General features: G+C 41.9%; 1 long non-coding RNA gene across 1 annotated transcript; it reads right to left on the bottom strand.

Moving 5' to 3' along the window:
* Positions 1 to 36,710: 36,710 nt before the first annotated feature.
* LOC119032694 lies at positions 36,711 to 116,780 on the bottom strand. Its single transcript, XR_005079007.1, has 4 exons — positions 116,396 to 116,780; positions 65,966 to 66,085; positions 37,364 to 37,567; positions 36,711 to 37,250 (listed from the first exon to the last, which is right to left on the bottom strand). It is a non-coding gene; the product is annotated as an uncharacterized LOC119032694 (long non-coding RNA).
* Between the last annotated feature and the right edge of the window lie 27,399 nt (positions 116,781 to 144,179).

Here is a 144,179-nt window from a genome sequence, read left to right as displayed (position 1 = left end):
CAGACCTAAAGCACTTGAACAAACTCAATTACTCATTTATGCTCCACGCAACCAACATACAGATCCAGCGGCGGCTCCAGTTGCATTGATTGCCCTGTGGTGTGATGGTAAAAAGTGCCTTCAAGTTTGCGTTTCATGTTTTTAAAGTCAGACTCTTTTTTTTTTTTATCACGGAAAAAGTCCAGGGTGAAGCTCTCAGCAACTTTAATGCCATGGGTTCTAGGTTTGCTTTACTTGCTGACATCAACGCATGTGTCCAGATTCTGATTTTGTTGGAGGTTTATTGAATATGGAGGGATTGTTGAAGCCAAAATCAGCACTGATGTTGTTGTATTTCAACAATCCTACACTTTGCCCCTTTAAGGAGAAACTGAACGCGAGGCTGAATGGCGGCGTTTCCCTTTCGTCACTCATTGGTTGACAGTTTTACATCAGCTTCCATCAACCAATCTGTTAAGTGTGTGGTAACCACACCCAACAGTGACGACACAGGGTCCTGTACACCTGCACATGAATGCAACGTGGTGAAAAGTGGTGGTGCCCTCTTCGTAGCTGCTCGGTTGAAAAATAAGATGTAGCAGTACTTTATTAACATTAGTCACATGTCTTGATTTATTCACAATGGTTGCCGCACTGACTATTTATAGCAGCTGTTTAACTTAACGTTGCCGTCCAAGGTCATGTAGACGTTGGCCTCCCAAGGCCCCTCGCGCACCGTTCCCAGTTCAGTCCTTGTTCAACATGATGTGAACGGCACCTTGTGTGCGAGGGAGCTATTCATTTTACTCAGAATTAAATCAATAAAATCGAGCTCCTTGTGGAAAACTGAATTGCATTGTATGTGGAGTGCCTTATTGCACCAATTCTCCCCCAAAAGTAAACAAAACATTGAAATGAAGAAAAATCTTAATTCAATACAGGCCTTGTTCAACTATTCATTTCGCAAACGTTTTGTGAATTATTTCAACGCTCCATTGATCTCATTGTAAATGGGCTTCAGTACATTCATAAAGCCCGTCTTTGTGCTAAAAAGTTTTTTTTTTTCCTTTTTTTTCCAGAGGTGTTGTTCTAGTGAGACTTGCTGAGCCTCCCTCTTCTTTACGAATATTCAAAGGCCATTTTGGGTGGCTATGAAAAGGAAATGTACTGATCACTCCAAGTATTATATGAGACAATATCACATCCACGCACGCAGTTCATGAATACGTCACTATTCATGAATGTCACACACACTAAATACCTGTTTTGGAAACCTACCACCCCTTCAATCTCCTCCTACCTCCTTTTTTCTTCTTCTGCCTCGCCTTCTTTCTGGCTTCTCTTCTCCATAATTATTCATTCATTCAGCTTTCTCTTTGCATGCACATTGGCTAAGAGGTGCTGTAATCATTTCCCTGATGGAAGGCATTTTCCCCTGTAATCCAACAGAGCGTATGCCAGGCCTCACTCTTGGTCTTTTCATATGGAGGCAGAAGAGGCTGTTCCTCTGGAGGCTTAGCATTCTTAATCTGAATGGGCTTCTTTTGCTTTTCCTGCCATCACTGTCAACACTGCATGCCCTCTCGACAAAATGCCACACAGAGCTGATGGTGACTGAGCCGCACTGTTACCCACAGGTTAATGCTCTGTGAGGTGTTCTGCTTAAAGCGTGTTGCTGATATTGTAACGTCGCTTTAATCATCGACTTTTCCTCTGTTCATATAATTTGTATGCGGGTGTGCGGGCCTTAAAGAGACAGGAGCTAAAACAGAGCGTTTCAGACAGAGGGGAAATACAGTACGGTGTGAGACAACTGATGTGTTTTTTGAGCATTAAAACCATATTCTAGCGGAACTGAAATTGAGCATAATATGTCTCCTTCAACTTTGCAATTTACTCTCTTTTCTGCTTCTTCTTCTTTGTTCAAGTTATGACTGTTCCTAAAATAAATACCATTCTCACTGGATCCCTCCAGCCTGAAATTGCTAGAATAAACACACAGTGAATAAACAATGCTGTACTCGCCTATTATAATCCACACATTGGAGACTGTCATTACTGATGGCTCGTGTACCTGTCCAATCATTAGTGTTGTTTTCCCGCCGTGTACTTATTTGCAAAAAGGCTGAGGTAGTGGAGAAAACACAGCTAACAGGTGTCTGTTTCTGCTTTTTGAATGGAAACAAAGTAGCTGGTACAACATTAATGATGTCTCCAACTGTCAGAAACGGCTCATATTTTTTGTTTACCTTGCCGCAAAGTGTGGATGGCTACTATCAGTCCGGTTTGTTGATGCTACAGTTTCCTTTTCTTCAGCTCCCCGGGCTCCACCTGCCTGTTCATGCTGCTGCCACACATCACTTCAGGAATCTGATGAACTGTACCAACCTCAGATTAACCTCCAACCCCACCTTTTTCCCCCCTGCAATCCTGGAGAAGAGTCATGCACTCGCACGCTTGGCACATGGGAACTGGTGTGCACACATGCACCAACACACTCTCTAACTCGCGTGCACGCACGTGTGCGCACACACACACACACACACACACACACTGATGTTGCACATTGACAGGGTTATAGAGAGGTTTTAAATCCACCTGCCCTCTACTGTCAGACAGGCCCTGCTAAGTCTGGAGTTTAATAGACTGAAGCAGTCTGAGCTCTTTGGAGCAGTAAGAAGGATATTTTAGGAGGGCGAGGGGAAAAAACTCTTAATTGCTTGAAATTAAAATATAAGTTGAAAGTCTTTCATCCTTGAAACCGTTCACTAATATGGAGAATAAGAGAAAGAGGCTTCGCAAAACTATTTATTTGACTTCAGGGTAGTTTTGAATTAAAGAAAAAAGCATTAATATTATCTCTGACCTGTAATGAAAATCTTACAGTGCTTTAGAATTCATAAAAAAAAACATGTAATGAAAAAAACAACATTAGAATAATTAATATTGCTGTCTTATGAATTAAGTACAATATGGTTATTTATAAGAGGATGCTGCCTCAACCAGTTTCCTAACATTATGTAAATTCAAGTATCTATAGTCAGAGTATGTGTTTTTTTTTCCTTTGTAATTCAGGCAAAATCCTCTGTTGACAAAGAAGACTCTGAACACTGTAGTGACTACTTGACTGTGCATAGCTGATAGCACACATACAAATACAGAAGTTTAAAGGTGTAACATGTAAAAACTGGTCACCTGTCAAATTTATCCTTAAAGTGAAACTCTTGCCAAAATGCACCTTAGACTATTTTTGTGAATGTATATGAGTCAAAACTTTGTGTAAAAGCATACTTACAAAAGTGCCTCTTTTGTCATTGTTATGGTTTTACACAAAGGTTTGACTTGGGTACATTCACAAAAAAAGTAGAAAAAGTAGCCAATAACATAATCCAAATATCATAATATTAAAGTAATGTAACTCAATTACTCTCAGTTACATTTGGATTACCTTAATACCAAACATATGCAACTTAAGACCAGAGAAAATAAATATCCATGAGATGACTTTGATTTAATTTAAATAACAAGCTTGTATTCCATAAAAAGCTGTAAAACTGTTAGTAATCCACCTTTTTTACTAAATGCATATGTAATCTGATAACACCTTTCATGTTTAAATTTACTAGAATCCAGTAACCTTTACTTATACACTAATAATAAGTAATCCCGTTGCATGTATTCCGTCTCTACACACGCTGCTGTTAGCTAGCTAGCTTGATGAGCCGTGCATCTAGTGGTCTGCACCGGGAGCATGAAGCACCAGGGGCGTTTACCCTGCTAGCACAGGAGCTTTGGAGGGGGATGGAACAGGGCTAGCTGGTTAGCATGCTACATTCAATAGATATTTCTACAACACAATACAGAGAAATAATGTCAAAACTGTTATTTTTTTCAAATAATTGTGTTAATTGTTGAAGTTTGCTACTAACATAATCACATGTTGCACCTTTAAGTATGATTAAAGTAAGTGCTGTTGTGTAGAAGTGGGTATTTTTACCTAATTCCCTGTGAGAATAAAGATCAGTGAAGAGTCGGTGTGGGCAGAGATGCTATCTGTGGTTGGCGTGTTAGAACAGATCATTAACTCCTCTCCCTGTAGGATAAACAAAATATCACACTGTACATGCATGGCAGTCAGATGAATATACTCATTATTTGCATCTTTGTATATATTTAGACAATACCAGATTGTTTGCTGCTATTTTTCACACAATACTCATTTAATCCTAGTGCAGCTTCAGTTTATGATATCTGTGTGAAATCATTATTGAAGGAACTTGCCGTGTTCCTCTAACTGTGTTGACTACAAACAGGCACAGTGTCTGCCGAGGCTTAAACCGGAAAGTTTTGCCATTAGGCTCGAGCTTTTGAGCAATCATTTATTTTCCGATCTTAGTAGGAGTTATTTAGCTGAGAGAGGCAGAAAAAACAATAGTTAAAAGTTGTTTCATGCCAGCTTGGAGGCACTTTAGCAGCAACGCTGTGAATCATAATTGGATTATCTACTCAAGACCTTCGCTTCACTTGTTCTTATTCACCCCATGTGCACATCAGTTTTTACACCCAAGTGCAGTCACAGCCAAATACTTAAAGAAATGAACATGGAGTTTGGTATTCTTTGTAGGACCCATACTTGTAGAGTCATTGCACAGTGGGTACATTTATAATGTTCAGTTGCCAGTTTATTAGTTGCACCCATCTAAATCCAATGCAGGGTAATGTAATAACTCTGCATTCATGAAGGCTGTAATGCGTTCAGTTTTACAGAGGTGTTGACTCAACTCTATGATCATTTGGGGAATTTTGATGGTGTACTTTTTCAGGGGTGTCATGATTCTCCAAATCCACAGTTTGATTTTACTTACGGTTTTATGGCCACGATTTGATTACATTTTCAATTGCAACATTACTTTTAGCCCTGACGGCTCTGCCATCATTTGACGAATGCATCTGCATTTGTAAAAATCAGCAGATCATTGGTTTTGTTCCCTGGCGACTGTCATTTACATTTTCAAACTCTTCTTTCAAAAGACAGGTGTATTTTAGAACAACAGCTCATCTCCATCGTGGTGGCTTCTTGCAGGTTAGGGGTCGGCAGATTCAAATTATGTTCACCAAAAATAAAAATTCCACACTTCAACATAAACTACAAACATTTCAAATGGCTGCTAGTTAGCTTAGCTTAACACAGAGATTGTAAGTCCAGTCCAGGTTTATATTATCCATCATCCATTCAGTTGCTGATCAATCATGAAGTGGTGAGATGATTACAGCTTGTCAGATTCACTTCATTTATATGAACTGAGGTAAATGGATGCCTTGTAAAAAGGATCTTTTGCTTCTGTCTGTTTTAGTCTGGTAAAACAATGGAAATGTTTATTTATGACATAATTTTACAGTAGCTCAAATAGAAAAGTCTCCAGAAGCAAAATTAAAAATCACTATGCATCTAAAGTTAGTTAAATGTAGCTAACATTAGCCGCAGACATCCAGAGTTTAAAACTTAAAACACCCTAAACCAAATTAACCAAGTGAAATGTCATCTGTGTAGCAATGTGCCATGTTCCTATTAAAAAGTTCCATTATCTCGCTTCACATTATTGAGCCAAAATCAAATGCAGGTACAACTCAGTCCCACTTTTTTCGAGCTGTAACTCTTTCAAACCTAACACCTAAACTTTAAGGTGGATCCAGTTTTTTTGTGACTGTGTATGAAATATTCTCTTTATCCACTTTATTTTTAAAGGTTCACCTTTGCTGGTTTCATCTGAACCTTGACACTTCATTCAGACAGAAAACAGCAATACACTCAAAGATGAGTGGATAACCTTCACACAACAAGGGTTATTCTGAATTGACTGAACTTCAAAGTTGTTTTCCTGTGAGTTTTGGGCTTTCACACAAGTTGGGTATTTTCAGTCACTGTGTAACCCCATGTGGGTTTACATTTGTTGATATTGCCATTTCTTATATCCGGCGAATTCCCAAGGTAAATGCCGAAAACACTCCTCAAGGACGCCGAGCAGAAGTTACATCTAGAAAACACGCAATAAGCCGAGACATGAAATGAGATTAGAGCGCGTTTGTAATTGTCCCTCCACAATGAAATCAGGAGAGAGACTATGGATCGACCCCGGTCTGTTCATCCAAATGTCACGCGCAATATGTGGGATGCCAGTGATTGGATTTAATAAAACTTTGCTCGGGTGGACTGGGTGATGACTGTCGTTGCGTCATTGTGGCATTTTACAAATTGCAGTGATTAGCAGAGGCGGAGCCGAGCAGCATCACGTGTTGTTATCACATGCACAATGTCTTGGATGTGTCGGATGTGTTATCACAAAAAGGTAAAGGAGTTACATGTCTTATTAGTCCATCTTTGCGACATTTGATCTCCTGACACTGCTGCTATTTCAGTAGCATTTATCAGTTAGTAAGATGGTTATTAAATTGCATAAATAAATAGGCAAAATACTCTTATCCATCATATATAAACAAACAGTATAGGAGAATGTACAGGGACATATGAATCAAAGAGATTAAGTGCAGTGCTAATGATGTGTTAGGCCTCTGCCACCTCCCAGGATACTCAGAGGATGCTTGTGAACACACTTTTACAAACTGATCGCGTCTCGTTTATCATTTGCTAATGTGTGAGGAATTTCTGAAAAAAAAAATATCAGAAGAATTATACAGCGCGATGACGATTGTCTCCGCTGAATAATGTGTCCCCTGAGCGAAACAGCTCATGCGTCGTGTAACCGCCCACACCCAGTTAAATATTCAGACCCAATAATTCAAATACAAATAAGATCATGGAGCGGGCATATTTAGAGACCATCGACCATATCATGAGGTCATCGATGTTACATTTCAGCTTTCTGTTTTTCAACAGTGCTGCATGGAAGTGAAAGTAATATGGCAGGGAATTAAGCCTAATAATCATTAAATGTGCTCTGTGTTGGAATCACACTCTCACACGCGTAAAATACTGTATGCCTATGATACAGTAAGAACAGCGGATTTCATACTGAAGTATTGCTGCAGCCTCCATCATCACTGCTCTTCCTGGTGGACAGATAAACCATTGCCAGTGGTTTCCACACACGGTGCTTAAGGTCGTTACGGTTCGGCTCCGCTTTCACTATGTCATCACAGGGGATTTCATTATAGGTCCAAGCACGGACCAGTCATGGACCGGTTAGGGCCCCGTCATGGAGGAATGGGTAAGTTTTAAGAGGCTTCACCTGTAATAATCACGACTTATATGACTCATGTGACTCACTCAAACTGCAATTGAGTGCAAAAATATACTGAAATAGGCAGAAAATTAGACTCATTTCATCACTAGCACTCCTTTTTCTTAAGTAGATGCAGCAGGACTCAAATATGTTTTTGTTTTTTTTTTTAAATCTTTGTGATCTAAAAAATGACCAAAATTGACCTTGTACCTCATATGTGTTGGGTTTTGGAGGTTTTGGTCAGCCATGTCACCTTCTTCTTCTACAATGCCAACTGGCTGGAGATTTAGCACCGCCAATTCCTAATATTCATACAACAGGAGTGGAATGAAATACACATTCATGTGTATTCCCTTTTTACCAGTTTTCTGTAAAAAGCAAGAGGCGTCGCTTTGTGTTGAGAAGCGGCGGCACATGAGGACTCAGGTGAAGAGACATTTTCCCAGCGTCCCTGGTGTAAATGATAATGATGGGAAAAAAAAGAGGAAACATTTTTGGAATTATTCCGTCTAGGTGTTTTAAAAAATAGAAGCCTTTATTATTTGTCTAGTCACTTAACAACCCCGATTCTGACAAAACAGGGCACCGAGCAGGAGCTGAAACATTCAGTCGGCGTAGATGACAGGTCTAGGAATAGCTGAAGACAAAGCATTTGAAAGGATAACCTAAGTTTAGCTCCCTGCTGCGCTCGGAGCTTCCGCCTGCAGAAACTGAAGCTCCAGTGAGGCTCAGTTCTGAGTGAGAGATGATGCAGCTAATTGTTTTCCAACAGCCTCGCAAGCGGCGTTGACTGGCTCACAGTGAGGCGCCGTGACCGCTCGCCAGTGTCCAGGCATGTGTTAAAAGCCTTCCCACAGCGCAACACGCCCTGGACTCATTTCACACCCTTTTCGTTGTGACGGCGCCCAGCCGTGGTTTTTTTTTTTAGGCGAGTGTGTGGGTGCGCGTATGAGTTTGAGATGTAGTTGTTTGCGAGTGATCGGGTGTGTACGCGCTCACACGGTGTGTCTGCGTCGGCGCGCCGGGTCTGGCCTACCCGTGCGTGGACAGCACAAACGCGTCCCCGCGTGCTCGCTCGCTCTGCCGTGTAGTTACGCCTCTCAGTGTGATTTGTGTCGCCGGGGAGATTCCTGGTTAGTGAGGAATAATTTCCACGCGCCTGCTCCTCCTTCCACAAAGCGTTCTGCTAATCCAATTTAGAGCTGGGGAGCAAAATATTTCTGTCACGTTGTGTCAAATGGCACGCTTACATGGACGCATCCTGTTAGCCGCCCATCCATTTCATTACAGAGGGCGCCGGGTCACATGAGCGATAGGTTGTGTTTCCTGCAAGTGCGATGTGCGTCTTATCTGTAGTATAAAGTAGTGTGTCACAGATTGGCTGTATGGCAGAGTGGAAAACAGGATGTGATCCGGTCACATTGTTTTTGTTTTTTTTTCCCTCCCTTTGACATAAATTTGGCTTTACAGCTTCGTTTTAACAATTATTGTACCCGCTCTAGACAGTGGCGTTCATCCAGTCTGCTGACATCTCTGCCGGTGTATTTATACCTGTCAACATGTTCGTCATCGCGCTAAAATAATGTGTATATTTGAGGCATCTTCGCGTTCCTATTTGGTTTATATTCATACGTTTGTAGTATGTTGTCCTGACCAATAGAGACGTAATGTGTCTTTTAGACTGGGTTTAGATTAGCTCTAATCAGAGTTAGCAAAAATCAACATCTTTTAACCACCACATAGCACATACACCGCACGTCTAACAGGAAACCGGAGAGTTGACCGTGGTTCACCCGAGTATTGAGCTTTGTCATCTGCTATAGGAGCACAGAGCAAAAATGGGCGGGACTTAGGAATGGTCCATCGTCCCTTTGCTTTCTTTGAGGAACTTTGCTTAATCCATCTAAAAAGAAAAGCAGCTGTTTTAAGAGTGAAACCTCCACAAGTGTTTGTTCAAAGTTAATAGTGGAACAAATGTATACTGGAGTTCGAAGTTTTGGTGCTCAGGATCAAATTTAGCAGGTAAAGAGTAAATAACCACAGTGAGGTTTGTAGAATCGTTTAAACTGAATCTTTCTTCGGCGCAGGTTAAACCATAATTTATTAGAGTTTAAAAATGAATCGTTGTTGGTGCGGCCCGGCACAAATGTTCGATCTACTTTTTAAAGCTGGGTGAATTGTGCTCTTAGTTCTTGATTGCTGAACCAAGAGAGGAGGAAAAAAAAACAGTTCTCTTAGGCTAGTCATTCTTTGGGTAAGCTTCGGGGTCAGAGAAATGAGCCCATGATCTGTATGACAGAAGTGAATCAAAACCCTGTGAGACTTCTGCAACCGAGACCGAGGGACATAAAAATCTGGAGTGGATTTTGATGTTCTGCAGCGTCTGCAGAGACTTTCAGCCGTCAGCTTGTGCACAGTCTCTTACAAGAGGCTCTTCAGATTCACAGTTCACATCCCCGGCACCAGCTGAAGGTGTCCTGTCTGCTTCATGTGCTCTGCCCTCGTGGTTCTGGTCTGCACTCTTGGTGTAGTAATCATACATTTTTACCAAAATTACACGGTGTCAGCTGTCATTACTGCCGAAGTTCTTCTCTGTTGAGTGCCTTTGGCAAGTATTACACCTCAAGGTCACCTTCTTAGCTCCTGTTGCTCCATCTTATATAAAATACCAGGCTCCTTTTTTTTTGGCTCCTGTTACACTTGAATGTGGGCAAGTTATGCGATGTGAAATCATGTGCTTTGTCGCTGAAGGGATCCCACCTGGGTCGCCGCTCAGCTTAATCCACTTCATTTTGCACAGAATGGCCCGTGACTTTGGTGGAAATACCATTATTTGCTAAGGCTATGGCATAATTTGCTTTGGCTCAGCGCGACCTCCACCTCTAAACCCCTCTCACATTTGTTGGAGAAGTCTTGTCTCTTTGTGGATCTTGTGCCTTTCGTGCACAGGACCCTTGTGTCTCCTGTAGCCTGTGTTGGATGATTTGATTTTGATTTTTCTAGTTCTAGCTATTCCCAATTGACAATTTACAAGCAGCAATGCTGTGGAGCAAGTTTTCCAAGAACAGGTTTTGTATCTCGGGCGTGCAGGTCACGTTTTAAAACACACTTGTACTATTTTCAAAAACTTCGTGAGCGAGCGGCACTTCAGTAACTCGATCTTTTTTTTAGCCGAAGTTGTACCTGATTGAGTCATCTGTTAATACTGAATGATAAAAATCTGCAATTAAATGTAGTAAATGTAGTTTTTATTCAACTACCTATTGAGCTAATTAAACCAAATAAATCAACGCCGGCCGTGGCTAACCAATTACGATAGGTACGTGAGATCTTTAAAAAGTGAGTGGGTGGATTTTTCATTGAATTGCAGGCACAAGTTGATTAATTTAATATGATTACGTTGAAAGTAATTATCATTGGAAATGAAATGAACTGGCAGTCAAGTGCCGCCATGTACGTTTAATAGCAGGTATGCCCTCAGTTTGTTTCACTGTCATCAATGTTTTTCCTTCTTTTTATTATTATTGTAATTAGTATGATCATTACTATCATATTTATATTTTATTTCAATAGACTTGACTCTACTGTCGCAAATTATTTTCCCAATTAGATTTGCTTTAAGAATTGTTTCACCAAAATCACAAATATGTTTTATTTAAAAAAAAAAAAAAATTATTTGGTCTTTTTTTATTTGGGCTATACAATCATAATGACTGATGACATCAAAACTGAGCAACGTAAGGGAAACACTAGCATGATTACAGACCACGGTTAAATGCTTAAGTGGTAAAATATAGCATAAAGGAGATAGGTTTGCATTAGTGCGACCCATCACAGCTTTTAAAATCCCTACATTTTGAGTATAATAACACTTATCAGGGAAAGCTGCCCTGCGATTTTTTTGAGTTGGAGACACTAACTGTTAATAATTTATGCTCATTAGAAATGGCACAATAGTGGGACATATAAAGAGCCAATCTTTATTCATTCAAATAGAGGTCACCCACACTAGGTGTCTTTCGTCTGTAGATTATAAATTGCTTCTCTCTCCGTCTTGTCTCTCGCCGTCTCTCCTCCTCCTCCACCCACCGTCTCTCAGCGTTTGAGAAAGTCGACTGAATTTAAATGGGATAAATCATAAATCTGATTAGCTGAATATTCTCTGTGATCTGCAGGGCAATATGGAAGAAAGGTGATGAATTGAAAATGATGAGGGGACTTCTTTCATTTTTATTTTTTAAATATTTTTTTTTCTCTCTCTCTCTCTCTCAGTCTGTCTTCCCATCCACCCCCCATCAGGAGTTTTAGTTGAATAATTTACTAGCAGGGCAATAATGTGAGGTACTTCATTAGATGGAAAAGCTCTCTGGTGTCAGCGGAGATGTCTTCTAATTGAGAAGCCTTTGATGAATCCCAATCGGGGCCGTGACAATTTTCAACAGTCTCGAGACGTATTACAGTAACCTGCCATTTTGAACGGTTGCCAGAGAGGTTTCATACTGCTCCGCAAACAGTCATTAACTCGCCATTAACAATAGCTCAAGGTGGACAGAAGCGCACTTCCACAACCTAAATTGAGACAGTGTTTTTTTAACTGAGACTCCAACATGGGTGGGTGACAGGGGGTTGTTTTTCTTTGAAGGAAACTTTTTTGAACACACTTCAGACCTTCAGGGAGACAAACAACACAACAAAAATATACACTACCCTGTCTGGTGTTCAAAAAGGTCAGGACTGTAAAATAAGTCCTAAATGGGGCCAAGGATTGTTGGCGTCTGACGCCTCTGAAACCACCTGTGCCCCAAAAGGATCAGGACTTTTTCCAACCTTCATGCTCTGAAGAAGAATACACTGCAGCCCAACTGACCTGCCACTTCTTCTCCAAAGAAAATAAAAGAATCACATTTAATTGGAGCAGTTCTTTTCTTTACATTTGGCCAAAGATGCATTTCATTACAGGTGGTAAAGTCAGCAGGCAGCATCGACTTCTGAGCCCGACGACTTCACATTATTCAGTCTTGTGCCGTCAGCTGCGAAGGTTATTAGCTCAAAAAAATTTCAGAGCTTTATCAGAATTTGAAGTTAATGAAAAGGAATGACATAAAGTTATTATACGAAATGGGCTCTTCGCTGGCTCGAGATATTCTTGCAAGAATCCATGAAGGTTTTATAGAAACACAAAAGGTTTTACCGCCTGACAAATGTTCCACTGCAAAATGGTTTCATGTACTCTAATCTTGTCCGCCATATTCATCCTTACAAAAAAAAAAAGTTGAGTAGACCAACAAAATTGCAGTCTGCTTTTGGAATCTACCAATAACAATATACTAAGGCTGGCAGTGCTTTTCAAACCAGGGGCCCGTTTGTGCAGATGCCGGGGTATATATGGAAAGTTTGTGTAGTACGTCAAATCATTTTAAAAAGCTGAAAATGTGATTTGTTGAAAACATTTATCCACATTTGATTGAGTCTGCTGTAACACCTGAAAAACTACATGTTGCAGTCAAGAGTGTGTGATAACTACTTCTTTGCCAAACAGAGGAGTCAATCATTGTGATAGCTTAAGCATTAAGAATGAACATTTCAAATAGTGAGCCTAAAATATTGGATAAAACGTAAGAAGGTGAAAGGTAGAATAGACAACTTTCAAATAGTCAGCAAAAGTAATGGATGAATATTTGAAAAAGTTACCTAAATGTAATGTATAAATAGTTGGAATAGCTAAAAGTAATGTATTAATAGTTGGAATTAATGAATCAATGTACGAATAGTTGGATGAGCTAAAAGTAATGTATTATTAGTTGAAATAGCTAAAGATATGTATAAATTATTGGAATAGTTAGGTGACAGTGGTTGAAATGGTTACCTGAGGCTAATGTATAAATGGTTGAAATACTTTAGAGTGATGGATAAATGGTTTATATGGTAAAAAGTAATGTATAAATTGTTGAGATAGCCAAAAGTAGCTAATGGATACATGAATTAAATTGTTAGATAAAAGTGATAGATTAAATGGTTGAAAAAAGCAGAAAAAAAACATTGAGAGATCAACTGTATGGACAAATATTTGAGAGATTTTGTATATCCTGCTTGGATCAATTCAAATGAACACATTTGGAACATGATAGATGGTGCTGATGAAGGGCTACTTAAGATGATTCGACAAGGTTGTGGGCATACAGGCTTGCAATCTTTGTTCTCCAGTGTACTGAAAGTTGTTTTAAAGATGTGTTGCATGTGTAGTAGTACCATGAGACAATACACATGCTTTTATCACACCCTTTTCTTTTTTAAAGGTTGGTATTGTGCATGGGAACATATGCAGAATCCATAAAAGTGACTTAAACGTAACATGTGCTTTACAATCTGTAACTGTCAACTATCAATTTATTGATAACAAAACGCGTCAGTACATCCAGTCAGTTTTTTTTATCTAACCTCTGTGACCTTCTTAGCCAGGCACATTAGATGTAGCCCAGACTCAGCGAGCATACAGAGCGAGGAGTGTTTTATCATGCCAGGGACACTGCAGAGGAGGAGGCCATTGATCTGTGAAACACAGTGTCAAACCTCTGCTCTGTGAAACACTGAGTTGGCAGCGCAGCTGCACATAAATGGCCAATGTTTTTCTCCTGGAGGCTTAAATACTGCATTTCAAAATGTAACTTTTCACTACCTTTATATATGCTTTACTGTGCGCAAAAGGATCGGGTGAGATGGACTGTAAACTTGAGGGTGTGGTGCTTGAGCATTGTTATCAGCCAGCCACACTTCTCATCCCACACCCTATTAAAAACCTGTACCAGTCACTGGTGCATGATGGTAATGTAATAAAGGCTCATCTGAGAGTTGGGACGCGTAATAAAAAAAGCCCACATATAGGGTCTGTCATTTATCCTGGTGTGAGATGAGATCTGCGAACATGGCATTTGTCAGATTGTTCAAGGTCAGTGTGTTGACAGCGACGTACCGTGTCCCTCGTCCTGATTCCTGATTTTATCGGGTGGGATTTTGATGTGGGGAACATCCAGCTACTCCAGCGGTGTTCTTCCATGATGTCTTCATGGCCCTGATCAGCCTGCGGATGTCAAGTGCACTTGAATCGTGCACTGCTGAATGTAAAACGGCTAGAAATGACATTCATTTTTAGAAGTGGGGCTTGTTCCATCAGGTAGGGGACATATATCCAAAGTGGAAGAGTAAGGCGGTGTGAGAGCTGTCATGATGTATTCTCACTGATTACCTTATGACTGTTGAGAAAGAGCATGAAATGACGGCTACTATGGAAACTTTCCCTCCGCTGTGATTTTTTCAACAGCTGTTCGGTGTTTATTCTGAAATACCTTCAAACTCAAGGACGATTTACTGAAAAAGACCTTCCCGGATTGCATTTCAACCTCTCGACAGTACTCGAAGCAATACACCCACACCAATACATCCCTTGCATTCTTTCAACCTCTAAAAGCCTTTTTTTTTTTTTTTTTCCCCCGAACACCTAGGAAGTTGAATGAATGAGAGGCACTGACAATGCTAGCAGCATTCGCACGAGGGGGAAGAAAAGGTTGAGAAGCAAAGAGCGTGACTGACCATAAGAGAAGGAACTCGGCACGAGATACGGATTATTTTTCCCGGACTGTTTAAATATTTCAACAAAGCACAGTTGCACTGTAGCACTGCTTTGCCTGCGGATGTGTTAAGAAGAGTGAATATGGTTCAGCGACTAGGCTTTATCGGCGATAGACTGTTCAACTGCTGAAAGGACACCTTAAACCGCAAACAAGCTCAATTATTATTTGTCTTGTGCATCTTTAAGCCATGAAGGCTAGCTGTTTTGTCTTGTCTAGTGTCTGTTACACCATCAGGTTTATGTGCTGAATGGTTCCTCAGCTTATCTGTAAAGAACTTTGAAGAGCCTCAGCTCCGCCTCACCTCTTCGTCCATCTGGAGAGAGTTTGTATTATTATGTCATTAATATTGTAAATGTTAAAATTCTGAGCTTGAATTTCTTCTCCAAAACTACATTATGCCCCTTTAAACACACAGTATAGTGAGACGCGGTTCAGTCATTCAGTCCTTGGTGTGCCTCCCAGTGGAGGTGTAAGGGGCATGAACACCCATGAAGGAACCCCGGGGGTTGACCAAAGCTGTGATGGAGGGCAAATACCTCACAGCTGGCCCGGGGAACACCCAGAGATCACACAGTCGGCGGCAGTCGCCCCGCAGAAGCATTTCCGTTCCGCCCTGCGTAAACAGACTCCCTGAAGGTGGCCGATAATTTGCCATCCATCGATACAGCCATCAAACACACCTGAAAGCAAACGGCACACAGGCTGCACACATTCCAATTTTCCTGCCCCCACCTCCCCCTCCCCCGTCTCCCCCCACATTGAGCCTCCATATCTCCCGCAGATATAGTATAGCACTGACCAGCACATTTGAGCCACAAAACCCCGGTATTTCTCCATCGCTCACTCCTCGCTATCCCTCCATCGCCGGCTGAGCGGGGCGTCGGGATGCTATCACGCCCCAGGCAATCAGAGATACAGTCATAAGTCACAAATAGGTGTCAACTCTTATTACAGCGGGGAGGGGGTTTCAAGGCAAGTGAAAACTCACTTATCAGAAAGGACATAGCTGTGACATACCCACCTACCCCCACACCTCACCCCCACTTTCTCCATTTGCCAGGCTCGTGCTGGTTATCACCTTTTTTTTTTTTTTCCCTTCACAGGCCGGTGATATTTGACCAATAACACAAATGTAATACCTCTCCCCTTCGCTCTCCGCCACAATCTCAGTTGATTTAATGGACCTGTAAACTGCGAGTATAGTTTATTCGATGTTTTTAAAGGACAGGAAGTGAGGCCCACAGGTGTGGGAAGGACATACAGGACTTCAGCTCTACTTTTATACAGTAGCCTTGACTATTATCAAGTTATTTGTTGGAAATTGGTATGATTTATTGCATGGTGTTAGCTTCGGCCTAGTTTAGCAAAGTTGGTGTAGGAAAAGTTTTCATATCTCTTATCATCTTCCTCCATTTATTGCATTTGCTGTCGCCTCGAGGTGTTCTGTGTTGAGAGCGTTTCTGAAACAAAGTTTTGGGGTCATGTTTGCACAAGTTATTGTAAAAACTGTAGCTAATGTAGTGTTTGGTAACACGTTTCTGATGCTTTGTCTGAGGAGACCGTCCTTAAATGTGTTTCGAGTTTAATTTTTTAAGTTTGATATCTGCGGATTCGTTGAAGTAGCACCAAGACGTGGTCACACTTTCCCCTTAGCGTGCCTATTAAAGGGCATGTTTTGTTTCATCCCTCTCGTTAATTGATATATTTCAAACGATGCATGATAAAAAGGAATCGACAGAGTCGCTCAAGTGGCAAATCTCAATTCTTGCAAATCAATGAACTCTCCACCAAAGTCAAATGGTCTGACATGACTTGAGAGAATGAAATCCATATCCAGTTCTTTGTGCCAGAAATATAGCGCTCATTTTATACAAAAGCACACTGGAGCTGAACAAAATAAAGGGCTGGCATCGTACATCACAGGGGGTTTATGGTGCATTGACTTTGCTGATCCACGCCACAGCCTTTGTAGCCCGGGGGTCATGGGAACGTGTGAGGAAAACATTGCAGTCGTGGCGAACTTCAGTTGTGTTTCACTTATAGTCGCCCTATATACTGTATCTATATGAAAGGCTGTTGTTCAACTCTTATTGTGCCTTCATGCATCTTAAACATCTCTCAGTGCAGAAGCAATTTCATCAGGCGACAGTGAGGGGGAAGTGTGCTTTAGATATGTATGTGTTCATATACAGTGTTAATATGTTGTACTGTATAAAGTATTAGTTGTGCAAGAACTTACGTGTTTCTATTTCATGTGTGTGATTCTGAAGGGCAGTGAACAGAGAGGCTGATGCAAATGAGATTAAATTACATTGTATTGTACGCCGCGTCATTGGCTCTGTTCACGTGGCGGCCGTTTTCCTCGTGTAAATGTCGTCAGGTCGCATAAACGTGGGGAATGTGACAGATTGTCGTCATTTCATCCTTTACTGTTTGGGTGGCAAGAATCTGGAGGGAAATTGGGCCATTTTTTGAGGTTGTTAGCTAACGTTAGCATTAAGCCACTTTCTAGCTAACACAGCCACTTGATAACATCCAGTATGTCACGTCAAGGCTCAAATAAATGTGTCCAAGATTTGGGTTGACATTTTAAAACTTGTTCTAGAATGTATTTATTTACTATTCATGCCTTTCCTCTCATGTCGTGTAACACCGTCAAACAGTGACGTTAGCTAAGAGGTGGTCGAATGCCAGCATTATCACGTGGAAGTTAATGGGTCATCAAATATGCTATTTTACCTTGACGAATAGCCCAATATCCCTCCAGATTTTCATTATCCATTGACTTTTCAGTTGCTGATCCATCTGGAAGCAGTGAAATGATAACGATATGTTTTACGGCTTGCAATGTGAAACAGAGCAACACCACAGTTAAGCCTACCCACCCTGAGCCTGATGTCAGAGGAAAATGGCTGCTGTGTGACAATGGCTGATATTCAGTGAATCCCACTGGCATAGGTTGGCAATTTAAATCCACTGGAATGGTGGAGATCACCACGACTAATGAAAAACAACTGTATATATATAGTGAGGTAGTTACTGAATATACAGGAGATGCACTAAAAGATTATTGCGGTAAATGTTGACAACAAACAGATGCTTTAAACTCTTCAATAACGTGTCTTGTTAATGTGAAGCGTTCAGAACCATTTTCAGTTCAGAAATCTGGGCCATTTTTTTTTAAACCAGCTAGTGCAGAGCTTATGTAATTATGTCAAAACTGATCAATTAACAGATTAACTTCTGAGTGCACTCAGTGATACTCTGACTGAATATGATGTCAGTTCGCGACAGTGACACTGTCACATTCATTGTTCTGTTCTTGTGGTTCAATCAAGAAATCAATTTACCCATGAATGTCACAAATGAGACAAAACATACGAATGGCCGCTTTACATATTAAATGGAATTATGCCATTTAGCCCAGTTTTGCTGCTCTGTCCTGCACATGTGGCCATGAGCCCCAGCTGTTGGTAAATGAACCTCACTTACCCACATTCAATGCATTTCTGTGTGTTCCCTTTTCTTTATTTCATTCATACTTCTATCATACTTTTTCAAACCCAATTTTTCCCCTCAACTCTCCACTTAACCGCCCCCTCGCTCTTGCCTAATCTTTGCCATTATCCCCAACCATCTCCCTACTCCTTATCTCCTCAACACTTCTGTGATTTTATCGCCGTCCTCTCCTCCACCGCCATCTGCCCATTCCTCTCCTCTGTGGCAGAAGCGCAGGCTCCTGGACGCCGGCTTCGTCTGGAGAGGTGGGGGGAAAAAAAATCACCTAGCAGGAGTGCGTCAGCCATCAATCTTCCTCGCCGCCATTCCTTCGTTCACCCTCACCTGCTCTCCTTCACTATCGCTTCCTCTGTGTCTCTTCTCTATCTCTGTCTGTCTGTCTCTCCCATCCCCGCCCTCCCTCTTTAATACTGTCTTCAGTCAAGGCTGGAAACGTGTGATGGCCCTCCTTTCTCCTCTATGCCATTCAGCCTAGACCAATATAACCCATCTCTCAGCCCTCTCCTTATTACTCCTCTGTCTAGATAGGATCTCCAGGAGGCTTCAAGCCATTGTATTTCCTTCAGTGACCGTCTTTATAGAATAGATCCGGACGGGAGATGGCTTAGCTAAAGCCACGGTGGAAATCCTCAGCTGATGGTTTCATAACGGGGGCTATCCTGGCTTAGCTGCCACGTTGGGTGTAATGTGCCTAAAACCCACTTTCACACACGACTCTCCACCGTCGCCAAACACTTTACGTGATGTTACTTCAGCAGTAAGCCAATTAGACTGCTTTTGAAAAAAAGAAAAAAAAAAAGTCAGGCAAAGATCTATAAAGATAAAGTTGTGGATTAGGTATAAACCTTGTTAAACACTGAAGGGTCTCAAAAAAGTGGGACCGGGTTACGGCCTCACGTTCAGTGGCTAATGTCCGTGTGCGGAGCCTGGGGATCACAGAGGGGTTTTAACCTACCCTGTCAGCCTAAATTAATGAGGTAATTAAGGGCTCAGGTGGAATTAGCCGTAGACACCTTAAGTGCCCTCGGGCAGTCAGATAGGCAGGCAGGATGTAAAGCTGCAGTATGGCTGGAGGACAGATGCTGCCATCGAAAGCTGCGGCGAGGAGGAAAGGTCAAACCCGACAACTGTCGTTCGGTAGGACTTCGTGTCCACTCTATTGAGTCGTCGCGATGACAGTTTGCGAAAACTGCTTGGCACGCCGCCGCTGTTCCCGACGACAGGGGAAGGTTTCGGTCGGAAGAAATCACAGTGGTTTGTTTTTTCACGTCAGGTCTATGGTGGTAAGGGATCAGGTGAGCATAAGGAGAATTTAGGAGGATCCTTTAAGGGAGTTTAATGTGATTATATTGAATAGACTGCAGTCATAAAATCACCCAATTTAAAGCAGCCATAAAAGACTCCTCCTGGAATAATATTCAGATGATGAATCCTTAATATCGGCACTGTAGCTCAAGGGATCTCCCCCATTTTGCTGGGGGTGGGGGCTGCCGTGGTTTTTTGTGATTTCATCTTCTTCAGATTGAGACTGCCATCCGGAAGATCTCGGTCCTCGTCACCTGTGTTCGCAAGGAGGCGTAACAGCGAACGCCGTTTGATACGACAGCCAGCGCTCCTTTTGGCAGCTACTTTGTCAGAACTGAAGAGCAAATGCAAATCAGCGGTGAAGCCAAACAAACATTCTTTTAATAGAAAAAAGAAATCAATACTTGGACTTTTCCCAATACACGAGGGCAGGGCACTGTACAGTTGCTGAGGAGCTGTAGGTGTGTGGCGGCTCTTCATCTTCCAGCTCACTGTGGCTGCTCCATCTTTGTTTCATTAAGTCCTGCGATATTCAAAACTGATCCACTGTCAGGAAAATGCTGAAAATGAGCTCTTTCTTGTTTCGTAGGCACATTTCTGATGAGCGGTTTCCAACCCCGGTGTGACATACATTTCCTCTGACTGCCTCCCAGCTGTGACATGATATCTTAAGAATGAGCAGTAACCAGTGAGGCTTATCTCAGTGACGCTGTAGTACAGATCTCAACATTGGACTCTGTTTATGTCTCATTTTTTCAGCTCATCCTCATCAGAAAAACAACTGCATAGATTGAGCCTACTACGACCCATATTTACATGTATAATATATATTCGTACGAGGAAGTCAGGCGACGTAGTGAAAAGAGCAACAAATTCTGATTATGAACAAGGATGAATGGGTCAAAGGAATTGTCAAAATCTGCGATTTTCACCAGGGTTGGGCCCATTCACTGTCTCCCCATAAAGGTGTCATGAGGGAGGAATTGTTGGAGTTTGTAACACATGGGAGAGAAAATGAAAAGAAGTCTGCTGCTACTCAATGCGCTTAAGTTACGTCTCCATGTCCCGTTACTATTTAGTCATTAAAACCTGCCCAGTTAGGCGAACCAAGGATGCTTGGCCAACTTTGTGTCATGCTTCTGACATGTTGAGACAAAGACCCAGCATTAGGATTTATGTGAGGCGCGTTGTGTGGCCCATAGAGTGTGTGTCCTAGAGACTTCTGCTGACCAAGCCATCTAACCTCACTGGGGATAAAATCATTTAATTGCTTCTCTAGACCTTATAAATTTTATTGGATCAAACGGATCAAATCATGATTTGTGTGGTTGTGATGCTCAAAATATGTATCCACCATTATACAGATGTTTCTTTCACAATGTTAGCTTATGGGAATTAGTCTGGACTCACAGCCTGGTGTGCTTCCTGGGAGCTTGTGTGAGAGATGATGTACAGTGGATTCCTAATGGGCAACTCCTCCTCCAACAAGGCCATCATCCATTGTAATATTTTACTGTGAACACAATCACATGCCAATTTGTTAGACATCGCCCAAACCTAATTTTACCCAGGAGAAACTGTCCCACGTGAAACTGAAAGTCAGCTTTGAGTTAATCTGACATAGTTACGTGGTTACGTAGATCATATACATAACATAACGTAAGTTATCTGTATCATGTACGTAAATAAGTTGCTATAGTGTACTCACTGAAACCCAAATTGTGAATTTCTTTTTTAAATGTAGGAAAAATGCAGACCAAATTGCACTTGATCTCCTGAAAATTGGAAATATTAAATTGCATATATTGTTTTAAATAAATATTAAATTAAATTAGAAAGTAAATTAAAGCACTATAACCAGTTGGATCCCCACAAAAAAACACAATGTGTACCTTCCCTAGGTTATGTGCGATGACTCATTTCTTACAACGTACTTATCATGAATGACATTATGTTCACTTTCATTCATCCAGCTGCTGCATGGTGAAATGGGTTTGCGCTCACTTGTGTCCAGTTTGTTGTGCTGATACATTGTACATTGAGTTTTGCACCTGCAAACTTCAAATCAGGCTGAGACTTGCTGATTGGAGGTCTTCATTTGGCCTCAAGTTGGACCGATAGACGACTAAAGAGCTGTTTAAGCGGACAAAACTTCATCAAAGGGAAATGAAAGTGGAGCTGGAGCATGTCTGTCGAGGGGGGGGGGACATGAAAATTGTTCTTATGCCCGTGACTGATGCATATAATTGAACAAGTGTGAACATAGCAGGGACGGTGAGTGAAGTGACTCCACATTAGTGATAGAGCCAGACACACAGGTGGGGTTTTAACCCGACGTTTTTCTAATTCAAAACGCTGCGGGGAACCCCGAGTCGTTTTCTCAGGCAAACACGTTACAGCCTTATTACAGTCACAGTGATCATTTTCTGTCCATCGGGCAAACGTAATTAGGTTCCCCGCTCACACTGTCTCTTCCACTGTCAGTGATATCTCATCAGAGGGAGCCCACTGTATAGAGACAGTCAAATGAGTAATTGTTACACAGAACATAGCCTGTGGGTGTTCCTATCAATGACATCCCAGTCCATGCATTCATGCATGCGATCATGAATGCGTCCTCAGAGAAATATCCGGCGTATTCAGAAATAGACATACAGGAGAAATTGCATTATTATACTGAAATGTTCATTTGAGGTACAAGTTTGCCCCGCCTGATCTGAAATAAGTCAGTTAAGGTAATACGCTGATCGGAGAGCCGAGTCTGCGCAGGGGAAGAAGCACTAAACATAGACGGGCGCCATTCAATTGAAAATTTGCATGGGTGGGAAGCCAGAGGGGGATCATAGTGTTGTGGCAGTACTCGTGGCTGTTTTCTTTCTACACTCTCTGAGTCCACACCCTTAGAATTGCTTTGTCATTATTGTGTAGTAATAAAGGCTTGACAAATGCCAAAATAATAAAAAATAATTATCATAGAAAGTTACACACATTTTATGGCATTTGTTTTTCTACAAAATCCATTGGATTACAACAATAACTACTACAAGATAAAACTGCACATTATCATGAAATAGATGCAAATATTGTTTTTTCTCATTTTCAATGCACATAAAATGAATTTAGCATGGTCAAATCAGATTAAAATAACACAAACACAACAGCACTAACACAAACTGTGTGTTATACATGTAGCACCCTACTAATTTGTTTAAATGGGTTTATTACATTTTCTTCAGTTGGTAAAGTGTTCTGATGTGGGCCTATACATTTATTGCTGCTTTTAATGTTTGTATGGTTAACTTGGAGAATGATACCAAAATGTCCTGTATTTTGAAGGCCTTTGAACACGGTTTGTTTTGGCAGGTGTCAGTCATTTTCTCCTTGGGGATTAACCTGTCAGATTGTGAGAGGGGCGGGACTAGAGAAAAAGTATGTGGAATGAGGATGGACAGCGCTGCGGAAAGACGCAAAGTCTTGAATAACTTTATGAAAATCCAACATGGAGGATTTTAATTTCTAACACAAGAGGGGCAATCACTCCAAATGTTCACCTCCAATTTTCGTTGAGAATGAGAAGGACTTTAAGCCTCTTTTGTCCATAAATCTTAAAACAACAAAACATTTTAAAATAGCTCATATTTTTTTCTTAGATATATTCTTGTATTTAAAACAAATAATGGGACAGATGACAATTATATCTGAGTATGTATCATCAAACTTTTTTTTTAAAAGACGAACAAAACAAAAGGGGATGGCCGTCTGTATCTGCTATATCTTATGTTATTATTGAGAAAGGGGCAAGTGAATACATTTTTCTTCTTCCTGATCACTATTTTGCGCATTAAGTTTGCCATAAAATGAAGCAATTATCTGAAGAACCCCGTACTTTTCACAAGTTATTAGAGCATCGGTTATCCCGACAAAAGGTGCTGCATTGTGCTCGATAGCAGCGGGCTCTTTAGCAGGGGTTGTGGTTGCTGTTGTTGTCATGGTTGTCCTTACAGCGTGTCCTCTGTTGTCAGTCAATAGTTTGGTTCCTGCAGCTTTGACTCCTCTCCTCGAGCACATGACAGCGAGACCCGCCGTGCACTCTGTTGGACTGACTCCCTTCCCTCTCTCCTCTCTCCTCCGCTCCATCTTTTCTCCTATCCCGGGGTTATCCACATATGACACCTGCCAAGACGGCACCGTAAGAAGCAATCTGACATTTCATTCTCACCTGCAGATACGGCCTCTTCTCCTCTCTCACCTTCACCTTGAGTGTTTCCACTCAGTCCCAACCTCCCGAGTGTCCACAGTCCAACCCCCCCCCCCCCCCCAAAAAACACAATCCAAATGCCAGAGAGAGCCATGAAACCGGACCAGCGTGAGACCAAGGCTCATCTTTATTAGTTTAGTGAGAACCGCTAGCTTAAACCCCATTTTTGTCGTCCCGCCTTTCCCGGGAAACGTCTGGGATCAGGTTATAGGGCACAGGTGAATTTGTTGCAAGTGACATTTTCTGCAGCCGTGCTCTTCTTCCTTCTCCTTCCCCTCGTTTTTTTTTTTTTTTTTTTTTTTTTTAAGGCTCACTGAACTGAGGGAAAATGACATTTAATTACAGGAGAGCAGTCACGCAGTTCGGCTAATTACGATCCCGGGAGTTCAGTCATCATATCTAATTAACTTTCACTTTCATGAAAGCTTAATGCAGCACCATAGCTAGGCGCTGCATGTGCCACACTTCAGGAATATTGACAACTCTTTGGAAATTAATTTTCAGAATAGCCCCCCCCCCAAAAAAAAAAAAAATCTCTCTCCCTTGTTTAAAAAACAAAAACAAAAAAACAGCGGCAAGTCAACGTTTTTTAAGCCTCAATTTTGGCTTCGATGTTTGCTTAATTTATGGGACGACAGAAGATATTCATAATTGATCTCACCCTGCATTATGCTTAAATAGAAATGAATATAATCAATCACCTGGATGGCGGTGGCAATTCATAGCCTTATTGATTGTTAAAAGCACACTGCATAGTCTGATTCACATTCATTATGACACTCTCAGAGGACAATCAATTCATTATTATGCTTGCCCTTGACCACATTGTTAGTGTGCTTACTGGGGCATAATCTTCCAAGTGCATGTGTGCATTTGTTGGTGTCATTTTTCATGGATGTAGAGAATCGGGCTTGAAGACCTGCTTGTGACCTTTTTTTTATACAGTTCTTAGTTATCAGCATTTCAGAGCACCAATTTGTATATTATTATCTTCCTTTAAAGGTGCAGTGTGCAGTTTTGGGGAAGAATATTTAATCAGGAGAGAACGAGCTTCATAGACTGTTGTCTCGTTTTGCTGTTGTTTTTTTAAACCTAAATAAACAAACTCCGTACCAAACCTTAAAGACACAATTTCATGTTGTTTCACTGCTACTGTTTATATTTGGCGGACCCTGCCACCTTTCTAGCTTCAAACAGTGTTTTCTTTGGAGAGCAGCTTGTCTATTCAGTTAAGAAATGTATTATTACCTCATTAATGTTGTAAATATTAAAATTCCGAGTACATAGCAACAACATAGTTAATGTTAAAGCTAAACTGCTTAAATAAAATTTTTGAATAGCTCAAAGCCACCACATTGCTGCACAGTGTGACCTCTACTCCAGGAGCCCCTTTTTGTATCCATTTGTTGTTGACCAAGTCGTGCGCACTGCTTTCTGCTTTATATGCTAATGCTGTTGATGGGATGCGTGTCTCTCTCTGAGACCTGGGATCGCACTAGAGCAGAAACCAGAGTGCTAATTGGTGGCTTGAAATCCCGTCAGTGCAGCCCGAGCACTGTAAAGGTCATCTGCACTCGTAAAATGGAGTGCTCACTTGTTTTTTTTTTTTTTGTTTTTTTATTAACCGGCCTGACAGACTTGGCCCAGAAAATCAAATAAAAAATTGTAGTTAGGTATGGTTATGCCCCGTGGCCCTGTTTAAGTCACAAAGATTAGTTTATGGTTACTCTACTAGTGATACACTTGTTCTCTGACTCTGGGTTAGAAAATAAATAAGCATTTTTATCTCCAACCTTTTATCTTAACCTCTTCTCTTTAATATGAGCTGTTTACCTGTGTTCCTGGTCTTTATGCTAACTGAAGCTAACTGGCTCCTGGCTGTAGCATCATATTTACAGATATGAAAAAAAGATGTATTATTCCTTTAAACAAATGGGCTGCATGTGCCTTTTAAAGAATGACCTGCGTTATTCTCATAGAAACACTCACTACCTCTGAGCTGCTGCCTTATAATGATGACACAACATGCCAAGCACATAGTTGTGATTTAGCATTACGCTTACTGGTGGCTCTCTAATTCCAGCACCACCACCAACTCACACAGCGGAGACGTGAAAAATGTTAGTGGCCTGCCATAATGCTGCAAACATCAGCGAACCCCACAAGGAGGATTAATGCCTCGTCTGGCTTTTATCATGCTGTCCTGCCGTCCTTCGCCGGCTGGCCATTCATCCTTGTAAGATGTCCATATCTGCTCCCGGTGTGGGCCGCACACGTGCGCTCACGTGTGTCTCTACTCGTGTGTGTCCCCTTGTGCACATGCATGCACTGTGTGTATGAAAGTGCTCGTCTGCTGCCTGCGTGAGATCTTAAAAGTTCATCCCAGAGGGGGTTAAATCACTCGTCCACTCGCGGGTTTTCCAGGGCCGTGTCTGGCTTGTCTTATCAATCTATCGACGTGGCACCTGCGCTGCCAGTTGCGCTAGGAGGCCGGCGCAGTAGACGGCCCGGGGCCCCACCGCGGAGGAATACTAATGGGGATGCAGATAGCTTTTGGTTTGGCCACCTCAGCAGACATTGATCCCCCTGCGGACTTCGGCGGTGGTGACAGATGGACTGTCACCTCTGAATGAGAGGAGATTGGGACACGTCCCCTCACATCTCCCTCAGTGGGGTTCAGCCGCTGCCTCTTTGCGTGTCGCTCTATCCGTCCTTCGCGTTCTCTCCCCTCATGTCCCTACTTTGCTTCACTGTCGGTCCTCCTTTTATCCCGCAGACTTAGAGAAGCGAAAGTCCGTCCCATAACAGCAATGTCGCTTGTTAAATCTCTGCAGATGTCATTTACAGACGCCGAACCTCTAAACCTGTTTGAGATGTTCCTGAAAGATCAAGAACATTTTCAACTAAGAATAACTCGGCCGGCTTCGTTTAATTAAGGGAAAGGGTGGAGGCGGGGTTTGTTTGTGTTCGCGACACACCGAGTCCTCTCTCAGTCACTGGAGAGGCAGACGGAGTGATAGAGAGGTTCAGAGTTCATGATGAAGGTGTTTATAATGCAGTGATCAGTATCTGCCTGTTGCTGAGTGTGAGCGAATGGGTGTCACTGACTTCAATGTGCATCTTAACATCGAATTGAATAATGACTTATTCTTGCTTAAATGTATACTGAGCATTTATTGATGACGGTTCATTTCAAACTGATTAACTACTTTGAATTATCAATCAATCAGATTGTTTTTCATACAAATACATCATGGCATTGTGATTCTAATATATTTGTGTTTTGCTCTAGTGGTCAGACAAAATGTGCAAAATGTCACTTTGAGTCCTGGGAAACTATGATGGGTATTCGACTGTTTTTGGAGACCAAATGATGATCTGATGATGGAGAAAATTTCTTCTTTTTAGACTTTAACATTTAAAATTATAATAACTTGAAGCCTTGTTAAAAAAAAAATAATGACAAACATAAGCAACTATTTTATGCCATGTCCACTTTTGAATACATCAAAAATACATCGCAGGACTTGAAGTGTCCTTTAATGTCTGCAACCGGATGCTCCAGATGTTCTATCAGTCTGTTGTTGCGAGCACCATCTTCTTTGCTGTGGTGTCCTGGGGTGCGGGCATCAAAGCGAAGGATGCAAACAGACTGAATAAACTCATCAAAAAGGCAGGGTCTGTAGTTGGCTCTGAGCTTATCACCCTGGAGGAGGTGGTGGAGGACAGGATGCTGTCAAAACTGCTGGCAATCATGGACCCTGCCTCTCACCCCCCCCACAGAACACTGGACAAGCTGAAGAGCAGCTTCAACAACAGACTAATTCAAGCTCGCTGCCTTAAAGAATGCCACAGGAAATCATTCCTACCTGGTGCCATCAGACTGTACAACTGTGCACATTACAAAACACAAAACACACAGAACTGTTGCTCTTCATGTTATTTCTGTGGACCGAATTTCCCCTTTGGGATTAATAAAGTTATCGATCTGTTGGTCTGTCTGTGTATTTTTGCTAGTATGAAAGATATTTCCAGTATTTATGAATTGAGTCCATCCCCACAATAAAATTATAATAGGACATCGCTCAGGCATTTCCAAATCACCTGTTTGACAGTTTTGGCTCTAACCCCAGAGCCTCTTCTCTCGTCTTCAAATCCCACTTATTAGTTACCTCCGCCTGGACGGTATTGAGAGGAGCTATGCAAATGACTGAGAAGGAAAGGCCAGATCTAATCTTAAGGTTTATTCTAATTAAAAGTGATTTACCTTCCTCCGCCATTCCCTGAGAGGGAAGCTTAATGTCCTGTTCTCAGAGGAGATGGCATCCTCTAACTCAATTAGGTGGGAGAAGATGCACTTGGGTAAAGTTTGCTTGGCGTGGAAGTGCTTAACACGCAGCGTAGCAGCACGCAGTGAAACATTTAGACTTCTAGAAGGACAGGACGGAGAAAGTCAGGGTTAAGGGTCGCCCCAGTCTGTTGCACCTTGTGTTTGTATGGGGGAAATGTGCCGGCTTTAATGTGTTCTGGCTCACAGGCAAACATAACCTCAGACTTTTGTTGAAAACTGGATCCCTGCAATCCATCACGAGCCGTGTGTTTTTGTTTGAATCTAAACTTTTCACTGATTTACTTTTCACCAATTTTCTTCTCTCCTTTTTCTGAAAGAGAGGTGGCAAAAATGTCTTCTAAGAAAAAAGTTTGATGAGATTTTTTTCCAGGTGCCGTCTGGCAGATTGAATTGTACACCAAGACGAGGAATAGAAACTAAAATCTTTACAAGTTATTCACGCTCACTGAATACAGAAATTACTTCAGACTTATTTCAAATGTTTTCGTTCAGCATTTCGCTGGAAAGTGAACCAGCGACCTCTGAATACCAAGACTAGCAGTCATCTATTCAAGACTTCATCCACTAAATTAACGGGAGTGATGATATTCACAATTTGTTGTGGAGACTATCCATGAGAAATAGAGAGTTCGTTTGGTTTTAGGACTTTTTTGTGTGACGACCAACAGTGTGAATAGTGAGTGCACTTACTAAAGAATGTTGACTGTATGTAAAAGCTTTACAGTCAAACAGCAAATACACTCTAACATAAGCTACTGGTTTCATTAAAGTTTTTTTCTGTGTTTTTCAGGAAATCTGCGAAGATGAATGTAATCCCTTTCATTGAGTTGCCCGTTGGTGAAATGTTTAAGTGAATTCAAGCCCCCCACGATATATATCACATCTGGTAATATGTAATAAATACACCTCTAGTAGACTTTCAAAATAAAGTGCACTGACTGAAATGGCTGCCGTTTGGTTAGATTTAGGCCAAAAAAACAAAACAAAACAAAAAACAACATTGTTAAGGTTAGACATGGGTTAAAATAAATAACATAGCGTATCATTTAGACGTCAGCTTTGCGTTAATGCGCTCCTGGTAACTTGACAGCTGGTCACCCTCGCCCTGACTCCTGGTGCTGTCTCGCACAGAGACAAAATCCCGACATGCATTGACATTTGAACTGCATTGGAAGATGTACATGGCCTCAAGGTAATAATTGTCAGTCACACCCCATATCTCACTCTTTCATTCCAAATTAGAATAGGCCCCTCCAAAACAATGGAAAAGGGACATTTTAGGAGCACCTTGACATTTATCCTACTCTTATCTACACATATATATATTACATATAAATGTTGGTGAGTTAATGAGAAGATAATGCCACCCACTATGTTTAGGTATGAATGCTATTTTGTCTGTTTGCCTGAACAGTTCATTAAAATGATACGCGAGTTGTTTTCCTGTATCAGATAAATAAATGGTGTTCTGCTGACTCCCAACACTGACATTTCAGCGACATTCCCCCGTGCCCTCGTCACATTTAATATTCGCTCATAAACATGCGCCACTTACATAAACTGCAGTTTTTTATTGTGTTGAAGCAACCTGCCAAATAATTATGTGGTCTAACACCTCAGCTTCCCTCCACTAAACACCTCCGCCGCAGCTGTCCATCTTCACTCCGGGCCAGCGCCAAAATATTCGTTCTGTCGTTAAAATAAATACTGAATTTGTTACTGACGGATGTGACGCTCTCGTGATATGTGGTCTCCCTGATCCCTGTCAATAGCTGCTGGTAGTGGTATAAAAATATCCCAATTTCTTGCCTGAGACCAAATGGTCCGTTTTCATCTTTCCAAATGCGAAAACAAAATTTGTCCGCAAAGCAACGGTCTGAAATATCAACTACTGAAAACTTGTCTGTTTTTCAAAGTGTCTCCTTGACAGTCATAAATATCAGAACATTTACTGCACCACGCTGAATAAAAATGATGTAAACCTTAAGGAGATACACTTTGATATGCAAAAACCAAACGCAGCGAAGCTTGTTTGTTTCTGTGTGTGTTGTGTGTGAGTGCGTGTGTGTGTGTGTGTAAGCAGATGTTTTGGTAGCTCATGTTACGCTCAGATACACCTGAAGAGCATTCATGTCAGTCATGGCCATCAGATGGAGAGATGACATGTTGGATGAGTGAGCATGCTCAGCGTGATTGAGATAAGGACTGGCATTCAGTGTGTGTGTGTGTGTGTGTGTGTGTGTGTGTGTGTGTGTGTGTGTGTGTGTGTGTGTGTTATCATTGCAGTGGTTAAGAAACATATATCTTTATGGTACATGTAATTCAGTGCAGCATTTATAGAACATGTATGCAGCTTGCAGAAAGCAGTTCCCTGAATAGTTTCAACTTTACGTTTGTGTTTCCAGGACCGTAATCGGGTATTAGCTGTAAGGAGTGTAAGGTCACTTTGAATGTCTTACTAATCGTGTTTATAACTTCCAAACCTTCGGTACTCACACACAGATGTGTATCATGCAGCGCACTCCATCATCTGTAGCTATACCGTATCTGAAACGGCACCATTTGTTTTGTTTAATGCCAGGCTAAAGGAAAGGTGCACGGCGCTTCATACTGTACAATGTGCAGCATTATAATAATGCATATAGACTATATTATCTGGTGAACATGTACTTAATAGTTAACAACTTAACATGTTGTGGTGCATTTTGCATTGCTTAATAAAACAGTATTTCTGCGTCCCTATTTGCAAAATAGTCTGGAGCACCCACGGAGCCTTACAAGAGGAGCGGCAATGACAGACGGATATACTGTCTTTGAATTGACTTTGTTTGAGGAGCTGGCCCGCCAGGATGAAAAAATAAAAAGGATAATGTAGCGGATAGTTGCGTACTTCTGTGCTTTGATAGATGTGGAAGTGCATTTTGAAGAGAGAGGCTGCCGGCGCCGACGCCACGCCAACGAGACACAGTTGGTTACAGTGTTGGCAGTGTTCAATAAAGCGCCTTGTTGTCTCAGTCTTCAAGTGACCCTCCGAAGAGCAGATGTGCTGGAGGGCACAGCTAACGGGGATCCCAACAGATAAACAAATGAAGGTCCGGGACTGTCCGGACTCCTCAGCCTTATTTTGTCCTCAAGCGGTTCTCATGAAGCTTTGATTTGGGTTCGGCTCATTATTCTGCTGCAGTATAAATCCTTCCCTACAAAGATGCAAACGAAATCACTGAGGGATGTAGCGGTACTTCATCCTTGGTTAGGGTGGAGTCAATTATGTGCAGGTGTTGACCTGCAGAGCACCCACCACCACGCTGAAACACTGTGGTATCATTCTACGTCCTGTGTATCCCCTCACACCCACCCTTCTGTTTACTGTCAAATCAAACCGGCTGCGGCAGAACTGTGAAATCTTCTCCTCATCAGTAAATAGGAATTTTTATCTTAGTAAATATTATCACAACCACATCAGACCTATTTTGGTTGTGTATTTGATGCAGTCTGTTCAGTAAACCCTTTGAAAACATTTAGATACTACATCCAAAAATCACTTTTGACCACTCTAACAGGCTTCATGCCAGGAGTTGTTTTTACATCCCGAACATAATGGTCACCCAAAAAGGTTGGATTTTAAAAACTGCAGTGGCTACCTGCTGGGCAACTTCTTTGAGACCTTACTTCAAACGAGTACTAAAGACTGCAAAATTAAAGTTTAATATAAAAAATTATTTCTCAGCAAGATACTTACTTGAATAACAGCTGATATCATGCAGAACATGGGCTGGTAATGGGCTGTAAGGATTATTCAATTTAGTTTCAAATAATTTAAGACATTAACAACAAAACTGTGTGACCTTTAGCTCAAAAATTATGTGATCAAAACTTAGAAATGTAGGGAAAATGTTAAGCTCCGCATTGTATTTCCATCATGCTCATCGAGAATGCTAATAGACAGGGTGAATTGTGCATTTCCTTTGCAGGCCCCTCATTGACACGGGCACCATTTACCGCTGTCACCCCCCCCAGTCCTCCTCCTCCTCACCACCACCACCACTTAGTGAATAAAGGTCAGGCAATCAGGCATCTGGAAGGACAGCTAATTTGTCATCCCTCGACAAACGTGTCAGCGTCCGATCTTGTCCGCAGGGCTTGATACGGCAACAAGCCGTAAAGGTTAAGAGATTCAAAGAACGCTCCCCCTTCCCTTCCCCGGCTCGCCCTGTCTCCATCTCAACAAGCAACATGCGACAGAGCAGAAAATTCAATTTTGGATTTGATACTGTGAGAGCTACGTGGTTTCATGGCTGTAACTCTTCAGAGTCTTTAGGCATGTCATCCGCCTTGCTCTACAGGAGCCCCCCAGATCGAGATTCTGCTGTCTTGTACGTGTCATTCTCAACTAGACCAGCATCTCCTCCCCCCGACAACGAAATGCCAAACGGGTGTGCTCACATGAAAGTAATGGGCATTTCAGTGTTAGTTAGAGCTCGAGCATGATTTAAAACTGACAGTGATTTGGCTGTAGATGGAGATCATTTTTCAAATCAAAAAATGTACTCAATTTGCAATTTTTAATAGAGAATCAAACCCGTAACTTTAAATTTGAATGCAGCACAGCAGCAGTAATCTCAAGCGATCTGTCGATCTAAGCACGGCCTTTGTGATTATAGAGGCATTACAAGCCGTCCCTGTCATCCCTGAATGCATCCTAATGGCCTGTTCAGTGGGGCCGTCTACAGCCGCAGGTGTGCGTCCCCTTCTGATTCCCAAGAGTACAAGAGAGCGAGCGAGAGAGGGGCAGAGGCATCACTGAGTGACTTTGATCAGGTAAGTTCACCAGGCCGGTCTGTGTGAGTGTGTGAGAGAGGAGTGTTCATTGTGGGATAATGGAGAGTCACGCTGACAGCTGCGTGTCAGATACGCTTAATGTACATCAATGTCTACAATCCCTTTAGCCTAGCAAAGACACACACACACACACACACACACACACACACACACACACACACCTGGACACACACCGTAGAGTTGCTAACTAATCTCAGGAGGCTGTCGACGCGAAGGACAGGCAGGTGGAGGCATCGTTACTTGGCATTTAAACTTTTACATGTGGTGTGGTGAGAAAATTCTCATAAGGAAACAAGACTACGAGTCTACAGCCATGCTAGTGGCTCTGTGAGAGTGTCCTTATGCACTGTGGAGCTAAAATGCTAATGCCAAGCAGGTGTAGGCCTAATGTTTACCGTGGTCACCATCTAAATGTGTTAGTGTTAGCATGTTGACATTGCTTTATTAGCTCTCACAGCTAAAGCTAATGGAAGTGTTTATCATGCAGGTTGATTAACAACAAAGTATCATGCACATTAGACATTTGATCTGGGGATCATGAATACCTGTACCACATTTCATGGCAGTCAACCCAGCACTCACTGAGATGTTTCAGTCTCGGCTGTCCACATGGTTTGTTCCACGGATCGGTCTGGAAAGGCACTGCTAGGCAGGCACTTAAAAAAGAACGTGGCAGCTGATTGAACGAACCATCTGTCTGTCACCTTCTTACGCAGGCTAACTTCAACCAATCAGATCCACACAGAGCACCACGCCAAGTGGAGCCTCGGTTAACATATTTCCCATTGAGAAAAGCCTTCATTCCCATTATTTGCCAATGTTTTAATGAAAAGTTTTGCCGGACAGAGTTGTCAAAGTTTTTGCTTTGTTGATTTATCAATTACTGAGATGCAGCCGAATCGCATCATGATTATTTTATCAGGTATTTGTGCTTAACTAAACAGTTGTAAATGAAGGAAGGTCTTGGAAATTATTCTTTTGAATATTATGACCTTGATCATAATAATTCGAGGACCATAAAGTTCGAGTACGATAAACATTGACTGCAAACATTGTTTTAACACTCTCGCCTCCAAAGCTTGTAAACTTTCTTTCTCCACTGAAGTCGGTTTGGCTGTTTCTCTTTCCCCTCCCCATCTTACCTCATCTCTTTATTGACTTTCCTCACCTTCACAGCTCCCTCACCTCTCAGCCTCTGCCTTCTTCTTCATGTCTATTTACTCAGTCTCCCCTGATTCATAGCCTGTCACTTATAAACTGCCATCAGGCCACCGAATGAAACCACATCGCCATTTTCTTCTTTTTATTTCACGTCAAGTGTGTATTTAGCAAGGGGATACGTGCAGAAGTTCATATCTACCCCACAGCAACACAGACAAACAAACAGATAAAGTTTGTCTATCTGCCGAAATCTATAGATAGCTGGCGCACAGCAGGGGGTGTCTCAGTTGCAAGTCACTGCTCTGAGCTAATGTGACTGCAGGCTCTGTGCAAAGTGAGGGAGGGGAGGAGAGCCGAGGGAGAAAAGGCTGGCGAGTTGAGGAGGCGAGGTAAGGTGGGCGTCATGCTGAGAAGGCATCACACTCATGTGTGAAGCCTAATCAGGCACAATCTGCTTCACCGTGATGCAATGTGCAGCGTGACTGAGTATTTTGTATTTATTTGGAATTAAAGGTGTTGCACACCCATTGCTGCATTTCATTATCCAGCACATTAAAGGTATCCAGGGGAGTTGATGAAGTGGCGCCAGGAGGTGCAGAAGTGGCTCCTGGAGATGTTTGTATCACTTGCACTTTGGATGCGAGCACAAAGAAGCGCAAACAGCAGCAACATCTGTGGCGAAGGGAGGGCGAGTTATACCGTCGTATTGTTTATGTTGACCTGGCTTTAAGCTTCATAAACACGCGGAGGGCCTCGGTGCCCTGAGCCCAAACTAGAATGAAGATATTGTTATCATTTCAAACCAGACGACCTAAGGCATCGATCGGCACCAACCGCGTCATGCTAGAGGGAAGCTGCCTGTATAAACCTCCAAAGTTAGTATACATTTTGGCGAGGGAAAAACTGATATGGCCCTTTTCAGATGGGTCCCCCTTGATCTTTCCCCTCAGGATATCCACATGAAAACGGCTTTTATGGATACCTAAGAATCTAACCTTGATAGACAAACCTGCATTATGCTATTCCCATGCAGTTTTTTTTTGGCAAACTTCTGAACTGTAGCCAAAATGCCTTTTACTGCTGAAATCTCCAGAATTCTTCTGTTTCTGATACCAAATCGGAAAGTGGATTGTGAACAAGTCCATTGGGTTCTCGAGTGGTCCAAAATGCTCACACTATGTACCAAATGTTTCAAAAACAAATGGTCTCAACCCGAAACTTGCTGCTACAACTTATGGCACACGATTTAGCATTGTGATGGCCATAAGATACTTCCATCATAATGTGCTAAGCCTTCAAATTGTCTTGAATATGACGAATAAAAGACTAAAACGTAAATATATTCAGTTGATATATGATACGGAACAAATAAAAGGAAAAAAGAAACTCAACTTGGAAAAGCTAGAACCTGAGAATGGTAGCTGGTAGATTTTGTGTTGAGTCACTAACAGACAATCTGTTTTAAATGTTTTTTTATCTGAGAAACAGGTCAAATTGACTTCCCTCTTAGCTTTGTTCAAATGTTTTCCCCTGCAAATATATATAACACTAAAATAAATACAACAAAGGCAACACATGAAAAGGGAGACAAGACAACACGTCTGCAGTAAAACCACAAAGGAAACTGATAAAAGACTGACTTATAGTCTTATAATTAACAAGATTAAGTAGCATTTGAAAAAATAAAGATGTAGCAATAATTCAAAAACAGTCTCTTGCTCCAATCTCTTGTGAGAGCTGATAACTTCAACTTTTAACTGCGATTCACTACAAAGTGAGAGACTTGTGTTCCAAAAGGCAAAACTGAAGAAACCGAATTTCTCGAACATTAATTGAAGTCTGCTGGCTTGAAATGATCGTTTTTTATCAGGTTTTACAGTATAGTTGCAATAAAACAGCAGCCACCGTCATCAGTGCAGCGTCGTTATGGTCGCAGTCAACACATTTACCCAGCGTAATGCGAGCTGTTACTGAGGACGTGAACCGCAAGCCGTGCTGGCATTATGGCCTCTGCATCTGGGTATCCAAGTAAAGGGGAGGCTTTCATCGCCATCATTTCATTAACCTGCAGTCAGTAGTAGAGTCAACGCAGTCCAGCAACATGTATGCAAATGTCTGCACTTTATGATACATAAACAACACCGAAAATTGTAGAATGTAATCGTAGTTGTTACTACGATTGCCTGTTCACCCAGATTACAGATTTGCATTGTAGATTAACATGAAAAGGTGATGATCTAAGCACATAGACATAAGATCAAAGTATAGATTTACTGTACATATACTTTGTTTCGTGACATGATTGAGCCTAATTTGAACACAGATATAATTTCTAGATTTCTGTCCAATATGGATGCTCGGCCTTTACCCGTGCAGCCCTGCAGTGTGTATTGACGCATCGATGATACTCATGAAAGTGTGTCATCTGTGCTGGACGCTCATTTCAGCAGAGCACTTGACCCTTATGAGACGACACGGAAGCACGATTACGCTCCAGGTTGCAGACTGTCCATTTTGAAACTCGCTGGTCGCTCCAGCGCTAATGATGTGATTGACGGGATTCGGTATTCCGGCGCCAGCGCATGATTGGCCGCTGATGGGCGATGTCGTCCAAAGCGTTCAGCTGCAGGGACGAGGGGGGGAAATGAGGAGACCGTCTTGGGTCATCCAAAATGAATAGTCCGGGCTGGCTCCTTGAGTTTTTGGCAGTGCGGACTCATGATTAGTGATCGACTCTTGTCCCAAAACAGTGATCTCCCCTCAAAATAGCCTTGTTCAGGCGCTGCGCAAGTAAGTAGAGTTGTTGGAAGGGAGCTTTAGTGGCTGTGAAATGGTGACTAATTTGGGGTAAAGAAACGTGGCCTTTGATCTTTGCATTGAATAAAGCTGACTGTGCCTGCCTCGGCGCCCCTTAGGCCTCATTGTCAGCCTGCCAGAACGTCATCTTTCTCCCATCACTGAATATAAAGCTGTGGAATACATCATGCAAATAATCAGGCTGGAAACAAACACAAGCAGTGCTGTCCCCCAAAGGAAGAGGCAGCCGTCTCTAATGAGCAGGGTAAAATTGGAATATTCATACCTCTTTCCTTCCGCAGAAACGATTGAGTGATTCCCTCCTCTCCCCCCGTCGCTCTGCCCCACTCCTTTCCTTTCCTCTCCTCTCCTCTTCTCGTTTTCTGTCTTCCGTCTTTCATTCGCCGTTCACGTTTGTCCTTCCCTCTTGACTCCACTTCTGCTCCCACTTCTTTCCCTTCCTCTTTGTCTTCCCTTGCTCTCTGTCTTCCTGGAACGCAGCGATAAACAGTAACGTGAATAGGCAGCCAGTGATGTTGACAAAGCCGTTCACAGATTACGCCCCTGGATCAGAGTCACAAATCTGCCAGAGCGGAGACGTTTGTTTGTGGGAGAATCGGTAATGAATGCAAAGGGAAAAAGATTATTAGGAAGGAGTCGGAGAGTGTTTGGAAAAAAAAAAAAAAAAGTAGGAAATATCTCCAAATTTAGACTTCAGATTTACAGGCCTCCCCCCACATGCTGGATTTAGTTGTCAGAAGTGTTGTCGGACTGATGTCTCAGGGCTCTGAGTCTCATCCCACTCAGACAATGGGAGGTCTGGTGAATGATACTCTAAAAGAACCCACTTGCAAGCACTTCCAGTTCATATTTGCGTGCCTTTAATGTCGGATTTCATAATGAGCGTTAACATCACAGGAGTGCCACAGGCTCGACAGGGAATCAAAGGGAACAGTGACGAGTACCATGCAGCTAATTTCAGAGGCTAGATGAGAAAAAAAAAAGTTTCCGCGTCTGTGTACTGACCCCACGGTGTGTGTGTGGACAGGCCTGCAACTGAAATGAAGAAAAATGCGAGGTAGCGGAGGAAGATGAACAGCGTGATGTACCTCAAGGCCAGGAATGGATGATGTAGGAGGAGAGGGATTTTATTTCTCTCTTGACCACCTTTTGAGCATGACCTAGAATCGGAGAAAAATTGTATCTGCTATATAGGGGAAAGGAGAAAGTTTTTACTCCTCTCAATGCAGAAATAGCAAAGTTTCTTCACATTGCCAGGTAGAACTTAACATAAAACAGCATGGCAGAGAGTGGCTCTCTAACACGAAAAATATACTTATCAGTGTTGTATTGTACCCATGCTCATACCAAAATGACTGAATGGGTTGTTTGCACACAATCACTGGTTGACTGGTTGAGCAGAGCATTGACGTATCAGACCAGTTTGGTGTTTAGGCACCAAAACAACTTGGTTTAAAATAAGTACATTTTTATATAACTTAAGTTATGTTGTGTTAGGTATGTATGTAGGTGTGTGATGTCATGTGAATAATGTAATAATTTTTTTTTCAATCACCATTGTCCTTGAAGTCACAATGGATATGAACATGTTGCCTGTGTAAGCCTGTACCTATTGATTAATAGATGAACCAGATAAGAAATATTGCGCTGTGGATTTTTTTTTCTTTTTTTTTTTTTTTGCCAGGGTAGGCTAAATGTTCAACAAGTGAAAATATAAAAGTACCACAGTAAAAATGTGTGTTTTCTGTCTGTCCTTGCCTGCAAACTCTGCTAAGAATCTGCCGAGGCTGTAGGTCAAACCTTTAAAAGGAACCTTGAAAGGAAACCGGTGAGAACGCAATGAGAGACAGCAGCATCATTAGCTAGCCGGAGATTCAGACATGTTGCGATACTAGCGGCTAATGTGGTCTGGAGGTGTTTGTCTCAAGGAGATATTAGGAACAGTCTTGGACGTGTCTGAAAACAAAACAAAAAAAACCTTAAAAACGAGGACCCGCTGCTCAAAACACTGCTCCATAGCACTATTAGTGGTCAGAAAACTTTACAGGGTACCTTTAAATTTTGTGAAATATAAGCAACTGTAGCAGAGGGTTTGGGTAAAGTAGGAGTTATGCTAATTTCATGCTATACTGATATTACACATGAAATATTTTGAAAGCTCAGTGATCTAATAAGCTTAGTCTCCTGTTACAGCAGCTAAGTTGTTCTGGAAAAAGAGATTCAGTTAAACCCCCAAAATATGAGTGTCAAACCCTGGAGGACGCTGTTGGCGTTTTTCTTTTTTTTGGGGGGGGAGTTATAATGAGATGCAAGGTGGGCACCTGAAGGCAGGTGGTGTATTAAAAACCACATGGTAACGGAGGAAGGGCGTTTGGGACAGGCAAGCTGGCTGTGATAACGAGGGAACAGCAAGAGACAAGAGGGGTGTCAGTGGCAGGTCGAGCAGCCCAGAGGCTGGGGATTAAAGAGGGGCATTTTAATCAAGTTGTGAGCGAAGAAGAGAAAATATCCAGCCTTTGGTATATCATTATTTTCTGTTGTGCATTCTCGAGTTTAATGATTTTGCAATGTACATGTGTCCTCTTTGCTGTTGAAGGAGAGGTGATGTGCAATTTACATGAAACCGCTGAATTTAATTACTTACAAACAACTCAGGTAAAACGTGTTGTTTGGTTTACGAATTATTCTACAGAAAACAGTATTTGTTTAAATGCCTTGTTACATTTTACACTCTACATTACTATTTGCATATGTAGTTGTCAATCCTTATTACCCACTCACCACATATTCAGTATGTATTTGAATGTTAAAATGTCCACTGTGGGATGAAATTAAATACAAATTGCATCCTCTAACTGATTTCATTTAATAAAAGGGGAAATGATTTCAAAACACAAGTATGTTTTCATCAGAGATTTACCGGTCGTATCATACTCGTAGTGTTTCGGTCCAATGGTTAATTTGGAAGTCAAGCAGGGGTCACCCAGACTAGTTCTGGAGGGAAATGATCCTTTTAACCTTTTGTCTTTGAGTTGTCGAGTGTGTGGCTCAGCACTTCTCTTTGGATTGGCATGGGAACTTATGCATTTAATAACATCCATGGGGGAAAACAGTGTTGTTGATTCTGCTGCGGATGAATATGGAGATGATGAAATTATCTCTCCAGGGTTCAAGATTGTAGATTTGAATTGCAAAAGGTAATTTTAATAACTATTCCATTGGAAAACCTAATGAGAGATCCGAGTCGAGCTGGGGTGATTCAAAACCCTTCTGTGGTGTCGAAAAGTGTCTACAAACTCTGTTGGATTAAACTGTTCGCACTATAGTTAGGTGTGCACTGGCACTCTGTTTAATCAGCATTCTGGCAGCAATCTCTCCACAAAATCAAGTTTCAACAGCTACCCCGCAGTTTAATATGGTTTAATATTTGCTAATAAAATGTTGAGAAAATAAACAATGTTTTATGAGTGTCAATCAAGTCCAACTGTAATCAAATTGTTAAATCGTTTCCTTTGCCTCCTCAGCAGTGTTACACTGTTCCACAGTGATGCTGACATCTATCATCTATTTCTGGCGGAACAGAATGTGCTACTGTACATAAAAATTTGAATATATTTGATTGGTGGATGTTGTTGCCAGGCTGCAAAGTTGGATGTAGATGAAACGCACAACACGCAGACATTCCTCTTAACTTTGATCAAATATTTGCTCGCCTTCCTCCCACAGCACATTTTCTTTTGTATCATTGCCTGGAGGTTACTTCCGATCAGATTTGTTTTGCATAAATGTGAAACAACATCGCCACGTCCTTGATTTCTCAGTACGAGTGCCGTCTCCGTCACCACTAATAATGGCGTGTCTCTTCTAAACAATCACTAATGTGTTAAATATGTAAAACAGTTCATTTCCCATTTACTGTCTCTGCGGAGCATGTCTTCATCCCACATCATATGGGATCATAATGTGCTAAATGCTGTCGTTTAAAGAAATCATTTGGCAGATCAGCCGGCAGATTCATTTGGGTGAAATGTATTCATATGTGTATATTAAGGGCTATAATGATTAGAACTTGACTAACCAAGAGGAAGTCTGGCTGCTGTCTGAACTCATTGACGTCTAGAAAGATCGAAGAGGTATGAAAAATACTTGTGTATATTTTCCAGAATTAAGGTCTCCGTCTTGTGAGAAAGAGAAAAAATGAATCACCATCATCAGTGAACAAACGAACATGAACAATAAACAGTGTTGATGCTGTTTGCTGCTGATGAAATTTAAACGCAACATTTCAGCAGGCTGTTGCCGTTTTGAAATAAGACACCTGTACTTGTATGCATATCAAGAAATTATTGAAAATAATCACAATTTTTAAAAATCTGCCAGCATTATCCACCGCAACTGTCCTTCATATCTTGTAGTTTTTAAATTTACAGGTAGTTTTCCCTGTGTTTTTTTATATGTGAGAAGCAGAAAAATGTCTGGATGATATAACGGGCTCATGCCAATTCCCTCCAAGCTAGGCCCTTCTCAGATGTTGCACCATGTTTCTATCTGGCCATTTAGATGAGTTGATATAAGTTAGTTCGATATAATTTTCTGTGATTATAATTACTGATCATGCAAAATGTTGTTTGCAATTACCCAATAATAGCAAGAGTTTCAGCTGGCTGAAGACAGCGATTTCAAGGAGTCAAGAAGCTAACGCTATCTTAATTAGATGCTAGCGACAGCTGATTAAATCTGCCAGAAACAGCAGTCATTCCAGGAGGAAAAATCGACTGTTTCCATCCAGAAATATCTTCCACCTACCAAAAACCAAGCCAATCAAAACTAACTACTGACAAGAATTGTAGGTGTTCAATCTACCACCATCATCACGGCATGATACCAGAGCTATGTTCATGTTCTCTTTTGACCCCAACATGGAAACTATCTTTCATATCTTTATTATAATGGTACAGGCGGTTGTTACTGTGTTTCTTTAATTTGAAAAGCATAAACAGGCTTTTCTTTAAGTAGGCGGATGATATAATGAGCTTATGCCAGTTCCCTCCACGCAGGACTGCCCTTCGTGTTGATAGTTAACAATCCCACACACAATGTATATTGCTACATGCAGGCGGGCAGGCAGGTGTTTGATATATGCTCTTCACCAGGAGAATGGTCAGGAGGTCGGGACAAAACGGTAAATGGCAACAACTAGCAAACAGCCAAGTTGAGGGACAAAGTAGAACGAGGCCAAAAGTAATTCATTCTCCAAATGTCTTATTGTCACACATTACTAAAGAAACAAATCAAGGTTGCGTGATTACAACCATAACATTATCCCAACACAGTGGTTCACAAATATTATTATAATTATTATTATTGTTGTTATTATTATTATGTTTTTTACCTTAAGTGATGTTAGATTTAGGTATTGACATGCTCATGTCTCAGTGGCACTCTTCTCAAAGTATTATTAAAATTGGAAATGACAGTTGGTGCTGGGAGCAAGATAATCACATTTCTGCTAATGATAATCATGAGAACACTTTGAGTTCCACAATCCATTGTTAATTACTATTTTAAATTTCATTATGATTGTTTTTTTTTTCTTTTATATTTTCAGTTTTCAATCTTGATTTTATTAAAGCATGTCAGTTGTTAGAAATTATTATTCGATTAAAATGTTGTAAAACATTAGTGTCCTGCCAGCCCACACAATGGGGAGCAAAGTAATTTAAGTCTGGTAAGCTGTTGTGGGGTTAACTTCATGAGTGACGCCTCACACAAGTCTCGCAGCATTGTGTCCTGGTTAAATGAATGAATGGGTAGTATGGACTAATATCCATAGGAGCTTTAGAGTTTATGATGTTTAAAGTGAAATGCAGATAGTGGACGTATTTGCAAGGGTGTAGGACACATTTAAAGATATTAAAGATCTAAAATCCAAAAATTCTGATGAAATGTCTAAATTAATGTATATCTCCACCAGTGTTTATCAAGGGGACTTTTGATGCTCTTCACTGAACATTTTCCCCTGTATTTCTTTTGTTTGCCGTCTTACTTTCCTCTTCCCTGTCATGTTTCCTTCCTCCCACCTAGCGTACTCTCTTTAATCAAGGCTATTTTGGTGACAGTGTTTGATCGATTTTCAGCAATTTTAACTTCTGAATGTGCACTTTGTACGTGAGGTGTATGTGGAGTCAAACAAAAACAGCACTTTTTAGTATAAGTGAAAAAACAAGCAAAAAACGAACAGATGAATAAAGTTAAAATGGCTCTTGGGATGGACAAAGTATTCCCCCGTCTGAAACCAATCCATTCATTTGTGTTTGATATGAGTGAAATTGGCTTCTTGTGTTCAAAACAACGACAGCCTTGAGGGATTTTTTACAGCAGTGACTGCACGCTTGGGAGAGCGAGCCATGATGCTTCAGCAGGTACCTCATTAGATACTACTAATTACTTTTCACAGTAACTTTACCTAACGCTGGTAAACATGCAGTACCAGTGGTAATATGTCATTCATTTATCAGCAGAAATCCGCTTTCAGCTGATGTAGTGCACCTGGTAAGTGGTCCATACTGGTGATTAGTGCTAGATTAATTTCTTGCAGTGGAGTAAAGCAGATCCATTTACACTGATTTAGAAACGGGCTAGCAGTAGATACTCACTGCGGTACTATTGGCAGCTAGCTAGACGGTCATTACTAATCTAAAGGCGCCTGGGGGAGGAATGGGTGAGTGTGAGTGTTTCTGCATGTGAGTGCACCTGAATGTGCGCACGTGTGTGTGTGTGTGTGGAGGGTTGAAAGGTTGACGCCCTGTGCTTGGGTCACGCTCATAAGATGTGGGGGTCAACAGCAAAGATCATCTGGGGTCACAGTCTGTAATGGGAGCCATTTTTCATGAGGCGCATTTCTCATCCCGGCCTCAGAGGCAGGGGCGAGAGTGGAGTAGTGAACTGCAGAAAATGGCATTTCAATGTGCGTAACCTCTCGCCTTGCGACGTCCCCTCTTGACGGGCAGTGGCAGGTCCTTCTCATCTCTCTCAGGCTGCCTCGTATATCACTCACTGCTCTTGCCCACCTCTCCATCTCCGTCCCCCGGAGACGGAGGCCTGAGAGAGCCAGGGGGAGAGCGCGGCTGATGCGAGTGGACTGCTCTTCAATCTAGCAGCTACTCAACAATCAGGAACACATCTATCACCAGCCCTAAAAGTAATTTTGAACTGACTGACACACATACACGTGTCTCCTCAGCCCGTGATAGAGATGAATTGTGGACAACAGCCGCCGGGCTGCCTTGAACGTTTAAAAGCGGCCTGTCCAGTCCCTTTATGGCGAGCGGGTCCAGCACATACACCAAACCCGATGTGCTGAAAAGGAGGATGGAGAGGACTGCAGTGTTATTATCCACTGTAAACCAAGACAATCCAGCCACTTGGTGGCACTAGCAGCCAAAATCAATGAGAGAACACAGAAGGGAATGTGTCTGGATATAACACATAGAGCTGTATGAATATTCTGTTTCCATAACATGGCATCTACCATGAATATTCTCAGCAGCAGGCGCAGGAATATCAAAATAAATCATGAGCTGCAAACATCTTATTAAAGCTGAGTATTTCAATTTTGGGGCTGCTGTGAGAGCAGTAAGGTCTGCCAGAAGCACTGTGGGTAACTTCGTGTGAGGTAGGGGGTGATACACACACACACACACACACACACACACACGCACGCGCAGTAAATGCATGCATCTGATAAAAGCAGCTCTTTGTGTGCCAGTGCTCCTTTTCACTATCCGGCTCTTGTTGCTGGCGAGGCTGCAATTAGAAGTGAAACACTTTGGAGGACAGAGGGGAAGCTAGTTTGTGATTCAGGTCATGCTTGAGCCTAAATGTCATTGGCCAGAGTGCAGCAGGTTAATTGAAGGCGTCTTGTCATCATCGCCTGCTTCGCTGAGATAGCGTCGGGAGAGGGGCGGCTGCGGGTGAACCCCGTCCCGAAACCTGATTGGCTGGGCCTCTTTACACTCCTGTAGCTTCCCACACACATACACAAATTCTGCATCTGTTCCCACCTTCCCGCTGTGCTCTTCAGTAATAATCAGGGCATATGCATTCATTATTATCATGAAGGTGGAGTGAGGCGAGCTGAATACGGTCAAAGAAAGAGGAGCTGTTGCATTTTATTTCAGCCGTGAAAATAAAACCTCTGTCCCTCCAGAGAAGAAGTGAAAACACGAGAGAGTTTCTGAAGAAATTAAGTGAGGTGTGACTCCTGGGTGTTTAAAAAGCTGAAGCTAAACTGCATTTCTGTCTGTAAAAGTTAAAGAATGACAATAATGAGTATAAGACGTCACTGGGATGTTTGGTCCTCGCATTGCAAGATGATCTCAGAATGTGGGAGAAGGATTTTGTGACATCACAACTCCTTTGGAAGCCAATCATGGTCCAGTGTGCATTTTGTCAGACTAGTGAGAGAAGATTATTGATATGAATAAAATAAAAGTAGGGTATTTTTGAATGAAGACCTGTCTTAAACATGTCATGTCTTACTTACAATACTGAATTCCACTGTAAAGGTGTTGTAAAATTTGAAATTATATAAAGTTTGGTGTCTGTCAGGATGCAATATTTTGGAAATGGGTAAGAAAGCAAATGTTCCATAATAAAACCCTGCTGTTTTCCTTCTGTTGTGGGTCACGATAAATGATATAATGATGATAATTATTAGAATTGTGCAATAGCGTGAAACTGCGATATGTTCTGGGATGGTTACTGAACCATGAAAATCTCATACAGCTGCAATCAGGGTGACACAGGACACAGCTGCAGTATCATATTACTTTAAAAGCAGTAATGGAATAATATGACCTGTTTCTAATAGGATTTGTGGTAATGTTTTTTTTTCCAATTACTCAGTCTGGTAACAGTCCTTTCAAATAATAGTAACTAGTAATATTTAAGGCATTACATTTTAGAAGTAACACTGGTTTTAACCCTCGTCTGCACAACGACTTCATGGAATTTATTAACAAAAATGTCTGTTTTTTTACTGTATTTAAGTGTAAGTGTTTTACTGTATTTTTTACTGTATTTAATCTTATTTCATTGTTATTTGTTTTGTTTGAATATCTTTTCAAACAAAACAATTTACAGATGTCACCTCAGGGTGCTCCCTCAGGGTTTGCTGTTACTCTTTTCCGACATATTATAGCCTGAACACTTAGAGGATCAATTGAAAGAATATGAATAGATGAATCAATACTGAAAATAATCGCCTGTTGCAGCCCTGATCCAGACTGATCCGTCATTCTTAAATAAACTCATGCAGTATGTCTGTATTTAGAGGATCTTATTAGAGCGATGAAGAATCCTACTTGATCTGCAGGTAAATGTTAAGTGATACGTCTGGAACTCGGTGGTGTACACGGGATAATATAATGAAAATATTCATAAATGTAAGAAAATAGTTTAGGACCATAATTGCAACCATTTAAATTCCAAACAAATGATCAGGAGGGTTAATGTGTTCCCGCTGCAGCCGGCGTGCTCAGGCCTGTAATCCATTTAGCCGATCACTCCTGACAGTTCTTGAAGAGTGAGAGCATGATGAAATCTGTCCCTGCAGCTGTCAGTAGAACTGATACTGTAATTATTTCCATTTCATTTCCAATGTTGCGTCGTCACCGTGAGGCCTGGCAACAGTTTGAAACGAAATGTAACGATGTAAAACAGACATTAGGCTGATTAATTGAAACAGTTGCGTTTTTTTACTCTATATTTATGATTTTTTTTTTTTTATGTCCTCCATATTGTTCCTGCTTGTAGCTCATTCTGCTCTGATAATTAGTCGGAAGCTGTTCCTCTTTATAAATATTAATTCTCCCATTTTTCTTTGCCAAAGCCTGAGGCGCCCGGCACAGGTGTTTTGTGAATAACACAGAGGACGGCCGGCTAACTGCAGCAGGAACAGGAAGTTGCTGTAATGACTGCTTTCTCCAGTGCACCCTGGGTAATAATCAGCCCTCATAATAGCAGGTAAATACCCGAGTAGTCCTCGCACGAAGACGCTGGCAGCGGCAGTGGTCCGCAACAATTTTTCACTTACGTTTATTAAGTGAGCAGGCGTCGGGGTTGTTCTCTGTGGCCTGTTAGTGTTTACAGACAAAACAGAAGAAATGAAAAGGGCAAGTCGTGGCAGCGAAGCAGCAGCCAGATTCAAACTCAGGTCGAAGTACAAGGGTGGTTACATGAGTGTAAGTCGACCATCAGGGGTCTGCATGCATTATTTATAAGGCTGTTTATAGTATTGTTTACAACCTTCCTTTCCTTGATTGCTTGTTGAGGAGACAGAAAAAAGAATCAATGATGCCATATTTATTGCATCATAATTTAATAACAGACTACGAAAGGCTTCATTGCGAAGGGGAATCGTGGTTGCTCGGGCTCTCTCTGGCCGGTTATGAAATGTACAAAGCCAGAGCCCGAGGCGTAGTTCCTCTGTTGTGGTTCGCCATCTCAGTGAAGAAACTCTGAGATAAGACAAATGGTTCAAATGACCTTTGAAAAGATCACCATCTCTCAGCTCGCCCGAGAGAGGGAAAAGCAAGAGGGAGAGAGAGGATGGAGAGGAGGGCTATTTCTATATAGTGAGGGATAAAAGTGGATTCCCAAACTGCGAGTGTGTGCCCTATTCGTCTTCCCCCTCCGAATGCTTTCTGCTCCATTTACACAAGCTAAGTTTATTTGTCTCTGTCGAGGACTCAAGTGAAGCAGCAGAAGCAGAAGGGGGGAGGCGGCGGTGTGTGTGTGTGTGTGTGTGGGGGGGGGGGGGAGGAATTTACAGTCTGCGTTCTTTATTCATTAACTGACAACTCACATGATTTTCTTTCATTGCTCGGTTTTAATGAAGAACTTAAGTTCCCCCTCACCGCAGAGGCTCTCCACCCTGCACAGCCAGCCCGGGCCTTTCATGGTGCTCATTACAGTTCAGTCCGAGGAGAGTCGGTATAGCTAGCTACCTCTCGGTTATACGCCCACTACCACAAGCCATTTTCATCTGTGTTTGAAATCTCTGGATTGCTCTACTCAGCGTGAGCAAAGGCTTTTCTTAACAAAAGTTACATGAAGGGTTTGACGGGTGTTAAAAAGACTTTCACAAAAAAATGTGAAATGTGCTGCTGGCGTAAACGCAGTCTTACTTTAAGCTGTTTTATGACCAAGTATGCACATAGAGATAGAATATGGAATATTTTTTATTAACTGTGATTGTACTTTGCAGCACTTCCTCAGCCATTTTTGGAATGCATGCTGCCATGCCATTCTGTTCTTGTTAGGTACGCATTAGAATTCAACAGACTTTTAGGTAATAATTTGAGGTAATAATACAGGCTCATAACTATGATTTTTTCTTCCAAAACTGAATAAACAAGCTGTTCACAGAGGAGAATAAGGTCCCCACATATAAACAAATAAAAACAGTCAGTTTGTTTATCCAGTTCATTTGTGCATAAAAAATTATAAATCAAGATTTTTCTCTCCTGATTTACATTTCTTCCCGAATAACTACATAATGCACCTTTAAACTCCAGTGTGCTGTTTAAGGCTTTGTGTTCCCCCAAACAGAAACTCTCTGTCCTGTTGTGCATTTAGCCTTTAGCTCTACTAACTTCATTAGCTGTAAGCTGTTCCGTAGCTGTTAGCTCCCTTAGCAAAACGCACCACAGGCCTTTGCTGCCCATCGGCTGCTAACATCTGACCTCCTGACTTGCCTAGGTCTGGAGATGCGTGTGATTAAGAAACGTGTGGATTTGCACGCGTATGACGTCCATGTGGATAACTTCTAGCATTACGTCCGTCTGCTTAGTATAAGGTCAATATATTCAACTGTATTAGCCACCCACATGAAGGCCGGCTGGACCAGCAACCCACAGGTGGCCCTAACGTCTCTGACCCTGTAAGGACACTCCCACACAGAGTTTAAAAGCCTGCAACTCCCCCCCCCCCCCATTTGTAAGAACTGAAGAAGCCTCTTGGATGAGAGGTGAAATGTGTCCAGTTGCCTACGATACAGCACTTACAATTACCATGACCTGAAAGACTGAGAACCTTCATCAACACTGCAAACATTTACCATGAGAGTCATTCTAGGGTACCTGACATGATTTGAAGTGGGGAAAGTGCATTACTGATGCAGAGGCTTCCATAATACTTCTTTTGTAGTTCTTTTGAGAGCATAATAACCAATTTCTTACATGTATTAATCATTTGAGTTTATGAATATATCTTTCTCAATGTGTCCTAATAATGGTAAGCACCCATCCTTAAACCGTGCTTGCATAAATGTGGAAGTGGCAGGGCCATGTTGTTTGCTCAAACTACTGGTTGCTTAAACTGGAGTACTGCCGGCGAAATCGCTCCAGCGCTTCTCTCACCGCTGGGGAAGTGCATTAGCCAAACGCTTATTTGTGTTAAATGCGGCGCCTCAACAGGGTGTTTCCTGACTCGCAAAATTAAAACGTGAAACGACTTGTGCCTTCACATGATGTAACCCATTAAATCTGTGTGTGTGTGTGAGTGTATGTGAGGGGAATACGAGCAGGAGATGAAGTCCGGACAGAAGCATCGCTTGCATCCCAATTAGGAATGCAGGACTTTTTAAAGGGTCTTTAACCTTAACAGAGCTTAATCATGTAATTAACGAGGAGGGGGGGGGGGACTGTCTGTCTGATGGAACCCTCCCGCTAGAAATATTCCCTCCAAAACATCGTCTAGACTCCGTGTTTTCACAGACAAAGACATCATTTGTGACCTTTAAAACAAGGAGAGGGTTTTGCTACCTGAGGCATTAAGTCTTTTATTTAGCCAGGCCCTGTTTTAAATTAACTCGTGATTGTTATTCGCTCCGTGTATCAGCGCGTGCATACATGGCTGTGTGGGGATTTGCGAAATCACACAAACAGCCGCAGTGCGCGTGCCTGTGAGCGTGTTTGCCTATCATCCACTGTCGCGGTTGCCTATCCAGGGTCGCTGCCGATGGCTGATTACCCACCGCTGGCATTTAAGCGGCGGTTGCAGGACCGCAGGGCTCTCCCCACACTTGGACGTGACACACATCAAGCTGGCTGAGTGGTTGTTTACAGCGGCCGCGCTTTTTAATTGCTCATCAAATTATTGGCTTAATGGTAAGACATCGGCGAGTGAAAGGCACATATGGATTCGGACAGTGGCTCATCAAACGCCCGCCCGCCACACTGTGGTTCTTGCCTCGGCGGCGACTATTAGCTAAACAAGCTGAGGCCTATTTAGCAGTAATCAGCAGAAGCACTGCGGAAGATAAAAATCAGCCATGGGCATTATTTTCCCTTCAGCCTTCCAGAGTGACAGGCCTATTATATAGTGCAGGGAATTTATGAGATGATCATCTTTGATGGCCTGGATGTCCGTCGTTCGCTGTAATGTTTTCTATGGTAATGATGCTTCCCCTCTGCCTTTGACCACAAAACCGCCATCCGCCTTGTGACTCCATCTCTCTGCTGAAAAGTGATTGTTGACGGCTCCATTAAGGGGTGAAAAAATATTTTCTTTCCCCTCCACCCCCCTCGCACCCACTCAGAAGCTTTACATTCGCTCGTCAGCCGGGCTTATTTATTGTCGCCTTCCCCCAGCGCCGGGATGCATCAGGTTTGAACTTGTCGCTTTGATGGGGACGGGGGTGATTTGAATCGACCTTGATGCAACTCCTTTGCACGGGGAACGCAACGTCGCCGGGGGTTTGTACAGGGAATCAAAAGCTGTGGCCTGGAACCGTGCATGCTGTTTGTTGGTCATTACGGCTGCCCCTATAGCCAAGGCGGCAATCTCACATCCATCAGAGGTGTATCTCATCTGTTTAATGAAAAAACTGTCAGGCTGCGCATTAGACTCTCACTGATACCACAGATCAGTTGTGTGTGATATACAGTACCTTCACGCAGATTTGCTTAAGGGCACATTCTCACAACGCTCACCAGTTTCTATCTAGAGAGCGTGGAAAGCCTGTATGATTTAAAGCTCAATATTCACAGCTAAGAGACCTTCTAAAGACCGGGCCGGATAAACCTATGAGAGAGGACAGAGGGACCTTTTTGATCCACTGTTTCCTCTATTTAGGTGCACGCTCTGCTATGTGCTGGCTGATTGTGATCATTTGATCGAACGCAAGTGTATTCTTTGTTTTTTGACTCCTCTTCAAGAAACGAAATCTGGATTAGACGCAAATTCAGGGCAAAATGTTTCAGTTAAAAGACCACTGTGTCATTTAGGGTAAGAAATTTAATTCGGAAGAGTGAGAGTGTTTTTTTCACGCCTAATCAAGCTCTCTTTGTTTTCATGACCATATAAACAAACTGACCTTAAAGGACAACACAACTTCACACTGCGTTGTTTATCTATGTGGCGGACCCTGCCACCTTTTTAGCTTCAAGTGTTCAGTGTTCTGGGGACCTTATCTTGTTAACTCAGTTAAGGAAAGAAAGAAGTATGTCTGAGTTTGTATTATTACCTCATATTTAATTAATATTAATATTTTCCTCAGTGCCCCTTTAATCATTTTGGATTAACATAATTCTCCTCCTCCTCCAAAAATTGAAACAGTGTTGTTTTTATTTCCTGAAAAGTTTTTTTGAGTTATATAAGCACTGTTATTTCTTATTCAAAATTCAAACAACTGTTGAATACAGGGGGATTAAAAAAACAAAACAAAACAAAACAAAACAAAACAAAAAAACTAATTCAAAGGCGCACCAAGCTGTGCCTTGTACTCCAGTAGGGGGGCATTTCAAAATCACACCGTCTGTTTTTCTAACTAACTGTAAAAAAAGCAACTACCTGTAGAGTTAGCTTGTCACTCAGGTGAGGCACAGCGGATGAACTCAGCACGGTTAGAATGGATTCTGCCTGGTGGGATTAACTTGCATGCTGAGACATGAACTGTCAGGACGGGCATTAGAGTGGACGGGGTTCTACGCATAAACTGTTGGAGCTTGAGTGGCCAGTAGCCAATCAGCACAACTCCAGATGTTGAAAATGACACAGCACTTCATCACACGGCTTCTTTGCACTCGCTGAAGCCAAGCAGCGTCCCTCCTTACCTTCTTTTTTTCATTATTTCACCACAAAGCTCCTATATTTCAAGGACAAAAGTTACATAATGTGGCTTTAAACTAAGATTTTTCGGAAAAGCAAAAGCCCGTGTAGATACATGATAATAATGAGTTTTACTCGGGCCATTAGTTTTACCATTTCCTGACATTTTATAGACCAAACTTCTAAGCAAATAATCTAGAAAATAATACACAGGTTAGTTGTCATTAACCACCAGCGGCAGCTCCAGTGTCTGAAAGTGTTGAGAAGTTGTGATATTAGCTGTCATGTCTTGAGTTTGTGGTTCAGTTATTTCCTGTTTCATTCTGACGTCCCGCCCTCATGTGACATGTTATTGCTTATGATTTCCCCCGCTTTTGTGTGAAGCCACGCCCCTTTTTCCCTGCGCTCACCTGTGTCCTGTTAGTCGACCGGCCCTCGTGTATACAGTCAGTGTCCCTTTCCTGTGGTTTGTTTCTGGCTTTTGATCCTGGCGTTTTTGCTGTTCCTTTACTCTGCTGAGAAAGTCTCGGTTATTTTGTTATCAAAAGCTCACTTTTTGTTCAGTTCTTGCCCAGCCTTGTCCTGCATTTGGGTCCCATTCTGCACACCCATTATGTAGCAGCAAGTCAGAACGTCAGAGCGTTGAAGCTCTATTTTGACACGAAGTCAAATTGTTTATATTTTAACATCACATCAGGGTTCGCAGAAAACAAAACAAAGCACTCACGAGCATTTATCTATTTCAAACGTGTCTCGAAACAACAGAGAGAATATGAAATCTGACCTCTGAGGTTTGGATCTTTTGACACCTGTTTTTTCACTGTGGGAATCATAGCGGTAATTGCTTTTGAGGGGTCCCTGATCTATTTACACTGCACTCTGCTTTCCAAAGCCAGAAACATGATTTGTATTTGACATATGTCCTCTTTTCATCTCCTTTTATGTCTGAGCAGTCTGAGCACTGATGTTTATTTGGGGTAGACGTTGCTTCAGAGTTTGAGACCCTCTGGGAGCGCGGATTGATTTAAAAGACAGCATTATTTTCTTATTTTCTATCTGAGGCTTTTATCCCTCGAAATACACACTTTAACAGGTTTATTTTTTTTTTAAATTTGCAAACGCACTTTTTTTTTTTCAGACCTACATTTCAAAGATTGATACGTTAAAGTCAACGAAATTAACTTTTGAAATTTTGATGTAGAGGAATAATAAAATAACAAAGGGTGACAACAAAAAAAAAATGTCTTCCCGTGGCGTTGCGGCACCGTCGTTTCTGACAGCGTGCACAAAACCTTTGTAATCAACCGCCGAACCTACACAGACACACAAGAACCAGACACTATAAACACTTGAATTGCAATCCAATATCCTCTCAGTTTTTCCCCCACATTCAGATCTCGAACACGGAGGTGTGCATTCCAATTATCCTTCGTTGCAACATGAATGCCAGAGAGTGAAAACAATATCCCAGGCACAAAAAAAAAAAAAAAAAAAAAAAAACGAAGAAGAATTTGTCTCTGAGCTGCAGGGGATTCATTTAGACTATATGAGGGGGAAGAATTGGAGCGCAGAGGACAGAAAGGGACCAATCAAACGTGGCTGCTGCCTTGTGGTGGGTGTGTAGCGGCCGTGTCGCTGGCGCCCACACAAGAGTTGGACTCTGAAATTTACCAAACATCTCTTTTTCTCATTTGTTCACGTCCAGAGCTCTTTGAGTCGATTTATCAAAGCAGCCGCCGACATGATTTCCACCCTCTGTTTTCCCCTATTCTTACATATTTATTTCTGCCTCAGTCTCTTTGGATGATGTGAAAATCAATGCCGAGTCGATGCTCGTTGTGTCCTCGTGCAAAACATTCTGTCCCAAGTTGTCTTCGAAAGAAAACTTCAGAAATCGAGCAGTTGTAGTGGCAGGTGTGTACTCTACAGCCTCTGTGCGGATGCGAATGCTAATTCTGCGTCCTTTTTGTTCTATTGTTTTGTGACTGTGCTTGCATAAAGGACACACAGATACATGTTGAGAGAGAACCTTTATCTCCCTCTTTAATACTGGCTGATTTATCCTGCCGGAGCACAAGGACAATAGCCTCCTCAGGCTGTGAATCATTCTTGCCAGCTGACTCTAATCACCAGCTAATTAATAGTTGATGTGCCAGCTTACAAAAACACGACTGCTATTAACCTGTACATGCTATTGATTTAGCCTTGCTTTAGGTGCTTTGGTGGATTCTTTATGGGAAATTGGGCATTTGGGTTCTGATATTCTAAGAGATAAAAGTTTAGTGTTCATCGATGTACTGTTGCCCTGCATTCTTTATACAGCTGTACATTTGAGTAAACGTCTGGTCGCCCCACTATTTAAAGCTGCAAAATTTAATGGGAAAATTAATTGATTAAGCCCTGCAGAGATTTTTCATGACCGGGAAGAAGCCGTTTTGACAGCGCTGACCTTTGAGGGGTTGAGCAGTTCAGGACGGAGGAAGCATCCTCTCTTATTAGCTTCATTTGCACCGTCCACTTTTGTTCCTTGGAAAAGAAAAGGCTTTGCAGACAGCTGTCAGTGTTACATTAGCAGCCGAGCTAATGAATTTTCTAGCAGCACAACACCTGTCAGTTAGCAAGTTTGTTAGCTTGGAGAGTTTTTTTTTCTATTTCTAACAAAGACAACAAAACACGATGATGTTGGCGTAGAAATGGCCGCTGCTTTTGAACAGTGATTTGTTCATAGATGTCAAAATGACTTAACACAATATCAAAATTTGTGATGTGATTTGGCCATTTTTTGCACTGCTCTGGTTCTGTCTAATTAGTAGTCTGGCTGTATGGTTGGCTGTCTCGTAGCGGCTAAATGGTTTTCGGTGGCGGTACCTCATCGTACATATTTACCAGCAGTTTTGTGTGTGACTGTTGTTCATTTTCTGAGAGATAAATCTTCTGTTTAGCTTAAACAATCATAACATCAGACAAATCACTGCTGTAGCTACTTGACAACCTAATCTAGCTTTTTCCCCCCTGCTGCCTTTGTCTGTTCATTTACATTAATAAATGAGATTTCATAGGAAGACACATTTGCGGTTAAAGTGCAAAAAAAAAATATTTAAAAGTACAAATAAAACCATCTCCCAGACGGCGCGTGTTTTACAGCTCAGAGAAAGGGCCGCTGAATTAAGCGTGATGCAAACACGGCAAATTGAATCAATTTGCGCGCTCTAAATAGATGTGATGCGTGGAGCCTGAACGCTCAAATGAATAAAGAATTTCAGAGTTTAATGATGTTGTTTTTGTTTGTGCATTTCTTTCCCTCTGCTCGATGAAGGTTCCAGAAGATCAGGCGTAAGGAGGAAGAGAGATATCACATAATAAGGCGGCGTGGAGACGAAGGATCGCGGTGTCACAGGCTCCATGCTGCAACCACCGGGCACGAAGCGACGGGCCGAGGGATGAATTCAAGAGGTGAGTGGAGCATATTAAACTGATAAGTGGCCATGCGGAAAATAGTGAGGGCCAGACGGGCACACAAACATGACAAAATCCAGATGTGTGTGCACATGTTAAGGTTAATTTACATACATGTGTGGGTTCACAACCCTCTGAAGGGAGGACGAGACAGGCGCACAGTTCAGCCTATGGTTGTTTCTCATCTTGTGTTTTGTGTTTCTTTGTGGTTTCTCTGTCTCTCTGTGGTCATTTTGCAATTATCCAATTGTTTTAATTCTTATTGTCTGAGTAACTGTGGTTGTTTTATGTCTTTATGTGATCGTTTTTATCCCTTTATGGTCTTTTTGTGTCTATCTGCGTACATTTTGCTTCGCCTTTCGGCCATTTTCTCTCTTTTTGGTAGTTTTTGATCTCTTGATGGCCATTTTGTGTCTCTATGTTAAAATTTAGCCTCTCTTTGAGAGCATTTAAAGAAAATCTATTTGTGTCTTTGTGGTCATTTAGCCTCTCTTTGTTACTCTTTATAGTCAGTTTTGATCTTTTTGTAGCCATTTTGTGTGTCTTTTAGGTCGTTTTGCGTCTTTGAAGTAACTTTGTATTTCTTTTGTGACGTAACACAACACGTCATACAGACACACTGGTCCCGGGTCCCTGGGCCAGTTCCCCTGTAGGCGATACTAAAAACCCAGCTGCCTGTCACCGTCTGCTGTAGGCAGCGGCATCACCGGGGCCCAGTCAGATCTCAGGAGAGGCCTGTGCCACACCTCTGGCCTCACCCTCGCATGCATGACACAAAATCAAGCGCGCACACACACATACGAAGATAAGAACATTGCTTATGCACAATTTCTGCCATGCATAAATGTATAAGTGAAGCCAAACACTACAGACGTTTCTCAGGGACGAGCCTGTCATCGCTGTTGACATATTGATCAAGAGTGGCCTTCCTTTTGTACAGACGGTCCGCAACACTTAACGATCAAACGTGGAACACAAAGCTTCCAGCGGACACATTGACAGCCTATGATTAAATCAGTAACAGCGGCAGCATTGTTGACGACAATGATGATAGCACTGAGGGCACTTGTCAAAGAAAAGGACCAGTAGCTCACCGCCACTGCACACATGCACAAATGGACGCTCGCGGAGGGAAATTAATTTCAGCCAAAAAACAAAGCATTTATCATCAAACTGAGTGGTCACCGAACGCGGAATTCTACAGAGCTCATGAATAATTGTTTCCACGCGTTATGTTTTGCCTGTCAGTCAGGAGCGCGCTGCGTTAGCTGTAATACATCTGAATTAAGCGCCTGGTGGCACTCTGTCACGTACACCCCGTCGTAAGCCGTTAAATACATAAATCGGGTTTAAATGAACACACACACCACTTGTCTTGCCTGGTTTGCGGGGTAATTCATCTTCCAACTCCATGATTCTGTTATGCAGTCAAATTGACAAGTAATCCATTGCTGGTGTCCTTGTTGTCAGCATTAAGGTCATTTCTGATTGTTGCATTGAGTGAACAGACTTGCAGCTATGCGACGCTTTGCAAGGGGGGGTGACAAAGAATACAGCAGGCGAATGTATCGATGTGAGTGATTTGAGCTGTAGCTGTGGCAACATGGTGGAGAAATGTTGAGAGGCTGCGTATTTTTAGAAGCTTTTTATGGAAACAATTATTTAAAAGACTCTGTCGTCACTTTCAATCCCAGCATCCTCCAAAAATGACAGTCCTCGATTTTTTTTTTTTTTTTTGGCACAGTCACACGGCATTTCTTGGCATCTTTGTTGCACAGACCCAGAGGTGCAGGCCCGTGCAGCACCTGTCAGGGGACCGTGCGAGTAGTGCATTACATGTTTTTGGACAAGCGTGCTCAGGCTTTAAATGGATTACAGCTCATTATCCCCAATTATTTTTCAGAGTAAGCCGGGAAGCGGAGAGGAAACCTGACTCGGTGGTTTGTTAAAACTGCTGCTAGGAAAGCTTCACGGAGGTGCGAGATAAATAGCTATAAAAAGATTCATTCTGTTTCCTTTTTTTTTCTCTTTTTTTTCTTCATTAGTACACTTGAGATTGAAGCTGTTCATATTCCGAGGTCAAGTTATAACACTCGGGTCGCTTTATGAATAAACTCGTATTCGTTTGGCGAAAAACCAGGAAGTGATCTCACTGCTCACTCTAAGTTTTATATTGTTCGGTTGTCTTTTCGTCTCCCTCCGTGTTTTTATGTTTGTCTGCTCTCAGTTTTTGTTTTTTTGTTTTTTTTAAGCAGCACCTTTTTCATACCTGTTTTGATAAAGTTTAGTGCAAATGAGGTGAATTTCAATTGAATACCAACAAAGAATTTGCAGTCAGCTCTAATCCGAGGAAACAGCCACAGAGCAGGGAGCCGTGCACAGATCTTGTTAGGTTAGACACAAACAAGTTGCGAGCTCACAGGTAGAGAGAATCTGTACTCTCAAACGCGCCGCAGCTGTAACATCTTGTGTTGTCTCTGAGTGTTCTGGGTGAAACTATAAATATTGCTTGCCTGTCAACAAGATCAGATCCACTCTGAAGGGATCGCTGACTGGTTTAGAAACCTAGCAGCTCCCTACCAGTAGAATGCTTTATGTTTCGTCCACGCCGCCAGAAAGACCACGGGTGCCGGCAGAAGCCTTCTGTTTTGAGGAAGTGTCTGAGCAGACTGCCTGTGGACAGGCCATGAAACTCACAGCACACCCACACTGGCATCAACCCCGAACGAGCACAATAACACATCATGTGTTGTCCACATCCTCCCTGGAAGCTGATAAGCTGCCCTGTGGTAAGCAGAGAACTATACGCATTATACCTGTCATCAATGAAAGACTCCACGCCTTTAGATAAAGTTCAAGCTGCTGTTTCTTCTTGTGTCCGTCCTCCTATCCTAGATGTTGCCTCTTAGTCCTTTGCCTTTGTCTTTTAGTGCTCAAGTTGTAGTATTTCTTTTTTTAAGGAAATACTCTCACTAGTTAGACAAAACCAATACCACTTGTATTGTGCATGTCCATATTCACAGCATGAAGCGCTCTACACTAAATTGGAGGCTGCAAACAGGTAACGTGTCGCTCATTCAGTTGTTCTTCTATTGTTCTCTCTAACATACATTACACCATGGACTGTAATTTGTAAAGATTTTATCCCAGGGACCCCGGTCTGATAAGAATTTTGCGTTTTCATTTTTTTTTTTTGTTGTTTAAAATTTGCCTTAAACCCAGGACCAGAATAGACACATATTTCTTTCATGATGTTACTTATGGGTGGAATTATTGTCAAAATAAATGTCTTTTCACTGGAGACCCCTTAAAGATCTTTGTGGGTCCCTGGACCCAGATTTCAACACTGCTAGCTTCATAGACTAACATAAGACTGGAGACGTGCCGAGCCCCCTCAGAGGTAAATAAGTTGGCCTACAACCAATTAACCACTGTTGAAGCTCCCAACTTTTTCACTTTCAGACAGAGCCAGACTCGCTGGATTGAATCCAGATAATCAAATTAAGCCAAAGTAAATTAACCAGTATACAGCTGAATATCAATCGTTTTTTCATATTCATGGCAAATAAGTTTATCTATACCCTGAAATATCAAATGGCAACACACATGATTGGGGCACCACAGCTGCAGCCACTTGAGAGATAACAGTCAAATCCAGAAGGCCGATGTCAGAGTCGCTTTCCTACGGGAGAATAAACATGGTAGAACCTGTCTTTACAATTTAAGCTTTATGCTGCTTTGCAAAAAAAAAAAAAAAAAAAAAATCCACCATCTCCTGCTGTTAGTCATGTCAGGCTTGAAGACTGTGGCTGATCACAGTATAGCTCTCGTCACCTTCCCCGATTGCAATGTATCCCAGTGATTCACCCAGTCTTCATGATAAAAAGCCCTGCAGCCTGTGTGTGTTTGTTGTTCTCCACAGTCGGTAAAGCAAAGTTATGCAGTCAATTCTCAAACACAAGGTTTGTCACTGCAAATTACGGTTCATTTTTTTTACACACGGGAACTTTCCTCCATCTCTTATTAAAGTATATATTTAGATGTACATCTTTTAAAAGAGAAATGACAGCATGGGAAGCATCCTGAAATATTGCGATTACTTAACAAGGGAGATGACATAAATTGTGTGTTCCCGCACCTTCCTCCTTAGTGCAGTTTTCTGTGGGAATTGCTTTTATTCAAAAATCTGTTGAGAAATCATTAAGCAAATGTTTATTTTTCATTCTTTAAAAAAAAAAAAAAAAGAAAGAAGGAAAAACATCTGCTCCGCCATTATCATCCATCTGCCTTTTGCCATTCCTCCGCGCTCTCTTCTACGGATTCCTCCTCTTAACCCGCAGCATGTAATAACTGTCATCTGCCACGCCAATGAGCCATGTAGTAAAAACCGCCGGTCTTCATATTTATCTCGGCTAATCTCGAAGCCGTCACGGCAGCCATTACAAAGGGAAATCATGCTTTATTCGGCGCGGCTGTGGAGAACGAGTGGGAGGGCGCTCCTGAGGATGCCATTTGGAAAACCCCTTCACCTTCACGACGCAGTGTCGCTGCGGCGTGGATGATAGGTGGTGGTTTTGATGAATATAAGTTAGATACTTAATATTACTGACAATCCCTGTCCCCCCTTACTCTCTTTGTTTTCATGACTGAATGAACAGGTGGACCTTATAGGACAACGCAATTTCATACTTACTTTGTTTACGTGTGGCGGACCCTGCCACCTTTCTAGCTTCAAACAGTGTTCTGGGGACCTTATTTTCCTCTGAGAACAGCTTGTTCATTCAGGAAAAAAGTTTTTACACGTCACGTCAGATCACACTTGAAAAGGCCTCGAGCCATTTTCATTATTTCCAGTTTGCCGTGGCACTTTCGAGCTTTACTTGTCTCTTTGTGGTCTGGCTGCGATGCTCCGCAGCCGACAAGCGACGGCTGCAGCGCGAGCCGGGGAGAAGCCCATGAGAGGAGAGGAGACGTCTTATAAAATATGATGCACCGCTTAACCACAGAGTCTCTCTCATGTCCTGCTGCGCTGCTTCAAAAGCACTGCTGAGCTGTTTCCAGCGCATCCAATGTATCCCAAAAACTCCACGTGAAATGCGCAGCGGGCTCGCGTGCATATGCTTTTTTCGCCTTATTGTAATGTCACGGCAGGGATGGTTGTGCGTGTGCGTCCGTCCACCTCTACATCAACATTTTCACAGATTAATCTCATGGGGCCTGTGTGGGTGTTTCTTCAAAAACTTGACTTACAAAGTTTTTTAAAGTTGCAAAAGTCAAGAGTGTGCCTTTATTCCCCGTTATCTCATTAAATCGAGGACACAGTCCAACAGAACAAAGCTATTGATGAGAACAATTGATTAGACTCTGGGAAGTGACAACAGACTGAAGTTCGCCATCGCTCAGATGATCCCGGCGCCGCCTTCACACGCTCAACGCATCACGCCCTCCCTACACTAATATTTACCTCCCTAATAAAAGTCATTGTTGTGTGGCTCACTCTAAATCAGGGGCCTGCTTCTGACGGGGATGACAGAGGGAAATATAAAGCATCTCTCACAGTGATGGAGAGCTCCAGAGGGATTTTATTAGCCTGGTGGGAAAGACAGACCTCATAAGGTTTCTGGCGTATGAATCCAACTGTGTGTGAAGCTGTAAAACAATCTGTTTCTGGCATTCTTTGCCATTAAGCCAATTTAATACTATCAGACGAATAATCAGTAATAGATTAACATTTCAGATGAACAATGATTTCATATTGTGAAATGTGATTTTGAATAAGCATGTTGATTGCTTTATAACTACAACCATTACAGTCCCAGTCAGCGTATTTAGAGCTTTTGTGTTGTGAGTTTAAAAACAAAAAAACTTTCAAGCGTTAGATCTGATTGCCTAACATGGCTTAGCTTAGCTTATTTGCTGGGGCACCGCAGCAGTTCGAAGGTAGCTAGAAGCTACCACCCACTGTGTGACTGTTAGCCTCCACCTATACTTCCCTCATTTCACAAATCCCACATAGTTACATGAGGAGATGTGGAAATGGAATGAAAATGACAACAACCACATCTATCTGCTATCTGAAATGTAAACCAAGTTTTTGCCAAGTGATATCCAAACTCAGCCCTCTGACCCACACCCCACCACTGGAACTGACAAGCTAACAGAGAGCACTAGAAATAGAAGGGTTATATAAATAAATGCAGGAGGGGCGCATTGGAGACCCATCCAAGATGGCGGCCATGCTGATACGTTAGCTCCAGTAGGCAGCGTCAGTCTATGAGGCCTCTATGTATATTATGTCTATGGTTACTACAACTTACAAGCTAAGGGTTAACTGCGGTAAGTATGGACTTGATTATATGATAAGTAGGCCAAGATGATAAAATCATTGTTTTGATGTCATATGAATCTTGCTTTAACTGTGTTGCTTATTAATTTTAATGTAAAACTTTGATCAATGTTGTTGTTTATTCCGTTTTTGGGAAACTTATAAATGCTGCTGTCTTAGCCAGGATTTGAATTTCAATTTGAATGTTCCTGGTTAATAAAATGTTAAATAAATAAATATGATAATTGACTTATAAATAATTTCTATTTTTTCAGGTTTTCCCAATAATTCCCTATGTTTACTCTAAATTTCACAGAAAAATTTGACCTTCCCCATCCGGACCACCCGTAGCCAACGTTTTCAAATTTTACAAATGAGTCTGCCTTTATTAACAAGTCAACCGGCTTGAATTGACTTTGTAACCAGTTGTAGTAACAATTTATCATTGATCACTTCCTTAGGTGTCTATTCTTTGTAGATGCTGAATTGTATGTTGCAGACAAATTTCACTTTAAAAAAAGAAAAGATCTTGCCTGTTCAGCTGATCTCTCACTAAGCTAGCATTAAATTGGAATTAACTGATTTGAGTTGTAACAGTTGATCACTGTCTCCGTTGTACCCATAATTATTACCAAATTACTGGCTCTTTGCAAGAAACTTCACATTGGAAAATTGATATGAATTTGCAAATGCACAAAGCGTCATCAGATAAATGTTTGTGTATACCTGAGTGCAGGATTGAAAGAATAATTTACCAGAAAAGAAATACAAAATGCTTTTTTTTATGACATATATTTGGCATAATAAGAGAGAGCAGAACATTTAACCTGGGGGGGGGGCTGAGAAAGGAAATGTTTATTTTACTTTCACCGCGGTTAAAAATTCACTTCACTTCACTTAAGGAAACACTTCTGAGTGTTTCAGGCACTCGGCATATTGTCTCAAGGCTTCGGAGACATATGTCTCGAGAAATGCATTCTGCGACTTCGAGTGCACGAACATATCTATAAATAAAAGGGTTGATTTGCATCACAGTGGAACAGAAGAAGCACTGAAGGAGACATGAGCGCAGCGGGCCGTGCTGTACAGTACAGCTGGATGCAGGAGCAGTGTGAGACAGAGGTCAGAGTGTTAAAACAGAAGACTTTGTGGAGTGTGAAAATGTGGGGTAATCTTTCACGGCACTCGCTAATGTGGCCTTCCGACGTGAGAGAGAGAGAGAGAGGGAGAGAGAACGAGGGGGCGGGGGTTGGGAGGGGAGAGACAGAACGAGATGTACAGTAGCCAGCAGTGAAGAGTAGCTGCTGCCAAATGCACCGAGGGCTAGACGAAGACGAGCCCTTGCCATCTGGGCCGCTCGAGGCGAGGCTGAAAACAACTCCCGCTCCATCACTGGCTCTCCAGCTCACATTCACGCGTCGTTTTTATTTCCCTCTTCCTCTTTTCTTGCTCTTTTGGCCTCTCATCCCATTAAACCGTCCCGTCTTGACCTCCTGCCTTTTTCTCAAGCTGTCTTTCCTCTCCTCACTTACACTTGGCTCTCGCATCCTCCCCCCCTCCTCCCCCCCCTCCTCCCCCTCCTCTCAAGGATTTATCACTCTTAATTATCTTAACTATCCCGCTTCATACTCGGCTTGTATCTAGCATATTTAATCTGGGATTCAGCAGGGCTATTAGTTACACTCAACATGCGGAGGCTAATTGATTTAAGGAAGCAAGATTTGCTTGTTGGTTGGTGCTGATGGGTTTAACTAAAAAGCTAATATCGGCGGATGGAGAGGAGAAACGGATGGATGGGGGTGAAATCAAATGATCATTCCGGCATCTTTATGAACTTCTTTTGCATGCTTTGATGTCCAAATCAGTTTGTCTCGACCTCGCTGCGGCGGCTACGCTGCATAGAAATAACGACTCAGAGCTGTTTTGAAGGAGCAGCGTGTGGTTTTGGGGACGACATTTTCATCAGAAGAGAAAGATTTCTTATGTCTAAACAAACTAAATACACGTGACTGAATAAATCTGCGAAACAAACTGACCTGAGGACAACACAGCTTCATACTGTTTTACTTTGTTTAAATGTGGCGGACCCTGCCACCCTTGTTGCTCCAAACAGTGTTCTGGAGACTTTCTCCTGAAATCAGCTTGTTTATTCACTTAGGTATAAAATGCGTATTCCTGAGGTTGATTAATTACCTAATTAACATTGAAAATATTCAAATCTGAGTGTGAATTTCTTCTCCAAAACTAAGCAGTGCCCCTTTTAATGGCTTGCAGTCTCTCCGATACAAGTGGGAGTGATTTTTTTTTTCTTCCCCTGATTTACATGGGATAACGGTAGTAAGGATAAATATTTTTGGTTGGTGGGGAAACGGAGCAGCGAAACAGATGTCTGTTTAAATGTCATGTTTGTCGCCGAGGCTGTGCTGACATTTTAGTCCCAGACTTTCACCTCTCGGATTTGTTCGCTGTGAGTCATTACCAGAATCAGGTTGAGTCAGAGCTGTTGTTGTGAATAAATATGATCTAATTGATAGCTGACCTCTCGCTTTGATGAGCAAATGTGACCAGAACTGACGCACGCCAGTAAGACTTAACTATCCCAAACGTTGTGTCTGTGTGTCTGATTTTTTTATTTATCTATTTATTTATCTATTTAGCATCTGTGTGACTGCTACTGCATATGCAGCATGGGCGGCTGGTGGCCACGGATATTGATAATGGCATTGGGGACACTCAGCTTCTTGTCTTATTAATCACACCAGGCTGAGCAGTGACCTTTCTCCGAGCCCACTGCTTTGGGCCGAGCCAGATCCCCTGCCTCTGCCGCCCCCCGGGAGCAGCAGGCTGACATCACTCACCCCGCGTCCGCTAATGTCAGCCCCGAGCCTGGCCGCAGCGGCTCACCGGCCCTGCCTGGCGCCCTGGACACAGCCCTGGATGACAGAGACATTGATCACTCCGGAAGCTCAGGTTGTCCGGGGCTGGCTGGGGGGCTGGGGTGTTTGTGTGTGTGTGTGTGTCCGTGTGTGTGTGAGTGTGTGTGTGTGCGTGTGTGTGTTTCGAATACAACACCAATTGAGACTGGTGAGCCTAATTAGACTTCACATCTGGGCCTAATGAGCAAATCAAGACCCATCATTGATCACGGATCAACTGGCCTTGAGCTGATTTCTGATTGGCTGAGAGTTGCACAAGTGCTGTGAACTCCTGGGTTAAGTATTGTAAGAAACAACCGATCATTTATTTAGAGGGCTCAATTTAAATCTTCATCTTTATAGGTGTATATATTATGGATCTGTTAATGATAAAACATAACAGATCATCCTTACTGTCTATAATAGAACACCATGTTTCCATGTTAAAACATGTGTCCGAATATATAGAGAGAAGAGCTTTGCTAAAATAAAGGGAATACAGTGTCAGCATGTAAAATGTTGAAACATTAAAGCAAGATTTATTGCAAATTTGATTCATTTGCTTTAAATTTTGCTATATGTCTGGGCTAATGGGAGACCATGTGAAATACTGTGCTGTATCATGCTTAATACATTGTCAATATCAACATTCTGTTTTATTACAAGGTCTTTCAATAAAAGGATTCAAAGACTTAAAAGTTTATTTGTCATTTCTTAAAGTAATATATGGATTTAAATGCAGCATGGCGCGCTTTGACGTTGTGCTAAATACTAAAAAAAACAAGTGATCCTCATAACTTAACAACACCATTCCCAAAAATGGTGACCAGCGATGGTAACCAGCAACACAAGTATCAGACCTTCATTGTACAGTCGCAGCTTCATTAGGTTTAGCCACTAAAAACACTTGACTAGGTTCAGGACAAGATCGTGGTTTGGGTTAAAATCACTATGTTGCATCTGCAACTTCCGTTACAAACCTGCCTACGTTACCTGAGTAACCAACTTTAAATAATGTACGTGGCATTACATCGTTTTGCTAAGTTGAAGAACTCACCGGTGACTTCTGGTTTCTGGACACAAACGTCCGTCTCCCTGCGCTTGTTCGACTGCCTTTTCCATTGTTGATCCAACTTCAGTCCATGTCCTCTGCAGCTGTGTTAACTTCTACAGCTGCCTGTCAAGAAAGGTCGACATGGGTCGTAATGAGCTCGACGTATAACTTTGTTTTTTCTGATGAGGGCAGGCAAAAAAAAAATTAAGATAAAAAAAATGTAAACAACGTGCAAAAAGCAAAGAATCAAAGTAATTCGATTTTGAGTTACTTTAAGAAGTTGTTTATTCCCAGTGCCACGCGTTCAGGATGAAGTCATGGAAAAACAATGACAAGAGAAAGAAAGCTCAAGGACAAGACTCCCATTAAACTGTTTGTTCTATTCTTGCCACACGGACTGAATTTGCCAGAAACCCACGCTGAAGAAGGGCGTCTAGCCCAAAACATCCGCGTGGCGAGAATCATATGAACAATAAACAGTTTAATGGGAGCGCTGGCCTTGATTTTTCTTTGTGCTCATTCACTACAAAAGGGAGTCAGCCCGCCATGTTTCAGTTATATACATGAGTACATAACAGCAACTATAACAGCAATAACAGCTTTCAGTTTTCAGATTATATCCAAGAGTTGCATCATGTGCTGGTGGTGGTCTTCAAGAAACTGAAAAACATCCAATTGCCCACGATACAGCACTTTGAATTACCACGGCCTGGATGACTGGGAACCTTCATCAACATCAGATTAAAACATTTTGACATCCTGGTGTTGATGCCTAATTATTTTGTATAACAGTACCAGAGCGCAGTGGGAGGTGTGGCCATTTGTAAATGAAGATCACATTTAAAATGATGTCGGGAGTGGCGCCTTAAAACACTACGAGCACCATCATACGCACCAAACTTTATCAACTTAGCAACCGATAATTAATGCGTTGTGACTGTGTGTGTCAAATATCAAAGTTGACTCCAGTTGGGAAGTCTCCCGATCCCTGCCAGATGTGACTCTGAACAGCTCTTGTAGTATGCAAGGTTGGAATGAAGCAGTTCCAACACAGAAGCTGTTTGGTATTATAAAAATGTATTTCTGGTGTAAAATCCTCCATGTAGCAGGCAAAGCCTCGATACATTTATACAAACTACTTCTGTTTTGCTCGTGTATTTCATGGCACTGCTGTATTTTTCTTGCAAATACACACAGTAGATTCTTGTGTGTCTTTGGTTGGTCAGTGTATTCTTTTGTCAGTCCCCTTGTTGGCAGCTGCACCAGGCGAGCGGGAGACAGAAGCCTGAGGGATCCCCGAAACATCCAGGAACATCCTGTCTGGGCTGATGCAGCACCTGTTGTCGGGATGGAGGGAGGCATATGCACAGACACGAGCGGGCGGCAACGTGGGACGGATGTTGGCTTTGGGATCTAACATTTGGACGCGCTGGTTTTCCATTTATTTCAGCACATTTAAGTTATTTCTTGGCACTTCTTCTCGGGCTCTGAGAGAGACGCGCTCTTTGAAGAGTTCCTTAAAAAATCATGTCATGGCAAGACGCGTTGTTTGCGAGGTTGTCTGGGATTGTTGAATTGCCTCTAATTGTGTTTGAAGCGCTTGCCTTTTTATACAGATGTCCTGCCAGACATGAAAGCGTCGGGAGTGCCAGTCACGGTGCGCAGCAGAAGCAAATGGACTTTAAAAGCAATCTTTTTTGTTTCTACTTTTCATTGCATCCCTTATTTATCCACTGATGTCAGAGCGGGCAATATTGTCTAGAGGAAACTGTCCGACCGGCGTGGGGGAAGAAACAGACCGAAAAACCCAGCACATTAAAGAAGACATCAAAGTGTACGTTGATTGGGGTGCAGCGGCGCAGGGGCACCAACATTAGGCAAAAATAATTCAATTCAAATTATTCAAGGATAAAAGGGTAAGGAGGAGGATTGCAAATCAGCAGTTATATTTGTGGAGCATGCTGTACTCACACACAACTTTTTCAATAAACATACTTCATAAGAACCGCAGCTGGCACCTTTATTCTGATCCGTTAATGAGGACGATGTCTTTTTTATTGTTGATTCGGTCCCCCGGGGATCTAATGCGTTCTGTTTCGTAATAATGATTACCAAGTTTTTCACCCCCGTGACTTTGCCTTGGTTTTTAATTTTTTTGTTTGTTTTTTTTTTCGGTACGAAAACTTTTCCGTGTGAATTCACGGCCAACCCCTCGGCGAACAGTAAGCCGCGGATAAAGCGGATCATCAGAGGAAGGGCGGATTGTCATCAGCTGATAAAAGACTTCATTACTAAAGCGAACAGCTTTTTTTGGGTCATATCGCATGTGGCCCTGTTGTACATTTTCTAAAAACTGGGTGTCGGAGAGATTACTCATGGCCCGCACTCCTCCTTCTGTGGTGTTTTTCTGTCTTTTGACCTTTTGCTTTGTTTACCGTTTCCTTTCAGTCATGAAGCAATAGCATCTTTAAAGCCTTTGTAATGGTGTGTTTTTGTGGATGTGTGTCGGTGCCTGTCTGCTTGCGCACGACTGGAGGCTTTTGTTCAGACAAAAAGCACACACACAACCAAGTGGGGGTTGCGCGCGTGTGTGTGCGCGCGTGTGTGCTTGTGCGGTCTGTTGTCTACCGCTGAGTGTTTAGAGAACAGATTTCTTTGACGTTGACGGCACCAAAGCAATACAGATTTGGCAATTAACCTTGATGTCACTGTAATTACCAAGTCACTTTAGTAAAATGAATTAATTTCCCAAAAGGACTCAGAAACAAAATTACCTCCTCTCTTCCTGAAGAGAGCCAATATGGCGTCTGATAATTAGGGGAGAAAAAGTGAGCGGCTGCCATATTCCTGTCTCTCATTGTGTGTATTCTGTGTAATCTGCCACGGGGGGGAAAGCCACTGATCTGCCTTGCCGCTCCCCTAACTTCCTCTGGGTTCACGCTGTTGTGCCACTCACTTTTTCATTTTTTTTCAGCCCGCCACATGTTGAGCGCCGAGCCTTTTTCTCTTCTCTCCCCCCTCCGAGCCTTTCATCTCCCGTCCCCGTCAGCTCGCGTTTCAGACCGCGGCCATGTTGCCCCCGTATGTGCCAAGGCTTTTTTTTTGACACGTGTAGCCGGTATGTGACTTATGTGACACAACAAGCGGTAAGCAGCTCTCGCCGCTCATCATGAAGGATGCGGTGCGCACATCGGGAAGAGCAGACTTCTCCGCAGCTCGCTTCCTGAGGTCTTAATCTCCAACGCGCCACTAAGGGCTGAGGTGTCTGTCAACCCTTTTATGTCGCTTCAATTAGTATGTAAATTTTGATAAAATTGTTTTTTTTTTTTTCCTGAGCTTGGCAGGATTTCTCAGGTGGTGCCAAATAAACGTTGGGTGCCTTTACCAGACTGCAAATAAACAGGCTGGATTGAGGAAAGTGTACAAAGCAAAGTAATTGAAAGTGTTGAGCTTTAGGTCCCTGGAGGATCCCTTCATACCGGCTCGCCACTGGAGCATCAATCATATGAGAACATAATTATATGTATAACCTCATTAGATTTATAATTAATGTTTGGTTAATATTTTAGATAATTTAGATAACTATCAGATTATTTATTAAAGATGATGAATTATTTATCATTGATATTATCAAAACATGTATATTTCAATAACTAGTGTGCACTGGGGCAGAACGGGGAGTGCTGGGGGGGGATGCAGCTACAGTTCATGACCCGAGTGAAACACGGTGCAAAGCAGCATTTTACCTTTTTAAAAGAACGTCTGACAAACAAGAGTGAGAGTCTTCAGCCATGGCAGTGACTCTGTGAGGTCAAGCTTTGCTCTTAGCTCAATACTAATGTCAGCATGCAAACACGCTTAAGATGACAATGCTAACTTAATGATGATGGATTTTAAAGGGACACTGTGCAATTTGGAGAAGAAATTCTGACTCATAATTTTAATATTTACGATATTAAGGAGATGATAACACAAATTCAAATATGTATTTGTGAATAAAAACAAGCTGTTCTCAGACTACATAGTGCAGCTTTCATGTACATAATTATTAATAAGCATCACAATGAAAAATGCTGCTGTACATGCTATTGTACATACACCAGCTTACAGGTGATTAGAAGCAACATGTATGCATGTTGTGGATGTGTGCTCACTGGTGAGCGACATGTCAAGGGCCATTTTGTATATTTGTTAGTTCAAGCAGAACATATAATATTGGCGCCAGTTGCCTCATCCGTGCTTTACAATCATTGGCTCATTAACAACTGATAATATAATAATATGATAATAATAATAAAAAATCCTTGCCTAAGCCACCAGGGTAAAGTCAAACTGTTGTTGGATACCCTAATCTGAAAATCTGAAAATGAAAATTGTCAAGGCATAAAACCTACAATCTGTTGATCCTAGGAAATTTAGATCTGAAAGTTTAACAGTGGCAGAGCACTGAAATGGAAATTGTGACCTTAAAAGTAAAGTCGATGAGTGGATTTGGGGAACTGTGACACCCCTACGTTCTACAGAAGTTGATAAAAAAGAAAAACTAGAAGCTTTCTCAGGTCCCACGCTTAACCTCCAATCTTATTTGGTGTCATGTGTTAAATAACTTTCTCCCAGCAGAAACCTGGTTGATACTTGGATTCTTTGAGAGCTCCAAGAAATCAGAGGTGTATCAGGCAGAGCAGGCATAATGGTCTTCTATAAGCTCATTGATTAAAACAAGGTTTTTATTCCTTGCTTCTTTTTTTTTTCAAAACAGTTTCCTCTTAAGGCCCAAAGATACATTGGCAGTCTTTTTTTGCACGTTTAATTTCTAGGTTTGCTGCCACACGTCTCTGATGCTATGATGATGTACCTGAACTTTGCCTGTTCCTGTCAGTGATGTCGACAGTGACTAGCAGCCATTAATGTTAATAAGCCACACTAAGAGGAACCTGAGGGATTCTCTGAAGGTACATTTTACGCATCATTCATTTATTTATTACTTAATACAAGATATTTTATGTCAATATATGCCTTGTTAGCTTTTCTAGAATGTGTTTCACGCTTGTTTTCCGTATAATGAGCGAAACAAAAGGCCCTGCTTTTTTAGTGTCGTGTGTGACACGTGACAGTGGACACGACACAGCCAGCGGGAAGAGTTGAGTCAATTAGTTGTGAATGCAAACCCTCAGCCTGCATTTGAATAAAAGGAGAGAGAAATCATGTTAAGCGAGTCTTGGCCAAAGTCATGGACGACCCTTCCGCCAGCTCCACATCATTAGCTAGCAGTGTTTCTGCTCTGGTTCTGGGGCACGTTCGGATGTGCTGCCTAACCCTGGTGGCATGGACGGACTAATTGCTCTTGAAATTGTCCAGAGTAGACGAATCATGTGTACGTATGTGCGCGTGGGGTTGTGTGCCAGAGCTGGTCTTGACATGTCCAGTCATTTCTAGGTTCAGCTGCCAGCTGTGTGTATGTGTGTGTGCGTGTGCGTGTGTGTGTGTTTGGCCAGGGACGAGTTCAGAGCATAGGGAGAGGTCAAAACAGAGACAGATGTGAGAACAGGCTCTCTGACAAGAACCCCCATCACAACCCTCTGATGTCGATGCCGCCTTCTCTGTGTGACTCAGGTCACTTCACACTGTGAGAGTGTGTTCACGTAAGGTGTGTGTCTGTCTGTGTACAGTGTCAGTCCGAGGCTAGGGAGAGTTCAGGCGACACCAGGCCTCATGCTGCACTGAACAAAGAAAGGGAGAGACAATGAAACCGCAGGACAGGCGCCCACATGTGTGTTTGTTTCCATGCGTGTACACATCCATGCGGGGATGTGACCGCATGGCTCCGCATCCACCTGTGGACATGTGAGAGCGAGCATGTTTGGCCAGAAAGGTCAGCAGACTCTATGACAGTATCAATTGAGTGCATTGCCTCCGTGCACTTAAAACAGGAAGTTGCTGTCTCCTTCCGTCTCGGAGACAAGGTCACACGCCGACATTTACATTCACAGGGTGGTTATTTATTCCACAGGGTCATGGTGTCACAGTCAGCACATCAGCCATGTATTTTTATAGACTTTTGGCTACCCTGTCAGCCCCCACACACACGGTCTGATCCACAGCATGCCATTATCGCAGTGTCCCCCTTAAAACATGATCCGTCCTGTCGCTGCAACCACCCCGTGCCCAGCTGACCCCAATAAAGTCAAGGGCAGAATTGAAGCTGTTAGCAGGCTGCTTATTTTTAGATTTTACACGCTGTATCAACATTTATTCTGTGCCTTACCCAAACTATGAAATGAACTGTTGGCTGGTAAATGTGCATTGTAAACAGACAAAGATGGATTCTTAGAGGAAATATGCTGCTGAAAGTAAATATGAGTTTATATGAGTCTACAGGGTCTTTATTCAAAACCAGCAGATCCACAGAATGATGTCATATCCACTGCCATCCACTCAGTCTTCACACACCTGGACAAAAAAGACAGCTACAGCAGAACGCTGTTTGTTGACTTCAGCTCAGCATTCAACACAATCTCACCCATGAACTTGGGTGAGATTGGACTTTTGCACATTTCTTGAAAGTGATTAGAAATAGCATTTGCTAGCCAAAGTTTAGCTTAGCATCCAAAAAGGGAAACAGTCCATTTATGCTGGATGTAAATCTTTAGCTTCAGTTGTCACCTACTAGTTAGTCAGTCTTAGCATGAGCAAAAATCGATATAGCAGTAACCACTGAATGCAACTGCACTTTAATGTAATAATAAGAATCAGCACAGTAACAAAGCTGAAACGGATTGATAATAGCTTACTTGGTATGATTTTCTGGATGCAGATGAATTATCAAGCTCTTTGAAGTTAATGAATAGAATATTAATCAATGGCATATTTACACAAGGAATCCATGAACTCTGATCACCCATATTCTTGATCCGTATTAACAAACAGCACACAGTTAGCCTACATAGCAAATATAATTTCTCATATCTCTTTAAAACCAGTTTTCACAGCATTGTTCATGCTCCCCCTTGGAGGAGGAATTGACCTCCTTCTGCTGGGTCCATTTTACCCCCTCCCATACAATCCTGGCCTCAGCACAGCTCACAAAAAAAACAAAACAAAACCTTAGCCCAAGACATTCTGTACTTTGTGAAGATGGTATCAAAACAACATTCAAGATGGCCTCGAAATCCATCTCCCAGCATTATGTTCATTCTGACTGAGACTCGGTTATAATGAATGTACATTGTGCTCCCTCTAATGAGGAACAAAGGCAGAATTTGTTACACAGAGCACATTATCTCCATCATGCATTGGCGTGCGTTCACTCAGCCACTGTTTCTTATCTTGCTACCCAAATAATATACATTAACCACGCTGTTTACATCACTTATCTCTACACAGTATTTTAAAACAAAGTCAAACACAATTGTAGCGATGACACATTTTCGTTTCTACAGTGATAAAAATTACACTGTGTGAAAATACAAAGAAACCCAGCAGCAATCGTGTGCGTTGTACTGTGAAATACAAACCGAGTCTGCAGCGGATTTTCCCAGCATTTTATGCATAACGAGGCTGACAGTTAATGTGGAGGCCCAATTAGAACCATAGCTGCAAACATGTCATCTTTTGGTGAAATTGCTGTTCTGAATGAAAAATATGGCACCCTGACTGTATTAAAGAGAACTTCTAAATTCAGCAAGGACCTTCTCTCTGAGGCTGTTTAACAAATGCAACACAGGAGTGAGAGAGAGTGTAGATAGTCAGGGGAGAACATACTGTATATTAAATACCGCACTGGCCCCTGCTCTTCATTGGAGCGATGCGTCAATGCCGCCACAGTATTGTTGAGGGGGAAGCCCCACCTCCTAATGCACGCAAATCCATACCTGCTAACACTCCGCCGTACCCCTGATTGGTTATTTCTCCAGTTAATCTCACAATTTTGTAGTGATACAAATAGAATAGGAGTGTCTCTGTTTCTTGGGGGATGTGTGTTGTGGCACCTGGCAACCCAAACCAGAGGCAAGCTAAGCGTGAGCGAGCACAAACGACCCTCCCTGACGTTTGTCACTTGTTGCTACACTCGCTCAAACCCTCTTTGAATAGCTGAAACACTTTCAACCTTCCCTCTATTTGGTACAAGACTGCCATTTGCCTCCTGCCTTACTTGCTCATCTTCCTGCCTCCACTTTGCAGGACTATTGTCTTGCATCATTCATCCTTCCTCTTCTTTTTGAATCTGGCTATAGTGGCTCCTCATCATTGGCAGACAGGGGGTGAAGGGGGTGAAACAAATAAAAACAGTCTCCAGCTGTATGTGCTGGGGCACCAGTGCAGAGAAAGTCGTGATAGAAAGTTATTTTTCACACTGGATGGGATTCCTAGATGGCACTTTGTCATGTTATATCTGCCAAAATACAAAAGGGGCGTTCAAGAGTGCATTTTTGCTGCATTTCTATTTCTTTCTTTACACGGAGACACCAGTCTGGCACTGAATGATATTTTTGTGATGTAAATTTTAGATGATGTTTTTTTTTGTACAGTTTTAACCTTGATTATCAATTAGTTTAAAAATAATACAAAGTCATTTTACTCTCAAGTTATTGTATTAGTACCAGTAACCCGTGGTGTAGATTCAGGTTTGATCGAAAGAAAAAAAAGCTTAAAGAACCAAACTTAATGAGCAAATGCACCAGAGGTTCGTTACGTGTTACAACCACCTACAAGTACTTCACATCTTCAGGAAGGCGTTCAGTGGCTACAGCATTGTCACTACACAAACAAGGCCAATCAAATCAAACTGGTTGTACCAGGTTAATATTATAGTATTAGGAGAAGCTGATGTGTTTTAATGCAACCTCTGATTATAATTAGAAGATGTAATTTAAAGTTTTTGGCATTGTTGAAAGGTTCTTTAATATGCAAAAGCAGCGTGCACATACACACACAAGCACACAATGTCAGTTTATTCCAAGGTAACAATAATCCCGCAAAGACTCACAGTAGTCTGAAGAACGAGGACAAATGACAAATCTAAACACTCCCATGTGAACAAACATGGACAGAAAGAGCATGTGCATAATTGATTACTGTAAATAAAGTCTGCGACTTTAATTATATTTGCTGAAAATATAATAATAATTTGTTAACTTGTCAAACAGTTTGGCTCAAAAGAAATATTGGACTAGATGAATACAGGAGCTAACTGCAAAACAGCCTCCTATCGAATAAATGACTCATTTGTGTGTGTGTGTGCGTTGTGTGTGTGTGCGTTGTGTGCGTGTGCGTGTGTGTGTGTGTCTACATCTGTGTGAAAGGCAGATGGGACAGACCTCCACCACACCACACTACTTTGTCTCTGCATGAGTTCACACTGCAGTGTGTGGGGTTGATTTAGTGCCAGAGCATCTCACACACACACACACACACACACACACACACACACACACACACACACACACACACTGGAGCTCATGTGACAACAACTACTGTTTCATTAATCATCTGTATGTGTAAATTAGGCATGAAAAAAAGAGTATTTGGAGCATGAAACCTTGGCCATACTGTCCTTTGCTGTGTTCTGTGGTAATAAATTGGATGATGGAGTGAAGTTAACAAGCTGCCGTACTGGTATGTTCCTGATCACAGCCTTAGTCAAGTTTAATTGACACTAGTGCACACACTGTATGTAGGTTCTGTATTTCTGTATTCTGTCAGTTTTAACTTCTAGAGTTTAAAATGCAATCTCGCAATCACATTTCTCTAATGCAAAATATATTTCTTCGGCTGCATAGTGTTGAATGTATGTAAATAAAATAGCAAGGTATGTAAAGTCTTAACACGCCTGATTAGTCTCAGAACAAGATGACAGATCAGTGTGTTGTTCACTGGCATGTTCAGTAGTTACTTCAACTCTGGTTCCTTAACAAAAGAAAGTTTGTGTGAGGTCCACTTCTCGCTTTCCACTCGCCTTATTTCAATCTCTCACTTTTTTTCTTTCAAAATCACACCTTTGTCAGAACTTATTTACGTGTTGCCTTCACATTTAATGCCCACTGTTACTTATATATTTATTTATCTGTTTTGGCAGTATTTCAAAGACTTTTTGAACACTGGTTCTTCCCCCCCCCAAGATGAACAATTCACCAAGCAGCTTATTAGAGCAATTCATCAAATCAGCGGGCAATGCTGATTAAATCAACTTGATAATAAATGGAATGATCTAAAGCCTTCTGACGCCCAGAGTCCTCGCAGCCCACCTGCCCGATTAGGAGGCAGTTTATCCCGTAGCTATCCACGGAGTGTTGTACTTTAATTGGAGGAAAAATGCGAATGTCATTCTGTTTGCCTCATGGCGGGAAATGCAGGTTCCTGATGACGGATCACTGGGTAATGCTTTGGTCCCCTGATTAGAAAAAGACTTCCTGCAATCCAGTGGCGTCACCAGACCTATTTTAGGGGTCTCTACCTGAGTAAATCTATGGTATGTCCCTTAATAATTCATTTTCTCTGCTGCTTTATAATGCAAGCCCATAATATAGACTCCAGAATCACTCCACAAATGTTATAAGTGCATGCGTAAGGACCCAACAGACCCGTTGTGCAGCAAAAATCTGTGAAATTTTATCCCCAGGATGGTGGAAAATGCTGGGTACTTGTTTTTCAGTAATGGCCCACCAGTGCTTTGCAACACGGGGTCGACTGCAGCTGTACAAGAGGTATGGACAGAAAACTTTGGATGAAGACTGACATTTATAACACCAATACATACATTTACACACTTTCCAACCAGCCGATTTAGAAAACAAACTATATCAACACAAAGCCGACCATAAGAGCACAAAACCAACCCCAAGCTAACATAAAACTGACCATACCAACACGGAAGTGCTATAAAAAACAAAACCAAATGCTGCAGGGTTGTGTGCAGTGATTGTCACTCTTTGGTTCATGTATGTGACCTGTTGACCTGTTCATACCTGTTCAGGTATGGTGCTACTAGTCATTGCTGGTCCTCATCAACAGATTAAAGATAATGGTAAACAACCACAGTGCGAGGCATTGTTTCTAAAGACCAAACCCAGTGATCAAAAATGAAATATAACGCTATGCAGAGAAATATCTGTTGTGCTCCCTCTGTAGTATTTTACCATGCTGAACAGCATGCCCATTGGTTCCTATAGTGATCGTGGCCATCCACAAGTTAGAAAAAAAAAATGTTTTAAACTTGTGCACAGTATCAAACTGAGTGAACTCAACCAGTGCCCAGGAAAGTAAACCTTCACATTAACTTTCACAGTATGTTTCCTGAGTTGGCGTCTTTGACAAAGGTCACACAATCTGTGCTTTGTCTGTTTGTCAAAGGTTAAACACCCTCACACGTTCCGCGCAGCACTGCCTTGTCTTTGATTAATTTTGCATTGTTTACCAGATAATCAAGCTCTAACCTGACTAAATTGCATTCGGCATGCTTACCTGAATCTAGATGTGTGCACAATCATGTAGTGGTTTGTGTATGTTTATGTATGTCTGTGTGTGTGTGTGTGTGCTGCGTGCATGTGTGTGTGTGTGTGTGTGTGTGTGTGTGTGTGTGTGTGTGTGTGTGTGTGTGTGAGTGTGTGTGTGTAAAGCTCACTGGGAGCTTTCTTGCTCATTCCCTCCCTTTGTGTGCTCGGGTATCTGTATGCAGGGAGGTAAAAGTGGAGAATGTTGGCGAAAGCAACTCTCAGCAAGCATCAGATGGCTCGTGATGAATAGTCAATTAACTATAAACTTGTTCCAGGAATGACCAGCGAACAAGGGAGGAGAGGATGGCTGTTGGAAAGAAAAAAAAGGCATCCATTATCTAGCAGCTAATTATCTAGCCACTGCCATTTCCATCCTCGAGATAGCTATGTGATTAAAGGGTTTGGTCAATCAAATAGATAACAGGGATTAGAACTGGGAGGATAGGAGAGGAAGAGAAAGCTACGAAATGAGCCAGAGGAGAGGTGGCTGCCGGAGGCTCAATTTTATCTTGTGTACCTTTTTAACAGCAAACCCAATGCTGTTAAATACCCTTGCGATTTTTCTTTTTAAATGGCTTCACTGTTATTTCCTGGAAGAGTGTGCCTGTTTGATTTCATCAGGTACCATTAGGCTTAAAAATAAATGCATCTGCTTGGGGTGCATTCAGACCGAAGTCAGGTGGTGCTGCAAGATGCTGCAAGATGCTGCAGGTGCTTGTGCGGCAGTGTGTGGTGACTGCCGAGAGGTTGAAGCTGCTATGTTGTTATGCTACAAGCGTGCTAACCATGCTAAACAGCGTGCCTGCTTACTAACCAGTTCCTATAGTGATCGTTGGCATCCACAGGTTAGAAAAAGTGTTTTAAACTTGTGCACAATTTCAAACTACAAAACACAGTGCATTCTCTTCACTGTGGTTTCGTACTGCAAGTCTGATCGCCAGAGCACGTTGAATCTGTTTCAGCTTTATTGCTGCAGTTGCCTGCGTTTGTTTTTTTTTTTTCCAGAACCCTCTGTGGCCACCACCACCGCAGCCAAAACAGACTACCCTCATTAAAATGAATTGAGAAAACTGCATTTTCAATTTTTCCATTAGACGTGTTTTACAGTTGCTAAAGCTGTTTTCACAAACATCTCAGTGTGCAGATCCCCTAATGCCAAGACTAAGACTGACTTGCTAAATTCTGATCTTTAACACGGTGCTGTCCTTACATACAAAATGCAACACACGAAATCTAATGGTTCAGGAAATACAGCTGAATCAAAGCACCATGCATTTGCAGATATTTTACTAATTTTAACATTACTCAGCAGGATTGCTACTTAAAATCTTCGAGCTGTGATGGAAAAAAATTAAAAAAGAGATTCAAATTATTTCTTTCTGATTTCTGTCAAAATCATATGAATGTCTGTAACAGTGGTATCAGTTTAATACTAAAAGCTTCACAGTATTACTTTAGCTTTGTGTTGTGATTACTGAAAGCTCACTCAGTAACTGATATATGTGATGTTTGACATCTTTATCTTCCTTTAGTGCCAAGTCAAACTCATGTTCTCCATAATTCATATCTACAAAAACACAGCGTATTAAACATTTTAAATACAAGATTTACAATGTCATACTTTGTCTGGATCATTTGAAATAATGAAGCATTGCAAGACTTCAGGCAGAGTCCTGAAGTCTTGCTTGTGTTGTCTGATTAGCTGATTCAGTGATTGACTTTTCACAGCTTAGTGGGGGAGCAGTGGGGGCGCAGCATCCAATCTACAGACAGTTGTTTCTGCTTCTACCATCACTATAGTTAGGTTTCTGTCCAATTGCAGAATCAGTTTGAATCAAACCTCCAGAAAAAACTAGGGACAGAACATTCACATGATGCAAATTTCCATTTGCTTTTGTTATGCAAATATGAGGAGTTGGGTGCATCAAGATGAACAGTTGGTGGCGCAAATACTCCAGTCGGCTGACATTTAATAATTGCAGAAGAAAAGGGTCCAGTGGGATGTGATAAAAAAAAAAAAAAAATCATCTTAATCTAAAAAGGGGGAACTATGTAGAAAACATGATGATTTTTTTTTTTCTGTCTGGTTCATGTTTTGAATTAAGACGACGCAAATCTGATATTTTAAAAAAATTTGATCTGTTCAGTGGAATAGCTTGAGGGACTTTTCAGTCACATGCTTCATGTATGTCATCATTTGAGCCTGTTCCCAGAGCAATTTGTCATATTATTTACATGTGAAAGTGAATGGATTCTTGAATTAATACAGATATAAATAAATACAAATGCAAATTAAAGCTGAAATCGGTCAATTTATGTCACATTTTATGAATGAATACCTTAAAATATTTATATGTATTTAATATGTATATATTACTGTATTGGTGCACTTGATGGCATATTAACTTTATTCATCTATTTTTGATTTCAGTAGTATTAGACCTCCAGACTGGCAGACCAAACTCTTTTCTAGTTTGTCACTTTATTCCTTTCAGGTGTTTCCAAGCAAACCAATTTTTTTTAAGGCACAAATCAAAATTGAGAGTAAGGCAGATAAAAAAAAGCTATCAGAAGGACTGAGGGAGAGTGCACATGGGAAGACAAAGCCAATATATCTGGGCAGGGAAAGAACGAGTGTAAAGTGTGACATTATATACTGCAGGGGATGTCACTTGTTGCCTTTATGGGCTCTTTTGTCCTCCTCAGTTTCTGACACACTCACACGTACACATGCAGCCTGATCACAACATGCGTGTGTGTGTTTGTGTGCGAGATGGATAGCCTCTGATCACTTGGCAGCTCAGGGAGGCTGATTTAATCTGCGCCCAGCGGGGGCTCTGTGATTGGTTAATCCCTGGAGGGCCCCATCCAGTGGGGACGTGAAAGGTCAGGTTGGAACTCAAATGATGTGACAACCGACCAAGACATCAGTTTCACACCACAAACACACAAAAAAAGACTTCTGTGTACATGGAGGGAGTCACCCAGACAGAGAGCATGAAATATTAATGACCGATATCACATTTTACACACACACACAAACAATAAAAATGGCCTCTGCTGGAGGGACTATGTTGGTGTGTCGAGGGGAGAAATGGGCTGGGAGGAATGTGAATAATCTGCAGGGGGGAAACAGAACCCTATACACAAACACTCTCCTCTCCCCATAGGACATTAATAGACATCCAGCTTCACTGTGAGCCTGGAGGGACAATTATGTTTATCTTGTTCACAGTTATATCATGGCCAGAAAACTGAAAGGCAGTGACACCTGTTGGAATCGGTTACACTGGGCAAAGTCACACATTGATCATTCCAAATAGCTTTGAGAAGTGACTGCAGGTCTGTCCATATTCATCACGAGGCACGAAGCAAGGTTCATTTTATAACTGGCTTGTGGTTCATGAAACAAGAGACAGAAAGAAGGCTGCTGTTGGTGAGTGTGTTATCCTTACAATTGGCATCCACTGCTTGATTCATCTTATTATTTGTCTTATAGCTGCTTGTACGCCAAATTTTTATGGCAAAGAAAAGAGTGAATTCCATACCTTCCGTGTGTCTTTAGGCCAGTTTATCGTTAATCTGGCTGAAGGGATGACATTTGATGTGGATGTATTTCTGCCTGTTTCAAAGAAGTATTAATTTGAATTACTGCAAGTTTAAATTTGACATTTGATCACCTTATGATGGGAAGTCATCTAATATTCTCTTTGTGACCCTTAATGAGTTAAGCTGTACAGAACTCATGTGCATAAGTTCTGAATTAGTCTGAAAATGAAAACAGACGTATCAGTTTTCAGCCCATCACAGACCTGCAATTCATGTCAATCCTTTGTCCACTTCTGCCAGGGTTCATATGCCATCTTCAGCACAGTCTTTTTGTTGTAACTGCACTGGCATATTTTCACTTCAAAGAGCTGACACGGTGAAGCTTACATTGTGAACTTGTTGGCAAACAGTTGCTGTTATACACACCTAGCAATCAGACAGCAACACTAGCCTCATCTGGAGCTGTATTCTTTGTTATCTGATGGATATATCTCCAATATCCACTTTCCCTTTCAGCTTAAGGTTTTGGTTGTCTCCTGCAACTATTTAGACAACTATCATCATCATATTCACCATTTAGTTGCTAAAACCCAGTCTGCCATTTAGTACTGGGCAGGAAGTGAAGAGTTTTTTGTTTTTTAATATTCAAATTTAGCTTTTGTTAAAACCAGCTGGGACAGGAAATTACATGGATGAGAATGATGAGGGGGAAGGTTTGGATGTAAATCCAAAACAATGAGCTGAAAGACACTAACATGCCTTGTAGCGCCTAAATCATTACCTATATGAAAATATAAATCATACATGTGTAATACTGAACAAACAAGGTTTATGTGGTAGTCTGCATTAATTTAAGCAAACAGTGTTATTAGAATTGTAAACATTGTCTCAGCAGGACAGAAATACTTAAGCTGCTTAGAGCAGCTTTAACCTTAGTTAAAAATTTCAAAAACATGTGAGCCAGCATGTTTGATACCAAACCCTCAACCTGGCTCACCTTCATAAATACAGCCAACTGTCAGTGTTATCAAGTACACCTGTACTATTACTGCTTTGACAGGCCAAAATGTGTACGGTGCACAAGGGCTGGATGTTGTTGCGAGCTCAAGGCTTGTATAGCAGAGGTGTGAAGGCACTACATGTTTTTCATGTGGGGGATAGAAACGGCTGCAAATACTACCACTCTGATGCATGCAGCGTTATATTATAGTGATGTATATTTTATCAATTGTTAACTGTATAACACAATTGTCTGTAATGCTGTTGTATTGTAAAGTAGATCAAAACTGTGTCTCCTCGTGTGTGTGTGAGTGTGTGTCTGTGTGTGTGTGCGCGCCTGCGTCAAGCCTTGATAAAGTAATGCCTGGTGATCGGTGTGAGCTGGTCACTGGGATGTGAAGGACAACAGTTGACCACCCAGCTGCCGCTGCTTCTGTTTTTCATTACACAGAGAAAGAGCAGGAGAGGGAACGAGCGGCGGGAACATTTTTCTGCGATTGCTCGGGCACCCAATTTAAAACAATCACCAGCAAATGCATGATAAATCTCGTCAAAAAATAAAAAAAAAAATACAAAAAGTTCTCATGCCTTTTCAGGAGAGTAGCTGGTTTAATAGCCACTCGCTGCACCACAGCTGCAGTCGTTCAGTGCACCACGCAGCTCAGATGTACCATTACTTTTTACAGTGACAGTTGACAATGAAATGCAAATATCAGTGGAATATTAAAGGCTGTGTCCCTTTTGCACTTTATGTGAGGACTCCGTGCCCTGCTTCCAGTGCGAGGGAACTGTGTCAATATGTTTCTGCATCAATGTCACCAGGTAAAATTGCTGCAGTTATTACACTTAAAGATTAAGGTGATTCTTACTTTAGCTGCAGAGTGTGGCAGACTGCCATCTTCTGAGGTGCACTGACTCAGCCACAGCCCTGTGATATCTGATAGTGTCCCCTCAAAGAGATTTTTATTAATTAGATAAGACTATCCAGGATATGTTTTGACTTCCACTCAGTAATCATCATATTTAGCCCGTTTTCACTGTTGTGATTATTTCAGTAATTGTGTTTAAGGCATACAAGACATTTGTGCCACTCAGCTTGAAAATTAAAACTAAATGAATGACGAAAGAGGCAGAGTGAGGAAAAATAGAAATGGTAACGCGGATAGAAGGCTGGGTGGGATGAATTTACAGACTGTACAACCTGAATGGATGCTCACTAATTGAGACAAATGAACAACAGCACGGAGGTGTGTGAGAGAGACGACAGTGGATTTATCTAGTCCATCTTTTGCCCTTTTACAGTACCTCGCCGTTTTCTCTCTTTTTTATTTAAATCCACATCCTGTTTTACTCATGCATATCTTTTTTAGTCTGAATAACAATATAGAGCACAGAACATCCCATCTCCCTTTTCTCATACATTTAGAATCTATAAATCATGTACGGCAAACCTCATTGTTAAATGAGGTTATACAATAGAAGTCATTGTGAAATTCTCGCCTCTTCCATTTATTCTGCATGTCACACACTAATACTACAGGGACTTCTGTCTAAGTATTATACAGTGCAAACAAAATTAGTTTATTCTCGCAAAAAAAACCTCGGTGTCTCTCCGCCAAGTAGTTAAAAAGCCATTCCTTGTAATTTCTGACATCGTGATTAATGCAAAAATTGATTTTTCTTCTAAACACTGACGCTTGTGGATGGAGCAAAAAATACTGCAGGAGCCAGACGAGCACAGTTTGGCTCCACAATGAGATATTCTTCAACTGCAGCAACTGAATTCAGACTGGTCATGTCCCTTTACATAAGGAAAAAATATTTAGAAGAATTATTATTTTTATAAATATTAGCTGACAAATGAACTAAATGGATGGAAGAGAATTAGTACTTCAAATAGTTGCAGTTGTTAGCTAATGGAAACATGGGTGCATATTAATTTAGTTAGCTGAAAGTAATGGAAAATGTCTAATGTAGGAGTTCAAGTATTGGATAAATGATTGATATGGCCAAAGGTATTAAGTTGTTGAAATAGATAGCTAAAAGTAATGGAAGATGATTGAAATCATTTAAGCTTATGGATAAATCCCTAATACAGTTAAGTGTTGGATACATGGTTTAAATAGATTATGAATACACAATGGATGCACCAAAAGTTAGTCGAGCTTTGAAAGCTAAGTGCTTTTAATATTGAAAGATGTTTTTGACCTCCAGTATCACTGGGCACTGCCTCTTTCTAAATAACCTTTCTTCCTCCATGGTTTTCAAAGTTACCTTCACTTCTTGATGAACCTATCAATCTCCTTCATGCCTCGACAGTAACACCTCTAAAGCTAACTTTTTACCACTCTCACAACACCTAAACTCTTCCATAACAAGTTTGTAGTTTACATCTGTCATCTTTTTTAACTTCTAAGTTGACTGCCCCTTTGAGCCCTTCCAGCGCCCATGTGTCCTTAGTTACACGCCCGAGGCCAAGTCACTTTTGGCATCTACCCATCACTCCTCTGTTTCCTTGGCTGTGTACTCTCACCATTCCCCTCAGACCTGCCATGCAGGGATACTTTGTGTTCCTCTTCAGGGAGGGCATGGATGCTGATATACTAGAAACTTTACTTACTAGCTTGTGGCTGGACTTCATCAACTGATTTGATTGATTTCTTAAGAGGTACGGATCAGTGCAGGGCCCCTTGCTACTACCCTTTTCCCCGTGGTTTGAAAGTATTGAATAAACACTCAAAAGCAAAAAATGCTGGATAAATGTTTGAAATGTATAGCATCTGCCATTCTAAGTAAGACTTGAATAGACCTTAACATTAACAGTTCACTTGTATCAAATGATGGTTGGTCTCCATGAAGGGGTACCTACGTTATTCTCGGACTGTAGAGGTACAGCGGACACAAAAGGCCGGGAACGACTTGATTAGAGGTAACATTTTGCTTTCATTTAAGCAACATTTCACAACATAATAACTAGCATGGCTAAGCACAGATCTGACGCTCAAGCAATCCTCTTCGCCTTTTTGTTTTTCTTTCACAGTACCTGTAACATGCTGGTACGGTTCAGCAATCTTCAGGCTGTAATGTCTTGATCTCTGCTCCTCTATAACAGAGTTCGGTACAGTGACCTTGTCAGTAGCATGTTGCTAAAATGCCCTGTGGCTGTGTGACTCTGATAGAACGTCTGATCCAGGGTCAAGAAATCCGCAGACAGTTACCCCAGTAACATAGTGTGCCACTGGACCCTGAAATCACTCTAGAATTATTTACTATCAGATTTAATGTTTAATAATCTGACTTAAGCAGTACCCTACGGGTCTGTGGTCAATTATAAGGAAGTTCTAGACAAGATCTTAGTTTGTATACGGGTGGTTACATTGGGGTGCAGGGTTAAAAGTGTGCTGGTTTCAGCATCGGAGGAGTCTTGAAAATGCTGGTTTCCACAAGAACTTTGCAGTTACTGATGACCATGTTTTTGCTCGTGTGCGTTGCAGCCGTTGGTTGATTCATCATCGTTGGTTGGTGCATGGTTTTGATATGTCAGCAGGATCAGTTTTGGAGTTGAAGTCAAATGGTTAAAAAAAAAAAATCAAAAGTGGTAGAAGACGACGACTTCAGACTTTAGGTCTCACAAGTTTTCAGTCTCTTATGCAGCCATCAAAACCTTCAAGTGATATTGATTGCCCTTTGTTTGAAATGTGTTCTTACGACATCTTGTGCTTCTGATTTCACTAGTACTTCAATTCAATCAGGAACTAAAACTGTTGTGTGGCTTGTTAAACAATCCCACTTGATTCAAAGATACCAGTCTGTACAATAACAAGTACTTCCATATGATGCCGTATTATATTCTAGCATGTGGAACGGTAATTTGTGCCTCTGGCTGTTGCTGAAGCTAGTCCTGGTCTATCGCGTGATTTGATTTTTGATCTGCATTGACAGACAATTATTCTGCACTCAGAGATGAGTGCTGAACTGTTTTGAAGAAGCGTTGTGATTGGTTAATGAGTCGGAAAGGGAAAGCTTCTTGATCTCATTTCCAGTGCTTAATTAACCTTGGAGATGGAGATTTCCCCCGGTGGTGGGGACAAGGCAGGGTTACCTCGCTCTTTCTCGCCATCTTGCCTCCGCTGCTCTCTCCGATGTATACCTCTCCCCTGCATGACAAAAGGATGTTAAGCTCTCCGTCTGTGTGTCCTTCCAGAGACAACAACCCCTTATTGACTGATTTATGAGTGCAAATTTCGCGTATGCAGTGCTTCCACATGCACAGATGTTCAAACATGCACAAATGTCTGTGTCTGGTGATGTCTCCTTAAGTCCAGAATAAAATGATATAAATAGCACCGTTGCTCTCCACCCACCCCACCACACTCTCCTCCTCCTCCTCTGACTCTCTCTCCCGGGCCAGCCCAGTTCTATGGCCCCGGGGGTATGAACCCAGTTCTGACAGAATTGATCTCTGTTTCCTCTTCTCCCTCCCTCTGTCCGTCTGGACCCTTGGGCCCTCAGAGACTAGCCCGACACCCAGCCTCCACAGCCGGCTCCGCACCAGGCCAGTATGTCTTGTCTCCCGCCCTCCCTCCTGTCCTCTGGTATATTCTCCTTCTCTCCCCCTTCCCTCCTCCCATCTGGCCCTCTGTACTTTATGTATCCTTTCCTCGCTAGTATTGTCTACCTTTTCATCTTTCAGTTTCTGCTCTCTTCCTCCTAAAAATGACTTTTTCCACTTTTCTCCTCTCTGCCCATTCCCTTCCTCTTATACCACTGACAACTGAACCCTCTGTCTCTACACCACTTTCATCTCTTCGCATAGAGTGTTGATGTATAACTCTATACAGTTGTGTATTTACTCTTTTAAAATGTTGAATTACAAAGTTTCACCAAAGAGATTTTCCTTATTTTGCTTGAATTAAGTTGGTGAACACTGAGATTTCTTATGGGATTCGTGCTCAAATTTATATAGTAGCATCCAAAAAGGAGTCTAATTTTATATGCGTTGATAAGTTATTAAGAGTAAATGTGGTTAGACTGTGTGTGCTGTGTTCATAATTAGTGACAATCTCCCCAGTGTGGGTGCATAACGTTGAGTGCCTCCGATTCAAAAGTTTATTGGCCATCATTCCAATTATCCTTGCCAGTGAGGACACTAAACCTCAGATTGCTTTTGATTAAAAGGCCAGACCTTGCAAAGCATGTTAATGTAACTTATTACAGTTTGAATAAATTGTTTACCCCACTGCTGTGAAATGGTTTTGACATTAACAGTAGGCTCTGTACAAGAACATTTTGGTTTTGATCTGATATCAAGTGGTTCCAATTACCATTTTAACAGAAATGCCAAACATTAGGCCACATCCATCGTAAAACATGTGACAGTTTATAATGGTAAAAAACAAATGTTTCTTTTTCCGAATTCTCTATAATAAAGAGTTGATGAGTCGCTGTTCGTATGTGTTATACAGTGAAATTTTTTATAAAATATAATAACCCAATAAATGGCTTATAAAGCACTGCATTATTTGTTAACAGTAAAATAACTATACATTTACTGATTTATCAAAGATGGTACTCATAAAGTGTTACCATTGACTCTAATATGGATACTCAAAACAAGCATTTAGCATTTAGGGATCAATTTGTGGACCCCAATTAAAAAGTTACGTTTCAGTTTGATAAATGGAATGGTGTTGATTCATCTTTCATTCAAACCTTTATTTAAAAAGACACGCGCCATTGAGAGGAGGCTCTCTTTTTTCAAGGTCACCCTGAAGGAAATGCATATGACATATGAAACATGCATTTGCAATACCTAAATGACACGAATACATTCACACTGCAAGTCAAAAGCATCCTTTTTTAAAATGGACTATCCCGTCTAATGTTGCACATTTTGCAAATTATTCCACTTCCCCAGAGCAAAACAAACAATTAAAGGGCAATTTTTCAATCTTGGGAGCTAGTGCGGGGTGAATACTTAAAAAGACGCGAGGTAGTCTGGTAGTTACCTCAATTTTTTGAGTCAAGGTTAAACTTCTTTCAGTGTATACCCTCTTCCCTTCTTCTTTTAGATTAACGCCAGGTGTTGGTCAAGATCTCTGGCATACATCCCTCTCCCTACTCTTTCTTCTTTTCAACCCGCTCTCCTTTCCCTTGTTTTCCAAGCTCCGCTCTTCTGCCAGGTGAACCAGCGTCTCTTCGGCACCTGCGACCAGCGACCAGCCTTCCTCCCCTCCCCTGCACTCCATCCTCCTCGCTGTTGCCTCCAGATTAATGCCAGGTAATTTGCTCCTCGCGGTGCACCTCTGTGTTCCTCCTCCTCCCTCCTCCAGGTGAGAGAGTCACATTTACTCTTTTTTTTCTTCTCTTAGCCACTTGAGTTGCTCTGTTCTCAGTTTGTAACCCCACTTTTGCTCTCTTTCATTCTGCCAAGTAAGCTTTCCTCATCCTCTCCCTTGTTCTGTCCTACCCCTTCATCCTTGTCCCCTTCCACCCTGTCTCCTTCTTCCCCCCCCAGTCCCTCTATCAGAGACAGAGCCATATGGCCGGGTGCGGTCCGTGCCTGCCCAGCTCTCAGCCTCGTTTAAATTCACAGCCTGCGGGTCATTCTGCCTCTGCGGTGGGACGACAGACACCGCCACGGAGGAAGGGCGAGTAAAAAAAAAAACCCTGGCGATGAGAGGAGACGGGGAGGAGAGAGGGAGGGCAAAATTGCAATGGAAGAAAATACAGCCAGAAATTCTTAATCATAGTTGCTAAAAGAATGAAGGTGGACAAAGTCTGCATGTTGGAACAAAAAAGGAATGTGGAGTCACGTGGCTGAAACAGGTGGTAGTTTGACATTGAAGTAATGAAGTGGAGAGAAAATGGGATGCATTTGTATTAATTTGGATGACCCAGATTCAGTCGTTAATACATGAGAAAGTTTGGGATTGTGAGCAAATTTGAATTTTCAGCGAATGGTTTTTGTTTTGTGAGAACCGTGTGGATGACTGAACATGTCAGAATCATGAAATTGAAAAATATATATATAAATGGCTCATTAAATAAATGACTACACCATTAACTGCACCAAAATGAAATTGTAATGATAATGATGATGATAACAAGAATTGCAAAATACTTTGGAAAGTAAATAAATAGTTAAATTAATAAAAGTCAAATTAAAGCAGAAATATATATTTATGACACACTTTATAAATGGATTCATTTTAATTTCAAGATTGTGTTTTGTTTTATTTTATAAAAAATCTCACAAAGGAAATTAAAATATAAAACCCTCTCCAGCTGTCCCAAAAAAGTGAGACTGTGCCCCTTCATTAAAAATTAAAAAGTACGTAACCCTCACGATCAAATCATTTTCTTACACTCCCTCCTTTTGACTAAAGCTGTCTGCACACTCAGCCAACATCCCCTCATTTAAAAAAAAAAAAAAGATAACCCCCCACCTCGCCTCTGATAATGTTAATACACTCCCTAACTACAACTGAAGCTGTTGTAGTACAGGGTTCTTTCAGCTCTCTGTGCCCTGCTGGAAAAAGGATTGAAAACATGAAAACACCGGTCGCTCCTGAGAATAACAAACAGGAAAGCGCCAGGATTAAACTTAAGATGGTACTTCAGGATGAAAAAAAGTAGAAGAAGGAGAATTATCACAAAGTACTGGGCTAACTGTACAGAGAAGAGGCGGAGGAGGAAACGAGTCCAAAAGCAGCAGGAATTAGAGGAGTTTGGAAGGAGCTCAGCGGCAGGTTGCAGAGGAGCCGAGAAGCCGAGAGGAACACAGGAGCGCCGGAGAAGGGAGGAGCGGAGCGAAGCAGCGGGCATTAAAAGAGAAGAGGTGTGAAATTGAAACCAATAAATCCAGAACAGGTTCCTACAGTTGCGGGTGCCGCCACCGCCGCCTCACACTTGGCCTCGCCGGCGTTCCCTTTTTAATTTGAGCTCGGGCCGATCGTTGTCTGAGTAGACTTCAGCTTGCCAAACATTCGTGTTCAATGACACCGGGCACAGCACCAGAACAGGGCACGGCGATTTAGAAATGACACTGTGCTGTATGTTTCTTTGAGAATGAAAAAGGGGGCGAGGTGATGGCACTGAAACACTTATTTGCTCCAATTATATAGTAATCATCCTTCTGTTCTCTGGCTCATTTATTGGATCACGTTATTCTTTGTCTCACTTGTTGCCCTTGAACGCATCTACTGGCATTATCTAGTATTTCACTGTTACTTTTATAGCTTGTTATTATTACTCTGACATTTCCAATCTCTGTGTACATAGTATATACTGTAGGCCAGTATGTGCCAGGGTTTACTCTCGGTGGGTATTTTTGCATGGTCAAATTTTGTAGTCAACTGTAATTTATACTTATGATTTAAAAACAATAGGAATAGTATGACATTACTTTCATGGTGCTGTTATGTTGTGATGAAACTGCTATAATAATCTCATACTATTCCAACACTGGAGCAATTTTATATTACAAAAATGTGAAATTGTAAAGTTATCTTATCCTGTTCCAGGGATTAGTTTAAATGGTTGTTCATATTTTCAACCAGTATGTTTTGCATTTAAAGTCAAGCTGAGATGGAATGTAGAGTGGTGTGTGCTCTGGCATATTTTACGTGTTTATTGTGAAGAAAGTAATTTAGGGAGGGACTTGTTATTGTAGCCAATAGTGTGAGCGTTACACCCAACGCTGTGCAGCTACATGAGTGTTACTGGAGGAAATTAAAAATTCAAAGTTAAAGATAAACATCAATCCTGAATAATGCATTTTTTTAAGCTGATTAAAACCAATAATTACCTGCTTCTCATGGATGATAACAATTGCACAAGATCCAAATCGTTAACAAATTCTGATTAATTTGTTTCTACGTTTTGATAAATTTGATTGGAAAAAAAACTTTTCAACCATTTTAGATTAAATCCAAAGTCACATTGTGCACTTACTAACATCATGTGCCAAATTTCTTTACAAAAGAATAATTTCTGTTTTTTACACCAAAATCGGTGATAATGTTCATTTTAAAATAGGTTTGTTTTGTGGCCCCACATGATCTTTAAACCAAACCCAAACTGGCTTATGCAAAGTATAAAAATAGCTTCTTTAATCTTAACATTGTCTGTCCTTTTGCATGAGAAATAGTCTCACTTATGAATTAATCTTGCTCACTTCAGTCATAGAGAAGAAGTAAAACTGGGGCCTGTCAGTTCTCGTTCACGTCATTGGGTATAAAGTCTCTATAATGTGACTTTTTTTTTTTTTTCAATTTTTGATTGCTTAATATTATTGAACATACAGTATCATGTGTTCATAAAGTAAAAGCTTAGAGGGTGCCTGAACGCCACATTCAGACAGTATTAAGCTGTAAACCTACATCTTGAGATTGTTGTTATTGGTTTGGTTTGTGTTAAATTGCACTCAGTGCAAGTAGCAAGCAGGGATAACATCACAACGAGAATATGCATGTGTCAGAATAATGCATCAATGGAGTCGCTTTATATCTTGACAATGCAGAGGATTTATTCTGCGGGAATAAGTGTGAGTGGGAATGCATTTCCAGGCCGCTTGAAAATGTCATCACTTTGGCAGCGTCAGTTTTTCGATTTAAACCCTCTCAGATGATGTATGAATGCGGCGCGGCAACATGGCACACGCTAATTGACTGAGGCACATTGTGTGGATAATTTTTCTCCACTCGTCCACTCAAGATCTTGAATACCAATCCTGGAATTAACCCCCATCCCCCCACCCCCAAAACCCTTCACCTACCTACCCACCCCCCTCATCCCTGCCTCTCCGTATAGCATCAGTGGAGCATGGCGCCAAGGTTCTTATAGACTTTAGCTCCGCAGAATATGCTTGTTAATATTCCCCATCTGGAGATCTCTTAAAAAACCTGATAAATGATGGCCGGGCCCACCACTGACACCGGGCTCTGGCCAGCATACATCAGAGTCCAAAAGCCCCCCTCCTGCTTTATAGAGGGCTATTAGAACGAGCTCCCAGGCAACAAACCATACATAGCAAATGTGCCTCTTTAGTAATATGATAATTTATAAAAGGCACAGAGTGAGACTGAGTGAATATTCTGCAGAATTCCCCCACATACTTTGCGCTTAATAGATGGTGTGTGTTATGCCCACTCTCCTCAGGACTGCACCAAATGTGGGAACTCCTGGGGATGATGGAGTGAAGGCCGGCCTCGGCCTGACAGCTTTTAATAACTAATGAAAATACTGGAGGGTAAATTTGCAAAGAGAGGATTAGGTAGCTTCCAGTGTACAGGAGCGAAGAGGAGAAGAAGAGGGAGACGGGGGGAGGGAAAGAAGAAAGTAGTGACTTTGCCCCCCCGCCTGTTGGACTTTGGCGAAGCAAGGACGTGCCTCGAGGAAGCACGCCGCCACGTTCCCAGCATGCACTCCAGCAATTGGATTGGTCGCTGGTATTTGGGTTGAGTTACATCTTGTTCCTTTCCTATGCCCCGATCTTTGTCTTCGTCTCTTTTCCTCCTCTCCCCCTTCTGTTTTCTCTTGCTCTATTAACACGAGCTTCCTGCTGAGCTTCATATCTGGATGTAAAAAAAACACACACACATACACACACGCGTGCCCGCCTTCACGATCAAACACCCAGGAAACATTGATTAGGTTAAAATACTAAAAAGAAGAAGAAAAAAAAACTTGTGGGACTCTACCTTCTTTGATGCCGCGATTCACTCATCAGAGGCTACTGATGAAGACTGCCTGTGTGTGTGTGTGTGTTTGTACCTGTGTAAGCATGTGCACATTAATTTCTCTGTAACCACAAAGGATGTACAGTCAGTATGTAGTTGGCCGGGTACATGCAGAAAATCTTTGATGTAAGCCGAGACAAGAATAGAGAGCAGCTCTGATCATCAGCCCCGTGGCACATTTAATTATTTTTTCTTTTTTATTCATATTGATGCGACTTGTTGCTCTTTCACTCAGCTTGTGTCATGCTATTGTATCAATGCATAAAGCTACAATGTCTTATGATGTAACCTTTAGTAACCCTGGTTGTGGATGGGTGTATCAAAGCCAACTGGCCTTGATATACCCACTCTAGAGTATTAAATGTACTACTCCTAATCCTCTTTGGTTTTTGAAAGATTGGGTTCTTGATTTTAGGGGTAGACTAAAGCAGACGCCGTGTTTCTAACCAGGGACCATTGCTTTTTTGGGAAGGAAATGACAACTGTTGCCAACCAACTTTAGCTAGCTAGCAGCTCAAACATTGGCTCTATATGTTGATTGATAAATCGCTGTATATGGCTGAATTTGTAATGTAAAAGGAGTTTTAAATGCTACTCTTGGTGGCTATTTACATGATATAATGCTAAAAGGCTGAGGATGCTAAAGTTATATGTTAGCATCTTGTTTTCTAATTTGTTGTTTATGTATGTACAAGAAGGAAAATGTGAGCTAATGCTGTCATTTTACTCAAACATCCAGTTTAACTGATGAAATGTTAATCAAACAGCATCTTTCACCCCCACTGTTAGAATCGATATAAAACTGTGTTATTTGTGCAGAACTCAATCAAAATGTGGAAAGAACTTGATCAGAATGTGGTAACGAGTTTTATCTTGTGCCGACAAATAAATCAGAACCTGGGAGCGAATGGTATCTTGTGCACATGCAATAGTATTTGGAGCACTCAATGTAGTAAAACATCACCTTGAAATTTTAAGATGGTCAGCTAATGATGTGCCCTTGCCTACGAATCATGGTCAGTTACTACTTACTTTTTCTCCTGCCTTGGAATGACTTACATAGAAAATCTCTGGGCATATGTAGGAGGAGTTTAGTAAACCGTCAATTAAATGACCAAAGCAGGAGATGTACTTGAGGTTAGTTTTTCCCTCTCATTGTTAAAAAAAGAAGAAAAAAAAAAGAATCTTCAACTCTCACATTTTCTCATCACCCCTCACGGTATCTTGGATATACAGCCATGTGTTTGTTTTTCCTCTGACATAAAGTATATTTTCTTCCACAGTGGAAACTCTGTTGCAAAATCATCAAAACAGGATGTGAAGTCAGCAAAGTAGGTGACTACTTTCTCTGTAGAATTTACGTGGCCTTTAAACAGGCATAATTTTTGCAGACGTTACAATTTTTGTCATTGTTACACAGAGATCTGCATCTTTCAGCTACAGAGAAAAGCCACTGACTTTGTCCTATCCACAGTAACAGGCCCACTTATTCAAACCTCTGACTTCTTGGTCCTAGATTCCCAAAAGGACATATTGACAAAAACTGAGGCAGAGAAGCAAGATGATATTCGATGATGTGCTGATCACTGAGAGAATTCACTGTTTATGTTAGACTCACACACATACCTGGGCCACAGCAGGTGGGAGGACAGACTACCAGAAGACATTGGCAGATAAATGTGAAATGCAGAATATTATGCTCGAGATGCAATCTTTGTCTATGCTATCAGCTGCAGCAGCTTGGCTCTGGAGAAGGCAGTCACTCAGCTGGTTTGTCCACCACTGCTCCAAACGACAACATTTCAGACTACTGGATCATTTGCTGAGAAATTCTGTCAAGAATGAATCTCAGTGATCATCTGACTTTTCCTGCCGGGCCACCGGTGGGTCAACATTTTGGTTTATCCAGCTCAGTTCGTTTACATCAACAAGATGGATTGGCACAAATGAAAAACATCTGCGGGTGTGCAGGAATTAAAAAGAAGTGAGCTTACCAGACCTCTGTAGTCTGCTCCTCATCCCTGCCTGAGGCCAACAGCTCCAGGCTACGTTACTCACAACTAGCATCAAGCACCCAAATCTTAATCTTTGAACCATCCACATCAAGTTACTGTACATTTTGGGCAATTTAAGCCACACAGAACTATTCATCTTATGGAATAAAAAAGACTTGATATCTGGTTCTGTTTCATTAAAGTTGACATTAATCGAGCTTGATGGTTAATCAGTGGTGTACTCTTTAGCTAGCAGTGTAGCGCAGCAGGCAAGACTTCCGTGTAGACCTGCAATGAAATTTCTGTCAGCCTCAAATTTACTTTGTGTTTCTGACTTGTAACATTAAAATCAATGGGCGGTAATATTGGCGGTAATTCCTATATTCAGGCTCCACTAGCTCTTGTTTTATTCCTCTTCTGCTAAAAAAATTGGACAGATTTAGATTATTTTTATGCCGCAATCTTCTCAACATACATACATTGTGCCAGCAACAGCAACAACACTTAGATTACAAATTCTTCTTATTTCACCTCTTTCTTCAATCTCTGAAATACGGCAAGGTCACTCAGTATACTCCCTTAAAAGGTAAGTAGCAAATGTTAGCATGCTAACATGCCAAGCTAAGACAATGAATACTACAAGTCGCAGTGCCATAATAGCTTGTGCAAACGCTAAACCTAGTTCTGAAGCTGTCTTGTGCATTCATGAAGATCGAGGTAATCGAGCAAATACTACCAACAGTGTAATTATTGCCCACTTAGCTAACGCTTCTAAAGCCTTGAAACTTCCGCCGGTGCCTCAGTTATTATGATGATTTGTGTATATACACTAGCACCGCCCGAGTATCGGAAGTTCCACCCATCATCGTCCAGTAGTCTCCTGAGGAATAGATACTGAGATACTGTGGTTCATTCTTTTTTGCCTACATCTAAAGTACATTCTCTGCACTGTGTAAGCACATTTCTAAAAGCAGAATCATAACATCACTGTAGAGACTATGTGTCAGGCTCGCACAGGTGTGAACGCACACGCATTTGTCCATGTGTTTACCGTTGTATCTGCTTATCACGGGGTTATGCAAACATCCCTCACATGCTGCCGTCGCTTGATACTCTCCGCGATGGGCTGCTTCGCCCCCGGGGGGAATGAGACGGACCCAGAAAGGCATTATCACCTTTCTGCCAAAGCATAGGAATTCAATGAATTATTTACGTTACACCAGGCGGGCCCCTAGACAGCTCCGAGACCGAACAACACAGGATTCAGTTAGGGAACTTCGAGGCCAGGGGCCAGCTGAGGAACCAGGGGGAATCAGTGGGGATCCCGAGGTAACGAGCGAGGGGAAATTAAATGACAAAAAACAGAAAGAAGGTGTAGGATCAGGGGAATGGGAGCGCACGTTCATACACAGATTTGGCGAGTGTGTGTACGCTCACGCAAGCATTTACCACGGATATCGCACACACACACACACACACTCAGGCACAGATAAACTTACATAGGAATACACATTCGCAAGAACCTCATCGCTGATTCACGCGCATTCACTGTAAACACACAGTCCTAACACACATAAACAGATATCTAAGAATATATTTAATAAGTTGCCGGATTCCGCACACACTCTCGCGCACACGCACACCCCAACCATCATCAATCTCAGGCTTCAGAGCCGTTCCCCCCTCGAGTCCACGGCTCTGTTTTTGGCTCTGTCTCCATGCAGGTAGGAGGTCTCCTGATACTCACCACTGGGTTAGCTCACTACACATTAATGCAACATACTCCCCCATTAAGAGCCCTATATGTGCCTCTGTTCCTCTTCTTCAGCTACAGTCCAGCTATAAAATTCCATCCAGTCTCTACGTGTGCAAGTGAAGACTGGGGGTGAATCACGGTTCGAGTTGGCGCATCTTTTCTTCTTCTATTTTTTATTTTTTTTCTTTTTTGAACAAGACGTTCAGATGTATTGTTTGTGACTGTGCCGTGTTTTCATCTAAATGCAGACTGACTCGGGAGCCAGTTGAAGCATATTCCGTGTTCCAGGACCACACTTGATATCCCCTTGGGATTTTTTTCAAGTGGTTTCCTTTGCTTTCTGTGCAGAGTTTTACACCGCCGGCCTGCCTTCAAAGCTAAAAACAAGCATTGGGAATTCACATGGGGGGGCGGGGGTAGGGGAGATTGAGGGTTCACCAGCAAAATACTGACAAATAACCTGCTAACCTATGTGGGCCACTCTCAAAAAAAACAAGGTGACCCGCGCCGCCTGCTCGTGGTTTTGAATGAAATCAGGGCATGAAACAGCGTCGGAGTGTTTGTGAGAGATACACAGTGAAGTCTTCATTGTGCCAAATTAATCGAGTGATTAAATGTCGCAAAAAAAAAAACTATTTCAAAAATTGACTCGGTGCCAAGTTCATCAGGGGACTAAGCCTGTGACATTTCAGCATCCTCATTTATTACAGACAAGTCTGTCCACACAACATGCAGTAAGAGAAACACAGACTGATAGAGCGCCTGTTCATGTAAATGTGTCAGGGGAATGAACACCTCACAGTAGGTAGTAGGTAGTGCATGCAGTGAGGAGTATCAAAGTACATTACTTAACCGTAGTTTTTATGCTACTCTATGCTTCAAAGGAGCATTTTATACTTTTCATTTCATTACATTTATTCAACAACAGTTTTCACAACAAAACTGCGTTACAGCATTCTTCCTTTAACAAGTGAAGCAGATTAGACTTGAATTAAAATAAAACAACTGAAAAAAACATAAAACAGCCACATCCAGTCCGGCACAGTCTATGTACACCCACTTTTCAGACAAGGTGTGCACTAGCTTAGTGTATGCAGTAAAGATTTTGTTTTAAAAAAAAGGGTGTAAATAACATATTTTCCAATTAATGTGTGATCCTGGGGCTTTAGGACATTAGATTGTTATTTTCAGTCCTTTTTTTTTTTTTTTTTACATTTTATAACAAGTCCACATTTACCTCCATTGTTCAGGAGAATGCTGTTTTGCTGTGAATCTCCAGAAATGCTCTGTTGACTTTAAACCTTCACCTGCATTTCCACCCACATGGACATGAGTAGATTATGACATCTCTCTCATCTGTGAGTGAACTTGTCCTTTAAAGGCTCTGAATAGGTGTTTTTATGAATTGTTGCTGTAAGACCTGCTCAGGTTGGAGTTTTACAGTACAAGAATTTAATACTGTAATATTGTATATTTTTTTCACTCAAGGCACACCTCTAAACTTTTTTCTAAAATTTTAATTGATACATTTGATGAATCTTTTGATTTATAATTGGGCAACAGTTTCCCCGTTAATCATTTCTGATTTTGATCATGAGCTGTGCAGCACTTTGGGTCTGTTTCAATATGAGCTGTATAGATCAGTCATTGATCATCCTTCTGACGTTTAATAAAGAAGATTGAGATATTGCAGCTGACGATGGTTCACAGGTACATGTGATGAATTAGTGACATGGGTGCTATAAATAGCCAGAGCCGTACGTGATCGCCTGTTAGAGAACCTCAGTGATGTTGGTGAAATGGCGCTCTTTCTTCATTGACAGGTCTAATGAGTGGTGGGGCGCCACAAGTATTGATATGCAAAAGGAGGCGTTTATGATGAACTGGATATAAAGGCTTGTGCACATCTGTCCAGTTCAGTAACGATCTGATGATACATTTAACTTGCAACTAAGCATCATTGTGGTGACACTTATTTTACTTAAGAGATCTAATGAGTTCTTTTACCCTGGGGATAAGAGGTATTCCAGACGTCTATCACTGTAGTTATATATTTGGTCAACACCTTACAATAAACTACACAAGAACATATATAGTAACTAAGCAGCAAGTAAGACTGATTCATTCCTCACTCTTTCCTTAATTACTCACATTTTTGCTTACCTTATTGTAAATCTTTCATACCCATGATACCTTTACATTTTAGGTTGCAATATGGAGACACAAACATTTAGTAAAATGCTATTTTTGACTGAAACTTAATTATTTATCACTTAAAGATTTAAAATGTAATTGTTTACAAATTGACTTTTGACAAATTGTCAACATATATATTTTAACCATATATATCCATACCATATATTATTGAGTGACACTTTCCTATAAGCTACATTTTTGCTTACATTTTTATGCTTGTGTTCCTGAATTTTTAAGTTGCAGATATGAAGTCACAAGCACTTCACTAATGCTGTTCTTTAATGCAAGTTTATGAGACAATGCTACACAAAGATTTAACATATAACTGTGTGTCATGTCTGGTAGAAACGCAAATAAAGTAGCATGATATGATTTCAGATTAGTTTTTAATCTGACGGCGTTTAATGCTGTCGCTTTTTACTTGAAAAAAACCAAAGCTCGTCATCCCCAGTGAGCGATGCGAGTGAAACTATTGCCAGTGATTTAAATTCACAGGTATTAATTTCCCTGTCTGACTTGTCATGTGGGGAACTTTCCGTTTTTGGATCTTCTTTTAAGTAATTAGAAAATGTGTCAAAAGGGACCTGAGCTTCTTTAAAGTTTTTGCAAAGGCACAATGTTTAAGTCTACATTATTATTATTATTATTATTATTATTATTATTATTATTATTATTATTAATAATAATAATAAGATTTTATTATTATTATTATTATTATTATTATTATTATTATTATTATTATTATTATTATTATTAATAAGAAGAAGAAGAAGAAGAAGAAGAATTAATACCAATGTTGAAACGCTCTTTCAACTATACAGCCTCCACAGCAAGGTCACAGAGCAGGTAAACAATCCAGCAGGGCAGGTGTTTGCCACCCTGAGCACCTGATCCCTGCCATCAGTTGATTCAAAGGCTGCTCTCCTCCTCACTGCACGACTGCAATTTTTTCTTTTCTTTTTCTTCAGTGCAAAAAAAAAAAACAGGGTCCAGAGGAAATGGGGCCGGTGAGTAGTAAAGGGTGTAGTACAAGCTTGGCACTTTGTTCTCCACAGCTGAGGCTTCGTCCTGCTTTCAGTAGACTATTCCCAGATCAGGTCCGCCTTCTCTGCTGCGCTGTCCAACTGAGGACACCGGGAAACTTTTCTTTTCCTGCAACTTTTAAGTAACTGAAATGGCATGACATGGCCACGCGGTAATTATCAAGCAGGTTATTCCTGCAGTGGAAATGAAACTTACATGGTTCATATTTTGGTAAAGGTTGAATAGTGATTACCGAGTAGATAGAATACAGGTGTGTGGACAAATGTTCAGATTCAGACATCAAATAGATGATTTATCTACACTTAAAATCTGCCAGGGTTTGATCAGGGTCGTATTTTCACACACACAAAAGAAGGATAGTGTTTGAGCAAATTGCTTTTTTGTGATTTTCTAGTTCACATATAACTTTTTGAGATGGCTGGTGTTTAAAGTGCTTCCAGCAGCAGATTTTGTGAAAAGCGAAATCTGTGTCAGAAATTGCATTTCAGCGTGGTTAAATGAGCCCACACCATGAGGCCACCTCTGGCAAGGACCTTTGATGTCAACCACCCATTTTTTCATGAAATCATTCCGTTCAGGTGCAGAATTTTGTCATCTTATCTGAGTAACTGTTATCCTGTCGGTATATTGATTGGCACCAACAGAGTAATTAGGAAGTAAATAGTTCTGTTTTACTCTTTCACAGATATTTCTCCTCATCTAATGACATATGTATAGTTCCTAATTCCACCTAAAATAAGCAGTACTGGCAACACGTTTATTTTATCATGCTGTTCAGGGGTATATTAACATGTATAACACTACATGGATAAATACACACTCCCTGACCATGAAGCAACCTCCGTTTGTTGACAAATGTCATGACATGCAGCTGAAAGCCCCAAACAAACACTAGCAAGTAGACCTTGAGTTATATAACTGTCCAGAATGAACAATCATGCTCCACCTGCTTAACTCAGTTAAAACACATTTATAAACAGCTCTGTATCCGCCTGTGAGTGATTTGCACATGTGTCTGAGGAGTGAACCAATAAAGAATTAGTAACACCGCCCTGGATGGATTCTTTTCACTTGTGTAATCACACATCATTAAATATGATCACAGCTATGCTGCAGTGGAGTTTTATTAATCATTCATCATCTGCTTATACAACAGTTATGGATGCCTCATGGTTGACTCTGCAGGTTCGTTTGTTGGTTTGTCAGCAGGATTCCACGAAAACTTTAGAACAGACTATCTATCTATCTATCTATCTATCTATCTATCTATCTATCTATCTATTTCAGTTCAAAGGGGCTTTACTGTCCAAAAAATCGGACATTAACAATTACTTAACATAAACCCTAACACAAAATCGAGATTGATTAACATCAGTTTACATTTACATTAATTATTTAAAAACTATATCCTGTGTGAGTGTGTGTGTAGGAGTATTTTTTAAAATTTTGATCGGTTACTCAGCTCTTTGAAATCTAAGATTATAGACTTGAATTTGTCAAATTCAGGCTTGATGCAATTCAAGAGGACGGTTGGATCGTGGCAGAGGTATAGTCTGGTTTGAAGGAGACCTGTTAGGCTCATTCCTGTCCTTCAGTGTGTGATGTGTTGTGTGTGATGCATTTGTGTGCATGTAAAAGGTCTTAAAGATCCTGTAGTATAGTAGAAACCAAAATGTATGTTAAATGTACATTGATTATGGACTGAACTGTTAAATACAACCTCACAGGCCATACAAACATGTTCCTTTACACATTTCTTTGTCCTTTAAGATTTTCATAACCCTCGCCCTTAAATCAATTTCTAAGTCTGGCTGGTAAAACTGGGGCTGGTAAGCAGGGAGTGGGAGTGAGTAGTACAAACTCTGCATTTTGTTCACTACAGCTGAGTCTCCCGTCCTGCTTTCAGGCTATTCCCAGGCCAGGCCTGCCTACTGTGCTGCACTCCCCTGCCTGCCTATGATTTGTGGAGCCCACTGGGGAAGAAGCTAGCTCTCCCATAGGTTAAAATCTGCAAACAATGAGTCCTGTGTCCGTGACGGATGGCCTACATCCCTCCCCATTTGTCTGCGCTTTATCCCCATCTCGGAATCAATTGTTAAATCCCAAAGTTTGCTTAACATGCACTCCCTGCTATGCCGTAAGGAAAAAAAGGGGGTGGGGGTGGGGAGTTGTGGAGACTGGTGGCGCGAGCGCGAAAGGGAAAGAGAAAGAGATCAATGTTGTCCCAAAGTGGAGGAGTGGATGAGAGGGACTTTCAGTGTGACTTTCAGGGTCCTAATTAGGGACAGGACAGCGAGCTACCTCTCTCTGTGACATTTAGCTGGACGTACTTGATAAATGTCACACTGCTGGATACAGCCACGACAAATGGATGCATCAACAACAGCTTAATAACCTTTACTGATAGTCCTGCCAGGAATTCAAATTCTTCATCTGCTCTGCCTTGCATGCCTAAAACACTGCGCCCTAACATTCAACATTGTGCGTGGAGTATTGGGGGGGTGGATGCGTGCGGAGTTGTGCGTGTGTGTTACGCCAAATTAAGTGCACCGGGAGGCTGTCGCCCGTACAGCCCCCCCCCACGCCACATCAGCGTGTACGGCTCCGCGCTTGTGTACGCAGTTTGTGTGCGAGTGCCAAATTATCTTGGCCGAGGATCTTGGCCAAGATAGCAGCAGCGAGAGGGAGACCTTTGTAAGCAATCAGAGAAAATGGAGAGCTGTAGACCTCCATCGTATCTCTCTAAACTTGTATCTCTTCGAGACACGGAGAGGCCAACCGAATTAATCAGCTCCCAAGACAGTTACGATCGGAGAAAAAAAGGCGAAGAAGCAGCAGCAGACAATTGAGCCGTTCCTCGGAAATAAGATCATTCAGGAAATAAATGTCATGTGTACCGAATTCATAATAGAATAATTACAGGGAGGCTTAAGTGGGACAAACAATGCTACTTGGGACTAACAGAGTCTCGGAAAGCGAAATCCTCAGAGGTATTTTTAAGGCTTATTACAGACGGGCCTGTCAGAGCTTTCACTCTGTCAGCTTCATTTTTAATGAAGAACACAGTCAAAGTTAGACGCCGACATGTCAGTTTGTTTTTTATTTTTCTTTTTTTTTTTACTGGATCGGTTTGGTCCCATTTGGAACTTGTAATTGGCCTCTGATTGGAAGTGACATCCGAAAAAAGTAGCTGGGAGATTTGATAAGCGCTGAGTGTTTATGCGACGCCCGGCGACTCAACTCACGACTCATCGGTCATTTGGGCCCAACTGTCACGGAAGGCAACTAATTTTCCCCCCCGCAAACTTCCCTAACAAGGATTCAGCAGCTTTTACACTTTTCCCCCTCCCTTTTATTTCCTTTGTGAAGCTTTTGCTTAGGCCAGTGATTATTTTTAAAAAAGAACAAACCCCAAATGGACATTCAGAGGCTGTCGAAAGCACAGCTCCTCTTTTGAAGTTTGTCTTTGATATGGAGAACACATACATAGATTTATATTTATGGTTATCTCTGAATATGAAATAAAATCATTTATCCGATTAAATTAAGCGTCTAAATATACACGCCTTGGTTTGTTTCCGAGATTCTTTTATCTGGGAAGTGCACTGTGCTCTCCCTGGACCCTGCGCTCCTGAGTGATTATGCCTTGTGTGTGTGTGTGTGTGTTTCTGCCCTGCAACATGCTTTAAGTGCATTCACATCCACCTGCGCGCGCGTGTGTGTGTTTGTGTGTAGTATGTTCAAAATCATGCAGCCTTAGCTGCTGCGCGGTGGCTAATTGCCTCTCCTGAGGAATAATTAGGTGACAAAAGCAAACGTAATGGTGCCTCGGATACAGAAAAAAGATATATGTTGTGTCTTGTGTGTGGTTCAGCGGGCGGCGCCATTTGTTTGCCGGTGGTAAGGATAGCGGGGCGGAGAGGACGCGGCAGAGGCCGTACGTTTGGAGGCCAGAACCTGGAGAAACACAGAAGGTGCAACAATTAATTACGGCTAATTAGATGTATCCGTTATATTTACTGGGCCACCAATAAATCAAACGGTCAAGCTATTTTTGTCCTAAAAGACTTGTAACTAACACCCAGCGAGCGTGTATGCAGATGAGGGTGTGTTTGTGTTCATGCACTGTTTTTGTGTGTGTGTGTGTGTGTGTAAACTGCTATTTACTGTTTGCTTTCCAGGTGTTCGGAGCTGGGTCGCCGCGGACTCCCTCCTCTTAGATTAATAATCCATTAGTAATCCATTTCACTAATGAGCACTCAGCGGAGAGTCGGGACCGAAGGGGACACGGAGACGGTCAAGGGAAGCCAAGTGCATAATTAATGTCTCAGCCAATCAGATGTGCTATTACAGTCGCTCCCCGCTGGAATGAGATGTCACCTGTCCAATAAAATGTGCGCACTTATAATATTTCCGTTGAGTGAGATGATTAGATTACGAGATAAAGTGTTCTAATTACTGAAGTGATGGAACAAGTCAATAAAAATCCTGTAAAGGGGCAAAAACTGAAAAGTCTGCAGAATGACTAAGCGACACTGCAGATGTTGACCTCAGTGTTCTATTTTTCAAAAGGAGAATGAACCATTTTAATGGCACTTTTAATGGCAGTCTGGCTGGAGTTTGAGGGGCCACCATTGTTTTATTTCTTTAATTTACTTCCTGGGTATGTTGGCCTCAAGGAAAGAGGTTTGCAAACAAAAAAACTCCATGGTTAAAAAAGTTATGATAAAAAAAGAGTCATAATTGTCAACAGTTTTACATACGTCTTTTAATTTTTAATGGCGATCTATGGGAAGAATGCTTCTTGGGCCTAAGGGGAAATTTTAGTGCAATACTGTGAACAGTTTTTCCCTTTTCAACAAGCTCGTACAGCGTTGGTTATGTATTTTTAGCAATTTACACTTGTATTGTGCGCTTTATTCCTCAAAAGTCTAACCAGGGACAAGGACGAAATAAAAAATAAACATCTGGAATGACAAATGTGTTATGGAATCATCCCCCACTCTGGTACACTTATTCATCCTGCATTATATAACAAAGGAAGGTTCCTAGTTAGCGTTGGCTATCTCTCTTGTTGGGACCAGTTATGTTGACAGAACATAACCGACTGTGAAAACTCAAAACAACAGGTTGCCGTGTACAGTAGGACCACAGCCACCATTATACACTTACAATCACCTCAGTTGCGATATGCCAGACTCCTTCATGAGTGCCTAAAACTTCCCTCCTGAATTGTGTAATATGCTTCTCTAGTTCTAAGTACTGTATGCATAATAAGCCTTTGGTATTTTACATTCTGCGCTATTTATTAAGAGTATATCAATAATTTAAATAAAATGCCTTTTCGTGGCCGTTTCAACATTATCAGTGGCCTCCTCCCACTGGCACATTTCTGGGTGCTCCCCTGGGTCTGTGATGTCAGAATTGTACTTCAAAGTAATAATCCATCTGTGTTATTTTCGTGACGTACGTTATTGCACCGATGAACTTCCCAATCACGAAGAGGCACAATAATCGGGCAAGGACATGAACACACAACGGGTCACTTCTTAGCTCCAGAAAAATGAAGCATTTTTTTACTCTGAATCATCGTTGAATCAAGACGACTAACAGGCAGAGTCACAAACTAATGCATGAAGTGCTCAAATCACAGATCAGACTGACAGGAAAGAGCAAACAAGGCTGAGAGGGATGCAATCACAGCAGAAAATTGGCACAACTAATAATTATATTTTCGACTAAATAAGCATATACGTATGATTTATGAGCTAATTTCTAAGGAGAAATAAAGAATTTAATACAGTCTGACCAAAAATCAGCGTGACAGAAGTGAATGTAGAGGTGACTTTTTAATGATTCTCGGCCCTCGGCTCGTTCGCTCAAGCTCTGCAGACTTGATAAGTATGTGGCTGTCACACCGTGATGGGCCAAGCGCCACTGTGTGCTTTTTTTAATATAGTTCCGGTGGGGCCTGTGGCACCTAAAAGCCGTTACAAGGTCTGGCACATCAAAATGAGCTGGTAAACACAGAAGATTCCTCACAGCCACCGCCAATCCAGCCCGACTACACCAATCTAGATCCTGTGTTTCAAGCCTAAACAGAAGATTTCCCCAGCGTTTCACCTGGCCTCCCCACGGATCCCCGCTCTCCTGTTTAGCAGTCAGAACATGATGGAGCCTGACAAAAGAGGCCGTTAAAAATTGAACACCCTAAGTGGGAAAATGTGGAAGGCGGGCCTATTGTTACCTCCACCCACATGCATGGGTGAAACCTGACACCCTGTTCTCCCCTCACTCCCTCTACATCTCCTCTCTCCTTTTCTCCTCGCCCTCCCTCGGGGAAGCCCTGTATCCCATTCATTCGATTGCCCTGCATGATGGATGTGCAGTGTGAGGAATGGGCCGTCCCGGGGGCCACGGCGTCGTTTCTGGGTTAAACAGCATCCTATATCAAACCCATCTATACCTTCACAAGCAGGAAGCCTGTTTACTGGGGCAGGAAAGCACCGCAATCCATTTCTTGTCAGGGTGTCTCATGGATGCAACAAAAACTTGGACAGGCGCAGCTTTGGGGAGTGTGGTGAGACGGAGGCGGTGATAAATATGTACTGTGGTTTGGGGAGCTTCAGAGCCGAGAGGCAACGCACACGTTGGCTGCTGGCATCATTTTAATTAACATCAAATTAAGTGATTCTACAGGACCATAGCCAGTGTCAGATATCATTTAGCGGCAGATTTTGACATTTAACGGTGCTTGATGAGCGTTTAATATGCAGAAAAATAATGATCTCTTTTTTTTGAAGCAACAGTATGTAACTTTGCAACTCTGCAGGAAGTTAGTTGATTATTGAGTCTCCATCCATCCATCCATTCAGCCAATCATCCATCCATCCAATCATCCATCCATCCAATCATCCAACAGTCAATCCATCCATCCATCCATCCACCCACCCATTCAGCCGATCATCCATCCATCCAATCATCCATCCATCCAACAGTCAATCTATCCATCCAACATCCAACAATCCATCCATTGAACAACCCATCCATGCATCCATTCATCCATCCTATTCAGCTGATCATCCATCCATCCAACGGTCAATCCATCCATCCATCCATCCACCCACCCATTCAGCCGATCATCCATCCATCCATCCATCCAACAGTCAATCTGTCCATCCAACCATCCAACAATCCATCCATCCATAACCACATACTCGTCACAGGGTTGTGGGGAGCTGGAGTCGATCCAAGTTAACACTGGCCATGTGGCGGGGTACACCAGTTAGTGTTCAGAGGTAGGCCATCTGCTAATACTCCAGGAAATCTCACAAGGTACGTGACATTAAATTGTTATAACATATAATGTTAATACATACGCACTGTAGACAAACACAAATGCAGACCAGTCACCGTGACTGATGTGCAGCAGAACTGATCTAATTAGCTGTTTATACAACTGCCGTGGAGGAAAGCCTCTTATTTCCTTTCAGCTCTAGCAGTCCATAACGTTGTGGAATTGGACGAATTTTCACTAAAATGTAGGTGCACTGTGGTGACAAGCCACAGATACAACAAGACACTTCTCACTGTTTTTTTTAAAGAACTGTCACTGTAGCGTAGAATCTTACAAGGACTTACTTCTAAAACCACAGTAAACAAGATTCCATCACTTCTTGTTGGAAAATAAGGTTTTAGTTCATAATGACAGAAACTGATGGTCAATGTCCAAGTGAATAAATCATGCACTGCGTCGTTTGCAATGTATGTATATTGTATGATTCTTGTACGATACGTTCTAATTGATAAGCCTTTGGGAATACGACCAGGAGCCGTACCATCGTTTAAAAAATAAAACCACTTGTCTGTTGAGATGACAAGTGGATGGTTCTCTCGATTGCAGCCATGCTAATTAAATGAGAGAAACAATGCATTCCCTCTCTGGATATACCCGGTGGCTCCACGCTTTCAGTGTCTCCACTTTTATTAACACATTTCCAATAACTTATGTAAACCGGAATGGAAAAGAAGTCTTGCCTTGTTATGCAAGCGTATATTTTATTTTCCTAAGATCTTTTTTCGAATCCTGTGATATCCTGCAGCAGCCTGGGAAATAAACTTAGGATTCACTTCTTTCAAAATCATCTCAACAATAGCAGCCCAGGGATCCTTTTTATATAAAAAGGTAGCATATAATATTATTTGAATACTTGAGATAATTCAGCACGCACCGTGAGTGCTGCCTGTATGTGCCGTCATGCCTTTGAATATCTCAGCTGCATGCCGAGGGACCATCCTGGAGGAGTCACGTGTGCACGTATGTGCTTGCATGTGTTGGTGTGAGTCACCGTGGCATGTTTCCTAGAGATAAGACCGCAGCCTTCACCCCGGGAAAACAATGATTAGAGGAATCTCTTATTCTCTGCAGGGCACCCCTCTGCAGTCACAGCCAGCAGCAGGAAATCCTTAATGTTCACACAGAGGTAGAAGGGACCTGTGGTTTTTGATTTTATCTTGCTTTAAAATGAAATTTTCAGCTGCTCCTTCGCTGCCAGTAAGCATTATGAACATAATTTTGCCATCAAGACCCCACATCTTCGGAGTGAACAAAGAACGGTTTTCAAAATCTCTGCAGATTTCACGAATAGCCCCCACCGGAGCTCTCTTTTGCATCTTTACAATTCACCCTGGGTCCGCTCCTGTTTACCCCGCCAAAAGAGGGGAAAGCCCGGGACGTTAAGATGATATTCCACTCCATATTGCGCGTTAAATCCAAGCTAATGCGGTGTGGACTCACCTGCGCGCTGTGGGAAGATCAGGAGTCAATTAGTGGGATTGGTGGGCAGTCTCGGCCAAGCAGCCAGAGCCGGTGACAGTTTGCCGCGGACCACCACACCGCGGGAGCCAGGTGAGGAGCAGGGGAGCCTAAATGAAATGCTAATACAGGCCACATAAGTCAGGGCTCTCTAATTGGAACACAGCTGCTGCAGGGACCAAGCATCCCATGAAGCGCTGCAGAAGCAGAGGAAGCAGTGGGTCAGCGTGATCAGGTCAGGGTCTCTCTCTGTGTGCAGCTCAAAATACTTGGCCTAATATGGCTGGAGGAATCCAAAGGAAGGGAAACACTGAAAGAACAACATTTGAAAGAACAAAGAAATGTATCGTAAAAGTTGCTTGGCATAGGATAAAAATCTGTATCACTGTATATTGTATCATATCATATGAACTATCAGGTAAATCAAGATAATGATCATGATTTATTTTTTGCTTTTCAAACGAACAGTTAAATAATAGTTTGATATTTGGATAAATATTCTAATTCACAGTCCAGCAGCATTAAACAACTTAAATAAACCATCTATAGGCTTGTATAGGCAACCGAGACAGACGGGGAAGGTCTCACAAATGTCTCTGACAAATGAGGCAAAAACTTTTGCATTTATAGTGAAAATAAATATCTAGCTTTAGTGTTGACCATTTGAAGATTATTTTAAAAACCATTGTACAGTGTAAGGCTACATGTTTACCCCTGTGCTCATTGTTTAGCTAAAGCCTATAAGCTAACAGTCTCCTAGCTAAAGGTCTATTGTCACGTTACAGTCAAAAAATGTCAAAAACAACAACTTTTACTGTTTGTTAGGTGGAACAAAGAAGCACCTAACATCCTCCTTGGACATTGCTTTTAATATGAAACTAGTGTTATGCCAGAACGACATTTAGCCTACGTAGCCTAGCTGTTTTTCTTGTTTCTGTGTGAAGTATTTCCCTTGGTTTCATTATCCATTATAGGAAAAGTATGTTTTAATAAGTGAATGAAAGAGTTACTGGTAGGCTAATTATTATCCATTTTGTAACTGAAGACCGAGCCATTCTAGCTGTTTCCTTTAGCTGCCACTCTTTGTGCTAGGCTAAGCTAACTGTATCCCAGATGTAGCTCCATATTTAGAGTTTTCTGATGTAACTTTTTACAAGTACTGTCAGTATACTTCCCAAAATGTTGATTTAGCCTTTAAGCTAAATATTTAAAGGTTTCAGTCTCAAGTTTTTAAGCTAAAAGATGACAAAGGTGATTAGCAACAATTCATGGGAAGCAATTTGGCTGGTGAGGATGTGCCAACACAGCGACAGACGCGCAATGAACAACCCTCAGTGACTTTCAAAATGATTTATCCAAAATGGAAGGGAAAAAAAAAAATCCTTTTAGGCGATGACTCGGCAGCATGTACTCCAATCTTTATTTTCTCTGAGGAGATATTCTTGGAAGAGAGGATGTTGCTGAATCACAAGCCAAGCTTATTGAGTGTTTTGACAGCTTCTTAAGCCTACTCTTAATTTTTTAAAGCTTCTCTTTCATTACGCGCGCTGATGTCAACGCAGCGCGGTACGACACGAGCTCTGATGAACGCGTGATTAGCCGAGGCAGGAGTGTGCTGCGTTTCAGCTTTTCAAACAGGGGTGGCATAAGTCAAGCTGAGGGGGAAGAAGCAAAAACAGACGTGGTGGGAGGAATAAGGAAACGCAGACCGGGAGAGAATTGGAAATTGTAATAATCATCTCTCGCTGCATTTCGAGTCCACTACACTCTGTCCACGAGTCCTCTTCATGTTTGGAGGCCTCCTCTTTCTCTTCAGGGAGAAAGGGAATTAGCCTCGGAATAATGCATGAGCCCGTCGTGGGCGACGGACAGGAGGCTCCTGCCTCTGAAGTCCTACCTTATAGATGGCGAGGCGATTGACATGAGCCACCCATGAGAGGAGCTCAGGTGGCGAGGTGTTAGGTGAGCTTCTAAAGCTGCTCGCTGTAATAATGAGGCCGTCTCCCGCTGTCGCGTGAGCTCAGACGCCGAGGAAACTCTTTTTTGTTTTTTTGGGGGGGGGAATTCAAATTTTAAATGAAAGCACAAATCGCTGGTCTGCTATGGCGAAAATCATTAACGTGTTCCTATTTTTCGATGACGACGCGCCTTGCTTTTCTTCAGAGACATCGCACCAGCCATATGAAGCCTGCAGTGAGACTAATGTGGAAGCACCAGTACGCCTACAAGACTCGCAGTCGCCTTCTGCCTTGGAGCTATTCCTAGTGATTCAAATTCAGTCTCCTGTGGGCAGAAACCGCGGATGGCTTTTTACTAACATTCATCCTTTCAACGGGCGCTCTGCAGTTTTTGGGGACGAAATTTTAATTAGAAAATGAAGATCTTCAGTGACTGGTTTTTAAAAAATCTTTTTTTATGTCTAAACAAACCAAATTAACAAACTGTCTCTGTTTTCATGACTGAATAAACAAACTGACCTTTAAGAACAACACAACATGACACTGTTTAACTTTGTTTATATGTGACGGACCCTGCCACCTCTCTAGCTTCAAACAGTGTTCTGGGAGCCTTATTTTCCTGTGAGAGCAGCTTGTTTGTTCAGTTATGGAAAAAAAAAAAAAGTTTGTCTTGCTACCTCATTAATGTTGCAAATATTTCTTCTGCAAAACTGCATACTGCCCCTTTAAGTTCTTAAACACGGGAATGTCCCTGTTCTTTTTCCGGTAAATAGAAAAAAAAAACTCAATCAGGAAGCAATGTTGGAGTATAACAAATGTAATGTGTTCCACAGATAAGCTGTCATGCTTCTTGCCCGTCCTCTCTATCTCGCGCTCGCAGCACGACTCGCCCTATATAAAACTGTCCCTCACTGTCATTTTCCTCTCGACTCAATAATTTCGGTGTCTTCTCGCCACTGTCGGCGTTTATCAGCCACTTATAGCCTCTGGATGTACCCCCAGCCTGGACACCTCTGGACGCGGGGGGGGACACAAAAACACAGCGCGCAGGCTGACAGATAGAAACCTGATTCTGTACAAGTGAGGTCAGAGGACTGTATCCAAACCGTCTGGCAGAGTACACTAATATCCCCATGCTGAGCAGCGCGGTGCTATTGAGCGCGACCATGCGCGTCCGTCTCACTCCGCCGCACTCAATGAGCCAAGCCTGTGGAATTGATGGGCGATGGGAGGGAAATAGGAGAAAGGAAGAGAGAGAGAGAGCGAGAGAGAGAGAGAGATGGGGGGGGGGGCTCCCTAATGCACATTATTCCATCATATAAACATCAAGATACTTTGAATTAGAGGGGCGGCATGAGATGTGGCTTTGCCGGCTGATTTCCGCGGGTCCTGCTGAACGGGAAATGTGAGCGGCGTTGAAAGGAAAACACCTCTGCCTGGCTGACAGCTGGAGATCCTTTCTACCTGCTGCAGCTCGTTCATTATAACAACAGCCCACCGCATTACAGCTCTCCTCCCCACCGGCCACACAAGCCTCCCGCCCTTTTTTTTTTTTTTTTTTAAGGGTACCAGCTTCCCTCTCTTCTCTCCAGCTTTGAAGCCGTAAAAGTCTGCCGCGTTGTGTCTCCAGCCTCCAGTGACATTTGATGGACTGCTGGATTACGGCGGCTGCAAGCGTCTGGAGGGAGAAAGCGGCGGGAGTGAAGAAAGTCAGTGTACCCAGTCATGATGCGGTGCTCTCTCTCCTGGCACATCATCTACTCCGCCTGACTTACGTGCAGTAAAAATGCAGCGCTGCAGCTTTCATTAGTGCACGGAGCAAAGATTATGGCTCAATGCAGGGCTATGAATTATGCATGGGCTGTGCACTGTTGTACGCCGTGCACCCCACCAAATTTCCTTGTTCATCCTAACATGAGGAACACACCCACAGAGTATTGCTCAAGCTCAGCCGCGCCGTGAATGCACAAACATTCAAATTAGCGGCTGGCTCGCAAAAGCGGAGCAGGAGAGCATGTTTTTAGCCGTGGGAAGGCAGTCGCGGAGGCCCTTCCTGTGAACTCTCACTCTCACTTTCCCCTCCCGAACCGTTTTCTTTTTTTTTTTGATGACATAAATCTTAATCCGTCCTTGCGTCATCTTTGCAGACTCTGCTCAGGTAGGGGAATCCACAGAGGGAGTATCACTTGGACTGCGGTGCAACACCACAGAGCTCGACTTTGCTTTCATATGCAGTTTCATCAGCAGCCTAAATTTGCTTGGCACGTCAGTTGCGTTAAAGAACGATACAACTATATACACCTCGGATATCGGATGGAAATCAATTCGCCAGCATTAGTGAAAGACGGAAAACGGAAAAGTTTTCATGATCAGGTTTGAAAATCAAGGATTAGCCCCCTACAGTCTCTCCACTACATCGAGTTCTAGCATGGGAATCTCACCACCCAGCTTAGAGTTTTGTGAAAAATAAAGTTTGTAGCGATAATGCAACTCGTCAAGGATTATGTCAAGGAGGTAGGATTAATACGGATCACGGATGATTAATATTTGCTTTTCATTTCCCATCTCGGGCTTGTTTTTCTTTATTTCTTTAATTCTGTTTAACTGAACTTTAAAGCTATTAAAAAAAAAAAAAAGTTTCGGCAGAGGGAGTGTGATCTCAAAGGTTGTCCAGTACAGTGCAAATGGCAGGATATTTACTGTGGCTGGAGGTTCTGTCAGGTTATTGGCATTTACATCCCCACAGCAGATGGTGGACATGACAGAAGCGGCAATATTAGCGAAATCCAATTCAAAGGCAACGTCAGTCGTAACTGCAATCGAGTTATGCATGATAAATAATAAGGGGCGGGGGGGGATTATTGGGCTCTGGACCTTAAGCGACAGTAAGTGACAAAAGACAGGAAGTGGGTTTCATGTTTGTCCTGAGTTCCAATCAACAGACGCCTGTGTCTCCCATTAATGAATACATGCTCCCATGTGCTCGTCTAAAACGAGCGGCCTCTTTTCATTAAACGTGCCCCACGCGCAGTAATCCACCTCCGAGAGACTAAAACCGTAATCCTGGGGAGATGCTTGAATACCTATATGAACCTTTCAGGTTAGTATGTGCAGGGGATTATCAGCAGTGCCATTTAGCATGTATAGAAACAGCGGTGACTCAGACACATCAACCCAGGCGGTGATTTATTTTAAAGTAATGGCAGAACGGTCCCTGAACAGCACTCGTGTACGCTGATGTAAACATGGGAATTACCTGTGGATGGAAAAGGACGCAGGACCCTGTCCTGTCTTAGCCGCTGTAATCAATGTTTTCATAACCACGACAGATCGCCTGCTACTGGTGTACAAAAGAGGTCACTTGTAGTAATGCCAAGCCAGTGACCACAGTCCAAGACTTTGACTCCCTTCGCTCTCCGAAACATTTTTGCCTCGCCCAGCTTTTGATTTTTCAGACTACAGGTTTCTGATCTCAACACTCTGATCGGCGCCGTTTCTTTGACCACATGTGGCAGCTGTTAGATGCTAAACTAATGCTAAGCACACCACTTGACTCAAACAGCAGACCAAGTTAGCGCCAAGGGGGGTGAACACAGTAGTCATTACTTCCCTCAGGGGCTGGCAGGGATGACAAAAAAGTGATTTAAACTCGCTAGATGGGAAGAAATATGAGTCTGAAAGAATGCATTGTTACACCGTATCTTCTAAATGTGTAATTTGGCAACAATCTGCCAGCAAGTCTGCCAAATCAACTAAAAAGGTTTAAAATGATCTGTGTCCTGTTAAGGTACAAGTCCACAGGGCCATTTTTTTCCCAGCATTTGACACTCCCTGGCTGTTCCTGTCTGAACGAACGCCACTGCTGGGTCGTCTATTTTGATCTTCTGGCTACTTGTTTGGAATCTTCCCCTTGTATTACGTAAATAATCAAGTAAAAGTTCATGCAGTGGCTGAGTCTGTCTTCATAATGGTCCTCAGCAATGGTCAACAGCAAGTTTGTGCTCATTCTGCGTTACTAGGAGACTGGCCAAACAGCTGACCAGATCAGTAGCACCCATTCGACCATGTGTGTTAAATTTGTTTACGATCGGTGGATTTAAAGGTAAGTGTCTGAAGGGCTGCTCATAAAAGCATCATTCACCTCATCACATGAAAGTAACAGTGCAGCAGCTGTATGCAAAGACAAAAAAAAAAAAAAAAAAAGATGTGTAAATCACTCCAAATTCACAGAAAATGGCGCTTTTGAAGGAAGCTGTCATTTTCGAATTGCACCCTCTATTACCTCTTCACTCTTCCTGTGCAAACATTGTTTATGCGAGCAGGCATGGCTCTGAATGATAAGTGCTTCCTTTAATCACTCTCTCCGTAAACCATCAGCGGCTTGTTTACCTCGCCTTCTAAGCCCTTGATACTAAATCAAAAAGCTGGTTGTATTTTTTTTTTTTTTTTTCCTTGCGACTCCTGCAGAGTGCATGCTCATTGTCCATCACTCTTGTCAATGCTAACCAATATCCTTGAACACCTACACCTTCCTCTCTATCGGTAGCACATAAACAGAAGTTGCGTGAGCACGCTGAGATAACCCAGAGGCTTCGGGCTGCTCCCATTATTGCTGCCACCCTCGTTTTCCCGTCACATATCAACCTGATCTTCAGAGGGCCGTGACAGGCCCCCCCCCCTCGCAGATTTATTACTCAGTCTGTTTACATTGCAGTTTTCTCGTTTGCAGCGGATTTCACTGTGTTTTATGCCCCGCAGTTATGAAGTGGCAATAAAGAACACAGTGAGGGGAAGAGCGGGGAAACGACACTTCCATCTTTTCCCCCTCATTTCCTTCCGTAGCGTCCCGTTGACCCCTCGGCTGTTGGCAGGCTCGCTGGTGTTGATTTTAGCCCACAATCAATTCATTTTAATCACAATGGGCAGTGTGGAGGGGGGGAGGGGGGGTGGCGCGCTAATTGATTGGCAGGTATTTGCATATACAGTATGCAACAAAATGTCACGACCGGCCTTGGTGGTGACCTGCGTGGGCGGTTGGCAAAACAAACTGATGAGGGTAATTTATCATGCGGCTTGTGCTTTGCTGAGCAGGGGCTGCCGCACCCACTGTTGTTAGCGTCGCCAGTCACCTGTCACGCCACGGTGGGCACGAGGAGAGGAGTAGACAGGAGAGGAGAGGAGAGGGAGGTGGGGACGGAGACGTAAAGACGGCGTGGAGGGGGGAGAGATGGTGCGCTGAGGGGAGAGGCAGATGAGGATGATACTGTCGGTGAAATGTCAGACATTCAGTGCTGCTGCCGATCAGCAGTATCAGTAGATATAACGTTTGAAGATACTCCAGCTGAGCCAGTACACCATGAAAATAGGTTGTTGTGCTACAGAAAGGTTGCTGGTTGAATTGAAGGATATATGGCTGGTAAGAAACACGGCTGTGTGGGATTTTTTTCTACATAGAATCACCCGCAGAAAAATCTTGATCTCATTTCTAAGGGCAGTGTTAAATGAAAACACTGACAGAATGACCAACATCCCCAATAGGCAAAATTTAAGAATGATCAACTGAGTCTCTTGTTCGCACCTTTGAACAATTGCTTTTCTAGATGCATGTGATTAAAAAGTAGCCAAGACAAAGCTCACATATACCAAGTGCCTGCTTTACCCACAATCAGTCACGGACTGAGAACAAAAAACGGTCCTGGCTCTTTCGGCCCACCAGCGGCCCACGTGGGGGGGAGTGCGCGCAACTTTTGATGCACATAAAGAACACACACCCAAATGGACAAATCCCATGCTACAAACAACTGCAACAGAACAATGCACACCCCAATGCATAAAACAAATGAGTAAATCATCAGAGCCAGCCGCTCCATAATAAAAACACAGCTTACCGTCATGCAGTTATCCGTGTCTACCTCTTCGTCCTCCTCTTGCTCATTTTGTTGCTTTGTTGCTCTTGCTCATATTCCTCACTGGCCTGTCTTTCTCCCTGGTGTGCTGGCTCAGCTGTGTTGCTAACATTAGCGCTAGCAGTATTAGCGCTAGTGCTAGCTCAAGCTGCATTTGATTTCAAAAACAACTCAGTCAGTTTGCAGCATTTTTCACCGCCAGCCCACAGTGTTCTCTTAGATTTCTCTCTTGTGTCTGCTCGCCCCTTGTGTCTCTTGATGCTTTGAATCATTTTTTTGCTAGCTTAATCTCAGTCAGCTTCCAACTTCCAATCTTCAACTTCCAACAAGCATGCAGGCAGTCTACTGGATTCAGTCTTCAGATTCCCAGAAGGCATTGCTTCAGTTGAACTTTTGCAAACAAATAATCAAATAAAAAAATGCAGGTAGATTTGTTTTATTTCGAACCATGCATGTTTTGTTTTGTTTTGTTTTGTTTTGTTTTTTTTTACATCTGAATAAGTCATTTAGCTACAAAACAATCCAGACTGATAAAAAAAAAATTTGACCGTAGAGGATAACCATGGCTGTGATATAGAGACTTGTAGTGGTGTATAAATACCGATTAGATTGCTATTTAAAATTAGTGAAGGCAAAACAAAAATTTTGTTGTCATTTAGTGTGATGCTTTTATTGATGCTTGAAAGGTGGCCGCTCTGATTGGTTGGCCGCCCCAAATGGCATCTGCCCAAATTCCAGATTACCAGTCCATCACTGCCCACAATGCATCTGGGCCACTGAGTGACATCACTGGAGGCAGTTTATTAGATTACACACAGCTTCCTATGGAGCCACAAAAGGCTTATATGTTACTTTTTACACGTGTGGTTGTACTCCCCAAGACATTTTAACAAAAACAAAAAAATCCTATGAATGCAAAAATGTTAAATAAATCCTCCTTGCTCAATTTCATATGCTGAAGGATTTCACTGCTTCATCCTTATTTGGTCAGGTAGCTTATGGTAGATTATTATATTAGCAAAGCTAAACTAAATATTGTTTTATAACTGACATCGCTGAGTAAATTTGCTGACTTAATGAATCTTCTCTACTTGTGCTACTGTCACATTACACTGATAGTTCACCATAACCCGAAATTGCCACTTTTTGGCACAGGGGAAAAAGTTACTTGGTCTCAAGTTTACTTTCCAAGACATTAGAGCAGTTAGCATATTAAAAAGAACGGTTGCGGACAGACACTGAGTATCATTTGTCTTGCAAAGCATTATCCTTTACAACGTTGAGCCAGAGCTGATCTTTGGCTTATTTAGGTGGTCAATCATAGCCTCTGTACTCTTTCCAGGTTCTTGTAAATGACAGATGTGTCAGTGGTTGGATGTATAGTATTTACAGACCATCAACAACTAGCTTAATGTTAGCTCCACTGATTGGATCCCCGTCCTCACAAGCAATTAACAGGCCACGTTTCTCCTCTTTTGGTGGCGGCTAAGCCCACATCCATCAAGCTAAAACATCCTAGCCCCAGTGTGTCCACTGAATGCACCAGATCGAACAGATATCAACCCTCCACTTGCCAGTGAGATGACAAACAAGATTATAGATAATCATAGATCAAACTGTTATCCCTTCCACTACTTAATATCAAGAAAGTCTGTCATATTGTCATATAGTACTGGAGACTTAGGAAGAAACACGGCAGAATCATTAATGAGTGAATAAATCTCAATGTGATTAGATGTGCAGTTCTATTCTACACAAAACTCACATGTCACAGTAAAGTAATATTGTGGTACTGTTAGTCAAAATGTAAAGAAACATTGCCAGGGTAAAGACCACGACACCCTTTAGCACCACCATGTCGATCAAACACTAAATAATGGTTGAAGTACAGAACTGAAAGCCAGTGAGATGAGGAAATCCTGTCCCTTTGATCGAAAATGAATATTTCTATAGGTACAGGTGTGTGTGGATCAAAAGAAGTGTTGGGTGCTCTGCGGTGAAACAACAGAGCAGCTGAGGCTGGGTGGCTGCATCATTACTCTCACTGTTATTACAACTGAACGGAGTCTGCGGTAATCCTCCTGCGTACAGTCTGTGCTTATAAGGTAAACATTTGGTCATCATCACCATAATTATGCCCAAGTACAAGTCCCCATGCACAGCCTGAGCAGAAATATAGTTAGGGGGCTAAAGGGAGCCAATGCAACTCATTAATAGTGTGCCAGACTCACCGTGATAACATTGAATCCAATTCCTGAGAGAGGTTTTATTTTTTGACCAATTAGCTGCCTGAACAACCTATTGGCCATGAAGTGATCTCTGCAGGGACTTTATCAGACCATGCTCTATTAAATCAGCTCTCTGGCTGAGCAGTTATGTACCATCACAGTGCTTAGAATGGCTGCCTCTGATTGATGTCACTGCCAAATGCCAAGTAATAACGGCTGTTATTGTATGTCTCGATGCTGCTGTTTCCTTATGGATGCTTCCATTGCTTTGTGTGTGTGCCCAAGTATGTATGTGCACTCTCTGATACAGACATAATAGGTGATTTTATGTGTGTGTGTGTGTGTGTGTGTGGGGGTGATAGACCATTTCGGCGATATGGCTGGTTGGAAAGATTATCATAATGCTCAAGGGTAGAAGCTGTTCTGAATCCAAAATACAGTGTTAGAGTATTCACAGTATGTCTCCAGGTGGGTCAAAAGGCCTGGCAATAGGTGCTGTATAATGTAGGCATGTGGGAAGTAATCATAATGACTTTGTAAACTCTGCATGAATGCATCCACTGACACGTCTGTGTAACTCCAGGTTCGGGGAATTACTTTTTAAAGAATGATAATTGTTGCCAATCTATCTGTGCTGTAGACTGAGGTTTTGTACCCTGGTTTGACTCCATTCAGCTCATCTAGTTTATCAAGCTCTTTTCATTGTAGGTCAGTTAGATCGTTAATGATTGTTCTGACTCCATTAAAAAAAACAAAAAAAAAAACAAGCAACAATGCTCTTGTGTTTGTGTGCTACGGGTAACCCAGGCTATGAAACTAGATCCAAGAAGGACAGTTTGAACACATTTGAATCAAGCCAAAATGCTACACTGTGCTTTATAATACAATGAGACAGGATTGATATATATACATGTAAAGAGAGGAGAAGACAAGAACCTAAATATGCAGAGGGTGATTAGCTAATGCAACATGGGAGGAGTGAGAAGGGCGAGAAAACAGACAGTGAGGAAATGCAAAGCAAAACATGAGGACAGAACTTCAAAATAAAACTGGAAATAACACAACCAAAACTCAAAACATGACAGTTGGTGACAGTGCTCCCCCGGTGCTCCAGGCGCAGTGCCCAGAGCTCTGGCTGCATGGCTAGCAAAACTAGTTAGCAGCATTTAGCAAGTAACGTTACACTAGTTATATGCCACCAGGTGGACAACTTTTTACATATTGCAGCTTTAAGGTCTGTGATTTTAACTCTGATTCTGTGTCATACTGTTGCCATCACTATATTTGATCTTACTCTATGAACCTCTATATGAATGTGTCCCCAATATTATGGGTAGGGTTCGACATATACATTGATCATTGTTAGCCAGGACTCGTCAAGCCAAGTTAGTTTCATTTGTCGCTCAATATCTCTAATCACAGATTTGCCTCAAGAGGCTGTGTGATTCTTTAAAAATTACACACTGATCGCTTGAAAAAGTCCCAAGTAAAACCCAGCTCAACGTACTGATGACTTTGTTTCTGATTTGTTGGCTGTTTGGCTGTTTTGTTTTTAGGCTGCGATGCTCTTGGTATAAAATAAAGGAAATGACTTCAGTTTACAACTACATATACTTAAAACAGCCTTCATCAGCTCCGTACACCATCCGCTGCTGCTGCTGCAGCCAAACTACACTGACTTACTTTATGTTATTCCAACAGGATGCACTGAAGCGCTTCACATCCCACACAACTGAGACTTGGATTATACCACTCCAGAAATATGGAGCCATTTTATGTTTTGGGAGGTGGATTTGTTACATTTTAAAGTCCACGTCTACTTCAGTTGTTTAAGAGAATGCTGTTTTGCTGTGAAGATCCAGAAATGTTTTGTGGACTACAAAACTTCACCGAGTTTGCCTTCCAGCACGGGGCTTAGTGGTTAATAACTGAATTTCCATTTTGGGGTGAACTTTTCCTTCAATGCAGCACTCCTCTCTTGTTTTGCCCATGAACCTGTGATCAGATTGTGGTCATCTTGTCCCCGTGTTGCATTTATCTGTTTTTCTCCTTCTGAATCACCTCAGCTCTTTGGTCATAATCCAAAGCCTAGACCAAAGCCAGACCTTCTGGCTATACACACAAGCCAGCCTTGATCCTTCCATATGAAACACGATGAGAGGCTGCTGGCAGCAGAGAGGTCAGACGGGGTAAACATGTTAACCCGGCAACACAAATCACACAGATTCCCCATACAGCACACCTGAAATAGAGTCGTCTCGTCCGCACTTGCATTAACTCTGCCCTTTCTTTGGTCGGTGCCGTGTGTAAGGTTTGGCTTGGCGCTCATAAGGGCAGGCAGTTCTAAACTGCTATCATTGTTGTGTTGGCAGTGTGAAGGCACACTGATCCCCCTGAGCAGGATGATAAAAATCTGTCACAGTCCCCTGCATAGAGGAGCCCATTGTTTTGGGGATTAGGGAGGATTAAGGGCGGATGCTGGCGACCGAGGGGTTTGAGCAGTGTGACCCTTTCACTAATCATTATGAGACAGATACAGAGCACTCAAACTCTTAAAGCCCAAGATCGCAATGGATTATCAATTGTTCATGGCTGACAGGAGCGGAGTGAGGATGAAAGAGAGGCATAGAGCACTGGAATGTGGCAACAATCGGAAAAGGTCCCCGAGCGGCGTGCAACCGGTGTCCATAAATAATTTACATAATATTTATTAATGAGTCATAAATGGGGCTTTTAATCGCTCATATTGGTAAAGAGTGTGTTATTATTCAAAGCTTTTAATCTGAACAACATGCTGAGTTATAAAACCAAAATGCTTATTGTAGGAACCCGTCTGAGGGGACAGCATGCTTTCATCTTCAGGTGTTAAGTTGTGCCGTGGTGAGGTCAAATAGTCTCTCTGGGTGAAGCAAGGAGGAAATTGACTAAATGAGCTCTTCACGATATGTCCGAGGCAGTTTGTTGAATGCTGAATAAGGGGAAAAAATATTCTTAGAAGCTGCCGTAATCTTGTTTTCACAAAGGAACAAATGGATGTGTGTGATTTTAAAGGAGTCGACTGTAATGATGAATCCACACAACATCATTACCTGACTCTGCAGATCCCCTCAGCTCGGAGGAGCGTTCTAGCACTTTTCAGCTCAATGTTTTGATTTCACAGGCCGTAACTTTACTGTTTTGGTTTCTCTCAATAATCTCTTTGCAACAATGGCAACAAATAAGCTCTTAAAAAGCTATTAAACTCTACCCACCCAGCACCCAAACCACCAGTCGAGTGGCTGGTGAAGATGCTTAAGTATTTATCAGATAAAGAGCCAAAAATGTTTGTCATGAGCTGCGGGAGACAAAACCCGACAGCAAATATTGAACTCATCAGAAAATCATCTATACAGGTTGACTGTGGCAGTACACTTCAAGGGTTATATTGTTTTAGGAATGGTCATATGTATGAGGTTTTGGGAATCCCTGACCTTATTCAGTCATTCAGGTATGAGGATGTGTTGGTATACTATGTTTATTTATCGCATACATTTTAACCCAAGTATACCAACTATATGTAAATTTGCATGCAACTCATCCAACAACCTCTAAAAGAAAAAACATCAGTGCCAAAAAAAAAGATGTGTATAATAAAAACCTTTCTAAAACATTCCTTATTTATGGATCTGCTGTTACATTCTAAGTCATTTTCATGCATCGAACTTGGACTTTAACTTAAATATACATCATTTTTAACTAACCCTAATTGAAGTTGGTATAAAATATGTTTGTCTGATATCAGCAAACTGTTGTGTGTGCCGTACACAAACACAATGGATTGGTATACGAATGTAGCACAATCAAGTCCAAGTTGATGGTTTTGCTGTGGAAGACTTTGGATAGGATGCTGCAGTCTCCTTTCTTGGTAATATTGCTTATCATCCCTTCCCAAAGGCATCGCTTGCGAAGGGAAAAAAAAAGCATGAGCCATGAGTGGTGGTTAGCGTAGCACATTGTCAGTTAGCTAACAATGTCTCGGCAGAGCTGACTTCAGATGTTAGCAGGCTTTGAGCTTCAGTACAGTGTTTTACAGTGGAGTCAGCAGGGTCTCACAGGACAGGAGACACAGCTAATGAAAAGCTGCACCCAGCTGTTTCACACAAAGGAATCTGGTTGGTTACTCGGCACAGTCGATATCTTATTACTGAAACGCACATGACATTTCTGTTAGGCAGAGTGCACTTTTCTATAATTACTCATCAAACTCAACCGTCATCAACAGTTGCTTGTCAGAAGGACTTTCACGCATTTGTTTTTCTTTAATTTTAGTTTTTAAAGCAGAGCCAATAAAGCTTATCGAATTAGTGGTTTTCTGCTCGGCTTCAATTTTTGATTTACAGATCCTCAGGAGTGAAGGAGACACGACATCCGAGGGGATACACATAGCTTGTACATTTTATATTAAAAATGATTTAAAGTTGTTTGTCTCCTTCTTCATGTATTCCTCTCAAAATACATTGTTACCAGCGGGAGCTTCCAATCATCAGAATCTGTCTTGGAGATTTGAAGTGATTCGGCAAAAATTGTTACAGTAATAGTCCACTTAAAGTTGATTATCTTAAAAAAAACTTGTTTTTTTTCCCCCCACAATAACACTCTGGATAATTGTGTATGTATGTGACTTCTTGAATAAATTTGCCTTAAGCAAACTTTTAACTCTCACAGTCTTGGCAGCAGCGGCGCAGCGCGCTGACCACTGCCAGTTAAATGCAACGCTCAGCCTTAACAGTCACACAAAACGCACAAGGCGAAGTAATCTGGCTGTTAAAAGGCTTTATACCTTTATAGCATTTGTTTTATTAAACTGCAGAGATGCTATCTGCAGAAATAAAAGCACACATCTTTGTGTAAAGTGGAAAACATGACTGGAATGGAAATGGCATGTCACCTGAAATTTATGGCGCCATAAATATTTGCCTCTCCACACCTTCCCAGTCAGCAATAGCCATTTTCCTCTTTATTTGCCGAGCTGTTTTCGTCATGTGTCACGGTGACTGACACGGCTGTTAAAAAGGCAAGAGGTGAGTAATGGGACTGACTAAGGAGATGATGATTAAACACAGCCTCCATGTGTTTATATTCCACTTCCCCTGCCCTTCTTGTGCATTTTACGCTTGGATGGTGCATTACAGGTAACAGCTACTTTGATGCATCATTTGCATCACTTTTATAATAGAACCTGCTGTTATTACAGAAAGTTCAGGCCGCAGATGCGTCTGCACCTCTAGTTGGAGGGCACCGAGTCCTTCAGAAGGTGTCAGGGTGCCGCGGCCCCACCGGCACTCGTGCTGTGAGTTGTGTCGGTGGGGGTCGCGTCCTCCTTTCAGTCTCTCCGTCTCCCGTCGTTCTCCCCGAGAGAATTCCCCCTCCCACTTGTGTGAAGCTGTTGGTGTGCTAATCGCTTCGGCCCCACTCCATTATCAAGGTGCAGAGTTCCTGGAGGAGGCACAGCCCCTCGCTTCTCACCTGGTCTTGTGGGGATGGTTGGAAGCAGCTGATGAGGGCCGCATAAAAGTATAGGAGAGTTGGGACCATGATTAATGCGTAGATACCAACCTGCTGACCAGCGTGCAGCCCTGAGAGGTCAAAGTGCAGCTTTGGTCTGGTTTAGCTGATTAATTATTCACAATTGTGTCACTATCCCGCCATTGCAAGCCCAGTTGCTTCGATGTGTGCATAAATTGCAGGACTTTAGACTTTCCAGTTGCATGCAGCACATATGCAAAAATCCAATTTAGTGTGTGGATGACAGGCCAGTCCACCCAGATAAGTTCTGTGGCACACAGATGCATCCAACTGCTGGTCTAATATTGCAATATTATTAGGCTATTGTGTGATCAAACAGTTTTTAGTGTGATGTTCTGAAATGTAATCAAAAGCTCTTCATAAATGAATGGAATCAAATCTCAGAATATTTATGATCAAATATATCTATATTTATATTGTGACAGTTTTGTAGGGATGACTGTTTGTACTTCAACAAAATAATGAAAACAATCAGATTTTTGACAATTGTCAGTAATGTGGGTAAAATGACTAAAGGCAAGTATTAGCACTAGTTTAACAGTCAGAAAATGATCTCACTTGTCTTTAATACAGCCTTTAAAACCAGAAAAAGACATCACCTATGTCATATCAGGATAGAACAATATCCACAATCTAAATGTGTATAGAAACAGTTTCATATCATGATAGCGATGGCTTATTTCTTATGTCTTTGTTGGTATTGTTCCTGGAACCTCATAGTGAGTGTAATTCCATGACTATCTTTTTCACTTATGAAACAGATCCAGCGTTTGTGGTTGAGAGGGTTACTTGAGACAGATTGGGTTTGGATCTCCTTTGGAAGATATTACAATCCAGTTTGCTTATTATTTTTACACTATGAAACAAAATATACTTAGTGAGGTTTAGGCAATAAAAATACTTTGCTAGGTTCAAACAACAAACACCTTGTTCGGTTTATCAGCCAAAACTACTTGGTTAGGTTTAGGAAAACATGAAAAGAAAAATGTTCTAGTGTGCAAAAGTAAATTGTGAGGATTGGTGTAGAGACTGGGGTCCTGTTGCAAATCGAGATGGAAACTCTCTATTTGATTAACAGCTCGGTTACATTCATCTCAGATAAACCTTTGACTGACTGTATTTTGCCCCCACCAGCTTCTCTATTGGAAGCATGTTAGGAGGGGGAATCTTTTAATCGTCCATAAGATGGGGAAATTTCATCTACATAGACTTGATAAAATACCGTGACCCCCATCCCATTCCCTGTTCTCGAAACCATATTGCATGCGGGGGAAGAATAATTCATGCGAGCAGGGAGCTGCTTTACTGTTCGGATGAAAAGGGCCCGGCTCTCCCGTCATCTGAATGCACACACGAAAATACCATAAATGACATTTAAAGAGCATGCGGGTCCGGCTCGACTCTGCTTCATCATTCTCGCCAAATGGAATTACAGTCAGATAACCATTAAGGCAGGAAGCAATCAGAAGTCAAAGTGACTGAAAAGTACACTTCCAGAGAGGCGTGCAAATTGTTTTACATATAGGCCCCGTGTTTTACTTCACCGCTGCCGGTCTCCAGCAGAGAGGGGTATGATGATGACGACGATAATGATAGTGGATCTCTGCGCTCTGTTATTTTGTCAAATGAATGAAAACCCCCGCAGTGTTCTCCTAAGGGACATATTGTGCCGAACGAGCAGTTAACCACCAAATGTCCAGAGGGCAGAGAGTCACAAACGGCCGCGACAACGGAGTGAATCTGAGTCGGACACAAGATTTCCTGTGCGGTAAAAACAGGACAGGGGGAACGTATGTGCAAATTATTAAGATTACACAGGCAAAGAGGAACACGGGCTGCCTGTCAGTCTTGGTGGAAAGACAGAAGACAGCCATTAAAGTCGGGCTGATGGGCCGTTCTATTCCATAAGCCATTAGAGAGACAAAATGCAGAGATTTCACTCCAGCGCAGTGACACGAGACTTCTATGTGATGCCGCGGAAATGATGAGAAGATGCGCGCTTCTGAAGTAATTACGCCGGTTTTGACAATGCCGAAATAGCGTCGTCCCAGCTCGCTGACCCCGTTATGACTCGCAGTGTCTTAACAAACTTCAATCCCATGGAAATACTGGAGAGTGACAATGGGTTTGTTTTTTTTTAAAAATAAGCTTCGCCCTTGCTCATGGGGACTATTGGCAGCAGTTGAAGCTTGGATTTACAGACTTCTGTTGAAAGAAAGCGCTCATTCTGTAGCTCCAGGTCGGCTTTCATTCAGCCGCTCGCTCCATTTTCACTTTCATGTTGCTCTCTGGTGTAAAGTAACAGCGAGTCATAAAATTCTGTGTGTGTGCGTGTGTGCTTTTCAATGATAAAGGTGAAAACAAGATATACGTTATGTGGCTGTCAGTTATCTCGAAGAAACAACGGGAGGTTTTTGCAGCGAGACGTTACAGCCCGCACTGTTCATTCCAGGTTGTCACCTAATGAGATCCAATTAGAACAAAGCTTAATCAGGTCACCGATAAAAAATGAGCGTCTGTTATCAGATGACTGTACAAGTGATAACATATTTGATTAAGGGTCTCGGCGCAGCTATGCTGGGATTTATGTTAGCTTTCCTCCGCGGGAAGCTTTTATGACCATCTATTAAATCTTTATTTATGTGTGTGGCAGCTGAAACAAAAAGACGTGTAGTGGGAAACACATGAAGTGTGTGATCGGCAGGCGCCAAGGAGGGGCAGTGCTCATGTTAAAGGTGCACTACGTAGTTTTAGGGAACACATTTTAGGACAACACAGATTCATACTGTTGTACTTTTGTTTACATGTGGTGGACCCTGCCACCTTGCTAGCTTCAAACAGTGTTCTGGGGACCTTATTTTCCTCTGAGAACAGCTTGTTTATTCAGTTATGGGAATATATATATACATATATTTCTGAGTTTGTGTTACTTCATTAATATTGTAAATATTTTAATCCTTAGTTTGAATTTCCATTACCAAAGTACATAGTGCTGCCTTAAAAACATTTTATAATACAGTAGTATTTTCCTGTTCCTATAGAAATGGAGACTGTAGAGATGACAGCACTGTATATATATATGGTTTGTACATTGAATAGGTGTACATTTTTGCTGCCGTATTGATCTCTCAACTTCGCCTGGAGTTCTGGGATCAGATGGATGACACTACATTCACCTCACATATTAATTCATCAGACCTGCACCTTTAAACTAACCTGAGGCTGCAGATGGTTTGTTACACACAGAACCATCTGGAAAGGTGCCGCTAGCAACGGTTTGTAAAAGAGCAGGCACTTTGAAAAAAAGACTTTGCAGGTGATTGGACAGACCATCTGTCTTTCACCGTCTATCCTCGGCTAACTTCAACCAATCAGATCAACAGTACAACAGTAGGAGAGCGCCAGCAGCAGTCAGTAAATCAAACGCTTATTGACCCATGTTGACAGTTAAGACTTGTTTATTGTACGGGGGAGACTTGTCACGAGAACAAGAATGACCCAACAGTGGCAAGAACATTAGTGCTGTTTTTTTTTTGTTTTGTTTTGGCCAAAGTGGGCGGGGCGTCGGCAGACTCTACAGCAGACCTGGACGTTTTACGACCCGGGGGGGCCACATCCGGCCCTTTGGTCGCCCCTGTCCGGACCACATGATGTCTGCTGTAAATCAGAACAGAAATGAAAAAGTCTTCTCTCTCATACACACAGTACAACTGTGTTGCTTTTATTTAAAAAAATGCCGCTTTTCGTGTACGCACGAACATGAACAGTTATGGGTGGTGCCAGCAGCTAGCCCTCCAACTGTCAGCTCACGCCAAAAGAGGAAAGATTGATACAGAATACCGTATTTTTAGCAAGACGTGGACTGTGGCAGACTGACACACTTCTGGCAGAGCGTTTCAGTATTACTGCTTGATATTTACTCTTCCTTCAAAGAGGAGAGCTTTTCACACAGGCATGCTCAGAAGATTCTTGTTCTCTTTGGATCTACCTGCATGTGAACAGACAGTCTCAGCGCTGAAGTTCAACAAATCGAGATACAATTCCTCTGTCACCGATGATCACCTCCCAGCTGTCACCGCAGACGTTCAACCAGATTCCAGTGCACTTGTTCAAGCCCGAGACACACCTGGCCCCGCGGAGATCTGATATCACCTAACACACAACATATTGCTTTCTAACCCTCAACTGTTGCACATTTCGACAGACTATAAGAACAGTGCTGTGATCCCTTTGGCCAGGCACCATTCAGTGCCTAATTCAAAGCCTCTTCCAGCACATGTTCGCACGACAAGGTCACGAATCTCCATATTTGGCCGCAAATTAAGATTCTTTCTAACCTGGGCCAAAGACCATGCAAACAGTCTGATTGTACAGCCGTCACAGTCTCTGTGGCTCTTTGGTCTCAGCCTTAATGTTCCAGCAGCCAGCAGCTTCAGTGAACATACAATCCACCCTGCATCAATGAGTGACGCTGCCTCTCTACCCCAGCTCTGTTTTGTCTCAAAAGCAGTTGGAGCGCAAACACGAATGATGAGAGATTTAAAGGTGGCCGCTGTGTCCTCAAATCAAGCAGAGTTCGGGCTGCGAGCCTCCATAGTTTTTCACTTTCGAAAAAAGTCCCATCAACTCTTAACACTGGAGATTCATCACGCTTATGCTTTTTCGGCCCTTAATGTTTGTTATTTTGTTGTTCCATTATGTCGTTTTGCTGATACTCCTCTGCCTTGCTGTTATTCAAGAAAGTTTAAATGTCAGTAAGTTTTCTGCTACTTTTTGCCATTACTGAATGCCGTGTTTGTGTCGCACAGCCGTATTGTATATATATATATATATATATATATATATATATATTGCAGTGTCAATTGATTGAAAGAGCAAATGAAGGAGCCACGCTCGTCTCGAAATGTAATATCGTGTATATTGAAGCGCTGTAGGTGGTGGAGCGGTGATAAATCCTGCGCCATCGACAAATGCTGTAAAATAATCCAAATTTGATTGTGCCGCTGACTGTGAGTAATACGACTCATAGGTTGCAGTTTTGCAGTAATCGGTAATACAGCTCAAGTATTAGGAGAAGTTTTTGTTCCCAGAAGAAGAGCCGACAGCGCGGCGGTATTTACGACAGCCTGCCGAGCTACATGTTTTAAATAACCGGACAGCTGAATGACTCTAATGCAGGGATAGAAAGCCGACTGTTACCTCGAGTTACGCTGAAGGATGGGGGCTCACGCTACCTCCACCATTATGCCCGGGCTCCATGTCATCAATCCTGCCTATAGCACTAAATCCTGGCCAAGATCTATGAACCCCTATTGGTATTGGATTTCAGGACAGCTATGAAACCCTCGGTCAAAGCTTTAAAACATCATCTTTGTCTTAATCCACTGATCGATAGGTCTGACAGGTTGAAATAACACAATAAAGTAGATTTAGTGTGTGTGTGGGGGACATTTCATACTTCAGATTAAAGGCTAGCGCATCGTGCTCTGAAAGAAGAGCTCACACACTGTCTGCGCTGTCGAGAACATCCTGAGTGAGCCCCTTTCAGACAGGCACCCTTTGAAAAATAAAATACTGGATGTTCTTTAACAAAATCATCAATAATACAGTACGTTTGGATGCCAATGATTAATAACTACAAAAACCTCCATCACCTCTGTATTTATATGCTGCGTATGAAGCTGGAAACTTTATATCTTGGAGCGATTGTTAGTCTGATCAAGCACATATGTGGCAGGGCAGAGATGGGATAATGGGATCGCAGACAACCTAATTCTTCCTGGAACATTTCCCCATTTGTCCCGAGCAGTTCATCGTAATTATATCTACAGCAAAGGTGTTCCATCATGTCAGGCCACATTGTGCATTTACGTTACAAATGTTTTTTGGAGGGTCATTGTGAAAGAGACAGCACCAAAGATTTCTGTCATATAATTTGTAATTGAGTACTTAACTTGATTAATGGCCGCACATTTTCACCCACTGCAGGATTAATGTGGGGGATATTTGAGAAGCGATCTGTCAGTTTGAAATAGGTGGCATGATGCCGCTGAAGGGTGCCTCTTCGCGTGGAAGGTTGGGGTGAGATGATATGCTCCACCTTAAGGTCACGCCTGAGTGGCACTCAGGTTGATCACAGAGAAAATTGGCCCGATCAAATGGGCTCATCTCGGGTGGTACTCACAGGCGGCGCTTGGAAACGTTACATTTAGGCGCAGTCGCATCCCCAAAAGAGGCCAGTTTGGTAAATGCACATGATTATTGTCAAAGACGATGATGGTTTGTCTTTTTCCCTTTCTCATGTAGATGAAATCTGGTTGGTGCTTTGAGAGTCAGGCTTGATATATATATATATATATATATATATATATATATATATATATATATATATATATATATATATATATATATATATATATATATATATATATATATATGGGTTGAAAATGCATCATCATCTTCACAATCTTGGGGGCTGGTGTAACCCTTCCATATCAACATTCCTGTTCAGTGTTTAATATTGTACACAGTCCCTCACAAATAAATAACAAGGTTTACATGATGCAGCTTTACATCTACTCCTGCATTATTATTTAACCTCTTGAGCAGCATCACTACAGGAAAGTCAAAGGGCCTGATCTCATATTCTGTCTCCATCTGAAAACAGTCCCACAAACAATATCCTTGAGTGTCAGACGAAACCTCTCCTGAGTGGCACAAAGCCAAAGAGATTATCTGAGGAGCTGGTCTCCTGCTATTAGCAGCACGCTGTCTGTCATCGAGTGCCTCTTGATCAATTCAACATATACATTCCCGGCGACGCCGCGTTGACATGTAATCTCACACAGATGTAAGTGCCGCTCAAGAAGACAGATAGAGACTGGAACCAAAGATGTATTTTTTTTTTCTTCCTTTTTTTTTCATATAAATCACACTGCGTGACAAGCTGCCACCGCTGATAAAGGCCCATTTAAATGTATAGAGGGGAGTCATGTTAAAAAATTGTCGCTGGGAGGTTAGGGGAAGTTACTCTATCAGGAGGGTTCCCTCGGGGAGAGTAAGGAGCTGAACCGCTGAGCGCTCGCCCCATGAAGCCTATTGTTAGTCTAATGAACAGACAGGATTTGATTAAAACATTTCAAACATCATTTGGCCCGTGATGCGGCGCCGAGAGGCTCCCCCACCGAGCACACTTAACACCCTGATGATCTGAGGCGGGAGGCCTCTTACTCCCGCTCAAAGGTGAGCCCACAAATCACTGTAATGCATTCAGCGGGGGTCTCTCTCTGTTTCCCGCTCCCCTTCTCTTGGCCGCTCGCAACGCTCGTCGTTAAAAATTCATTAGGCGCTGTTTGTATTGCCTCCTCAAGGATGTCACCCTTGACGGCCGACTGTGTAGGAAAAGGCAGCTTCCGCGGGCCGGAGGGGATTGATGGAGCTCCTGGTGTGTGCCGAGGTACTCTCCGTGGCTTTGATGTATGCATCAGATAGCAGACACGCTCGGAGTTTGAATGAGACACAGAAGTGGCTTAGTGCCTGTCCACAGACTGTGACCCTGGCGAGTTTAAACTGCCGCTACTGTAGAGCCCTCACACCTAAAGTGCACTCGTAGAATGTTTGAATAGCCAACACTTACTTGGCACTGTTGAAGCGTTATGTGTCTGGATTGTGAATACGTGAGGATGACACACTAAGACAAAGGTTAATGTGGAGTATGCGCCGCGAGAGGGAAAGAAAAGCAAAAAAGTAATGGAGACGGTTAAAAAGCTTTTCCTGGAGGTATTCACTTGCCTCTTTACAAGACCGACTTCATATAAGTTGACTTATTATGACCCGTATTTACATTTTCTTGTTAGGATGTAGTAACTTTTATCGCAGCAAAGGAGGAAGTCGGGGCGAAGGAGTATAAAAGCAGCAAAGTCCATGTTGTAAGGCGGTCAGGAACGGACGGTTGCATAAGACTTTCACCCAGCACACCGCTGCGTTGTGTCCCAGCCAAAGCTGACAGCAAATGGTTTTAACTTATTAACATAGTTTAGAAATCTAAAATGATGAACGTCAGTTGATTATTTTAACCAAAACCAGGACATTTTCCGAGACCTAACCAAGCTGTTTTCTTGCCTCAACCCATCCAAACTGTGATGATGTGACAGTTACTTTGGAAGTCACTGGCAATCGATAGAAACTTTTTCCATATACAACTTCTGAATTGGTATTTCCCTCACAACTGTTCTACCTGCTTGAAGGTGTGTATAAACCTAATGACGCGCTTCAAATATCCCTGCTGACAAAGTGGCTCTGCTAAGTTACAGATTTCCTGTTAACCTTTTCACAATAGATGCCCCACATTATTAGTCATTTACAAGCTTTTAATGTGAAGCAGCGTGACGGGAAATGTAATGTTTTCACCAGCGATCACTAAAACGTGACCTGAAACGGCTGAAAGACGACAAAACAGTAAAACACAGCAGATGTTTCAAAGTACAAACAGAACGAGAGAAAGTAAAGAGATTCAGTGGGAAGCTACAGAGGTACTGAGGGCTGAACACACCGACTTTTAGAAGCACGTTTCTCTCAGAGTTTCCTGCACAGACGTGAGCTGAGTGCGGATTTGCAGCACACTTGTTTGAGGGGGACACGGGTGCTTGTTACGGGTTTTAATACTTTACCTAATGAATAATTTAATGTTGACAGGGTCACAATAAGGTCAAATTCTGAAGCTTTTGATTTTTAATTGCATGAGCCGATGGAGTTGTCATGGAAATTTCTGTATTTTCTGACAACATTTAAGCACCTTTCATCCACGCTGGTCCACAAATGGAGGCTGAATAGAAAGTCCTATTTGAGATTGAATACCAATATAACGAGACTGAATGCCCCAGAACAGCTACTGTACAGATCTGACCTGCGATCAGTTTTGAAGGTTCAAGGATGAACTTTCCCTTCCAATATTTCAATTATATACGACCAAAATAAATGAATCGCCATAGATTTCAATGTTGCCCCCTCCACACCGCGATGTGAGCAATATACCGCACAGTGCTCACAGAGCTGCTCGTACACAATTTCATGCTTATTCAGTCACAATATTTTGTTCGACCCGCGACAGATGCGCAGGTTCAAGCTGACATTTGGACATTAAAAAGTTGTTCCACCTGAACTGTAGGTTGTGTTATCCATCAGCGGCTGCTAAGAGGCTCTCCGCAGTCGTGCTGCCATGTTAACAAAGCAGAAATGTATTTTTGGTCCCTCACGATCCAGCCTCTGAACCCGCACTCAATCAATTGGATGAGCACCAGCCTCCCACGCTGGTGATTTTGGCGAACAACATGATCCGTGTTTGGTCCAAAGACGATGCAGTGATGACCGTGAAAATCTTAAGTGCTGGATGCTGAGGTGAATATTAATCTGCGTGATAATGGGAAACACTTAGCTGAAATTGAAGTATGATTTAAATGTACAGTAATTTAGATTTTTTTTTTTTCTTTTTTTTGGAGGAGCTGAATCCACTTACTTTTCTCTTTCCCTCCCTCTCCTACCTTCTGTCTTCTAAAGCTATCCCCCCCAGCAGATAATTTATTCAAGGCTCAGCATTTAACAGGCCTAATCCTCTCTGCTGATGCTTTTAGGTGCACATTCTGTACAGTAATTGTATAAAAGAGCAAAAGTGGGGTTTCAGGCACTCTGATAATCACCCACTCTTTGCCAAGAGCACACCAAAGATAGTGTGGAAAATGGAGGGGGAGAAAAAAAAAAAAAAGGAGAGCAGCCAAAAAACCTTGACACAGGAGAATCAGCTGTCTACTGGACCGGTGAGCCGGGTCAGGCTGATAGGAGCCTGGCCAGCACGGTCGGTGCACTCAGGCTCGGTCCTGTCCTGCAGCTCCGGTGCAGGTCCCCGGCCATAATGGAATCTGACAGGATGTAAATGAGTTTTTAAAAGAGCTGGTGAAAGCTGGTCATTTTTCTCATTTAGTGGTCCAGTGTGTTGGCCCGGTCCCCAGCTGTCACCCTGCGTCCCTGCCTTTCTGGGGATACGGCGGGGCACTCAGCGTACAGTAGCAAACCTTGATTACTAATGCCATACAGGGTTGAAGATGCGTGGCGCATTCTTTATGTCTCTTTCTTCAGTCCGTCACTTTCCTTTTTTCACCCCCATTTTCCTCTGTATTGAGTAGAAGGTAGCACAGAACAGTGTTTTCTAGTCTTTTTTTGAGCTTTGAAGCCTGGGCTACTTATCTACTAACTTGTGAATTATGAAGTCGGCTTCTCTTTCGCCACCACTTCTCACTGCTTTTGAACACTCACTGTATTTACATGATGTTTGAAAAAGCTGGACTGTTGTCTTAGTCTTACTTAAATCCATGTTAAGTCCATGTAAACACACCCAGACTGGCGAGGAGACACAGTCGTCTCAGCTGGAGGAATTCAACATTTTGGAGTGAATGGACTGAAGGAAAACACAGTATAGCGACCTTTTCAAATATGTAGCCATGTCACCACCTGCCTCGGTGGTGTTTGACGTACTTCAGTCAATAAATGGATTCTCCCCTGGTGCTTGTATGTTGGAAAAAATACAGTCGTCCAATTAAATGGCTTAATCGAGCTGCCTACTTTTTAGCTAATGATTTCAACTGTTCAGCTGTACCCCAGCTTACTTTAAGCTAACCATGCCAGATGTTTAGCCATTAGCCAAGTCTTAGTGATTTCAGCTGTTTATCTTTCTTTTAGCCAACTGTCCAGCTGTTTGATTAAACAAAGCACATTTTAAAACTTCTCATTCAAACAGCTAGGTATTTTAACTGTCTATTCATCTTTTTTAGCTAACTATTCAAAAACAATTTTATCCATTAGAATATTTCATTATTTCAACTGTTTATCCCCTAGATTACTTTTAGTTTACCATTCAGTTATTATTGAATGTGAGGTTATTATTATTAGCCTACTTTTAGCTAACTATTTAATCCTACCAACTCCAACTGTTTGCTTTTAGCCAATTGTATCAACTGTTTTTTAGTAAAGCTGTGTAGCTATACTTTTAGCTTATTTTCCCACCCCAACAATTCGACTCTTTTTTTTCCAGTTCTTTTAGCTTACTATTCAACAACTGTTTAGTCATTACTTGTGACTTGGCTTGCTTATTAACAATTACCTTCATGTTTTATTCCCTGTCAGTTGTGACACGTAAGTTTAACATGGGCAAAATCTTCAGTCGGACGTCTGGGGGATCGACTGTGGGGTGAGATGGGTGTAAGGTTGGACATTTGCCTGCTGCTGAACCACATGTTCACGTAAACAACCAGCTGCATGCTGGCTACTTCCTAGCTTGTTGTCCCATTGTTGTCCCTGCTGCTGCTGACTTGCTTACTGACTCCTGACCCTACTGTGCATGTGCATATTGCACCTTGCGTACTTGTAGGGTTGATTTCTGAGAATGTGCACAATTGACGTTCCAAATGGACACAGGAGCTAGCCTTCATGCTGCAGTTTTTTTTAAAAGCTTTTTAAAAGTTTAGTGACACCCTACAAAGAAAAGAGAGACAAACAGCCATGAGCACATTAGAATAAAGGACTAATGGCTAATGGCTTCAAGGCTGTACCTGTACTAGCTCCTTTTTCTTATTACAACCCTTAGCAGAATAAATGTTGGCGAAGTACATCTCTGCAAAACCACAGCTAAGTTTAAACATTATACTTTATAGGTTGCAGCTTTACGCTTCTTTTGGTTACATTTTTAATCATGTTCTTGTCATGTGTCATGTGCCGTGCCTATGCTGTGGTTAGGTTTAGGCACAGAAACCACCCAAATGTCATGAGGAAATCATCATGCTTTGTATGCAAGGTCTTGTTGAAAACACCTGGCTTTGTCTGCACAAACACTGCCCATCAAAAATATCCTCTTTTTGTTTTTCAAAAATAACCACATTGGGAGCTCTCCTTAAATATATCAAGTGGTTCACACCCCGGTGTTACCAGAGACAGGTGATAACCAGCTTCATGATACCAGTTATCCAGGATCACTAAAGTTAGTTTTATTGACGCAAGACTGAGACCTCAGGGCAGAAGCTGGCCACACGGAGGTTGGCTGCAAGCCAAGTTCTTCAAACTCCTTTTCTTCACCCTTGACAAACTCTGAATTAATAAACCTCAATACAACACACGGCACGCTGCCAACATTCTTGTTATGCGGGTGTTGTTTGAGGAACTTACCTCAAACCCGCATCTTATCTGTCCTGTTTCTGTCTGCCTCTCCTTTGCATCTGGTGTTTCTTTTTACAGGAGGGTGCGCACACACACACACACACACACACACACACACACACACACACACACAGAGTGCAGAGTATTATCTTCTTTTGTTGTACTCCACGACAGTAAGTACAATAACGGCTTCCTCCTCACAGAGTCTAACTTGTATGGATGGGTGGCAGTTTCCCTCATTTGTGCATTTGGGCGTCTCGAGGTCCCTATTGGCAACCGAGCACCCAAGTGTTAATGTTTACCTGATTAGGTTGCCAACATGTATTTCTTTTTGGAAGTGTGTGGGTATTTTTTTGTAATGAAATCTCAATTTCTATTTTTTTTATTGGGTTATTTGAGTTGGAAAAATGCAGAAACCCCCCCCTCAGGTGCAGTGTACTATACCCATGGTTGGGAAATTACTGGCACAGAGGATTTTCTTGTGCGGCTTGAAAGATTTGTTCCTGTCCTGTTTAGTGGGAAATAAACACGAGCTCTTAAGGTGATTATAGGAGTCCTCATTATAACGAAGGTTTATATTTGCAAAATAACCTCCACGCAACACTCTATTAGGATTATGTTTATGCCATTAATTGCGTAACAATAAAACTATCACAGGCAAATACAAAACTCCTGCGTCGTCTTAACAGTTATGCATGGTGCAGCCACCTCACCCAGATGCTCTCGGGGCCGCTCAGCAGTACCAGTGCAGCATTAATGAGCAGCGATAATGACTAAAGGCAGTTAGTTAGAGTTAAATGGAGCTTGAACACCCAGCTGACAATGAACCATCCACCACGGCGAGGTTGATCAGGGGGAGTAAAGGCAGAGCTCAGAGCTCGGAGCTCAACCTGAGACTTCACGTGTCAGACTCAGCACAGCAGCACGGCGACCAATGGAGCAAAAGGCGACTACAGCACTACTGCTACATTAATTACGGCTCTGACGCCAAGTGATCCTGGCCCGGTCTTTAAATGTTCCTGTTAGTAAACCACCTCATTACAGAATGTTAATTTCATGTTTGATGAAAGGTATTCAGATGAGTCCGATCATGACCGGCGTTTGTAGCATATGCAGTGTGCTTGCTTTAGATCTGATGACAGATGAGGACCTTAGTGTTATGAGGGTTTATCTGACTAACTACACAATATTTACTATGTGCTTGTAAGACAATGTTATATGTCAGATTATTAACAATCTGTGGAACCAAAACAAAGCCTGAAAGAGGCTAAAGCGCTCCACAAAGACAAAGAGAACTGCAGAGTTGGGTGATAATCTGTTGATTTGCAACCACCACCAACCTCCTTTCACATTGCACAGAGCTATTTGGTTCATTGTTACTAAAAAAAATGGTTTCATTGTAGGTTTAATTTTATCTTCATTAATTAACTGTCAACCAATAAAACATAATTTTACTTAATCAGTTTTGCCTCAGTATCTCAAAACTATCAGTTCACAGAAAGAGGTGGTTACTTTTCGTTTTCCAGGTCATGGTAAGTAGGTGGTAAGTACCGAGCTACATATTAGAAATATCTTTTAAATTACAACCAAACTACCACAGTTTACTGACCTGCAGAAGCCATGCTCAAGCTACAACAACTTCCTTAAATTGATTGGCCCGCTGAGTGGAAGTTAGCTGGAAACTAGTTTTAAATACGAACAGCACCATCCGCAGAAAACAGCTGGAAGTTTCCAGGAGATGTGTTAAAGAAGTTAGGGTTAGAAGAAAAAGAGGAAATTTATTAACCGCTTATTGGAAAAGAGCAGAATATTATGGCTTAATCACGGTGTGGTAATTTTCAATCAGTTTTGAGGTGAATGTTGTGTTAATTGTGGGGGCAATTTAAAAGGAATTGCTTGGTAATTGCCGTCTTCTTAACGTGAAATTCAGGGACCTTCAATTAAAGTGTAACCAAACAACCTCATTATTTCAGGGGCTGGGAATTGTGAGTGTGAACGTGTGCACATGAAAACAGCATGCTCATGGAAAAATTACACATACAACTATACACAAAAAATCAGTTAAACCTGCAAAATTTGAATTGAGTGCTGTTTGTGTAGAACTATCACAGTGTTGTGACGTCTTTATTTATGCTTTTTATTACGTAGCTTGGGGAGCAGATTTTTATACCCTATAATAACTATATACAAGATATCAGGGTTAGAGTGTTTTGACAGACCCTAGAGCCTATGAAATGATGCTGTCACTATAGAATCATGGTATAATCTCACACTGTAATAAATAGAAATAAGGATGTCGTAATGTGGTGAGAGTTACACACAAACTGGTAAATGCGTGTAATGGTAGCGTTTCTTTACAAGGTAGCATTAATCAATAGAAACAGGGGTGACCACAACAAGCTGTGAACAGAGACCGACATGATGTCACCTTTTAAGTGGGTATACAGGGAAGTTATTAGCCCGCAGTTAGCACTGATTTGGAATCATGTACCACCTGATCAACCTAATGTGTTTCATTCGTCACAAACTCCTGAGGGAATATATAGGAAATATCTGGTTACACTAAATATTTCACTATGCTCACCAGCTAGCCACTGAGCGTTCTCCGTAGGGGTGGACAATACCAAATACCAAGTATGGTTTCGGTCCGATACCAACAAATTCAGGACTAATATTGCAAATGTCGATACAAATATTTTTTTTATTATGACAACACAGGACAGTTTTTTAAAGGCAAGTAATAAATATATGTATTTTATTAATTTAAAGTGAAAGTGCACCCTAACCCACATACAAAACTGTTATTGCATATGATAATAATAATAATAATAATAATAATAATAATAATAATAATAATAATAATAATAATGTGTCTTATATTCAAAAGTGTTTATATATATTAGCCATTTTTATATATTTTTATTCAGTTTCATTAAAATAATTAATCAAGATAACAATTTCCAGTGGGCTCAATTTATTATTCGGATGTCTGAATATAGTAGGCTTTATTCAATCAACTGCATAATAAAAATCTTGTACTGCACATACCTGGATATTCCCTGTATCTGCTGATGAGGCATTTCCCTCCTCCTCTTCCTTTCTTCCTTGCTGCAGCTCCATGTTCTCTTTCTCATGTCATTTTATGTGTTTAATACATTAATGGTGTTGCCTCAGTAGTGAACAGCTTTCCTACACATAGGAACATTTTGAGACAGCTCTGCTTGTTGATGAAATATAAACAAATGAGCACAAAAACTGATACTTTGAATGAATGTAGTATGTAGAATCGGCAATTTCAATATTTTTGGTTCGGTCCACCCTCCCCTTATTCTCTGTGCTGGGCAGGTAGCGTAAAGTGGATTTATCAGTGCTGCCTGCTGTGGCCGGACACAACACTGTTGAGAGTGAACCAAGATAGTAAAGTTACTGAAAAAAACAAAAACAAATGGAAGCCTGAAAGAGGCTAAAAAGCTCCACAAAGACAAGGAGGACTGCAGAGTTGGGTGATGATCTGTTGGACTGTAACCGCCAGCAATCCACATTTCACATTGTGCACAGTTATTTTGTTCAGTGTAACTAAAAGAAAAAATATAGTTAACAGCAAAAATTTAACTATTGAATTCAAGTGATAAAAAGAAAACACCACAGGTGAAACCTCCATTAGCTGCCATTAACAGCAAAGAAATGATGGATCGACGCTGTCTTAAAACCACATGACTCTGGCTTAGTCATTCGTTCTTATGTAGCCGGCGTGTCACCCACTGAGGTAATGTTTTGTCTCTCGTTGCCCTAACCTTGACAGATTATTGGCCGCGCTGAGAAAACCAGCACCGTTTTATGGGCTGAAAAATATTGGCAGGGGAAGGCATCCTCGTGAGGTAAGCAGCTGTGCTGGCCATATTGTGTATCGATCCGCCGTGTGCTGTGATGGCCGCACTTAATTAGATTTATATTGTAAACAAAGACTCACAGTATGAAATTTGAATTAGCAGGTAAATGTTATCCATCAAAGCAAATAATAATATTTTGTGTGGCGCGATGCAGTATTGGTATTTTCAGGGATTTATCGCGGCTGCGAGCGGAGGGAGGAGGACGCGTTACCCTCAGGGTTTACTGCAGGCTGTGGAGCTGCCAGCTCGCTCAGTCGTCTCTGCAGGCGCTGCTCAGTGACAGACGCATCGACCAGAAACATACAGGGACGAGGAACACACAGGCGCGCTCCTGGAAAAGAGAAATAAATACATGAGGCTTTGAGGATTAAAAAAAAAAAAAAAAAAAGGCGGGAAGAAACCCACCTGAGGCACCGATCTACTCACTCCATGATAGTCGCCCCAATCCGGCTCCACCATTGTGTCGTCATCCTCCGCAGGGCTCCTCTTTTGACTGCACCTGCTTACAGTCGTGGTTTCGGGACGAACCCAACATCGTCCTGTCCTAATCAAATTAAAACATGTCGAGGCATGACACTCCGAACGCTGTCAGGGAAAAAAAAAAAAAAAAAAAAACCTAAAGGATATGGAGCAGATTATTGGAATTCAATCTGATGTAATTAAACACGCCCAGCCCACATTTACTTTCCGTCTCCAGGCATTCCTCCGTACACGGAGCCATAGGGATGATCCAGCCGGATCTCCGTGTTAGCTCTCTCAGGCGTAATGGTTCAAAGTGGGATTTAGCGAGGGAGGCTGGGGTTAAGACCTTTGCTTCGCTGTGTTTATACTGGAATGAAAAGACTGTTTCCGGCGTGCAGTCAGAGGGGATTCAGATGGATTTTCTGCCTCTTGTTTGAGGAGGTTCATAAATATTCCCATTAGTGTAATACAAGAAATTCTTCCAGCAGATACTTACATGTACCTGCCTATAGTGCCTATAGTCCTTTCCTTCCGAGCGTGCAGTGTGTACTGACTTCTGAAACACCACTGATGTGTGTATGTTGCAGAGGCTTGCCTGTCAGATTCTGTGATGTCTGGCAGGTCAGAGAGAGGGAACAGGCAACTTCAAGGGAGGCTGACAGCAGGAAGTTTTCGACACTGTGCGTCTGCGTTGCCCGTTGAACTCAGAAGTGATGAAGGATGTACTGTGAGATAACTGCTAACCCTCTTCTGAGCCTCAAGGTTTCACTTTTCAGTCTGAGAGGACTCTCAGAAACCCGTCATGTCAGATTTTGAAGAAGGAAAAGGACAGAAACCCTGGGTGACAAGTAGCCATTATTAAAATAAATGTGTCACTTTTAAATATACATTTAAATCAGTTGAATTTTTTAAAATTAAAAAGAGATACATTTATCAGTTTCTTTCTGACTTATTTTCTTATTATGTTATAACAGTTTAGCTCAACATCTTTTGTCTTTTATAGAAAGTCATATTTTCCCATTGATGGCATTTCCACAGTTTAATAGGGTACTGGCCTTCAAAAAAAAAAAAAAAAAAAAAAAAAAATCGAAATTCTTTGAAAATGACTGGCCCAAAATGATGATAGAGAATATTTCTGCAAGTACAGGGTCCTTTAGAACCATCTTCATACAAAAGTAAAGGTAGCACTTGTGAGATTTCAGTGGAATTGTCAGCATCTGTACAGATCTTAATGGGTCGCAGTGAAATAACAGTTTAACTACAACTTAACTTCAATTCTGACTAACACAATTTTACATTTATAGAGTGAAAATGCCACAGCACGACGTCTGAACATTCGCTGTGTGAGGCATATTCAGGCGGAATATGAAGGGCACCTAGAGGTTAAAATGCGATGATTCCTTGCAAGAACCTGTCTGGCACATTTTTTTCATTCCGCAAGAATTTTTTTTTTTCTTCATTTGGCCTTTTATTGACAGGATAGTTGAAGATCTGACAGGAAACAGGCTGAGAGAGAGGGGGAGGGAGTGACACGCAGCAAAGGGACCCAGGCCAGGAGTCGAACCCTGGTCCTTACCTAGTGACTTAAAATGAAATGCTGTCCTTACCCACATTAGATGAATATGTGAATATTTTTTTAACATTTCACTGAGAAACTCGTAAACTAGTCGCCATGTCACAAAATCCTGCTCGTATGTGCACGTTTTAAACTCAGATTTAGCAGTTTAGTGTACCATACTTCATTCTGCACAGTTAAACTCATAAGCCATACCCATCTTTGAGTGGGTGGGGGTTGGGGGGGCTTTAACTTTCAGCGGTACCTCAGTACATTATTGCAGTGTGATTTGTGTACCAGCTTTCCCTGTTTCTGCTGAGCTGCTGCGCACCTTCGTGATTAATTGCATCCACCAGTTTGGGACGATTCCACGCATGATTAGACTCTTTAGATGAGATTATTATAATCTGTCACGCCGTCCTGTGAAAACTATGTGTCTTATATTATATAGTTGGAGTATATGGATATAGAGTGTCTCAAAAATACATCATCACAGAGCCAAGGTCAGAGCTGTTCTTCTCAGCTCACGTTTGAGATCCACACAGTTTCAGTTTCACAGTACAACAGGATTACAAGATAACTTACTTAATCAATTAATCATTAAAGCAACGAAATGTAACGTTCTTGAAAACATCTCTTGAGTTCTATTTACCGAAGCCCGAAGGTTCAGTTAAGAACTGTTTTTACTTTTATATAAAAGAGATACATTTCCTCATATGGCCTTCAGGGCTTCCGCACCCAATCCACAGGCGATTAAATACTTGAGGTGACACTCTGCAAACCCAATCACAGGAATGTTAGCAATTTACATGTATTTTTATAATGCTTTTCCTTTTTGTCAGGATTAAATGTTCTGTGTTATGTGGGGACAGCTTTGTGGTTATGGTCTGGTTGGGTTTAGGCATGAAAAAACACTTGATTAAGGTCAGGAAATGATCATGTTTTGGCTGAAAATATCCGCTTTGGACGCCACAGTCACAGCTGGAAATTGTCGGGAGGTCTTTAAAGTCACTCAGTGTTTGACGATTGCGGCTCAGACTCAACAATCATCTTTCTTTCCCCCGGGAGAGTGGGATTTTATTGATACTGTTTTAGTGGAACGCATGTAGATGCTGCACGTGTCTTATAGTGTCTGCATAGTGTTTGAAAAATATAGCTGCGTCAGAAGAAGAGGAATTCAAATTGTTATTTTTGCCTAAAAGAAATACATTTAAATTGTCTCACATTGCAGCTAAATTGCCCGCTTGCTCGTCATAATGAGCCCCGATCCACTATGGAGCCTATAGTGTAGTCGTACAGTCATTATTACTGTGAGTGTCATCCGCCGATGTCAACTCAATAGCCCTTGAAAACTGTATTGGAAAACCTCATGACAGCATTCATCATTGTACAAAATAGTTCTGTGGAATGTATAATTGCGTGCTTATATGGATTAATGCCTTCAGCTGACATTCTCCCTCTCGTATGATCTGTTATTGTGTGGCGCTCCTCTCAGCCTCTGTCAGACATGATAGGAGCGCCTTTCATGGTTTAATCACTTATTAACTGTTGCCGCTCTGGTTTGTCTTCATAACTGACGTTTCTCAACGCCACAAAGCATGTCAAAAGAAAAGAGTCTTTTCTTTAAATTGAATCGCTTCGTGTACTGTTTTATTCTTCTGTATAGCACGTTGAGTCTTTTTGTGGCATTTGACTATACAATTAAACTGGCCTTGACTTGCCTTGAATAATGTGTTGACCCTTTGTATGGATAATGTGTCGTCATATGCACAGTAACAGTTCCCTGTAATCACTTGCTGGGCTGGATTAAATGTAAAGATTAAATCAGGCAGACTTGTTTTTCGGGCCCTGCTTCTTGCACATGT

This window comes from Acanthopagrus latus, chromosome 14, assembly GCF_904848185.1.
Source record: "Acanthopagrus latus isolate v.2019 chromosome 14, fAcaLat1.1, whole genome shotgun sequence".
In the NCBI taxonomy this organism is placed as follows: domain Eukaryota; kingdom Metazoa; phylum Chordata; class Actinopteri; order Spariformes; family Sparidae; genus Acanthopagrus; species Acanthopagrus latus.
This window is presented reverse-complemented; position numbering and strand designations above follow the sequence as displayed.